The following is a 144,179-nucleotide window of genomic DNA, read 5'->3' on the forward strand; positions in this document are numbered from 1 at the left end:
AACTCAGTCTCATTAAAACAGACTCTAATTCAGTGTCATCCATCCATATTAAAGTGCAGTTACCTAAAATGTTTGTTGCATGAGCTCCAACAAAACCTGTCCAGGTAGAAGGCCACTTTGACAAACAGGAAGTGGAAGATTCCAAGCAGATTTATAGAAGGGGGAACCAGACTGTACTAAGTGTGGTCCAGTATAGAGGGGTGTTTTGTGGGTTTTTAAGGCAGATAATGATTATTAGAGAGACATTTGGAGGAGACATTCATTTGCAGTAAATGAAAGTATTTAAAATCTTGGAGTTAAACTTAGAAGAACACAAACTCCAGCAGAAAACTTTGTTGAAATGTTGTTGTTTTGTTTACAGATGTCAAGTTAAAGGAGTTTTATTCATGACGTATAACCAATTAAATCACTCCAGAAGACAGAATGACTACAGATAGATAAAGGTTTAGAGCCAAAGTAGCGCCATTTATAAATTTATTTACTACTGTAAATCAGTAAAAATTAAAATACTGATAATCAGTCAATCAGTCCACAATTACTACAATTCTACAATGTATGTTTCTTTCCTTTGACTGGTTATTTGTACAATATACGATGTATATGATGGCGTTTTTCTCATCCCAAAGACTATACTATGATGTTTTCTAAGAGACATACTATGCTACTCTGTTTGTTCTGGCCATGGACCGCTGCAATCCTCCTCTGGTGTTTTCTGGATTGAATAATTATGTTCTCATCTTTGTCAAGCCCGAATGAAAAATTAATCCATATTCTGGCTACATTACTAACAACGGCATCCATGGAGTGACCGGAAGTTAACCGACCTATCAGAAGTGCTAATGAGGTCTGCTCTAGCACAGATTATTACTGTCACACATGCAGCTTTGAAAATAAATCCTGTCCAAGACACAGAGCTTCAGCTCCATGTGAGGTCTAATGTTTCTCTGTGTGACTGTGTCTGACTTCCTCTAATAAAATCCTCCTGTTCACTGCCAGCTACAGCCACAGATATATATCTATCTACTGATTCTTATCTACAGTCCTATCTACTGATTCTCATCTACACTCACTAGTCTGGTCTGATGCAGTCTCGATGATGACTTTTCATGAGTACGTCAGAACCAAGTACAGACAGTTAGGTACTGAGAAATGACCACAGTTTTCTTACTGCAAAGGTACAGAGCTGCTCGTCTTCTCCTTCATCAGGAAACGTCTTCAAAGCTTCTTCAAATCCAAATGAAATACAATCAAAAGATCAAACTAACCTCATTGGTGCATTTAGGTGCAGTCGGGCAATGAAGTTGTGTTCATGAGCGTCGGAATTCGGAGTTTCAGTAATGTACATTTCCAACGAAAATTGTTTTTTGGGGGGGACGGGGTTAACCCAATCAGATCACGGGGGGGGAGGGGGACCACTGCCCCCCTGTGCCCCCACAGAAGATCCTCCGCTGAATTAAACACTTGCACATTTTTTCCTGTCTTATATCTCTCCCCTTATATCCCTGCTGCTTAATGGGAGAACTGAGCTGCAGGTTGTCCTGTCTGTATTTTGAATCGTGGTCTGAATGGTGTCAGGGTCGTTCTCAAACACATTTGGAGCTCATTGGTCAGTCTGGTACGATATTTAGTTTGGATTATATTCACAGCTGAGAAAACTGTCTCATAACTGTATGTTTAGCTGAACATAATCAGCATGTGCAGGGCTACTTTCTTCTCCCTGTCGCGTTATTTGTCTTTTCATCTACTCTGTCCTCTTGTCTGTCCTTTGCCTCTAAACTGTTTTCTGAATGCTGAGCTTGCTTAGCGGCTACAATGCAGAGATTTCAGCCCGATCTCACGAGGATTCGTGAAACTGTCACGTAAATTTTTGTTTCGGTTTCGTGCGCACCAACACGATTTCGTCATGTTTTTCGTGCCGCTCACCACGAAATGCGCACCAATGTATTTTAAACGGCGGACTTTTCGTGCCACTCAGAACGTATTTCAAACGAATGTGTATATTATATTTTTAAAGTAAAACCGTGGCGAATCCAACGCTATATATTGCATGACATCGTCCCTAACCATAACCCTAACCATAACCTAACCATAACCCTAACCATAACCCGGTAGTACACTTACCAATTTGCATAGGAATTTAAAGAATGTCCAACGGCCGCAAACGCGATCACACAAGCAGTATACGCCGATGGACAGCTTAGATCGCCATGAATCCGCCGGTATAAACCACTTTCAGATGTGATTACCACAGCGGGTTTCGTTGTGAGCAACACGAAAAACATTTCGTGGTGAGCGGCACGAAAAACATGACGAAATCGTGTTGGTGCGCACGAAACCGAAACAAAAATTTACGTGACAGTTTCACGAATCCCCGTGAGACCGGGTTGGAGATTTCATTGGCTGAGTAGCGTCACGTGGGATGCTAATTGGTCTGTCTGTTTCCTGAGCTGATAAACAACGACGTAAACACAGGAAAAGCTGCGCTGGGATAATAGAAGCGACCCGTGATATATAAAATGTCATTACATTTTACTGATTACAGGTCCGGGGGAACCTGTTGACCAGCCCCACTAGACACTGGCCCACCGGGACAGTGCCCGGTATGCCAGATGACCAGTCCACCCCTGGTCGTGATCTAAAGAAGGCCGGTCTGAGGCATGAAATTCCAGGACTGAAAATGAGTCCCACTCCGGCCCTGCTAATGTTTAATGTCTGGAAATAATTTTTAGTTTCTTGTTATGTTGTACTTGTATGAATAGTGTGTGTGCACTTCAGTTCACAGAATAGATCTTGCTATAATCAGTTGTTCTGGTTACAATCACCACTTTATCTCATCTCAATACTTTGTTCATGATTCTTACTACAGGGTCTGTAATGAAGCAGTAAACAAACCACTCTTTGGCCCATAGCTGGAAAGCCTGGAGTTAACAGGTGACAGCCAGCTTCACGATACCACTTATTTAGGATCACCACTGTCACTTTTAGGAAAGAGAGAAAGTCAGACAGACCTCAGGACAACGGCAACCAATATGAAGGTGGCTGCTGGCCAAGTTCCACAAACTTTTTGTGTCTCTCCCTGGACAGACTCTGGAATAATGAACTTTCATACACCATGGGATGTGCTGCCAAGAACTGTTTATTATGCTGCAGTTGTTTGGGTGATACAATGTCTTGGTGCTCATCTTGAACCTGCATCTTATCATACTGCTTTCTGCCAGCTTCTTCTGCCTCTGCCTCCTTGTGCATGTACGTACACATGGGTTAATATGGGGAATGATCTCCTTCTCTTGTGGTATACCACTACGCTGCCTCACGGTATGAATACACAGAATACTAACTAACATAGCACAGTTTTATGAGTTTCAACCTGCACTGATTGATGTCGGTTCCTGGGGGGCTCGAATTTCTTTTGTACATTGGGGGCTGACCACTACTGTCCCATGACAATTCTGTGCAGGTGAGAAAAAAAAACTACAGTAAATCCATAAAAAACATAAGTTTGCAGAATTGTTTGTAAAGTAGTTAACGCTCATGTTAAATATTTTATCCTACTGTTAGGGTGAACAAAATCCCAACAAACCAAATAGGGGACAAAGAGTAACTTTGTGTGGAAGAATGTGGGACAATTTATCAATCCTGAGAGGTCTAAAATTTAGTAAAAATGTCAAACCTAACATGTAAACACATGAGGCACATGTTCTCTGCTAAGTGTAGCGTAGACAGCAAAGGGATGTCAACCTGCACTTAGTTTGACTGACATTAAACACAGTCTCACAATGACAGTCTTCCCTGTTTTCTTTACAGTTAATGGATAAAAGTTGGATTTTAGAAAAGTATGTCCTAGTAGGACATGGGCCAGACAATGGAAATGCTGTGTAGTTCTGCATAGAATCGAATACCTGGTCACAATGAATTCAGTGAATGTTTGCCGAGTTAAAAATATGCAAAATTTATCTGTTGCACCCTGTTTTAAACTATAACCGGAGTGAAGAGTTTAAACATTGTGGGCAATACATTTTGTTGGTACTTTCATCTTCTGGTCCTCAGTTGGTAAACTCTGCAAAGGATCAAAGTTGCACATTTTGATACACCCGTAGAAGTAATTTCCTTTGATGAAAAAGAGAGAAAGTTGATAATAAGAGGACACTACTTTAATATCTTCATCTCTCCACCTATAATTCTTTGAGAATGTTTGTCCAGTAAATACGAAGCTTCCACCTGCAGCTGGGGACTAGCAACTTCCTTTGCTGGTTATCTGGGAAATGGTCCTTCCACTAAATTATTAAGGACATGATTCTCTGTCGAGTCATGGATTGTCATTTTCACATTAGGTTATGTGCAGATTATACAATATGTCCTCAATAGAGAACGCCAGAGGTGCTGCTTAAACAAAAGGCCAGCTGTTTTCCTCTATTTCCAACTTGAGTGGCTGCTAATTCCAGCCACATATTGACCAAAGAGACAGGATTCGGATAGTGAAAAAAAATGTTGAACTATTCCTTTATTGACTCACCTTCTTCTGATCAATTAAGAGTTAGTCTAAGCTAATATTTTAGCTGAAAAAGTATTGCCACTTCAGAGTCAAAATGTATTTTGCGAACTTTGTTTTTAGCATGACTTTTTACCGAAAAAAAGCCACCTAAATGTTTTTGATGGGACGCTGCAGAAAAAGATGTGTGTGCATTTGGGTGAATCTTGAGACATCATTCATTAGTTTTGCTCAATTCGCAAACTGTTCCACACATATCTCACAAATAAACTTCCCTGTCTCCTATTTATCCACAGCTAACTGCGCAGTAAATGGAAAACTAGCACTGCAATGCAACTCTTTGTGTCTCTTTGAGTGTGAACATGAACAAGCATAAATCTGCATTACTGTGAAACTGGGTTGTAAGTCTTTGGAGGTGCATAATGTGAGCAGAGCCAACAACATGGTTGGTTGTTGATAATGAGAGGGGCATAAGATGGGATTCCATTGTTACTTGATAACATCAGTGGGGAAAAATAGGCTGAAACAAAGGAACCATGATGCTACACAACAGAACAACTTTCAAAAACAAATGCAAAAAAATTGATCATTGTCTTCTTTCAGTGTTGTCCTTTGCAATACTTGCAGGCTGGATACCTCAGCTTCAGACTGAGAATTAGAAAGGTAGGATACAGAACACATCCTCCAAGATATGGTTCATGATGAAGAAAAAAAAAATCATCAGACATTTAAAGAAAACAAAGCAACTATGCCATTTTCACAGATATGTTTTTATTTGTCAAACTGAAAGAGCTTTTGTTTGAAGCAATGTCTTTTTTTGACTGTACACAGTTTCTCACTCTCCTCTGCAGGCTTGAACCTAACCAGTATTATAATAGGTACGTTTTCTAGATAGTGGTCGACACTCAGACTGAGGAGGTAAGAAATAATATGTGAACAGTTGACGTACAAATACAAAGACAGGATGAGGTTCCACTTTTCTCCCTTTTGGACTTGTGAGATGAAGTTTTACAATGCACAAGACAACTGATGGTGAGTACAAAGTAAAGGCTATTAGATCTTTATGATATGCAAGAACATAATGTGCCTGTGGACATCTTTGTTATATTGTACTGTTCAAACTCATACATCATGCAAACTTCCTCAAAGCTTTGTAGCCGGCCTGCTCCGTGATAAATGCTCACAGGAAGCGAACTACAAAGATCAATCAGAGCCGTTGCTGGCCAAGATACAGCTATTTGGCAACAAAGAATTACAGTCAAAATTTAAGAAGACAAAACAATCTGTGAGAGATAATCTATTTAATCTTATCCTGTGTCCATGAACCTACTGAGTGATAGTCACTGATTCACACCAATAACAACTTTCACATATTGGTAATGTGCAGCAAAGTCTTTCAGTGTAACTTACACGAGTAAACTTTTTTTAAAACATCCCTATCTTAAGACACATAAGGGCCATGGTAGTATGATATATCATCTACTGTGTATCGCATTGCAATTTGCCAAACCAGAGCACTACTGGCTATGCTCCCTTCCAGTTATCCAGGTAATCAAAAAACATTTTTCTTGTGTTTGCAGATTTCATCTGATTATTTGTCAGCTGCAACAACATTTATGCTGGTGGCGCGACAGCATAAAACGTAGCAGGACGTTTTTACTTGCTGTGCTTTTCACAATTTTGAATGTAGGATTAAGTCCAAGAATGTCTGATTCCAGTTTTTGCTTTTATTCATTAAATATAACGAGATGAAAATAATAGCGGCGCTCTTGTATGTCCAATCCTGTCAGGCAATCGAGACTATTGAGGGAGGCTGACGCTTTAAATAAAACCACTTTCCTGTTAATGTCCTGCTCTTTCAGGCTGTGCTGCAATCTCACGATAAATAAACTGCAGTCCAAAAATGAAATGATTAGTTTGTTAAGGGACTGTAAGCTGACAAGTCTTAAGTGAAATGTGAAGCATAAAACGTGGCTCCTTTCAGGTCTTATTATAGCGCTCGAGAGCTTTGGGATAACTCAACACGGTCTCACGGGGATTCGTGAAACTGTTACGTAAATTTTTTGTTTCTTTTTCGTGCGCACCAACACGATTTCGTCATGTTTTTCGTGCCGCTCACCACGAAATGTTTTTCGTGTTGCTCACAACGAAACCCGCTGTGGTAATCACAGCTGAAAGTGGTTTATACCAGCGGATTCATGACGATCTAAGCTGTCCATCGGCGTATACTGCTTGTGTGATCGCGTTTGCGGCCGCCGGCCGCCGGACATTCTTGAAATTCCTATGCAAATTGGGAAAAAAAAAAAAAAAAAAAAAAAAAAAAAAAAAGGTAAGTGTACCACCGGGTTATGGTTATGGTTAGGGTTATGGTTAGGGACGATGTCATGCAAAATATAGCGTTGGATTCGCCATGGTTTTACATTAAAAATATAATACACACATTCGTTTGAAATACGTTCTGGGTGGCACGAAAAGTCCGCCGTTTAAAATACATTGGTGCGCATTTCGTGGTGAGCGGCACGAAAAACATGACGAAATCGTGTTGGTGCGCACGAAACCGAAACTAAAACTTACGTGACAGTTTCACGAATCCTCGTGAGATCGGGCTGGATAACTAGTGAAGAGTGGAAACCACCAGAGTAATCCAGGCCTATTTTTAAGTCGTGTGGAATGGCCTTTAAGTTTCAACACTGCTGCGACACCTCAGTCTTGTTTACTTTCATTTATCTAACCAGTCAAGCATCACCGTTCATTCACCACAGAATGCAACCAACAGCAGCTACTTTACAGTGAAAACTGCATGAGCAAAATGTTTTCCTCAGGTTGGCATGACAGCATCTTTATCTCCTGTAACCTTAATGATTCTAAGTATTTTAAACACCCCACAACTATTTCAGCATGCAGAGAGCCGCTGTCATGTCAAGTGGAAATACATTCAAGCACTTTAACAGTTAGTTTATAAACTATTTTAATCCAGTATGATAATGACTGATTACTGTGAAATAAAGACACTTTCCATATTTAATTTGGAGTTCTGTACTGTTACCATGGCTCATCATCATCATAGGTTTGAAATAATTCTTCATATATATATCTGAATATATTAGTAATATTGGACATTTGCTCTCTTCTGCAAATACAGAAATTATTTAAAGGTTCTTAATTATCATGTCAAAGAAATGAACGAAAAAAAGGCATTCAGCAATTGAATTCTGTATATTTTACGATTTAAATAGTTGTTCCACTCATGTTTTCTTTAAATAATAATACACAGAAATCTTCATAGGTGGCCTAAAATTATACATTGTGGGTTATTATGACTGACATCTATCCTGAGCTTTTTAATTGATTCAACTGAGATCTCCGAGACGACACGAGGACATTAAACACGGATTTTATGAGTCTGACAGCTGAGACAAAAGAAACGAAACACTGAAATAAATACAAAAAAAAGAACAAGCACAAACAATATTACCAAATATCTTAGAAAAAGTCTAGCGATAATCAAATTGTTACAAAAGAAAGGAAACTCCTGATGAGAGCATTAAAACATTTCAACTAGGTAGAGCCTATAAGCCTCAGTGTCAGTGCTGCAGCGCCACTTTCAACTGCAGTGCTTGTTTATTGTCTCACATATCAGTCATCTTTAATAAGCTTTTGCAGTGTGTTGTAATGTTTCAGAACTATTTAAAAATGCACATAAAAATAGGTCCCTAAATCAAAGCCATTTTGCTCTCAGGGCTGGAGATTTTAAATGATTCGTCATAATATACATTTATAATTCACGCACCATGCAATTTCTTAGTCTTTTACATATAATACAAGAGAATTAATAGTGTTCTGATTGATGTAGTAATGCCAGTGTCCATTAGCGTAAAAGCATGGCTTGAGGAGGTGTAGTAATCAAAGTAAAAATATATTTGATAATGTGATAAAATGCCATCTCTACATGGCATTTTAGACCGTTTTTAGTTATGGTATGAAGTTGGTTAATCATGTCCAATGAAGCACGACAGACAGATTTCACATCTTTGTTAAAAAGTGACACTGTACAATAGCTTCCATGGCAACAAGGTAAAACCACAGTGAGACCCCCGTTGTGACTCCGCTCCCCAATCCCACCCCTCCAATATATATTATAGAAGTTCATTCCAAACAGGATGGCAAATCTTGAGAAGGAATAAAAAGACAAGGATCACGCTTTAAATAGGAAACGAAAAGACAAAAGTGGAACGGGGGGGGGGGGGGGGGGGGGGGGGGGGGGGGGGTAGGTTTTTAAATCATTGTACAAAAGAACAAACAGCAACCCACCACAACCAAACACTTATTCTTGAAAAATCCATTGGAAATTGATTTCTTTTTACAGGTTGCACAGTTTATTTCTGAAGCGCTGACGCTCCAGTATGCCGAGGGACAGGGGATGATGGCGAGAAAGACGGAGGAAAGGACTTCACTCTTCCTCTGTGCATCCGAGTATTTCTACACGCAAAGTGATCCTGCCATACCATGACCAGGGAAGGATCCGGACGAGCCGGGCGTAGATGGGTGGGTCTATCACGTTCTTTCTGTGCGTGTCGTTGTCAAAGTTCCCCTGGAATACCTGCAATAATGGCAACATGAAGCAATTATTAGTTTTTCAGGGGAATGAGAACTGTATCGAATTAGATTTTTGTGTTGGCCCTGAAATCTCTTAATCCAAGATCTTTTTTTTAATGCTGACTTTTAGGGGCCTACATGTGCAAAAAATACTTTTGTGAAAAACCACAATAAACTAATCTGATAAGTTTTCATCGGGAGGGAGGTGCAGAACATTTTTGGTGCATTTCTTACATGAATTCTCCAAAGTGCTACCTTGAAGCCCTTCTGCCTGAATGAAGCGCAGCCAATCACAGCTTCAATTCAAACACTGCCAGACAAGAGAACAATCCCTGAACTCAGTCCTTTTCTTGGTATTTTTCTTTTTCATGCACCACACATGTGAGCACATCAGCAGTTATCCTCTGGGGAAGATTGTGCATTGTTAAAGTGGCACAGCTGGAGGTAACACCTTCACAATTAATGAAAAACATCAGCTGCTGCTCCTCCTGCTCGCTGAATGGTGTTAATAACACGCACCTCAGGTTCGCTGGTCTTCTTGTCTCTCGGTTTTGTTGAAAGGAAAAAGGGCTTTGGGGGATGCCAGAAATATTGCTGCAAAAGAAAAGCTCTGCTTCTCCAGTACTGACTCCATAAAACATGTTGCGCCTCAGACTAATTCTGGACCAACACGCCCACGCTCATCATATAGCTGCTGTTATATTGTTTTTTGAGAGGACTAACAATACAATCAGGATCCTTGAGATGAGTTCAAGGGCTGAACAACTACCACATGCAAACAAGCATAATTATCAAACTGGGACACATGCTGTATTACTAATTATTGGAAACTTTAGTGTGTGCTTTAAAGACAGTAGGAAGAATAAAGTATAGAGGGAGGAAATGTATCTACAGGCAGTGCTTCATTGAAGGATATTATCATTTCAATTAAACGGATATGATTATGCTTGTATAATTGGTATGTAATGGGATTCAGTGTTGTGCGGAATGGAAAAATCAGTGGGCTACATCCGAGCAGGTGCCGGAAACAAGGATTGATATTTTTTTGAGCACATTTTCAGCAAATTCTCTTCGAAACATTCACCCAAGCGTGAAGAGTTTAGGAGAAAAGTGTTTAGATTTTGGGTGGTTGGACAGAAATAGTCACATACTGTACAGTATGTCCAAAAAAATGAGATCAGCTTCATTTAAATATCCCCTGAATGTCTAAATGTTCACAATGTTGCAGTCAGCTATGCTTCATGAAAACATATTGCTTGAGATGCAAAGCACCTTCTATTCACCGGTATCGTGACAGTATGAGAAAATAAAGCCTGTAAATGATACATTCAGTATAAAAATGCTTGCAAGCTCCAGGCTCATTTATAAGAGGCAAGAGGGAAATGACACATTGAATCCACATATTGTATAAAAACTTAAGTGAGGACTCTTTTTTAAAGCAAATATGAAAGAACATTATCGAACAGTAAAACGAAAGTTAAAGGAAAATCAACCTGGCATGCTTATCCTTTTATAAAAGCTCAACTAATCAATTAACTGTTCAGATTGAACTTAAATCAAGCTAATAGATGAATCTCACAGGAAAAAAAGTGACTGTTTTTCATTTAATGTGGTTTTTGTCACAGAAAGCCACATAATAATTCCACTTTTTGTGATTATTTAGAAGTATGTAATCGCTTCAATAATAGCTCTGATGAGTTTTTTATACTCCTGCGTGTTTTTAGGCTATTTAGCTTAATGTTAGTGCTCAGAAATATGTGCAAGATTAAAATGGGAAATAAGAATAGAATTCATTGCCATAAAATAAAGCATAAAATTGTAAAGATCCCATTTAAGACACTGCATTGCTCAGATGCTAGTTTTTCGGATGTTGGATACTTGCATGGAAGTAACCATCTCTGATCAACATGCAACAACGTGGCAATCAATCACATCTCTGCCTCTTGTCCATGTATGTGTTTCTAATAATATGGTTGTTTGTGTAATTCTTTATTTGGCGTGGTTGAGCTTGTCGTTTTCTGTCATTTTCACGCTTTTTCTGAGTTCTCCTTAGTGAAAACTAAAGCTAAAATCATGTGACAGGTGTCGTCTTTCATTACTTTCCTTATTTCACGTGTGTAATGCAAACGATTGCAGGTCGCCTTTTCATCCTACATTCTTTTCTATCATTTTTCTTCTGCAGTGAAAACCATTCTCTCCCCTGTCCTTCTCATCTACAAAGAGCTCAGAGTGTAGCCAGACAAGGTTTGTATCTGCAGACGAGCAAACAACATTACATCACATTCATTGCATTCTCTTCTCTATTATTTTTCTGCGATCGTCATGTTTTTTCCATACGTCTAGAATCTCAAAGAACTTAACATGAACATACAACATATTCCAGGTTTCCTGTAGCTGTTTTAGAGTCTGTACCTGAATATAATCACTTTTCTGTTCTTGTATACATTGCAACATTTTGACACACACTCATGAGGGAGCCCGAAAAATGGATAAGGTTTAATAAATACATTTTAGATAACCAACTAATGAGTTTGGGGATGATAATGTACCAAATGTCACAGAATAATGTGAACACATTTTCACACAGCCTCTGGCATTTCAACAAAACAAGGAGAGACATAACTGAATTTTGGAGAGCATTTCAAATTAACTTTCTGAACTCTTTGTTCCCATCCTGCCTATTTATGTCTCTTTTAATTACCAAGAACAAAAACATGATGTTGAACGAGTATATAAATACAATAACACATGAATTATCATTACTTTTTTTCCAACAAGGGAGTTTTAGGGCTTATGCTTAATGTTGACCCAGTAAATTGCAGTTTGACGCGGCACCAACATTTGCTAGTCTGCAAACCAGGAACCACCTACGTCAAGGGGCTGAGGGTGGAATCACTGTAAACTTTGTGGATGCGGTTTTGAAAAACAGCTTCTCCCAAAAACAAAAAGAAAAACTAGAGCTTCAGTCTGGGCATGAAATGGAAGCAGCAGCACGCGGAAAGTCAATGAGGTCATTATTCATCTCATTTTCTCTGCCGTCTGATGCTTTAAGATCAGCGTTTGTCGTTTATACACGTCACTGCAAATGCCGGCGCATAGAGCGGCATTCACAGACATGGAGTGCTGTTTGCAAAGGTGTCTATAAATGTCAACCGCTGATATTAAAACATTGAATGGCAGGCAAAATGAGATGAATAATGACCTCATCAGCTTTCCAGCAGTAGTCTTGGATAAAAGTTTAGAAGAAAATACTGGGATCTTTAATAACGAAACAGGTGTTCACGCAGACGTACACAGCAAGTAATGATGTTTCTCTATGGTGGCTCCACTCTGGAAGAGCAGCAGCAACTGCTCAGAGCTAAAATTTGGTTTTCAAGATGGAAAGGGAATATATATAGGCTGTTTGTTAGCAACGGTCCAGTCCATTATCAGCACAAACGACAAGACAGCATGTGGTTTTGGATTATAAAGGTATTTTTGAGGTTACCTACCAAGCCTCGCACCTGTTTTACTAGTTTTTGATATTTCCCAGCTGCACATTGCTTATATTGATAGAATTCAATGTATCATGAAATAAAGTCATCACAGGCCATAACTTTCTCTGAACCATTCTGTTTTGATCCTTCTTTTCACCTCCTTAAAGTGTTTTGTAACGGCAACATTTGACAATGGGAGGAGAGAAATGTGTCAGTTGCAGGAGTCTTTTCATGACTGGAATGTGACAACCAGGGCACATAATAGCGCAATATAAAAGGCAGGACAGGAAGGCCATAAAACCAGCAGGTGATCCAAATATGACAGGGATCTCCGCGAGACTGTCTGGGGACGTGCACGCTGTCAGTCAATGTTGCTAAAATAAACTCTCTGCAACAGGGTATGTGAAGAATCACAGGAAAAGGACAAATGGTGTGAGGGTGTGGAAAAAAGAACAGTGGTGAGCGAGGTGATGAAAGTATCCTCGACAACAACAACAACACACCGACAAACAAGGTGCAGTGTAGAAAACAGTTTCAGAAGTGACTGGACATGAGAACAAAACATGTAATTTTGACTCATTTAGTATTACAACTGGAACCTATCCAAATCTGAGATAGTCCAGTTTCTCGGCAGACAAAATATTTAAATAATCATATTTCCAGATAAAAAACGCACAGTGGGATGAATATTGCTTTTTCTGCTCTCATGTGGCTGGAGGAACTGAGAAATGTGGCATTAATTTTTAACATTTCTGTATTGTTAGATTGTATTTTTGCTCATTTCTATTGTAAAAGCAACCAGCACCTTCGAAATATACAATATATTGGTCAGCTGACATTGGCCTACCACAGATTTATTGGCATTGGTATGTATATGACCATGTGTGCAGCACATGCAGCAGAGCAGTCGGTGGTACGGAGTAAAGTGGTGCCATCCGTTGGAAAGTTACAACAATGACTTTATCATTTCAACCTTCTGAGAAAATATTTTCCTAATTATTTATGTCTAAATGTTTACTAATTATTGATGCCTTTGCTTTGTCTATTGAAGCTGCAATTAATGTGAACTGATTATTCATATGTTTAATGATTGAGTTAGACAGAGCCAGTGACAGAGCCTATGATTACTGTAGCTAAATTTATGTTCTATTAAACGGAGTAAAAAACAGATTCACCTGTGTCCAACTGAGTATAAAAGAGGCAACTACTGCAGCTGAAGCCTGAGCTGCTGTGTTTGACCTGTGGTTAGCCTGTTCAACATCAGCCCTGACAGGAAAACAGACGAAGAGCCACCTGCAACTGACAGGTGGAGCCACCTAATGTTTCTGATACAGCTAACTGAAACACTTTTAACCTTAAACTGCTGCTGCCAAAGTCACACTGCTGATAATCCCAATGAAAAGGTAATATCCAACGAGGGGGAGTTGTGTATTACATGTTTTAGGATAAAAATGTAGTCAGATATGAGGGCGCAAGTTATGTCTCACTTCACTGTGTGGAAGTAGATTATCTAACAGTCTTCAGACTGACCCAAGAGCCACAACTTTGCTCCTAACTATTGATTTTGCAGGCGGGTAGAGTCAGAAGGACATATTGCTAGGTGAGGCCTCGAGTGCCTCTGGAGCTAAAACACTGACCATACTCCATTATTTAAACCTGCTGCACAGGTCAAGGGATCGGGTCGCTCAGATCTTTTTGCTCTCTGCCCTCATGTTGCCTGAGCCGGCTGCGGTGCTACCAGGAAATCTCAGCTATGTCTTCACTGAAAGGTCAAGAGCAGCCTGCCAGCTTAGAAGAGGCAGTTACACTCAATCAGACTGAAACGCACAACAAGACCACTTCTTCTAAGAGGTTGGCCATATTATGGTTATCTAGTGATGTGTTTTTCTAATCCTGAAGTGCGCCAAGGCATGCGGCTAACATATTCTAGGACTGTAGAAAGCGATAACTGAGCATTAGTGGTTAATCCTCAAAATGATTGTATTCACAGCTATCTAACAGTCAGTTACCCTGTGACCCGGAGGGAATTGAAGGCTCTCATGGCTAATTAACCCCATGTCACCTGAGCGAAACACTATTAAACATAAATCAATTACTTTTGTGCTTGACTGCCCCCATCAACAGACTGTGTAAATATTGACACCCATGACAGGGTTGGAACACAGGACTAGGCAGCATAGCGACACAGGTGTGGAAAGTGTGTTGGAATGCACCCGAGCCAATATATATAAAATTACGGAATGTATCCTTGTTTAATTATGTTTAAAAAACGTTCAGTATTGTGGGAGCTAATGGGGATCCTAATAAACAATAAACAATACTTGTCTCAGCTACAACCGCAGTACACAGGTATTTGGGATTTGTTTGAAAAGAAAAGGCAAAGAAAGCAGTCTATAGGTTTTGTAGAGGGATACTGTTGTTTGCGTGCCGCTGTGCCCTGCTTTGACAACATCTGTATTCTGACAGAGCCTCCTCTCTCAATCTAGATCTAACTGCCTGCAGCCTCTGCCACACAGGAGCTGGAGGGGGAGCTGAGAAGAATACTTACAAGCCTCTACCGCTGTGTTCGAACCAGACACACACACACACACACACACACACACACACACACACACACACACACACACACACACACACACACACACACACACACACACACACACACACACACACACACACACACACACACACACACACTTTCACAGTATATCCCTGCCAAGTCAAGCATTGTGGTGTGGCAGGAGGAGCCTCGGGAGTCCAACAGCCAAATGTGTCCTCTAGCATTAATGGCTGCTTCAGCTGACTGAAGGGGGAAAACACCTTGAAGAATCATACATCTGAACAGACACTCGTCTCCGTCTAGGGACAAGCTGATTGACATTCTCAGAAGTCTTGCTAAACACGCCTGCCCTCTAATACGGAGCACACATATTCAGATCGACTGCCTATCCTTGGTTGTACTCTGAATTATACAGCAATAACAACACAGGGAACAACACAGAAGCTTATGGGCGGGTTTGTATCACGCATACAGAGATATTTTTGACAAAACGTAAAGCTTGAGAAAAATGTGCTTTTTTTAAAAAATGAGATTCAAAAATAAACATACTAGGTCACTGAGACGTCACAAAGACTTTTCTCTCCCTCCCTTTGAATCTTAGATAATTCTTTCCAGGCCCTTTGAGGGCATCCGCTGGTCAGCTTTGAGATTGATTGAGTAAAAATCATGCTGAGCATGCATTGGCCTCTATCCAAAGATCGTCATAGGTGCTATAAACACCTCAAGCAATGGATTTGAACTGCAGAAATGAAAAAAATATTTCTGAGCATCAGCTTGAATAAAGGCGTAAACCGAGGGCAACTATTTTCCTTAATAAAGTGCTGCTTTAGATCTATGCCTCAAGGCCAAACAAAAGAAAAGTCTTTCTATCAGAAAATCTCACTGCTAAATGGCAATTGAAGCTAGCACTTAATATACTGCTAAGAATCAGTTTTTATGAGAAAGCCAGAAAGTCACAGCTGAGGCTTTTATGTGCACAGACTGGAGGGCATGGACTGCAGTTGAACTATGAAATCAAGTATGACGGAAAATTAGCAACTAATGATTTGAGGCTCTCAAAAAACAATCCACCAATGAATTACTATTTTTAAATAGAAGAAATTTCCATTAATAAAAGCTTTGATAAAAATCTGGACTAAAGCTGAATCTAACAAAATAAATGCATCTTTAACTATTAATGAAATAGTATGAATCTAAGCTTTAACTTTTAGTGGTTGCTTGATTTGTAGCACTTGTTTAACCTTGTATGAGAGGTTACTGAGCCACAAAAAACATTCTGCTCAAGCATGAAAACATTCTCTCTGCATCTGAATATCTTATAAGCAGTGAGATTTGAGTTATCTGTACTAACTTTTCCATTTGGTCACAACAAATTATTCACAACTACAAGTCTTTCAATTAAATGGGACATTGTTTAGACAGTTAAACAGCTGGACTTTGTTTTTATATTAAAAAAGGTGTTCATGCAAAAGCCTTCCACAAGTTTTAAAAGATAATTAGCGTATTAAATATGCTCAAATTGTGTTTAAGGCATCGAGGCAAATTTAAATTCCATTTCAGATTCAAATAAATTACAACAGCAGTGTATGATACTGTAGATAATTTTTGATCTCAGTGCACTTGGATTCTTGATTTTCATAGTTGACACATCAGCATTACGTGAATTAAAAGAAGTAGCTTATCTTTAAATAACACAAGAGGGGAAAAAAAAGTAAACAGCTCCCCTGCCACCAGTATCTGAAAGACAAGAGGCTTCAGTTTTAGCTGTAACCCTGTGCCTGCAGCTCTTCAGATATCAGCAGAGAGGCTGGTGCAGCTCTGCACCGTCTCTGCTGTCGTGGGCGATTGGAATGGACATGTGTATTCTGTTGAAGGCCCGTAAACAAGATTTTCAGCATAGCACTGGCCAGGCCAGGTTGACAGAATGGTCTTATCTGATCCCATACCAAAGGGAGGCAATAGGACAGACCAGCCAGGCTCCCTTTGAGCCACAGATAAGAAGATGCTAAAGGGAAGTGGAGAGCAGAAACAGACAGCTCCCAAAATGGACACTTTCACAGTTCATACCTGTGTTTTTGACACTTGCTGCTTTGTATTTTTGTCTGCTTCAGGTCTGTATCCTTCCTGTGCATTTTGTCTGTTGACGCTGTCTACCTAGAATACCCCTTTCCTTGTTGGTGGGATAGAATTCAAACCTTCCATGCTCACACTATCCACAGGTGTATGGTTCCATTTCAAAATGTGCTTCTAGGTATAGATTACTGTTATTCTTTAAGGTTTAGTTGTCTATATTATTATAGATGTACACTCAACTTTTTAAACTTGTGTTTTATCAAAGTCATTATGCAGTGTGAAGACAACTTACCTTATCCTTCCCTTGCTTCTCATCTTGATATACACTCCACCGCTCTCCATCATTACTGTAAGCGATTTTGTATGAGCCAACAAACTGGACATGACCAAAGTCTTTAGCTCCCTGGGTGATGATCCCCGTGACCTTGGTTGGCACAAGCAAGTCCACCTGAGAGGGGCAAAGGCAACAGAGTAGAATGTTTTAATTGCTTAAGAAACTTAGCAGGTGAAAAAGTGTCACATACGCTACTCTTTACAACCCAGTCAGCATCTTTTTCTTTGTTCCAGTGTCATCACAGGATTTACTGTTAGAAAGACACTGGGTGCAAGTCAAGTCAGTTTCAATTATTCACAGAATATTGAACAACAAGGCTAAGTCCACAACCTCGCCTCAGCAAAACAGAAACTGCACGCTGCAGCAGCTTCTGAGACACACACTGCTCCATTTGGGTTAATTTTTAATAGGATCTCATTTGTTGCAAACAATTTACTGCGCAAGGGTTCTAGGCAGTAAATACACAAACTGTTACTTTTATTGACATTTTAGGGCTCAATTATGCTTCATTATTTTAAAAAGTGCCTGACACTATTGAGATGAGACCAAAACAAAGTTAAGCTGAAACTCCAGAATGCATGAAAACAAGTCTATCCGCCTCACTCTACATTAAGGAGAACATACTCTGCAATTACCTATGCCTAAAAGGGGTCAGGCTTCTTCCTCAGAAAAAAATCCTCCACCATGTTAATTATGTCAAATAAATAATGCATGAGAACAATCTAAAGTCGAAGTTAAGTGGACGGCACTGTCTACCAACATTGGCAATACAGTGCAGTGCAAAAACATAACTCATGCGGTAATGGAAGATCAAGGGCAGTTTTCTAAAATAAATCCCTCGCACTGATCTTTCAAAAGCATATCGCAGCGGGTGTGTTGTATTTGAGCTTATACCACACAGAGAAAAATGTCCATCTCTGTAGTACATTAAAATGGAGTTCATTGTTGTTTTTGGGCACAACAACAAGCACTCAATACTTCTATATATCAAAAAAAATATGAGAAACTAAAAGTAAGAAACTGCCATAATTGCTGAGTAATTCACTGTCTTCGAAGGAACATCTCTTTCTATCATCAAGACAAACCATAAATAATTAATAGCATTGCCTGGTGATATTAATAGCCTAAATGTCACTGTAAAACTGTCTTGCTTATCACATAGATCAATGCAGCACCAATTTGACATCAATACGGGATGAAAAACGAGCTTACACTTGGCATTTTGCTGTGACACAGATAGAGGCAAAATTTAGAAGCACACAGAGAGCATGAGAGAAACGTAAGCACATAGATTTATTTCTGCTGCTGAATATGCTGTACACAACGCTGAGACAACTATACATCACACTAATTGGCCTGGTCACAGGCCAACATATACTGTGTCACACTGCACTGACAAAACAAAATGGAACCTCTGGTAGATTAAACAAATAAGCAAGTGAACTAATGCGTGTGCTATGGCTCAGCTTCATTTCATTTCTTCTGACAAACTGCAGAACACTGCAGTGAATCTTGACACATTGCACCATACTTTTGTTGCCTGAAACAATTATTTTTTATTGAGCAGTGATGAGTTCACTCAGGAGTTTTCATCTCTCATAAGGTTTCAACAATGCTCAGGAGCTTTTCTTCTTTGCCAGCTACTTTCAGATCGAGGACGGTTCCCTGGATAGTATCGAGGCCTTTCCTAAATGCTGACATCCTGCTGTGTACATAAGCAGGCATAGATCTGCGTCCTGACACACATGTAGACAAAGCCTTCGCTACAACAAAGCAAACTCTTCACTCTCTAAACGGCAGCAAAGTGCCTCCCAGTTCTCCATTTGAGAGATGTTAAGCTAATGAAAGTAGGACAAAAGTTTGCGTGTAGACATCATTTCATCCTTAACGATGCTGTGGTTACAGGTATGCAATTATGCAGATGCTGCACACTATGTATGCACGCTTCATTTGTTGTGAATGCACTATTCATGAAGTTTCACCTTTAAATGACTTCTGCCTGTGCTTCCATTTTAGTGCACGCTGCGGTTTCTGAATGCAGGTGTGGTGGCAGCAGAGTGGACTATTTTTCCTGTGATGTATATGAACACCTTTAAACAACAGCCCTGTTGTAATGACAATAACGTCACAACAAACCCCCCGGATAAAGGGGCTGGAGAGTAATGGCGGCAGGGGCTGCTTGGTTGATTCAGAGGGCCATGACACCTCGCATTGTGAGGCTTTGATTACGCTCCAGTTGCAGAACATTGAGGTAATCTCGTTCTACCAAAGCAGTCAAGTCTGCCACCAAAACAAAGGCATGCTTGAAGGGGAACCTGTAATTGCTGTCACAGGTAGCGGTCAAAAAATACGACCGCCCCTAGTGACGCCAGCTCTCAACACTTTGATGGCCCAAACTGAATTAGGGAGCGAGATAAGCTTGTTAAAGCAAGGCCTCTCCTCGAGCCCCCACCGTCTGTTCTTTCTTCCATCACACACTCAACCCCGCTCCCTCCTCCGTGAGCTTTTAACCCAGACAAACGAGGAGTGTGTGAAGTCTTTGTAGCAATCTCTGAACGCTGGTGGCAAAGATGTTCCGAAGAAATGAAACACAAGAATCAATTTCGGGATTTTGCTTGCTGCGTCTGAGATTACAAAATAAGATTCATATGGCTCTAATCTAAGCTCCTAGTTTTCCCCAAAATACACAAACACATCCGAAAGGGAGACAGGGTCAATTACATTTTTGTACTTTTCTTTGATGAGCTGCGACGTTTGAGCACTTGTGCCACAGAAACACTTACCACTGCTGCTCATTAAGACGGGAGTTGGTGTGTAACTCACATGTGCCTATTTGAAGTGGGATCGTCACTGCAGGATAACGAGATTAATGCAGTGAGAGGCGGTTTTATAAGGAGCCCAATGACGCCTGATTTCCAATTTTATGAATATTGTGCATGGATATAGCAACACGCCAACATCCTACCCCTAGCTGTGCTGATTTAAGTCTACGTGATGAGGAATCATTTGATCTTCACAATCTGAGGGAAATGTGTGTGTGTGTGTGTGTGTGTGTGTGTGTGCGATGCATATTTTCTATATATTCACTCTGCAGAATTCTGAACTGAGTGCTCACGGAGCAATGAAGAAGACAGCACTACAGTCCATCAACCCCACAACAGGGTGGCGATCATTAAAGCTTAAAGCTGTAGTATGAGCCTGTAAACATCCTATTTCAGTGCTCTTCTCTTTGCAAGAAACCTTGATAAACTGATGGCAGGTCTGCTTACTTAATCCTACATTGAAATCTTTAAAAATGTAAATTTCACGTGATCAGGCTTGACATGAATCACTTGCCATATCAATAAACCACATCGCACTAAATCAGCACAAGGTACGGTAAAGGCTTCTCAGAAGACCTGGACCATGCTGAGATAAAATTACTTAGAGGGGTATTAAGCTCAGAAAGTGTTTACTCAGAGGAAATCAAACGTGTAACATAATTAAGAACGAATGAAGAACTCTATTCCACGTGTCAAGCAAACTGACAGCCAAACGTGCAGGTTTTCATGAACCGTACAAGCACACAGGAGATATCAAAGTCACTGTCTGTAGACTGTCAATACCTTTAATTCATTTTTTTCTTTTTCATTCGCAGAGGCTCGGGCTTTGGAGCAGTTTCACAGGCTTTGGGGGACTGAGTGCGGCACGTTTTCTGTCTCTCTCAGAGGTTCAAGCTCCCTGTGACAAAGGTAGTGCCACAAAAATTGAACACAGAGAATGATATATTGCTGTGAAGACCACAATGCACAGTAGAGCCTGTGCGTTTCTCTTCAGGTGTTCGCGCTTTGCGCTGTGCCGCTGTGTTCTACCACTGGAACTCTGCACAGTGTACAAACTACCTTTTTGTTCTGTGACCATTTGAAGTATTCCCATACTTTGAAGCCTTGGGTCTTTGAAAACTTTCACACAAGCCTAGTTAGACTTAGCTGTCACTGCCGCTGTCTCAAACTGTAAAATTTGCAGGTGACCAATGATCGGAGCCGAAACCTCCCGTGGTGATGATGTAACAATTACGCGGTGACACCAAAGAAAGAAACATACGTAATAACAAACCACTGATTATGTCAACCAGACACGACAGCTCTAATGAACAGAATGGAACGGACCTATTTAAAACCTGATCATCACGCTGTAGTGACTCATGTAGTCATTTACAACCTCTGTAAAGGGGCCGATGCTAATCACTGCATATGTAACGTACTTCTGCAGTGACACAATTTGAAAATAGCCATCTACTGTCAAAGTGCATTGCTGTAAGATTTATTTATATTGTACAGAGTAAACATACAAGACACTGAATGTTTGCGCAATACGCCCCTTATTAGATAATATGGAGAAAAATGAGGGAATCTGACCTGACTGGGGCTCAGCTTTTTTATGTTGTATCAGATTTGGCTGCTATTTGAACATAGCATTACATACCAAATGCCAAAACGGATTATTATCTGGTGCTGCAAACCTACATAAACTCCCTCCACAAATGCCCCCAAAACACGCCTAAAATTACCCCCAAAGAAACAAGGGACGAGGCTGCAGGGAGACAATTTTCAGACAAATGCCTGACTGAGTGCAGCATTTCTCCTCTGAGTTCAAAGAAAAGCCTCTTTGTGCCATGATACCTTTTTCCGAGTTTAAAAATATGCCATTGCTCAGATGAACCAGAGGTCTGAGTCGCACTAAGTGTAAAAAATGTCCTGCAGCATGTTTTTGTGTGTGTGAAACCAAAAGGTCTCACTACCATGAAAGTGAAAATGAAACACACTCATGGCTGCAATCAGCAATCACAGCAGCCAAAATAAATTACGCTGAAACTTGCATTCATTAATTTTGTTTGTTTTGTCCATTACTGTAGCAAACAAACAACCAGGAGCTCTTCAGAAACTCTGCCTGTTGGACAAAGAACTCTAATGACTTATTAAAAAGTAAAATCAAGAGTGCTGATTATAAATACCTGCAGGTGATAATGAAAAATAAAAGGAAGAGAGGGAAGGAACATGCAAACAGCTTGTTCACAGCCAAATTTAAACATGTTGAGAAATCACACCTTTATACTTTTAGTCAGCCTGCAGCATCATACTGAACATGCTTTTTAACACCTAAGAAACCGATTAAAGACAAGTGTTCCATCTGTTGTATAAAGCCCACTGCTTCTTAAGAGTACACAATGGAGGAAAAAATAAAACTCATCTTATAGTGTCACACAGCACAAAATAGATGTGTCAGATAACATCAGACTGGATCTGTGTCTACCTCAGAACACAAGATACCTTTGGAAATGTATACCTTAATTTTAAGTAATAAATTGTTGAAATATCACAATCACTTACTGTATTCCTCTTCGATTGCACAAATACCTGAATATAAACAGATTTTTTAAAGTGAATCACACAATCTTGGGGACTTTTAATGTTAAACTTCTGCTAATGTTATCCAAGAAGGTGTCATTTTCCACCACTAAATTCTGACTCATTCCCTCTTTGCTCTTTCTTGGGGATGTGCATCCGCCCACACACAAACTCGAAATCAACTTCATTTTTTTTCATTCCCTCCTTGTTCCTTCCTCTACAGCGCTGTGATAAATCACATCTTGTGTTCCTGTGTCTGTCTCACTCAGAAATGTGCTATGTATAGGATTTGAAATCAAAGTGTACACGCACAGTCCAAGACTTGTGTATGAAATTAATATCAAGTCCCATTTTACATTTCAGCACGGCTCTTCTGAAACACATGCACTGCAGGCACACACACACACACACACACAATCTCTTTTCTTACACCTTTTGTGACCACCATTTCCACATGGGGTTGGTGGGATGTCAGAAGGTATAAATGCCTGCTGAGCTCTCACACAGTGATGGGAAAGTGTGCAGGCAGAAGTTGCCCCGCAGCATTGAGCTCAGAAAAAGGCAGTGTCACAGAGGGAAAACATCATGTGCTGGCCACTGTGACATTGACCACATTCCAGCATGAACTTAAACATTTTCTCTCTCTCTCTTTTTATTTTTTTTTTGGAAATTTGACTTGTATGAGATGATTTTCAAAGTGCTAAATTTGGAGTGTGAATCAAATGCGGCCTCCTGAAAAAGGAACATCTTCATGCGGCGTGCGCTGTCCTGACACGAGGATAGATGTCTTTGTCACAGATCAAGATGACTTGTTTTGGCAGTACATTATGAGAGCCAGCTGGTTGGCTGGTCAAAGCACACGCTACAGCCAAAACGCTGGGGTTATAAATATGGGAAAAGCACAGTGACTCACAGTGAGTTGCAAAATGGTGGCAAACACACATTTGACAGCCAAACAGTTCTACATGGCATGAACATTGCTATGCATTAAACATTCTCCCTCTTGCTTCCTGCGCCTCTTCTCTCTGCTCTTCGTGCCAGCACACTTGCATAAAGCAATGTTGCATGGAGCTGAAATTAAATTCTGTCATTGTCTTTAAAAAATATATTCGGTTTTTACATTTTCACTGTGAGCCTAATGCACTTCAGCTAGATGACCTTGTTCACAGTTCAATCATTTTGAACCACAGCAGAAAGAAGAATGGATGTGAGTGCGACAGTGGCAGCTCCCAGAGGATGAATCCTATTGACCTGGGCAATTCCCTGTCTTCGAGTCTTGCACCAGCAGCAGACCATAATGTTCATTTACACAGTGGAATATCTCTCTGTTTACTAGATGGATAAGCACACAGTCGTACAAACATTCACGGTTCCCAGAGGATGTATCCTAATGACTTTGATAATCCCCTGACTTTACACATCGTACCATCGGGATGATTATATTTGTAGTTTTGAATGATTTTTCTCACAAAACTACTATACAGATTGCCATAAATTGTGGTAGATGCATTCATGTTCCCCTTAGGATGAACAGCAGTAACTTTACGATACTGGAGTTTTTTGTCTAGTGTCACAATCAGGTCAAACATTCAATTTTAATTTAAAAATTCAACACTTTGGTTCATAGCTATCAAACCTATCAGCTTCAACTGTATTGTAGGACATGCTAGCATGCTAAGAAGATAACCTAAGATGGTGACCAATGGAAAATTCCACCAGCTAAATATCAGCATACTAAGACTACCATGTTAGAATGCTAATGTTAGCAGTCCTGCTAGGCTTTAAACTCCTGATCTTGTTTATCAGTAAAAAGAAATACTAAGACATAGATTGGTTTTTAACAACTACAAGTAATAGTAGGGCTAGTTAGGTATAAATGCTAACATTTTAGTACAGCCTTGACTGAAAAGTTCTCCGAGTTAACAGCCTAGCAACACAAATACCTGCATGGTCAGCCCTTTGTTTTTTCAGACCTGTTTTTCTTCATCTATAATTTAAAAGAATAACTCAAGCGCCCTAAAATAGAAAGTGCATATTCAGACCATTAAACTGTTATTTAATTCCTATTCTTTGCCCAAAAAAGAGAAATATGCAGGTTTTCATCAAGGGCAGTACATTAAAGCACGAGTATTTTTACCTGAATAGGCCTCTAATAGGCTACTCAGAGCACACAGCCATAAAACAGATGGAGCCTCACTTCAGCATGTCAAGTTAAGTCTAAATGGCTGCAGGAACCGATGAAGGGAATTGGCCATGGCAAAAGGAACAGGAAAGAAATCAACCATGGTGGTCTGGATCGTTTAGAGCTATTACAGCAAGGAGAACAGCATCTGTAGAATCAGCCAGATGCTTGCAATGTCAGTATGAGTGAAGTGAGGGAGTCAGATCCATATGCGTAAAAAATGGCCCTGGCGGCGCACTAGTAAGGGACTAGGGGAATTTCACACCCTGTTTAATGCTCACTGTGATTCGACATCTGATGGACACTTACTCAGTGATACAATCTAAAGCGGTCTGTCTCCATGTGTAATCTTGACTAAAATCAAATCTGCAACTTTGCTGGAGGAAAGAAAATTGCATTTTGTTGAAGTAATTTAACAAGTGCAAAATGTGAAATGATTTAATGACCTGAAGTGTGGTTTCTTAATTCTGACAAAGATGTTGCAGGTCCTGCAGAAGAGGTGGGAGTTAAAAATAAAAGTGTTTACAACACTGGCTGCTGCACTAACAGCTCATCATACCTTATTCCTCTCTCAACCCGCTGCTCTTTCTCACGTGGTACATAAAATATTCATATCAAATTCTCACACGTATGCACACATAGACACGCACGCACTCTGTGCAAAAAGCAAAAAAATAAGAATAAAAAGACATGCTTTATAGGCAATGAAAAGGCCTCCATGAAATCACAAAATAGATTTCATTCATGGGAATAAATGGTCTGCAATATAATCCTTAGCTTGACATGAATCAATGTTCAGTGTTCTACAGAGCTTTCCATTAACTCTGGACTATTCTGAATTAATCATTTCACTGTAGCATGTAGCGGAGCGGCATAAGTGCAGCCAGTCCACTCTCTCCTGGGTGGATAACATAAAGATGTGTGATTTAAATGTATGGACGCGGGTGGGGGATAGCCTGCTTGTCAAGAGAGGGCTTAGAGACACTCTGAAACCACAAGATACACATGCACAACACACTGGACCCAATCTCTGCTGCACTGATTTAAGATCTGGTGCCTTCACGTCTGACAATTCCTGCAGATCCCAAGATTACAGCCGCCGATGCTGCAGACTCATGAATCAATCATCCCGAGATAAAACAGATAAATGCATCCAGCGTTAGCTCAGAGGGAGTGAGCGGGACAGAGGTAGAGCGAGAGAGAGATGAGGATCAGGATGTGGTGTTGAAGGATAAGATGGCTTCCTTGGATAATGAAAACAAAAGAGTTACATTACACAGATTCGAGACGTGTACATTTAAGGCTATAGTCGGAGGGAGGGAACACTAAAAACCGCCCAATTGAATCAGAGAGGCAGATGGATTTACCATCCCTTCCGTAACTTAATTTGGAAGCTAATTGAATCAGCATAGTAGCTGCAGGGAAACTGAATAAAAAAACAGCTAAGAAAGAGCCACATTGGACGGGATTAAATTGATAATGCTGTGATAAAATTTACATCAGGAATGTCTTCAAATTAGTGAGAATTCCTTCGAAAATTCTTGCTGAATTCTTGGATAATGATCACAAGATGACTGAATAAGCAAACAGCTGCAGGGAAGAATTTGGAATCAGCATTTTTATTTCTGCCTATTTAAATGAAATGAAGGAGGCTGTAACTGTGAAGCCAGCAGAGTCACATATACGGTATCAGATGATTCCCATCTGACATGCTTCTCCACAGAAGTCAGATAATGACCCACAACAATCCTCTGTAATACGGTCCTCCATATTCACAAAACATGCCAAGTCTTGTAATCATGCCACACTGTTCGTGGCTGCATGGTGCAAATTTGGTCTCGGCTTTTTGAAAATGAGCTGGCACATCTGCTGAAGCAAGTGCTGGCAGAAGGATTTGCAGTTATGGTCATCTGTTATCCTGGCTTTCAAGATTTGTATCAGCAGGCAGCGCCAAAGCTCAAATCTTGTCAACAAGTAGGGAACAAAACATAGCACCTCCCAACCCCAAGAAAAAAACAAAACAAAATGCGACGCGATGCAGTGACACAAACATATGCAGCTTAGTGACATAATGTTAGCGGAGTTGTAAATGTGAAATCCTACCGACACCGTGTAAAATAATTATTCATGTCAGGGAAATACCAGCTCTTATGAGGGTTAAATGAAGATCAAATCTATATGCAAAGCCTGACAGATCTAAGACACTTAAAGCTTTTTTTCAGCATTGCATCTGTGGCTAAATGCTTGTGTGCTTCTCACTGATTGCAACAGAAACCAATTGGAGACATTGGCCCTGTAGCATTGTGTTTCTTTAATTAGTTCAGCAAGAAAACTCCAGTATGGGTGCTGTTCCTATTGATTCCGTTTTGTGTGTAATGTAGTAGGACAAATAATGATAAAAAGCTGCACAGCCGGTAAAATAAAGAATGTCATTAGAACTTTGAAAAGGCCGATCCGCTGGGATAAGTTCCTTCATCTATTTTCAGGCAGATCAATATAATATGACAGCGATAAAAACGCAGGATTTAAGAGGATGCCCTCTGAATGTGACCAAACAGTATGTATTGTGTTTTCCATTGGGGTGGATCAAACTTGAAGGACGCAGAAGATGGCTCACCCTTGAAAGTTTCCAATAAATTCTCAGTGTCCGTTTCTGCACGCAAGTAATTTCAACAAAGTACTCGTCCTTTGTTCCTGAAATAAAGACATGATCATTGCTATTCCAGATAATCAGAATCCTTCGTAAATCCTTTCATGCTACAATGCCTTTACTCTCTCTGAAGCAGCTTTTCTGTCTTTAGAAAGGACACACTTCATCTTTGCTGCAGAGACACTCGACAAGACACGCGAGTTTCAATGGGACAAATTAAAGCCATTCTCCTCCGCGGATGGATGAAATAAACAGGCAGCTAATTCTATTGATTAAAAGAAATAGAGTGTGGTGTCAACAGTGCTGTATTTGAAGTAGTGATTTGATTAGGAAGCTGCACCCAGAAAAAAATTGGTGAAGCAACACTCGGTTTGACGACATGAAATGCATGATCACAGGCACTGAGCAAAGATCAATCTAGCATCACATCTGCTTGTTGTTCCTTCCAGCCTCTGCACCACATGGGTGTCAATATATACTGCTGGTTTAAGAAATGCTGGAAAAGACCTGGTGCAATTCACCTTCGTAGTATATCAATTAAAGAATTTCAATATCATAGGGACATGTTGAATCATACTGTTAGAGGCTGACAGATGCTTCCAGATAACTAAAACAGTTTGCAAACATATGAAGAACATAATTTGACACACCAGAGACATGAGAATGACACCGAGACTTATTCACTATTTTAACTTTACTTTTTTAACCTCAAACCTCACACTATTATTTTCAATCATAATTAGTCCAACAACTGCAATTTCCAAAAATTAATGCATGAGTAAATGTTTGCAAGAACCTCCCTGATACCCTCTACTACAAAAAAGTAACATTTATTCGACATAATCAATCATTGTTACGAATTTTAGGAGCTGCAGTGCAGTAAAAGCTACACTTAAAAGTAAAATCCATTAACATTGCTCTTTGCAAAATGTATTTCATTCAAGGTTTGCTCTCCGCAACAAGATATCTGGCCAATTTTCGCAGTCCTGAGTGCATCCTCTTCTGTCTTTGCCGCTGCTTTCTGTCACTTATTCACCCACAAGTGGTTATTTGTTGGACTGTTACGTGTGCTTCTGTGATTCTGAAATTCCTCGGGTTTGCCAAACTAAACAGCTGCCTGCTTCCGAGTGTTTGTGTTTGTGCACAGTGTTGCATTAACACATTACACACACACATCTGTTTCACTCCTTTAGGGCAAATCAACTGCTTATAGGCTGCTATATGTAACTACTGATGGGGTTAATGAGACAGAAAGGTCTCACAAGACAAAGGGGAAGATGATCCAGTCCAGCTGCGCAATACAAGAATGATTATCCCAGTTAAATTGTTGGGTTTTATCCATCTGAAAGTGCTGCTTGTATTGTGCTCAGCTTTGAACATGACATGACAGTGTTCCCACATTCACCCTGCTGGGAGTCTCCTATGCTATGACCTGAGGCAGGAGACTTTGGATCTGAGGAATGCTTCAGTTTTAGAATTTTGACCCACGAATTTACTGTATCCACTTGGTGTGAATGGACAGTGTTAAGTGACTTTTACACTCCTCTCTTTGGGAGTCATAGTTGTTTAAAAGACATTACCAAATGGCTTAAGTATGCCAAGATAGTGTTTCCACTGTCTCCATGACCTTGAGGGATCTTTCAAGTCTTTGCAGTGTTCCTTTGAGTATGCAAACCTTCGAGAGGTGTTCAACTTATTTTTTCCATAACAAAACATACCATTCTGGCAAGTCACTGACTGAGAATGATGGTTGTGTAACAGGGGCTTTTTCCAGTGGCGAATGCTGAGGTGGGCTTTACAGTTACCAATATTTACTGCGTGATCTTTGGTGCAGTTAGCAACAGCCTCCCTCTGCATCTCCTTCTCTCTCCTACTAAATTTTATATGCTTAGCATTTCTCTTGCCTCCTTTAGCAATAAAGATATTTGTAAAACGTGTCTGTTTGCAGTATTGGAGACAAATTGAACTGAATGGGAAGCCATTGAAGATGATTCATTAGCTCCGATAGCTAGTCAGTCCCCAGTAGTCGGTACAGGCCAATGTAGTGTAGCCAGTGCTAGCTGTGTCAGCCTATGGCAGACTGGTAATTGGCTGATTACTTCAAAATGGTATCTGTTTTGTCTCTCTCAATCTGAGAGAGCTTCAGGTATGCAGATTTCATCCAGTTACAGGAATTTCAACACTATTACCATGAACACCATCAACTATTATCCTCTGCCTTTTATCTTCACAGCACTGTGAACCTGCAAGACATCCACATGTTAAAAAAAAATTCATGTTATATTAATCATCTTATGATCATGTATAAGTGGAAAAAATGGAAGAAGCCATTAACTACACAGTATTGTTTGATGCCATCTACTTAAGGATGTCTTCTACTGCTGCTGTGGTCAACATACAATATTCTTCTTGACATGTTCAAATGTCACATCTTTTGGGTTTCTAGATGATGCAGCATCACAACCTGTGACTCTAACATTCTTTAATGGTGTTGCTCTTATGCTCGTTATTATCTGCCTGGATTTCTGGAGTCTTTATAGTCTGGTGTGGAGCTAATGCCATGTTTTATTGTAGCAGCCGCTATGTAGTCACGTACCCTGACCATCATGGTCATTCAGTAATCAATAATCAGATTCATTTTCTTCCTAATGACTGTCACACAGGAGTAGAAACCGTGATACAGGCCGGGGAGAAATGTATGATAAACTAGTGTTACACAGGTAATAACACTAGCAGGAGCTTGCCAAGCCTTCTAATGATATCACAGCTGTGTGTGCGACAGGTCACTTTACTTTAGCCTCTTCACTTTTTGTTCCCCTGTTCTTTGTTTATAGTGCCCCACCGTGCTTTCTCCTAGGTGCTGTTTGCTCCAGTCGTGAGACTTTTTTTCTCAACCTGCATGCAGTACCTTGCCTGCTAAGGTGCCACAATTTACCTCATCAGCATCTGCCTATGCAAACCTCCACTATCGCAGTACACGCTAATTATGTGTGCTTAGCTCTGCATATGCTGGTCTGGATTTATTCAAATATGTGTGAACCTGTGAATTCATTGCTTTGCTTTATAAAGCCATATGCATGCCACTGGTTTACTTATCTATGATGACATTACAGGCACATAAATGACTTGTCAGCAGAAACCGACACCATGTCACAGCCCGTACAGAATGACTGCATTAGGAAAGGTGGGCGCTGATTTGCAACAAAGACCGTATGCTCAATTTAACATTAGCATCAAGAAGCCATTCACATAGGAGCTGCTGTAATTTTTTTCAAAGTTTTCACATAAGCTTCAGCTCACTCTGGATCATCAGAGACAGAGGTGATCATCAGGGTGACATAGCCACACACCTCACATATTTATCACTGCAAGCAGATAATTGGGTGTGAAAACCTTGGAGACAGGGGATAACAAATGAACCTGGGGAAAGAAATTAGGTTCATAGCTGGTTTTGTAACCTTTGCTGGCTACAAATAAATTTAACAAGTTGCAAATGAAGTGATGCATTTCACACCGTCAGTGTCTTAGGCGATACCTGCACAACTCCATGCATTAAGAGCTCATCATTATATATTAGAAAAATATGGAGGCAGTTATCAGACTGAAATATACTTTGTGTTATTGTAGCTTTACAGCACCCTCCATAATTATTGGCACCCCTGGTTAACATGTGTTGAAAGCCTTAAAATAAATTCAATTTTTTATTGCAGAAACATACTCTCAAACTGAAAATTGTTGAAAAATGTATTATAGGAGAAGATTAGGTGCTGTTTTGTTGGCAAAAGGGGGTTGTACAAAGTATTAACATCAGAGGTGCTAATAATTGTGGCACACATGATTTGATATAAAAGGATTATTTCTTAATGTGTGATTTTTTTCCCCCCACTGAACAAATGCACTTGAACTAAAGGTTGGATTTTCCTCTTTTTTAATGGCGGTCCTATATTATTTAGAAAAAAATGAATTTATTAGAAGCTAAAGAACACATCTTAACCAGGGGTGCCAATAATCATGGAGGGCGCTGTATCTATGTGGAACAGACCTGACAAAGAATATTGACAGGAACATAAAGTATTTGGCAATGGTGGTATTCAATAAGAACGGATGGAACCAACACCAGCTCTGGTACGTAGAGCTCAGTACCCAACAGTATATTTTTTCTGTAATTTCTCTCTATAACAATAAAACACAATTTCATTCTTAATAAATAACTCCAATCTTCTTTATTTCACCATTGTTTTTCCACTTTCCTGTAGCATGTCATCACAATCTTAAACTAATGATGAAGTAGGTGAGTTTCTAACATGTTTCACCGCAAAAAAATTTAAGAAACAAACGTTTTATGACTTTGTAACCTGTGTGTGATATCGGTCAGCGTGGTATCATAGCACACAGCCACTCAGAAGTACATGCTGACAGAGGTGATCAAGTTACTGTAATCTGCCGCTAAGTGTCTAGACAGGCTCACATTTCAGTATAACAGTTACCTCAATGCTGCGTGCCGTGGTCATTGCAACAGACAAAGAAAAGTCCAGCTGATGCAATGTTTCAATGGTGTCTCTTTGCTTCTCCTCATTACTGCAGAGCTGGTCTGGGGAGTAAAGGTTATTCAACAGCTACAAGCCATACTAGAGTAAAGAAATTTACCCTAAAACCTGAGGTTAGGAGCCACAGACCTGGAAAGGCTGCCCCAAGGCTCCTTACATGCTACCTAATAATTTCATCGAAGAATTGGGTCTCTGAGATTGACAGCATTGTGATAACAACCAATAGACTGAATTACCAGAGTTACCTTGAAAGTTTTGGGGAAATTCATGCAGAGGTGTTCACGATATTATCCATTTGTGAAGTCTGGATTAATTCTACAACAATCCTTCCTCCTGTGAATGTTTTGATTCCTAGTGAGCACAGAGAGGAAAGCTGTTCACAGAATAATCTTTCTAACACATTGTCTGCTCTCTGACCCAGATGTGCTCTCGGGTACCGGAATGGATCTTTATGATGTAAAAACAACGACAAAGTATATTGAATGTTAAGTGTTTTAGTGTTGAATCTCTTCTTTTAGAGTAGATTTTATCCCTAAAACTTCTCAGCAGTCTCTTAAGCGTAAACAGCATATCAATATCCACATTGTAGAGCCAATTGCACATCTTTGTGTCTCTTCTCTCCCTTGTAGCTGTGTTTTTTTTTGCTCTCTGTTCTCCTTTCAGCAGGTGTCCTGCCTCTGGAGCTGCCTGTTGCTGGTTTGTGGTTGCTGGCCTCATCCACCTGCCCAAAGTTCATTGTTTATCTTGTTTGTTGTCTGTGCTTCCTGTACTCCGCTTTTATTTTTTCCATGTTTTCCCCTCACCTCATCTTGTCGAGGCAGAAAGCTAACCCCCTTCAGCCTGGTTCTGCTGAAGCTTCCTTCCTGCTAAAGGGAGTATTCTGCTACCCAACTGTCACTGAGTGCCTGCTAATAAGAAATAGTTTCCCTCTAAAATACAGTAAGATCTCAACCTTTCTACTGCATGTGATGTGCCCTCGGATGTTGTGAATTGGTAGGGCTGAAACAAAAGTGAAGTGAATAGTTGTTGGATGCCTTTTTTAACAGTCACTAAAAGATATTTAAATGATAAGCTGATGTTCTCGAACTTGACACCAGAGCATTGTCAGCGTGTCTTTACAAAGTAAAACACTGCAGACACAAATATAATAAGCACTTACTAGATGAAATCACCATTTTTTCAGATATTTAAATAAATAGTGTCTCATGATTTAGTGTAACAGCCGGCCTTATCAGGAGAGCAAATCTCTAAATCCCAGCAAAGCAAAATGGAGGACAAGAAAGAGAAAACATGAGGAGTTCAGGTGTGTCTGGATGGAGCATTTGTTAGCCATGATTTAGGAGACAACACAAAATATACTTGAAGTTTTCCTCGTCTTAATTTCCTATCAGTGGAGATACCTACCACCGAGAGCTTGTTCAGTGCTGCCCACAACACGATATGCAATTCAGAATTTAACATCATGACTCAGTAAAGTGCATCCTTGCCAAGTAATTTGTCGACTGCAACATAATTAAGAGATATGAGAGGAACAGACACAATCGCTCCATTCCCACCATGTCTAGTTGTCTGTCTGAGGTATGTCTATCCTAATCACTCACACAAACTCTCCACAGTCCTGATCAGTACTTGTTAGTAAATTTGCAGTGAATATGTTGCACGAACAAGAACACTGTGAAACTGAAAAGTAGCGACTGTCTCTCTAGCAATTTCGCTTTGCTATGTGGACATGTTAATGTGCATAATTAACTAATCAGCTTATGCCAGCTGGAACATTTGGCAGCTCAGTCTGACAGCTTCAGCTCCTCTCTTGAAAACATCTTGAAAGATTCTGGTTCAGCCTCCCTCTGTGTAATTTTATCTCCTGCCACGGCAGAATAACGTTAGTGTAGACGGTACCCAACAGGTCAGGCTTTCTGTGCTTTTGTTTTGAAAATAAATCTAAAATAAAATAAAAAAATCTAAATTATAGAGTATTTACTCCACCGGAAACTATATTTTTCTGATATATTACTTTAAAAAATAGCAAATATTTGAGATTTTTTATAATGGACATAATCACTTAGAAGAGCTTTTTTTTTTATTTGTCTTGATAAAAATAACAATCTAAAGACACACACACACAAATATATATAAAATGTCTAGTTCTATCAGCCAGATGAGCTTGAAACGAGTTTAAAACGCAATGAAAACAGGGATAAAATATTATTTAACCAACCACCAAAAACATATATTCTGACAAATAATTAAAACAATAAAAACATGAACAGAAATCTGAACTCAAAAATTTAAATCCTACTTGACAGAAGTGTTCAGTGTTAAAAGACACAATGTAGGTATGAGCTGATGCCTCCACTATTTGCTATTCAAAGAAAATCTTATCCAGTCCTTTGTGTCAAGAAATCCATATTATATATTATTTGGTGTCTGCAAAGAGTTTCCCACAGTTCCCACTCCACAGCAGAGTGGCTGTCTTGATTAATAGGAATACTTATTTTATCATTAAGGCTGATTAATTCCATTAGTCTGTAATGTTTTAAGTCATTCAGTAATGGCACTGAAAATCAATTATTTGCCATGGTAACCGGTAAAGAGAACACACTGATTGTAGGAGTTTAACAAACGCATATTAGATGATCACTAAATACACAAAATGGTCAGCTCCAACAACTGTACCAGTGTAAATGTGAAACAACACTCTACGATACGTCTACTTTTCAGAGGCCAGGTATTGTATTTGTCTGTGTGCACAGAAATGATCCTTGGCAGTGGAAGCCATTGATTTTCTCACTGCATCTGTATGGCATCTTCCCTTTCCTGCCGGCACAGCATGCAATACGAGACCGCAAGTTTTCCTTTACCCACAGCAATCAATTTTGCTTAGTCGAGCTCCCTGGCATGGATGGAGCCGGCCTAAGTACCTGTCTCCGCCGACACCCAGCCCTGCATGCCATCACCGTCAGAAAAAAGCTTTCAGTGTAATAAAAAAACATGTCTGAATCAAGACCCGACCAATCTAGTAACAACCAGACAAGGCAGTATGACTATAGAGCGCTAACTGTGTCACTGCCAAGGCGGCGGTGTGTGCGGAGCAAGTGCACAAAGAAGAGAAAAGGCCAAGAAATCAAAGAAATCACTCTGATCTTCAATTCCCTGGGAAGATGATCCACATTACAGTTCCTTCAATACTATCAGTTTTAAAGCTTGAAGATGTGGTTTTTCGGCAATAAAAGCAAAGAGCATTTACTGGCTTTTATCTTAAAAGAATAAAAATAAAAGGCCCAATATACGAGGCCATATGTGAGGGCACGGCTGGCATGATTGAGCCTGATTGATATATATCCTAAAGTCCCTCGACCCCTGACAGTCTCACATATTGTTACACAGAAAGACTGGGTGGTAAAGGTTCACTTAGAGATGTGTCTTGTCCCTTTCAGGAGACATGTTTAGCCATCAGTTACTGTAATGGAAACAAATAGATTGGCTGGTTTCATAGAGATAGAAAGTCTGGACTGCAGCCAAAGATAACAGGGCTAAACTGTTCCAACAGAGGCAGCGTAGGTGTTGGATTTAAAAAGACTGGCGTGGAAATATACAGAGATGACTACCTATTACTGACTGTTTCTCAAAATGATAGCGAGAGATAACTAACAGAAGTAGGATTTCAAGATACTGTGTAATTTCACTCGCATCTGACACTGTGGCCATCAGTGAAGTCCTTCCCTATGAAACATAATTGGAGCCATTGGCATGCATTACCATATACACACCATAAATTATTATGCCAGGGAGGTAAGAGCTAATCCTTCAGCAGAGTGAAAGCCAGCTATCTGCAAGAAGCTGGCTGTCCGTTGTTCATTTCCCTGCTAATATATTGATTTATCTCTACAGTAGTTACAACAGATAACAGATTACGCTCAGATTACATCCTACCTGTAGCCACTGTGACTGGTCACTATGTCCAGCTGTCCAAGCATTGACCTTGCCCTGCTTGTCCAAACGGGCCTTCCCGGGCTCCCAAGTGAACATGTCCATGTTGAGTGTCCTGAAGATGCTCGAGGCTGTCACCTGATAGTCCTGGACGTGGCCTGATTTCATTCCCAGTGGTTCAGAACAGCCTGGAAGCAAAAAATTAAATAAAGTAAAATGATTTGTTTGTACAACCCTCACACCCAAAAATGACAGGTTTCAGGGCAGACATCAGGTAAAAATAAAAGCAAAAAAAGTCTCAAAAAGCTTTGCAGAAGGCCTACTGGAGTGGATTGTCCAACCACTTATGATTTATTTGTGATTAATGACGATGATTAGTGTATTCAGTTGGATGTAAAACTCACCTGTGAGCTCACAGCCGAGCAGCTCCATGCGTAAGGTACAGTGCCTCCTGCAGACTTGGGGGTAAATGCGCACATACTGGGCTTCAATGGGAGGGGTGAAGGAGTTGGCTGACGGAGCGTTGTTATCGACATTTCCTCTGAAAATCTGTTGCACGGGATGAAATGACACCAGACAGGGGAGAGGGAGAATGGCGAAGCAGATCAGTTTTCAATAATGTGACAGTCTATCTGCCGCTGTCTCTGGTGTCTACTCCACACTCAACAAATTGCTGTCATTCAAGGTCAATGAGCTAGAATTACAGGGAAAAAATAGACAATTTCTTGCACCATTTGAGCCACTAATTCATAAGAACAGTGGTGTGTTTGAAATTAGTGCTCCAATTATACTGCTATGCCTTCTGGAGTTTTCCAGCCAAATGACCTCAGACAGTCTGAGAGAAACTCTCAGAATTAAGTAAAAGCACACACACAGTCATCGATGTTTTTGCTTCCCGTATGTCCAGTTCTGACTGACAACACTAAATAAAGAAGAAGTTGAGATCACATATTATTCGAGTCCAGACTTACACCGTTGCGTGTGATAAATTTGATAAGAAGTTTGGAGGTCTGGGTCTTTCGGAGCTCGGCCAAACAGAGGACAGCCGTGGTTTGCTGTCAGGGATGATAGAATGCTGTGTGGCCTATTTGGTGGCTGTTCATCCCCAAATAGTATAAAAATTCAATCTAGAAGTCATAAAAGTGGAGGGGGGTAAGGGGCAGCAGGATGGGCCCGGTGTGTGCTAGCTAATTAAAAAGCCATCTCATCACGTCCTCCACCCTGCCCTTGACTGAGTGCACAGTCTCTAGTCGCTGTGTGTGCACGAGTGTGTATCTTTGTGCGTGTATTACACAGCAAACAGCGACTATATGATGTGTGTGTCTGTGTGCCCATGTGTGTGTCTCACCATATCCTCATCTTTGCCCTTGACTTTGTATGTTCTCCAGGTCTTCCCGTCATCACTGTAAGCCACTTTGTAAGACTTGACGTACTCTGGGCTGCCGATACGCTTTGCACCCTGGGTAATTAGGCCCGTGACCCTCATTCTCCTCTGCAGGTTTATCTGTGGAGCCCCCAAAAAAGGGCAAACATTTTAGAGATTACAGCTTCATTTTCAGACACTATAAATGTGTGTGTCTGTGTCTGTCCGTGTGCAGGAGCAGTGTGAGAACGCATGTCAAGGGGAATCAATCCACCCCCCTTGTATCTTTTCTGTCAGGGCCATCCATCTTATTCAGAAAGTCGGTGATCAAATGGAACATTTAATCAATCCTCATGCTCCACATCCAGTCTGTCCACCCTGTGCAAACTGTCAATATGGTGCCAATGCAAAGCTGCTTGGCGAGCCAAGAGGAAAAGAGGGAGCTAAGAAAGAGAAAAATAATGAATGGTTTTCGTCGATCCCGCTCAGCACACACAAAGTAGGGTCATTATATGCACACCAGCTTAAGGTCTTCCATTGACAGGTCATTTTGATAGAGTACATTTCTGCAAATTTGCATAGATTTCCCACCTATTTTGCTCTAAGAAGCTACTACTAGCATGTTGGATGTCTCCAATGTTGATGTTTACATGAAAGCATCTTACATCACTACCTGTCCATTGTGCTGAATTTGCTGTTGTCAGATGGCTAATTAAATTATTTAGGTCTGAAAGATGCTTTCATTTTCATTTACTCTTTAAAGTAAAGCACCACTGTATTTGTAATCATCAAAACTGACCTTAATCTACCAATACATGATGGTATCTGAAGGGTGCTTCCATCAAGGGCCAGCATCTCTCCCACAAGACATTAAATTGCAGAAGGCATGATGGTCTCCATAAGTAGTTTCATGTCTTCTATTCTTAAAAAACAGAGTCAGTGGTTCAAGAATGATACATCTCCAAGCAGTCTTGATCGCCTCAGTTTATTAATTTATTTTTATTTTATTAATTTATTTAATCAGGGACAAAGCAATCATCATGGGACACATAGAACCGATGCATTCAGGGTGGTTGGTGCTTCTTCAGTTCCACCCATGCGCCCACAAAATGTAAATATGCTGCCTTCAAATTACGAGATTGCAGTGCAGTACAGAAACCTACGAGTGATATTACATGTGTCACATCTATGTTTTCTGACAGAATTTGCCTTCAATGTGTCAATGCTGGTTGAAAAAGAAATAAAAACATGCAACTCGCCATGTAATTCTGGTGTGCTTGTATAAAACATGAGACAGCTATTGACAGTTGATGACAGCTCACTTCCTTGTAACAAAACAAGGAAGCCTGTGGTGACTAAGGACTGGTGCTGTGTTGGGTTGCTCAAGCACTGTGCTCACAGACACATTGTCTGTTTATTAGAATAAATTTTAAGGCTGATTAGAAGAAAAAAAAGAGCAGGACAGGAAAACACTGGGCAATTCCGCGCCGATAATATTGTAACCGCCTCATCTGTGACAAACAAGATAAAGCAAATAAACTGCAATCACGATTATTCATTAACCATTTTGGCACAACATTCATATCAAGCTGCTTCATTTTAGGAAAAAAAACCCCAAACATTCCTGCTCATCGAGCTCACCTTTGACAAAATATAAAAACGCACCTGTGTAGTCTTTCATAGCTGCAGAACAGACGGGTAGCAGTAGCACAGTTTAGAGTAAGTATTAAGCAAAGCACCATTAATCTGGGATGGCCAAACCAATAAAAAGAAATGCAGAGTAAAAGAGATTTTCCATTACTCCAATGAATTGGACTAATTCTGTATGACTCAACGCTGTGGTTACTGTTGCCGTTTCATATTTTAGATCATGCATTCCAGACAACAAAACCCACAACTTAATGCGATATTGCCAGCAAACAAGTCCGCATTTCAGTTTATGTTTGTGCAGCTGAAGGCTATTTCTATTTAAGAACACGAACCATTTTAAAGCCAATCCAAGAAATGGAAGCCTAATGTCACTGACAGTGTGACCACATTCAGGATGGTATTCCAGGGGCTTGAGCTCATTTTCCGGTGCAGAAATGGTAGCGTTACTATGAAATAAGGCAATTTATAAGTAAAATATTTGAGAGCAAAAGCTCAAACTGTTGGCTGAGCCCACTAAGTTATGCTCTCCTTTTCATTTAATGAAAAAAAAAAATTCTGAGCTATGTCTCCTGAGGACATTAGAGATTAGAGTATTGGCTCTTACGGATCCAGCACAAGAATAGAACTGTTTATTTTTCACCAACCTTGTCTGAACTGTCAGAAACTAATAGAGTAATGTGTAATAATTCTCTCAGTGTTGATTCCAATTCTAATTTCCATTTGTAGAGACAAGACTCAATTACACAGATTTCTTCTACATTTTTAAACCAACGAATCATGTTAATTACACGTAACGACCCCTCTTAGAGGCTCCGAGCAGCAGTGACCCACTATTTCTCTTTCCAGCATATTTTGCACTCCTCAGTTTTCTCCATAGAGATAGATACTTCTCGCACTAATTAGAAGCCCTGTCACTAAAAGGCCACTGCCGGGGTAATTGGGGTGATCCCTCACATTTTTAATGACCATTCAGAAACGCACCTCCGTCACTTCACTGCTAATAGTGATGCATTTCTTTGGGTGAGTGAGGCATTGTGTGAAACATCCTCCTTTTGCAGACCTTTTGTTTACAGACTTACGTGTGTTCTTTTGAAGAAAAGCGCGAATTAAACTACATTGCTTGAAATGCACACAGGGATGCAGAAAAAAAAAATCACAATGAGAAGCACAGGTAACACCACAAATTTAGTACTTAACACTTTTGTATGGCCTCGAAAACACTGACAGCTGTTCTTGAGATACTGATTTTCCTGTAGCCATAAGTACTTTTACACAAATTTCCAAAATTCTTGAATCCATCGTGAAGTTGAGCCCAAATTTAGACACATGCATAAATAAGCAAACGGCATTTGATGGTAATTCTTTTAGATGTGCTCTGTATCGCATACTTGCCCTACAGCACAGTCCATCCTCACACCAAGGTGTTTGTCGTCTATTGGTTTACTGACTGCTGTGAATATACAAAGTGTGTTTTCACAGAGGTCTTTCTTTACCATAGTGAAGTTAAAAAGACACACACAGAGAAAAAAACAGTCAAATAAATAAAAGCTGTGCCCTCGTATATTCCCTAGATTCGGTTCAGACACAGAGACAGCTAGAAGTAACGCTGCAGAAGACAAAGTTGAGAATGAACTCTTCACCCTTCACCAGTTCACCCTTTCCTTTTTCCAGACAGACAGTATCATGTGTATGAAGTGCTCTGTGAAAAATGATCCTCTATAGAAAAGAAGTTCTACATCAAATCATTTCTGATTCCAGACTTTATTTGCAACACAAAAAAGGAAAACCCTTGTGTTTGTGTGAAGTGATTCCACTGTTTTCCCTCTTCGCTGCCATCAGAAAATATTCAGCCTGGAACAATTTACAACAACCTGGAACCAAATACGTCCTCCAGGAACATGATTCTGAATCATCGACGTTTGGATCAGGTTTCTACTAATGCTAGTTGGACCAAAGTGATTAACAAACACATCTTTGATTTCTCATTGGTCCTTTGAGGTCACATGTGTAGTGCTGCTACTAGCAGGAAAACGTCACATATTTATCAAGTTTTCAACGAGGTAGACCCATAATTGCAGTAAACAAAAACACAAGCTGCACTAATGTGCACAGCATTCTGCTTTTAACACTGTTTGCTTTTATGTTTTCTTCTAAATTTACAACCCAGTCTCATAAGAAATATGTCAGAGGCAAATTTATATAAATAGTCGCATAGTGAATAGAGCTGAAACAATTAGTCAATGAAAGCCAGCCTGGCTCAGGGGAATTAGAATGGCCATTTTTCATTGTTTTTTGACATTTCACAGACAGAGGAGACAGCTGATAAATTGAGAAAATCATCAAGGGTATAATCTATAATGAAACGAATGGTTATGATAAAAACTATAGTTCTTATTGTCCCGTATTTCTGCTATAAATGACTGCCTTATGTCAAATAACAGTATATCACAACCTAAAAGCCGCCTGCTAGACATTAAAGTATAACATGAACTTTTTAAATTTTAATATATTTTTCCCATTCAGTGCTCTCCAGAGCTCATTTAGTCTGTTTAAACTAAACAGGCAAAGCACTTTTATTTACAGCCACAGCCTTCTAGTAAAAACGGGAACGGCTACACAGTGGCTAGCTTCCAGTCATTTACATTGTTAAGACCTCTAATTATTACCACATATAATCAGAACAATAAGCAAGACCTCACACAAACTCACACATGCAGACGCACAAAGGTCAAGAGCGTATAAAGCGTAAAATGCCCTGCGTTGATTATACGCTGAGATCAAAAGTGTAGAGGGAATTGCAACAGCATTGTAACAATTAGATTGCCCTTGAAAGTACCTACCAGCCCTGTGGCGCTGTTGTGTAAAAGATGCACAAACCCACACTTAAACACATCCCCACATTTAAAAAAGCCTCATCTCTCTCATGGTCATTACAAATTCAAATTAAAACATGTTTATATTTTCACTCTTTCTGTCATATTTCTTCTCACCCATTGTTACACAAGCATGTTATCATTTTATTTACATGTAGGGACATCGATGAAGTGTAAATGATTTTAAATGGCATGGAAAAAGCCCAGGTCTAAACACCACTGACATGCTGTAGCAGGAGCAGACATAGTTAAGTGATGTGATGCAGTTTATACTGGAAATAAAAGTGCTGTTACAAATGAAATATTCCTAACAGACATCAGATTCTCAGTGCTGAAGGTGCAGCAGTAAGTTTTGGGCCTCGAATCTGGACTCATTTGTGTAAAGGAATATGTTTTGGTAGGAAATTTCCAATGGGGCAGTGCAAAAAAGCAGAACATGTGCATATGTACAAAGGCTTTATTCAATTAGTACCACGCAATCATGCTTTATTTAATAAACGGTGCTTTAAAAGTCTTTGTCGGGGTCGCATTTCAACCACAGCGTACTATAGAAATGTTTTAATAACATATGGTTACATTGGAAGGAAAAGGGAAAAGTTCCGCAGACAGCAACAGAATTTGATAAATATCAGCAGATGCCAAAAAATGTGATCAGACTGACGGGGATCTGCATCTGAACTTTCTGTCATTAACTGCTTAACTCCCATTAAAATACATATAGGCCCTCTTAGCCTTCGCAAGTGATTTGTACTGTTTCATTCTTTCAACACAGCCAGCTGAAGCTATATTTTGCTGATATTGGTGAGACCGGCAGCATATTTCCCTTGAGTGTTCAAATGCAATTTTATGTGTGAGCTAGACGTGGTGAGGCTGTGGAAAACTAGTATTCTCACACGACACAGATGAACGGCTCGCACGCGCACACACAAACGAAAAGAACATGAACCTAGATAAACACAGGCACAGACTCGGTGTTTGCATGCTTTGTGTGAAACGCTATGATGTATTATTCAGATTATGCTGCTCTATGTTTGTTTATGATTGATTCATTTGTTGAGGTTTAGGAGGAGGAAGGAGCTGAAAACTGGCTGACATCCAAAGACACAGTATATACACATACTGCACCGGGAAACGCACGACAATAGCCAGAGAAATGTGAACCCTACCTTGATGAGGTTGTCATCTGCCAGTGTAACCTGCTTCTCATGACAGACATGCAGACAGTCACGCCGCATCACTCCACATAACAAAAGCACACCACTGACTCCTTAGCATAATCCCAAAACACTGACATGACTGTACACCTCTGTACTCACGTCCCAATTATCCAGGCCCTTTGTAGAAACACACAATGCCTACAGCATCCTGTGCAGCATCCCACGTGGCATCATTAAAGTCAAACAAACCGCCTGAATGTTTTATGTCCCGTTCTCCTCACCCTCTCCATGTGCCAGGTTCCTTTTCTCTCACTCATGTTGGCTGCTTTTTGACTCTCTCTCTCTCTCTCTCTCTCTCTCTTTTTCCTTCTTCTTTTGTTTTTTTTCTTTTCAAAAATCCATTTTTGCCCTGTCTTACTATTCTCTTGTTGTTACATACAGCTTCTCTTTCTCCATCATGCTGTCACACTGTAGTATGTTATTCTATTATATTTTGTTCACGGTTCACTGTGTATCATGTGTCTGACAACAGTGTGTTTCAAAGTTGTCTGTCTATCATCACAGTAGTGACTCCAGAGTAAAAGAAATGTAACCAAGCTGAAAAAAAAAGGCACAATAGTTGATTAACTAGCTCTGTAATTATTCCTTTACCATCCATGATGGGATATTTCTTGTATCTGGAATACTGAGCTGTGCCGATGTGAAACTGTCAACCAGACTGAGCCTTGGAAGAGAAGTGTAGTTAAGGGCAAATGTATATATCATAGTTACACATCGTCTGACAGTTGGTTTATATGGTACAGCTGTTTCCGCTCGAGGTCTTGATGCGTGACTGTTTGCTCTACATAAATCCAGAAAATAACTTCTACATGGATCCATAAGCCCTGCAGGCAAAAAAAGTGCAGAGGATTCAATATTATCACCTATAACTTGCTATGCCCCACTGCTAATGCTTTATGCAGTGAAACTACATAGGTTTTTTAAGGTTACAGTCATGCAACAGTACAAATTAAAAGCAGTGGGATCCAGACTGGATGGGATTGATGAGGACAAAATAACAGGGGTGTGATGTGCAAAAATAATTCAGGAGCACCAAGTAATCCATCATATCGATCTGTCTATGTAGCTCCTTGACAATAAACACTGACTAATGGCTCAGCATGAAGGCTGACTTTAACAAAGCAAGCGAGTGCAAGGACAGTTTCATGTATCACTGCTTTGCCGCCATCAACATGGAATTTCTTTTCATTTCACAATTACATGGTTGTTACAGATGAAGACCCTCTAGGTGGTTATAGACACACTCCTGGGTACAAAAAGGACGAAAACAAGCGGTGGATTGTTGAGCTGAATTCAATTAATTAAACAGCAAAATTACTGTTAAACATCAACATCTCTCTCCAGTCGTTTTGCAGATCAGAATTTTCAAAACACACACAGAAAGGAAATCATCAATGCACGGAATAATTGCAACACTCTGCACCACAGTTGTGTTGCTAGGGAACCTTTCCAAATTATGAAAAAGAATGCCGTGCCAGTCCTGCTACGATTTTGAGCATTTCACAAGTAAATGTCAAAACAAGACATGGCACAATCAGTAAAAGCTAAAAAATCCTCACCACAAAGAGGCACACATTAGCTGAACACAGTTTGCCCTTTTTATACTGCTCCTCCCGCATCTGTTCTGGCCCCTTGCTTACGCTTTTTATGGCTTTTTATTAGCAGTAAGATAGCCATCAATTTTACAGTAACTGTAATTAACTCAAAACTGCTGCGTTTTTACATAGTCAGCTTTTTGCACCAAGCATCGACAGCAGCCAAATGACGCTACGCAGTAGGAAACTTATAAAACAAACAAGCTAGGCCATTTACATTACACGCACAAGAGAAGGAGTCTGTATTTAAGATTTCGTCTGAATTCCTTCCTGTGGCCCTGAACCGCCTTTGCGTGTCGACGGAGTGCGACTGTGCTTTACCTGGATCCACGGCCATCTGTCATTTTCGGCAGCAGTCCAAGCATTGACCAGGCCCTTCTTGTTGAGGCGTGCAAAGTACGGGTACCACTTCTGCAGGCCGAACAGAGCGCGGTGGGTGGAAGAGGCTGTTATCTGTTGGTTGGAGATTATACCACCCTCCATGCCCAGTGGTCCAGAGCATTCTGAGGGAAGAAAAGGGAGAAAAGGAGATAGATGAGTCAAAAAAAAAAAAAGTGTGCAACTCAGTGTATGGAATGCTTATAGATTTTCAAAAATACCACAAAGACTGCATCGTGTAAGGTCAGTGATTTTGTCCTTCACATTTTGTTTTGTTTACCTGAGTCTCTCTCTACTTGTACTATATCAGATATTAAAACTGCAACTCTGTTTTTATTCTTTCTGTCCAGCCCTTCCTGCTAAGACCCTGTCTTTAGGGTTATCATTTATGTTCTCTCTGACTATACATGCTGCTGTGATCCAGAACAGGAGCTCTTCTAATGTTGCCAGTGTGGCGAAATCCTTTTAAATCACAGCTGCCAAGAAGAGGACTCCTTTCTACCTTTATGCTGCCCACATTCTTGGACTAACAGGTTGTTCATTCATCTCCTCCATTATATGGAACTGAGCCCTCAAGGCTTCCTCCCAAGAAGCTGCGGCCACTTCTGGACAGCATTATCCCCAAAGTCAACAGGCTTTGTAACAGCTTTAAATATCTTAGCCGCTGCAGCATTAAAGTAGGGAGCTATGACAGCAATATCTTCACACAGAAGCGGCGCCCTTTCTTTAAGCAGTTTGTACTTCCTCTTAATCCTAATTGGTATGTCCAGGCACATCAAATGCATTTTAATGAACATACCTGGGGTAAAAAGCATTCTGGCAATACTTATCCAATAAACAATTTATTATTCTGCAAAACAAGCCCTACATTGTGTTTCCCTGAAAAAAAGTGCACTGGGAATTCTCATAATAATAGAAAACACATGAAACACGATGTCGAGGTAAATGGAATCGGGCATGTATCCATTCAGACAGTAAACATAGCACACACTGCAGTATTCACAGCTCTTTACCCCGAGTAAAATGTGTTAGTGAGCCGCACAACTGCACTGAAATTGTCCCCTCATCTCCTCATCATACAAACTTCACCTGTAATATGCAACACAAAATTGGTCAGAAATTGGCTCTGCATACTTTGTAAACTGAAGGGAAACAAAGCAGAAGTGACACAGAGTCGCTTTGAAATCAGTTGAACAGTCAGAATGAAAAAAAACCTGCATCTTTACACTTATTCTGGCCCACAACGTAAATACTAACCTAAACAGCATCGCAGCTGTCCTGAAGAAAGGCTGAATTAGTCGTGACAGATGCTGGAATCTTAATTAGTCTTCACATAAGCCATAGAGCTGATGTCAATGCAAAGAAATACAGCAGAGGATTTTTGGTTTTTAAAACTCTAATTGCTTGTACAAAATACGATACAATTAAGCTTTTACCTTCTGGTAATGTTTTCTCTGGATACAGGAAAGAGTTTCAGCTATTTGTGCTCTAAAAGATGAACATTTACTGCCAAATATGTTGAAGATACTTCACAGGAAAAATGTAGGTTGAGCAGCTCACACCGGTTCAATAGTTTAGCAAGTCTGGGGGACATTACTAGGTGTTTTCTGACGGCAGGAAGATGTGCATTGGAAATCAGTGTAATTGAATTCCCTATCGGATATAAAAGTCATGAGTATGAAAATAAACCTCAAACATCTCGTAAAATGTAATTTATTCCCCACAGCCTCTGTTATTGCATAACCTCAGTCAGCAAACATGTGACAGTCAGAGTAAGGTGTTTATTTGGCTGCATTCTTTCTGCACAGACTGATGATTGAGTATTACCAAAGATTATTACTGATGATGCTTTTCAATCTCATTGATACACAACTGCATCCAGTTCATAAGGGAAATGATGTGGGAGGAGATTTCTCCTCCTCTGCTCTTGCTCGCTGCTGATTTCTAATGACAACAGGGATACAAGTGATTACAGTCACAAACAGAGCTCAAGCAAAAATGTATTATATTTCTTTTTGTGAACAGTGGTCTGTCTGGTTAAAACTGAATCAACTCATTTCATTTCTCCCATTTGCATGTTTCTCGTCACAGATGACTAAAAAGCCACGTGTAACAAGTCTACAAAACACAATGGAGGAAAACCTAAAGAGACTCTGACGTGTCCAAGATGAAAAAAAAAAAAAACATGTCAAGTGCAGACTTCAGCCAGAGCCACAGCTTGCTCATGCTGGCTGAACTGTAAGTGTGCGTATAAACCAGCCTTCAGGGGAAGCCTGCAGCAATGGTCACCTGAAAGCTGTATTGCTGCCTTCACCATTTAAACAAAACATCTGAGCATTTCATACCGAGCACTGACATACAGACGGAAAACAGGCGCGCACACACACACGTACAAGCAAGCAGACAATGAAACTGGCAGCGCTGAGAGCTGTGAGAAGACTTTCACCACACAAGAAAGCCAAGAGTCAGAAAAGAATGGAACAATGAAAACAACCCTAGCACGACTTCTCCAGCTGCTAAAGCAATGGGGCTCTAGTCAGCAGGGAACCAGGAAGACAGTGAGTAATGTCTGAGGACAGTCCGGGGGGATCGAGCGGAGGCTGGAAGAGAGCAAAGAGTATATCTGTTTGTGTGTGTGTGTGTGTACCAGCAGAGATGTGTTTATATATTCCAGTATGGTAAATCACTCTCGCTTCACTAGTTCTTCCTTGTATGTGAGTCACCGCTTCCAGTCTGATTAGAGGGTGGTGTAGGTGGATGCAGTAGCCTACTGCTAGAAGCTCAGAGAAGCTCCTGAATTTCTGAGATCGGGTGGATGAACTTAATTTGGACCTTTCGAAAAATCTTACTGAGGATAAACAGCTTTTTTATTTTTAGATGTGCTATAGCAATTTAAACTGAAGGCTTTTTCTTACCAGAGTGTAGGCTGTGATCTTCTAAACCGCCACTGTGTTAAATAAACAGCTACAGTAATCCAGCTTCTACTCTTACTTCAATTCTAGGACCTATACTTTTCTGCTAATTAATTTGCTTCATTCATAGCTGAAAAGAACTTTTTCCTGCCACATCAAAAGAGGTGATGTGGTTATGCGTCAGAAATCCATCCTAATGCTCAAACTGTTTGAGCAGATGTTCTGCAAACCCAGACATACACTCATCAGGTCAGACAGCAAGTGATTAAATTTCATCATTTTTCCCAGTGAAAATATTTATTCTCATTCTGTAGCTTCAATTATGGAACTAAATATTTCTGAGGGCACATAAATTAATTTCACTCGCACCTCAAGTTACAGGAACATATGGCTACGCATGACAGCGTTTGAAATGAGTATACATCAGAAATGGCGCTTTATGTTGAATATGTCTGTAGTATTACGAAAACCAAAATATGGAGTCTACATTACTTTGAACAGGCTTGTGAGGATGTGCTTAGGGGCACAGAGAAGGTTTAGGTTGCACACCAATGTTCCCATTTAACATCACGTTAAACAGGCGCAAGTATCCTTCAGTAAAGTAATTAGGACATATCTGGGAACCATGACTGCTGCTAATACAGCTAATCACAGCTTTTTTTCCCCCATCACCAAAGCTCTTTCAGTTTGCAAGAGCCTCATCTAACACTGTCTTTTCTTCTTCTTACAGTTCTTCTGGTGCCACAGCACACAACACTGTTTTTCTCTCTACAGTTCTGCATAAACAATCAAAGTTAGCTCCCATACAACCAAACAACAAAATGTAAAACTGTGTTCTCTCTTTACAGCTCTTCCACATCAATCGAGAAAATAGGACCCTGCTGTCTAACAGCTCTTCATGTCTAAAAACATCATGTGCAACACCGGTCTTTCCCCCCATGCTATACCTGCATATATGTAAATTCATTCAGTCGTATGTGTACATATCCATGTGTTTAGTCATCCACTCATATCTGTACAGATCCTTACATAAACTCACTAAGTCATAAGTATATATATCCACATGTATACAAATTCATCATGCCTTGTTTATTGTCTCTATGAGATCTTTATTATTATGTATTCATTTTTAGCCTTCTTGTACTTTTGCATCTTTCTGCCTTGTCTCTATCCAGTTGTAACATGTAAATTTCCCCAGTGAGTGATCAATAAATCTTATCTTACCTTGTCTAACAGGTTTCAAACAGACTCATTTATATTTTCATAATACCATCATATTTCCTTCATATAGCTATTAAAATGAACAAATGAGCTTTTTAGGCTCATCAAAACGATGTTCTCTGAGTGAAGCATCATATCTCCTGATCAATACAATGTTCAGAATGAATCCTGACTTTCAGTTTATTAGGGGTACACACGTTTCTCTGTCACAAGCACCAGATGGCATATCACCAAAATGCAACTTCAGAAAATGAGACGGAATGTGTTTTTCCCTTGCTGGGGCTCATTATGGATGGAGGTGCGATGTTGCATCAACACAATATCATATTTGTCTAGATGCTGCACCTCTTGGGCAGTTCTCTTGTAACATATTCTATGCGGATGTTGTGACAAGACACTGCTGCAAAGTCGTGGTCCTCCTCACCTTGTGGCAATGATGGGCCGCTCTTAACGAGCTGCCTGCCAGTCGTCCGTCAGAGCAGCAGAGGCACTCAGCCCTCGGGCCTTGCCCTGCTGGCCCCTGAGCATACATCAGCCCTCAGACAGCACACATCACTAACGCCAGCACCACCGTGATGTGACAGCTGAATCCATCTCCCACAAGCCCTACCTACAGCCTAAACAAATTAGTGCCCCGCTGAAATTAATGCCAGCACACCAATACTAATGAGCATGCGGCTGAACCAGGGGATGAGGAAAAGAATAATAAACACTCAAAACAGACGGCAGCCGTACAGCGGAGGTTCTGCAGGGTGACAAATGAGACTGAAGGAAACACACCTGTATGCACACGCTCCTTGCTATTTTAATTAAAAAATAACTCAACTGTAATTAAAGCGGAAAGAACAAACAAAAGTGCACGTAAACATGTATTAACATAAATAACAGAATGACCAGTACAGGATTTTTTTAAAGCCAGTAACACTATTGATATTTTACGGTTTGTTTTTTTAATCCAAAGATGATTTTAAAAAAAAAGTAAAATGATGTATCTGCCAATACAAACTTCAGTCACAGCCCGTGACATAAATAAACATTTCTGACAAGTTTCCACCAAATTAGTTGAAAAAGAAGCTTGTACATACTCTACAAGCATGAAAATATCTGCAATATTGTCAAGAAAATATCAATAATGTTGAGAACCACTGATCTGAGACACATTATAAGATATAAGAGTAACTTAAATACAGACAAAAATGAAACAAGACAAAAGTAGGTACTAAGTATCATGTTATGAAAATGGGTGGCTCAGTGGTTAGCACGTTCGCCTTGCAGCTGGTAGATGACCGTTTCACATCCTGGCCTTCCTGGGATCTTTCTGCATGGAGTTTGCATGTTCTCCCTGTGCATGCGTGGGTTTTCTCCAGGTACTCCAGCTTCCTCCCACAGTCCAAAAATATGCTGATGTAATTGGTGATTCTAAATTGTCTGTAGGTGTGAATGTGAGTGTGATTGCTTGTCTCTTTATGCAGCCCTGCCACCTGGGGGCAACCTTTCCATTCAGCTGGTATAGGCTGCAGCCCCACCATGACCCCACTGATGATTAAGCGGTGTGTAGATAATGGATGGAAGGATGTTAAGAAAATTGGAGCTAATTTGTACTGCACAACCACAGCTTCCAGTTACCAGCAATTGATGTGATACAGTTCTACTAGGTTATATTTGTATCTGGGTGAAAGTCCAAGGTAAGCGTGGACTTGAATATATTTAGTTTCTGTGAGGTCGACCCACGAACAGAAGCTATAGGCCCAGACGCAGTGGCCTGGGTTCGATTCCAGCTCATGACCCATTCTTCTCCCTACTTTCCTGTCTGCCTCTCCACACTGGCCTGTCAAATAAAGCCAAAAAATATTAAAAAAGGAAAATATGCTTCTGTGATCTGGTGTCCTGAATCCAGCCATCACCTTCCCTCAGTTCCGGATCTGAACCGATGAATTAACTCATATTAATGTCTGAAAATGTTAACGCTTCTGGGCCATTACAGCAACGACCATCACAAATTTGTTTCAGCAGGAAGGCTGAGGCAGTTTGTGCCAAGAGTTATCTCACTTCATCTTATATTTTACAAGGATTTATTCTGGCAAGTAATAGATATGATTCTTCTGCTTGCTTCCCATTGGATCGTGGAAAACAATACTGAAGGCTCCGTAATCACTGAACCGACAAGCAATAGCCCAAACCTTTCTACTGTCTCCACGTAATATTCTCACGCTGATGCGTGGTGTGGTATGGAACATCCAGGAAATGTACAGCTGCGTAATCTGCAACAGCCGATGTGTGCAGGCCTTGCCCACACACAACGTGGGCTGAAGGAAGAAGTCAGAGGAGATGACGAGTTCTGGTATTCCAGGCATTCTACCTTTTTCTGTGCACACTATATTTGTTGAAAGCCAAAACACAGCACAAATGATGAATTCAGAAATGCAAAATCCAAATTTAGAGGCATTTAAGAACTCATCACAAGAGGTACATTCCAGCTTGGAAAAATAATCATGAGACTCCACTGATTTTGACCTTGACCAATATTGTTTCTGTCACTCATGAACAACATTCATAAACGTTACAGCTCTGCAAATCAGTGCATTATTCCATTTAGGCTCAATGTTGGTTGTTCCAGTAAAGCGCTGCAGAAACTAGCGACAGAAATCTGTTCCAGAAACCAAATAATATCCTGCTGGTTGTTATTAATATCTTTTGTCCACTTGGCTTTGAAAATTTGATGGTCACTGATATTAGCTGTCACTTATCATATTGGTACTCCTCCTCAGTAATGTCTTCATTCATATTGCGGATCTTGTAATATTACAAATCCACTTCTGTTCTGGAAGTCCAGCCTTTCATTTCAGGAAATGCACACTTCAGTCTGAAAGTATTGGGACTGTATGTTTGGCAATATTCCAGCACGCTGAATTTCACATGAAACTAAAATAAAGCAAGGTTATAGCCCTGACTTCTAGCTTTAGGGGCGTTTGGAGCTGTTGACGTATATATTAGGTGAGCGGTGTTGAACTTATGACCCTTTTTACCCTCAGGGGATATGTATAAATGGCATATGATTTCTATACAGTTCATCTGCTGCAGGTGTAAACGCCATCAATTTAAAGCAGGGGTCAGAGCTTTCACCTTGAGGTCATTGTTTCATGTCAAAAGTGTTTACAGCTGAGAGAAAGCACCTTAATACTTAAACTGCACAAGAGCTTTGACTGCAACAAGCTATATTAATAGGTATATACACAATACATATTCAATGTATATGAAGGAGTTAAAATGAATATCATTAAACAACCGACTGAGCTTTGCATATGTTCAATCAGCAAGACTATTTCAGTTCTTTTCACTCATGAATCCAATCTGATTTTTCAGGCTGTGCCTCTTGACTCTTTTCTATCTGCTATTTGCCATTCAGTTCATAAAAGCAACTCTTACCCCTAAACCTTTAAAAAATGTCTTTTCTTCCAGAGCCGGCTTGTCCAGAAATTCTCACTGCATCACTTGTCTGTTACTGAACAACTGTGATGCGCCTAAGATTGAAAATCTGATGAATTAATTTGTGAGCAGCAGTTCAGGGAGGGTTGGCTTACGGCTCCAAGTCCACAGATAAAGTAATCCTAATATGTTCCTAGACTGCAGACGAAATCCCTCCAATAGCATAATAAACACACGAAGCCCCTTTGAGCTATTGGACTTCTTGCAGAAAAAAAAGAAGCTTTTTTTGAAAAGACTCTCTTTCCATACGATCATTGGGGGGGGGGGGGGGGGGGGGGGGGGGGAGAGAGAGAAATGCTTGTTAATACAAAGAGTGACACATCCACATTTAAATGTTTCCATTCTTTCACCATTATGTTTGAGGTTTGATTGTGCTGGTCTGGAAATGTGGAATTTAATCAGTTTGTTATTTCTGATAGATTAAAATAAGAAAAGGGAATTAATTAGCATGTTGTCTGTGGAAGCTAAATAAATAGGCTGCACATCCACGCAGTGAATCAGTGTTTTTATCTGCTAACTTATCTTCAGTAACAGATTTTAGAAATTATCCATGATGCCTTTAACTTCAGAAATTCAGGTCGGAAAGAAATATATATAAACATGTTAGAAATATATACAAGATTTCAGCTTTTGCGTTTATTTTTCCTTGAACTCATCCTGTCCAGTGTAAGAGAAGCTCATACCTTATGGTGATGTACTTTCAAGTATTTTAACGCGAGAATCATTAATAAAGACTCTATCTTTCTTCTTAATAATTAGGGGGGGAAAGTGAGACAGAGTATGGATTAATTGCACCAAAGCATGTGATTCATATGTGTAATGGTGCACACTGAGCACCTACAATTATCAGTCCTCTTGACCTGACAGCTCCTCCTTCCACCCAACTGACTCGGAGAGAATAATAAACCATAAACCAGGATGCAGTGATCAATTTTTTGTTGACTTTACTTTCAGCATCTAAATATTGTTTCCGATCTACAAAAAAAAAAAAAAATAGATAGTAGACTCTTACATATTCTCCAGACTTAATAAAGTTGCAGAAGAACTTTTAATCAAAGGTCACTGCTCTATTTACTGAACAAAAGACAGATGCTCCTTATGGGACTCGCCATCAAACTGTCTCTGATCGATGAGTTTGCTCGGGTAATACTACCAACTGTGCAATTACCTGCAGCATCAGGTGTGCAGCTAAAATCAATGGAAAGTTGTAAAAGAATTCAAAGACAAATATCACAAAAAGAAACACAGGCACTTACTGTATTGACAGTTCCTGCCCATGTACTCCCCGGGGCAATCGCAGGAATAGTTGGCGACCAGATCTGTGCAAATGCCCCCGTTCTTACATGGATCCCTTTCACATTCGTTAATATCTGAAAGAGTCGGGAAAGAAAAAAGGGTGCATTCATTTATTTGAAGCAGGCATGTAGGCAATTAGAAAGAGTTCATCCTCATTAAAATGCATTGGTAGGGAGCATATATTGAATTTTCTGTGTGTGTTACTTGATTCTGCCCAGACATAAAAGCTCTCACAAAGACGCTGTTCTATTTTTTTTAACTAATAAATGAAATTCCCGGTAGAGCGTTCATGCTACAACATAGTCCAAGTTTCCAAAGAACAATCGACATACTGTGTGCTTTTCAATAGTGATCATACTTTATTCCAGAATTTGGAATAGTGCGGAATAGCATTTGGCTGGTAAGCAAACGGCCACATGGGTTTTGAGCCAGTAAGGAGAGAAAAAGCAGCCATGCTAAGACATTGCAGAAAGTCAATTAAAAACTTGTCAAGTTGGCCTGTTTGACTCTGTTTACACCAATAATCTAGCCAAAGCAGCACAACTAACAAAAGTCATGCATTATTCATCACTAAACGATGCCTTTGGATGGAGAGTTCTTGTTGCAGAAACTATTCTAACTAATATTTTGTCTTATACAGAGTTTTGTCTTGTGGGAAAACTGGTTCTGTTCAACATTATGCCAAGCTTAGACTTTCTCTTGTGCGACATTGCTTTCCAGACATGAACAACTCTTACAAATGCACCATCTGATTTATTTCGCTTAACAATTTTATGGCATTTTGTTCAGTCAAGTCATATGAACCGCAGATGGACTCATTCACATATTTAGTGCTAGCGAATAACTACGATAAACAGGAAAAACAGCAGTGACACAAAATTTTGCACAGATGGCTGTAATTTTGCAGTAGGTCTGCTAAATATCCTTCACCTCTTCATTCAAGCGTCACAGAAACAGAAGAGAGCAGAATATGATGAATTATCTCAGAATGATCCTCTATCGTACAGTCACCTTTGTTCTGTAATTGCTCTCTGGAACAGCTTTTCTGCGACTGATTCATCTAACCAATTACAGAAGGTGACAGAGCTCCAACCCCACCCATCGCACCCATTTGCTCGCTCTTCTGTTCCAGTTAGCGGAGAGAAATTACTGGGCCAGTTTAGAATGGTGAGGATAAAGTAAGAAAGGGAAACTTTTGAACAATTCCGCGCAAATTTCTAATGATTTCCAAACTCGCCCATGGCAGCTACAAGACGTTTTAATCCTCCTAAACATACCCCGAGCGCTCTGTGACTCATAGGTACATTTTGGCTTCATGAATATGTAACCAGGCCTGAGATTTAGAAAGCTTAAGAAAGTGAAACATGATTAAAGTAAGTCTGTTACGGCGCTCCATCTCTCTCTGAGATGTTATCTGCAACATATATAATAGTCACTTAGGCACATTTGTAATATCTCGAAATGAATCTTTTTTTCCGGGGACGTTTGTTGCTCAGGAGAAATGCAGTCATGGTCTTCAGGCATAATGGTCACTGAGGTAACTGTGACTAGAAGCATCTTTAATCTGCAGCAGAGCAGAAGACTAAAATATTATATATATATATATATATATATATATATATATATATATATATATAACTACAGCGAACTAAAAGAGAGGGGAGCGGCACAGAGGGAGAGAGAAATGAGAAATGCTTTGTGATTCACCCAAAAATCCATTGGAGACCCACGAGACAACTATATTTGGGTGAAAAGATGTTGGATGAAATTGAGCTATAAAACGTTCCCCAAAAGACAGCATAGAAAAAAATATTCCACAGGTTTAACTTGAAACACGCACCAGTTCTGTTCTCCTTTATCTGATTTACATGAGGAGAATTTGTGCCTTGGACACATATGTGGAATTCTACAATGTCACGCTGTGTTTTTAGCCTTTTTAATTTCTGTTTATTGTGAAAACGTGGCCAGAACCTTTCAAAGCCAAGCCCTGCTCTGTCCTGTCATGTGGCGCCTCCTTCCTACTTCTGACACAGCTGATGTTAGTGAAGCCCTGCTGTTTGTCACTTTGTCAACAAAATACCAATCCTTACGATGCAATGTGACTCAAGTCGTTGATTTAAGTGAATCAATCTCAGGAAGACTGAAGTCAGTACTTTCACTAGCCAGCAGGTTGTCTTGTGCTTTAGAGAGCACAACAAAAGAGCTAATTTCCGCAGCTGGCGCTAAAAGCAACACTCTTTTAAGACAGACTGCGTGCAGCTGTTAAGTTTTGTAAACACTGAATTTATTGCGGGGTCGTATTTGTTGCATTTCTTCAAAACAGAGATAATTTATGATTGTCTGTCCATGTCTATGCACGGCTGTTTTTCACTTTTTGTTTCCCCAAGACATTGTAGGATCGCTTTAATACAAAGCCATTAAACCACCAGCCTCCATCTCTCCAAAATTACATCAGGGTTACATCTGTTTCATTGTCCACTGGGTCCATGCAGTTCACGGTTTGCATCATGATGACTTAACTGTGAAATGACTGGAGCAAAGCTAAAGAGGGATTACAGCTTAAAAGTGACTATTTTAACTCAACAACACTTTCATAGTGACAGAAATTTAACATTAAAAGGTGGGAAGATATTAAAATGAAATGACCATCAAAACACGTCAGATTTTTTGGGATATTTCTGATTTGGCTGAAATTTGCTCAAGGTCAGGTAGCTGTCATGATTTAAATTCTCCCCGATTGGTGCAGCAAGAGACCTAATCAGTCAAAGTTAGGGATTTAGTTATTCAAGGTCTGTCGTTAAAGCATTTCTGAGTGTGATTCAACCTCCCAACTGCTTGTGATAATCAGATACCATCTATGCTAGAGTGAGCTTTATTTAGGAAAAACTACGGCCAAATCTCATTAAATAATCTGTCTTTTCATTTATTTTAATGTCTTTAATCCTCGAGAACTACTAATTGCTAACATTTATGACAACAACCGTAAAAAAAAAAAACAAAAAAAAATTGCTAACAGTTATTAGCCAATGCCCATGTGGGTTGGCCCTTGTGAAACACCAGTCACACATTTCACATCACAATAATTTATACAGGGAATATTTGGTCTCTGCTAATTGCCTTAGAGAAACACTAAAATGGAAAAGTGACTTTATAGCCCTTGAGAACAATGAAATACAACACAGTCACGACATTAACTGTACGTAGATCCTTCTGTGAGTAAATACTGCAGCAGTATGTGAAAGCCTCAACATAAATGACACAAACTTTGCTGTACACTTTCCTTGAGCAGCTCACAAGCTCTTGAGTACAATATGTGGAAAATAAATAGTACGCCTCCTCTGCACCCTGGTATTTCACTACTGCAATCACGCCACTTAGATATGTGATGCTGTTGCCACCTTTTAAGTTCATACCCTGCCTTGCTACCACCGGTAAGTTCAAATACAGACGCGAGGCAAATGGCCAGGCCAGCCTGGAGCACAGCGAAAGACACAGAGACGAAAACACAGCTAGCCCATCTTGTGATTTGCTTTTCTTTTATGAGAGACCATTAGCCTCTGGGAGACCGGCATGGGGAGAGACTCGCCAGTAAATCAGGTGAGAGAAAAGGGATTACTTTGGAGACTGCAGTTAATCCACCTGGTAAAAAGTGGAGAAGAGGGGAGAAGATAAGCATGGAGAGGATGGTAAAGCCGGAACCTATGAAGAAAAGAGGCTAGAAGGGGACAGAAACATACAAAGAGAAAGAAAGATGCGCTAGCCCAGTGGCCAGGTAAATAAACTCGGTTTACACAACTTCTTTGACACAGCTACGGGCGCACATCCAAGCAGCTTCCCTCACTGATATTAGTCCAAGTCTACCATCGTGTATTTAAATACGCCATTAAAGCCTTAAACATGGTAAAACAACACTTTGCAGCTTCGGTTTAATGAGGACAGTGCTATCTTGGTTATAACAATTTAACAAGCCAGTTTGAGTAAAGATTTCTACAGTGGATGGAGACAATAAAAGTATCAGACAATTAAATGCAATTCAGCCCACTGTCTGTGCAGCAATGCCAGCGAGGCTTATAATGTTTTCCTTGAATCTGTGCCAGAACACGGCCGATTCAACTGAGACTGTATTTAGTGGCATTACACAGGGTTGCAACACCCTGCAAGGTGACCATGTCACGTTGTTGTCCATTCACTGGGCATACAAAGGTGGGCAAAGCACCATTTAATACAAAAGGCTACAGTTTAAAATGGCGGCGGCATGGCTCAGTGGGTAGAGTGGCCGTCTTGTAACTGGAAGGTTGCCGGTTCGATCCTTGGCCTGTCAAGCTCATGTCAAGGTGTCCCTGAGCAAGACACCAAACCCCTAATTGCTCCTGATGGGTTGTGGTTAGCACCTTGCATGGCAGCTCCCGCCATCAATGTGTGTGTGAATGGGTAAATGTGACATATCATCATGTAAAGCACTATGTAAATACAACCATTTACCATTTAAAACCCAGAAAGATTAAGAAATATAGATTTGTTATAATCATTGCTGTCATCGATTCTTAACCATGTGCAAAGTCTCCTAAAAATAAGCCTCTCCACCTCAAAATAAATTTCTTTTAGACTCCTATCATGCTCTCATCAATCCAATGATATGCCTTGCTCCCTGGCATTACTTCTCTCCTCTGCTGCTCTCTACAAAGTGTCTCAGGCAGACAATAATGAGAGCAATGAATAGTGCTGTGTGTCAGGAACTAGCGCTGGCTGTGAGTGCTAAATTGGCTATGGTGTGTCCAGGGAGCAGGAAAAGGCCGGCAAAGGGAGGGGTCACCTGTGCTCTGGGCTGCACTGACCTCTACAGTGTCTGCACCTGCTACAGCCACATGAACGCACAGACCAGTGAATCTGCTCTCCAGTTCATTCAGCTGTACAAGTACTGTGTTAAGTCTAGCAAAGAACGATCACTGAAGGTCACTGTAATTTGCTATACGGCCATTATCCATCCATGTTGATGTGTTCTTAAATAGAACATTTTAATTACAAAGCTGAATCATATGAAAATAAGCATTTGACTTTAATTTGGATGTGTATATATTTAAGTACAATAGCATCAGAAAGTCTAAACAGCCCCAAACAACAACGTAAATCACACAAATGATTGAAATAAATGCCTGCTAATAGCTTGTAATCCTCTCGCACTTGTAAAGCCCCCCAAACGCAATTAGCTGAATGAAAGGTAATGTCCCAGCAGTATTGCCCCCACATCTCACCCACTTCCTTCATTAAATTACAGTCAGATGTTGGGCGAAACTGGAAAAAAGCCTTCTTCTTCCTCTGCCAAGACACCGTAAGCCACACGACTGCAGGGGAGTCTTTGTTTTCAGGAGGAGATGTCTCATTGTGTTACATCTGGACGCAGTTTGGCTCACATGCACCAGTTCCCCTGGGCAAGTTTCATCTGATCTGTTTTTATGTTGCAGACCAAGCTGATGCGCAAATATTTGGTGAACGATCTGAACCTCCCGACCCCGCTATCTAGGAGAAGAGCAGATGTTTAACCTCCACAGTCAGTGATCGACAAGAATGAAGTGGGCAGCCGGTTGTTTATGCCTGCCACATAATTAACCTCTGACCTCGAACACTTGTACTTCCTTGGAGGTAATCATCCTGTTTTTTTTACAGTGGTTAAAGGCTTCCCCTGGGATAGACTGCTGCCGTCGATGTCTCGTGATTCATACTAGTCCTGCAGATGTTTGAATTTGATACTGAAAAAAAAGCAATCCATGGGTACATACAATGAAATTATCTGGGGGAAAAAGAAAAACATATGGCCAATGATTTACATTAGTGAGAGGGAAGGATATATATCATTAGATTATAGGCTCTGTGACACAAAAATTTATTAGGAAAGTTAGGAGAACAAGAATGTCATGCCTCATGACAGAGATCAGTTGATATATTTATATGAGGAACTCCTCAAGGACATAATTTACAACACTAGGTCTCAGCTAATACAGGCTGCACATAATGTTATCATTCAGAGACGACCCAGGTTATGGTATTAAAACCTTCTATATGACTGACCAAATGTTGTTCAGGCCTAAAAATAACATGCAGACAGCACAGCATATTCTGTTGCACGGGTCATGTTAGACACATAACAATACACCATGGGAACAATATAAACACATGCTAAGCCAATGATGGAGGCACAGTTTTGATAACAGCATCATATCTCATGTCCTGTCCTCTATTCCCTCACTGATGTATTTGTTTTGTTTGCAAATATTACTCATCCCCCACTCATTTTTGAATGTTTCGATGAAACACATCTGCTCATATCTCGGTTGGAAAGGCAAGATAACTCAGTGGTTTGTACCGTATGTACAGAGGTAAGATTTTATTTCCAGTGCAATTCAAAATAAATGCAATGTTTTTCCACCTGGATTTTATCGCATTGTATCTCATGTGCACGTGATTCTGTCAGTTCTTCATGACTGAACGCACACACAAGCCTTTCACATTCATGCACATACACTGTATATACAGTATCTACGCTGAATAAATGATTCCATGCCCATTTGAAATTTAGTATGGACAGTTCTATAATGCTACTGTACTTCTGGAAGTGCTGACATGTCCTCAGAGAGTTGCATCCCTGTATATATTGGCGATCAGCTTTGGATGTTGTGCTTGACAGGTCCTGGTGCAGTGAAATGTGTCTAGTACACACTACACAAGGCCAAGACAAGCCCTGTCTCTCTCTATGTTGAGTCAGAGATGGAAGATAGAACAAGGAAGGGCCTGTCTTCACTGTCAATCTACGCTGTCAGTTCATCCTTGCCTTACCCATGCCACTGAAGTGACTATCACCACTTAGGCAGAATTCCTATCCAGGGCTCTGATGAAGTCACATAACCAGTTGAAAGGGAGGTTTAGCATCACCCACTGCATCCCTGAAATGTGTTTTCACAGTGATATATCTGAGTTTTCGTCATATGCATCTAGGCTTAGCATGAGTATTGATTTTATTGATCTCCTTTGCAAAAATTCTCATCGCATATGCAGGTTCGTTTTCACAGTGGTACACGCTGTATGTTTCAGGGGAGAAGATGATGCACGGAGCTGTGAATGCGGGATTAAGAATAGTGTATTCCAAGGACATGCTTTTTGAAGTGGGATTAGCCCACTGAGAAGTTATTCAGAGCAGCACTCCAGAAACCCTTGAAAAGGTATCTTAGGATGCATTGCAGAGAGGTTTGCGTATCTGAGAGGCAGAACACTCATCATTTTGAAGACATGCAGATTGGGGGGGGCAGAATGTGAAGAGCCCTCAGCTCTGTGGTAGAATGACACTCGGAGGAAAGCCTTAAGTGTCATTTTAAGCTTACGGATGGAGCCTCCACAGCAGGTGTGTGAGGGGAATACTGAACTAACTCAGAAAAAGTCTGATCCGCAAGCTCCTTAACATCACCAAGGTACACTTATTTGAATGTGTAAATGGAAAGCATATAAAGAAACAGAAGGAGGTGACGGGCAGACAGCAAGCACAGGGCTGATATAGGGGGGAAATTACAACAACAAGAGACATCGGCTCTCCCGAAGCCACAATATTCTGTTCTTACATCACCTGTTTAATTATATGAGTTAACACACAACATGTATAAGTGCTATTTGCTTTTATTTTTAACATTAATAGTCTCAACTAAGTACCAAATGTTAACAGGGCTGTGGAAACGCTTAAATCAGACACCATTATCCTCACAGAGTCGAGTTATGAAGATATTTCAACAAAATCAAAAATGTCAACTTATGGTGGCAGGTTCTGTAAAGTCATCTGGTAACTACCAATTTTGTGCAAATCCAAGGCAGACGGTTGCTGAATAGGAAAGAAAAAAAAGGGCCATCATTAAAGCCGGTACAATTTATCCTTTAGGGACCTTGGATAAGAGACTGCCAGGAGAATGAGAATTAGTTTTGCAGGTATGAAAGATTGGACAAATTTTGATAAAAGGTACTAGATAAAAGGTTGTGGGAACATCGAAATAGGCTGACATAAAGGATTTATTAAGTTAAGGTCAAAACTGAACACCTGAGAAAAAGTTGCATCATACCCAAAGCAAAATCATATCCATCAGAAGATAAAGGCTTTCTGGTCAGATTCTGAATTACTTATGTAAAGTTTTATACTGATAGCGCTGAGAAATTAAGATGTATTGATGGTTTCAACAGAGAGTAATTTTGCAGTAATTTTCTTATTCATTTCCTTGCTGACCCTTTCTTTGAACTACTTTTGTCTGTCTCTGTTGAATACAAAAGGAGCTCTGATGAGTACTTCCATTGAAAAAAAGCCCTATCATACCCATGATCACTACTCATGCATCCATGTAATTTCTTCCATGTTGAGTCATATTTATGACTGGGCCTGAGACAGAAAAACAATATAAGACTTGCCTGCCATGGACCAGAACAAAATTCTATGTTATGCTTTACATAACTGCACATTTCCATGACCGTCAACCTCAGCGTCTGTTATCCATCACACTGAATTCTTCTCTGCAAAACAACAGTGATGCTAATTTGACCCGCACACTGACCATCCTGAATTAATGCAGCTCTGTGTAGTCAAGCTGAACATTCTAAGTGTTCTGTTTTGGCTTCCGCTGGCAGCCAAAAGCCCTGGGCAGGAGTGAGTCTGACTCTTTTCCGCCATCTGGGATTTGGAATTGCATCTCTATTTATGCTCTGGCCATCAGCCAACAGGTCCATCCTTACTGCAGAGGCCAGGAGGTGACAGTGCAGCTCAAGCGACCGAGGGAGCCTTACACAATTAGGCCCTGGTAACAGCTCGTTCCCTGCAACTCCTCCACAAGAGAGATAAACCAGGTGAGTGGGTGCTCAAGGGCTGGCAACAAGCAAAGGGGAAAAAAGCAGTACCTTGAACAAATACGCCCAGGCACCTTTTTGGCATTTCCCATCTCATTACTCTCCAGCTGTTTCTTTATATAGTCCAAGTACACTTTTCCAAGGCTTTTCTTTCTCGTCATTTTCTCTTTTAATCGAAAATAAAGAGAGAAACTGGTGATCATCCAGGCTCTAACAAAAGCTCTCCTAAAGCACTACACATTCACTTCCGTTTAAAAGTGCTGGCCTTTTACTAGAAGCTTTTCTAACAAGGCTGCAAGTCACCAGTTTGATCATTTTATACAGCTTCAACTTCCTCAGGACATTCTGTGCCATTATCTTTTGTTTGAACCTCTATGGCCACCGAAAGCTGCTAAAGTATAAGGTCAAAATGGCCATCGTTGGGCACTGGGCGATGGATAAATTTAAAAATGTTGAGTCTTCACACTTATCGCTAAGCCTAAGTGAAATGTGAAAAACTCCAGAGAACTGTGACAGTTTTAATTTGAAATGAGAGGGTAAATAGCAGCCTTGTAACAAGGACTCAGTAAACACTGATGTCATTGAATCTGCTCAAAAGAATTGTGACTCCACCAAAGCTGATGCAACAAACAAATGTTGCATGCATTCCAGTCATAGTAGTGCTCATGTTGTGAAAAATGGCTCCAGTTGTGTTTTTCTAACAAATACAGCTACATGATCCTGACACAAGGACCTCTAGGGTGGAAGGGTTTAACAGCAATGTTGCAAAAAAAAAAAAAAAAACCTCTCTCCCTTGTAATTTTGCAAGCAAAGCAACACCTTGCTAACAAGGAGAGGTCATTTTACTCGAAGTGTGTTTCTACAGCAGTTTGCATTTGCCAGGATTTGCAGAAGTGCTAACTGGAGGCATATGGAAAAGATGACATATTACTGCTATACACACGTGGACAAAATTGTTGGTACCCCTCAGTTAAAGAAGGAAAAACCCACAATTCTCACTGAAATCACTTGAAACTCACAAAAGTAACAATAAATAAAAATTTATTGAAAATTAAATAATCAAAAACAGCCATCACTTTTGAATTGTTGATTAACATAATTATTTAAAAAAACAAACTAATGAAACAGGCCTGGACAAAAATGATGGTACCTCTATAAAAGATTGAAAACTATTTGACCAGAGTGACATGATTAACTCAGGTGTGTCATTTAATTGACATCACAGGTGTTTCCAAACTCATAATCAGTCAGTCTGCCTATTTAAAGGGAGACAAGTAGTCACCCTGCTGTTTGGTGAAAAGGTGTGTACCACACTGAACATGGACAACAGAAAGCGAAGGAGAGAATTGTCCCAGGACATCCGAAAAAAAATGATAGACAAACATCTTAAAGGTAAAGGCTATAAGACCATCTCTAAACAGCTTGAAGTTCCTGTGACAACAGTGGCTCATATTATTCAGAAGTTCAAGACCCACGGGACAGTAGCCAACCTCCCTGGACGTGGCCGCAAGAGGAAAATTGATGACAAATTGAAGAGACGGATCGTTGGAATTGTATCCAAAGAGCCCAGAGCAACCTCCAAAGAAATTAAAGGTGAACTCCAAGGCCAAGGTACATCAGTGTCAGATCGCACCATTCGTCGTTGTTTGAGCCAAAGTGGACTTCATGGGAGTCGACCAAGGAGGACACCACTGCTGAAAAAAACTCATAAAAAAGCAAGACTGGAATTTGCAAAAATCCATGTTGACAAGCCACAAAGCTTCTGGGAGAATGTCCTTTGGACAGATGAGACCAAACTGGAGCTTTTTGGTAAGGCACATCAACTCTATGTTCATAGACTCAAAAACCAAGCATACGAAGAAAAGAACACTGTCCCTACGGTGAAACATGGAGGCTCAGTAATGTTTTGGGGCTGCTTTGCTGCATCTGGCACAAGGTGTCTTGAAAGTGTGCAAGGTACGATGAAATCTGAAGACTATCAAGGCATTCTGGAGAGAAATGTGCTGCCTAGTGTTAGAAAGCTTGGTCTCAGTCGCAGGTCATGGGTCTTCCAACAGGACAACGATCCAAAACACACAGCCAAAAACACCCAAGAATGGCTGAGAGAAAAGCATTGGACTATTCTAAAGTGGCCTTCTATGAGCCCAGATCTGAATCCCATTGACCATATGTGGAATGAGCTGAAACATGCCATTTGGAGAAGACACCCATCAAACCTGAGACAACTGGAGCTGTTTGCTCATGAGGAGTGGGCCGAAATACCTGTTGACAGCTGCAGAACGCTCATTGACAAATACAGAAATCGTTTAATTGCAGTGATTGCCTCAAAAGGTTGTGCAACAAAATATTAAGTTATGGGTACCATCATTTTTGTCCAGCCCTATTTCATTAGTTTGTTTTTTTAAATAATTATGTTAATCAACAATTCAGAAGTGATGGCTGATTTTGATTATTTAATTTTCAATAAATTTTTATTTATTGTTACTTTTGTGAGTTTCAAGTGATTTCAGTGAGAATTGTGGGTTTTTCCTTCTTTAACTGAGGGGTACCAACAATTTTGTCCACGTGTGTATATATATTATCAATGATGGGCCAGGGCACTGACAAATGGGGGTGTGAGAACATGCAGAAGACTAACACCGACAAGATCAAGGCCAAGCACACACATCCTGATAAATAGTGTCTGGTGCCATTCTTTGTATTCAGTAAACTTTAGGAAAAAAACACTTGTCAGTTTTCATCTGTCAAGCAGAAGGTTCCATTTAAAAGGCTAAATAAAATAGCGGTGTCAGTTTCACAGATGCCCTGTGAAGACCTTGATGCTAGCTTGTTTCCCCAGCTTGTTATCCAAACTGCTCTCTGACAGAGGCGAGTGAAATGGAGAAAGGGACAGCAGGATACCTGAGAAAATACACAGCTGAAGTACAACACTGATCTTCGACCTGGTTTCCTTCTTTGTGGAAACATGTAGAGACACAGACACACTGATATGTATTATAGGTGGGCCATTTTCTAAGTACATCTATTGGTCTAACAACTGCCTTTATTCTCTTGTATTCTTAAAGAAGTGTCCTAACGATCTCTAGCTCTAACTGGGACCAAATACAAACATATAAAAAGAAAGTCCAAAAAAATAAACACACATTTGAAAGCTTTGCCATGTTTTTTTGCACCTTGTCTGGAAGTTGACCACATGAGTCACGTTACTTTGATTTCCAGGTACACAGTAAAGAAATCTTTTTGCCCAGTTGCTGAGAATCAATAATGTATTTCACCAAGACCATCGTTCTACCCAGCTACATATTCCATATGAGAGACACTGCAGGATGCCATGAGCGGTGAACCTTTAACGAGGCCGCGTGATGAAATGTAACACCAGTCTGTAGCTTTGGCATTGATGCACGTCTCAGTGACAGACTACAAAATGGCTTAAAAACCGTAACATCCTTTGCAGTAGCATCCATGTAGTTCTGCTGTATAACATCCAGAATCTAAGTCAGAAATTAGGGTTTTTGACCATAAAGGCTTTGCGTTTGCTGGACATGACCCTTTAAAAGGGCGACACAGCTTCACTGTGTTTTCTGGACAGTGTGGAGGAAAACCTTTGGACTGGAACCTCCTTACAGACAGAATACAATACCTTTTACAGAGCAATATGTCAAGTACGCTTTCACTACCTCAACAATGGAAATAATTAAGTATCTGTCAAGTAAGCCAGTTCTGTTTACATTATGCAAACAGCAGACATCTGCTGCTTCTATACCATTTCTTTTACAGAAGCCCCAAGAGGAGCCAATCCACTGTGACACTCTGAGAAGCTACCGTGGCACTCAGAGAGAGCTACAGTCAGCTCCACATGGAGAGACACACACAGTTATGTTTCCATCACTTCAGGATATTACACCGACACACAGCCATTTCCTGGAGAGTTCCACCAACCCTAACTACTACTTGTCTTGTCCTAACCATGCCTAAAAATAACCGAATCCTCGCCTCGAACCAAGTCTTTTCAACATTCATTGATTTACATCATGAAAATTTGCTTTATTGCCCCAAAAGTAAAGTGTGTCCCTCTATGTGTAAATGGATCTATGTCCCTATACACTAAATTGTGGAAAAGTGTTTGTGACATGCAAGTATTTATACAATTCTGACTTTCTTTGTTTCCCTCTCTCAAATACATCAAACATCACTGTACAGAGTAAAGATGCATTCTGATGTTTTGTTTTTGAACATCACACATTGCACAGTTCTAGATGCTAATCTCCATTTCCGCACAGACGGAGAAACATGACAGCGATCGCAACGTTGGATTTGCTGACAGAACCGACTGAACCACTGTACAAAGAGGAGATCTGCTGTTTTCAGAGGCACAACTGGGCAGTGCCTTTGCAGAATGAAAGATCAAATGTGTCAGTAAGCCAAAACAACATGACTGCTGGCCAACAAGCATACCCATCTTTCCATTTTGGTCTGCAGACACTGTGTCTCCCCCAGCTGTTGATCATTGGTGTCTGTCAGTTCGGCCGTGTGCTTACGGTCACTTCTTCAGATATTTGGAGGACTATGGACCCTTCCCCCAGGATCCGCTACACCCATCTCTTCCTGTAAATGCAGCTTTCTAGCCACAGACTGCGAACAGTGGGTGGGCTGTGGGATTGTGAATGTAATGTTGAGATGGTGTCTGGAAATGGCTATGTTTTCCACACAGCACTACATCACAGCAATCTAGCGGTGGGGAGAGCCTCAAGGCTGCCAGTGTTCACAACAGTTCTGAGGCCACTTCCTGCCAGATCTGTGATACAAAGATGACCTTGAGAAGTATTTCACAACATCTGACAGTGTCAAATAAAACACACTGAAGGCTCTAGAGTGAATAACAGCACGGTGTTGACATACGAATCACTGTTAGACATAAAGCATCACGTGTGTGCTATGTCAGGTACACTTTATTCTGAGATAACTGGTTCCCAAAGCTATTCGTGCTTATTTATGCATATCTAAAAGATGTGTGCTGATAAATTTAATGTCAGGAAAACTTCTCAACTCTTATAAGCCAGAGGCTGTTATGATGAGACAGATTCATACCTGCAAGTACAGACCTCTGGCAGTATGACTCCGTTTATTTTGAAAACAGATTAACTTTCTATGGACAAAGTCCTCCTTCTCCCTGTTTACAAAGTTCTCTTTTAACAAACTTTTTCACTAACTTAAGTCGTACTTAAATCTATCTTAATCCATTTAGCTAAGCCTGCCCCGAAAACGTAATTTTGAAAACTTGAAGAGAAAATCTGCCCTAAAACAAAATGATGCCATACTGCTTATATGATCTAAGACAGTTAGTGGATTTCTGTACGTGGACAACTTTCGCCTGGAGCTATAAACAAAGTAGCAGGCTGATTCTGTGGACACAGTGACAATTTGCAACATAATTTGCTGGAAATATAAGTCTGTTTACTGGTTTAGAGCTGCTATCATTTCACAAAATAACATTCAGTGCGGACAGCAGGAGCAAACAAACGCTTATTTAGTTTACGTGCTTGTCATTCTGTGAAGTGTCAAAACAGCAGCTCTGTGACAAAACTACTGGCAACAATATAGTGCTTTTTACAGAGACATGCATATATGCTTTAAACAAGCGTATATTGGTTCAAACAGATCATTTCAAAAGTCATATAAGCAAATATCTATCTATCCATCTATCCATCTATCCATCTATCTATCTATCATTGTTTGTTAGAAAATTAAATTTCTGTTACTAACTGAAAGCTCAAATATTTGGGAATTTTAAGACCCAGTGAAATTCCATTAGCATTTAAAAGCAGCTACAAAAGGTGAAGAAAGTCTTCGTGCTTCATCATTTCTTTTTTATTTCTTTTTTTTCTTTTGCTGGAGTGACTTTAACAGTGCAGCCTCACAGTCAGAAGCAGATAACAACTGCCTCAATCACGGTGAGAGGGAGCAGAAAACCACAAGCCCACCAATCTCTCTGCACCTCACCTACTGTACTCTCCCAGTGGTCTCCATGGGAGGAGCTGAAGATATTCCGCTTCACGAAAGCTTCCACCCTTCTTCTCTCTGCCATCGCAAAAATACTGTAGATCTGCCATTACAAAGTCACCTCCTGTGATGTGCAGTGGCAGTTTTGAGAAAGTAACCACTCGGAGTGCTAGTAAAGTGAAGCGGTGGGTGTTCACAGGGGTGGAAGGGCTGCTGGGAGAGACTGTCAGAACTCTTCATTGTGCCTGGCAAGCTTACAGTCTATTGTTGGAGCAAATATTTAGAGGTTAAGATGAAAATAACCGTGGCTGTTTTAATACTTATTCATGTTGCCTCAGGTCTTTGTGTTATTGTCTATGCTACCTTCTGTTAAGCAGCAAATTAAACGCAAAAAAATCTCAATTCTCTTGCTCATTTTTACATAAAAACCCATGTGAAGTCAACGAGTCCGAGAGCAGAAACAACAAAATATAAAAGAGAAAATGGAATCACCATTGGATACCGCCTTACCGGCTGCAACACGCACTAAACAGGTTACTGATGTAGTGCAAAATGGGGTACCAAAGAGTAAGCACAAAGCGAGTCTTTATGGAGTTTCTTTCTTTCTCTTGTGCTAATGAAAGTGAGTCTGTGATCTGCCCCAGGTGCACTGACTAACAGTAATGGTTCCTCGTGGCGTTTAGATCAGGCTGCAGCCATAAACACTGGCTGATTATCCCGTGGCAAGAAGGTGCGGAGGCAGCAGGGATAATACAGCATGATAGCAACTGTCAATACATGATCAAATACAGGGCGCATGCTTTACAAAAAAGCATTTCACACATCCTACATTTAGCCTCAATCAATCCTGTGCTGCTGCTGTGTTTCAGAAAGAAGGGCAAAGACAGATATTGATCAAAGAGCAAGACAGAATCTACTCAAAGGACTTGCAGGGCCATGAAAGGTTGGAGAAAGATCAAGTTAGAGAGTGAAAATCAGTCATCCGAGTAATAATCTAGCCAAATTAACTTGCTGATTTATTTTTTTATCTCCTTTTAGAGGTTCATGCATTCAGTACATTTCTGCACAAATACCCACCAGCCTGAACACACAGGCTAATATCTTGAAACAGTTTCTCTAATAGCTTTAACTTTCACTGGGAATCGCAGCTTACTCTACCTGCTGCATCACAGAGTGAGAGCTTAAAGGAATTGGACAAAGCCAACATCTTTGAAACAGAGCAAAAAAAGGAAGGATAAGTAGAAAGTTGTGATCAAGCTCCACTCCTCTGAGAGGAAAAAAAAGGCAACATATTTTCATCTGATCTGCCAATTTTCCACAACAGGATTTAATATTACCAGCATCACATCAGATTCTGCTGTTCATCTCAATCTAAACACAAGGTGGGCCTGTTCCCAAGACCGTCCATGCTGAGACATTGCAGCAAAAATTTAGTGCAGAAAAATCTAACTCCAACAGTTTATACTACATTTGTCCTTGATAGACTCAGAATGTGCCCACTAAAAACGATCTGCAACCTCATGACGTCTGAGGCAATCAGTCCCAATCTACACACTGTGACAGTTCATTACAGCGTTTGGCTGCTTGCCCAATAACGTCGCACTTGTTCTCTTGTCACCACAGGGACATGACGCCACGCTATTTGAAAGATGAATGACTTTGTGATAATAATGGCCCTAATAATAAAAGCAGTGACACTCGCCAAAAGTTAACCCTGGCTTTTTCACGCGTGGTTAAGACTTAGACTTAAAAACGGTACAGAACAGCATCCAGCTATTTTGGAAAACCTTAAAATCTATGCAGTTTGCAGAGCACATGTTTGGTGCAGTGCAAAGGGCACCATTCAATTTTATGTGATCTTTCATTAGCTAGAAACTGTGGAATTTAGCTGCATGTGAAGTGACTCAGTAAAGTCAAACTTATGAAACTTTCTCTCAAATGAACACTTGCTGTGCCAGCACACCGCCATCACCTCAAGCTAAGATTGTTTGACATTTGCCCTGAATATGGAAATCTTAGCACCTCGAGATGACTCATTGATGGCTGCCTTCTTTAAACGAAGACGAAAGTCAACAGTATTAAGTATGTATTCAGTTTCTGCCCATCAAAGAAGCCTGAAAAAAGCCTTTGCTTTTCCTAGTTGTCCATGTGCTACTCTGTTCCTTGCCGTGCTTCATAAAACTGGTCTAACAAGCAGGATATGTAGTGCATGTATTTAGGATAGTGTTCAAAGGTGTGAAATTGGATTTGGCTCTGACAGAGCAAGGAGATATTAAGAGCAACACTAAAAAGCATAGCCTGGCCTACACATATTTTATTTTGCATGTGTATAGAGCACAGTATCCTAAGCTAAACCTCAATCTGGGCCATTAATAATTTAAAAGCAGCACTATATATATATATATATATATATATATATATATATATATATATATACACACACACACACATCACATTAGAATGAAAGATGATCCTAAAATATGATACAACCCTGAATTTAGGTTATGTGAACCTAACATCCTGAATCCAAATTATGTACAACAAATATGCAAATTAAAAGGTTTGTTCCTCTAAGAATCTGGTTTAACTTTTTACAGCAACCACAAGTGATTCAGAGCAGCAGGCATCTAATCTGTTACAAGAAATATGAGCTTTTTAAAAACAAAACTGACAAATGCATCGATGAATTCATCATCAAACTGGTATCAAATAAACACATGTATTAAAACACAGATTCCTTACCAGGTTTGAGAAGCCCTTTGGTTTTTCTTGTATCTTGCTGAATTCCCAGCCAATGTATTTCTCACTTTTATCCTTTCCATTAAGCTTGTCATTCATTAAAAGCCGGCACAATACCAAAACAAAGCCGGCTAAGCTGTCATCCTAAAGGAACAATTATTAATGTGCCTTTATGATTTAATTGCAGGATTTATCCAGATGCAGATGTGATTATTAATGTCTTCAGATATAGAAAGCCCTTGTCTGTCTCTCTTCCCGCTCTCTCTCACCCACTCTCTTCCATTCAACTGTAATGACCGTGAGGAAAATTGGCAGACATTAATGTATATTCAGCCCATATCGAATCAGTTTCTCACCACTCTAGGGGCTTAATAGGAAACAATAACTGAATTATGACATGAATGCTGGCCAATTGCTCACAATTCTGGCTGGAGACAAACACAATGACATTGCGTTGATATAGTGACTCGCTCCATTTCCTTTTATGTTTTGTTCCTTTTAATAAAATAGCGGAGATAACAAATCCCATTTCTTTTGTCAGTTTGCCATTACATTGTTGTCTTGTTTAACCTTGGAGCAAGTTTGGCAGCATTGTGCCGCGTATGTGAATGTTTTCTGTTAAGCACTGGTTAACTTCTCTCTATCACGCTCTTTCTGCCGATATCTCTTTCCCTGTAAAACCAATAAGGATCCCTCTTACCACAGTTTGCACCATAATACACTAAATCCATTACTTACAAGCGCACCTGCGATGAAGGACAACTGTGTTATGCGGGCTAATGCAATGCTCAGCCAACCATAGACACAGGGAGGGAAGCCACAGGACTTGGCCTATATATCATACTGCAGGGTTTAGCAAGACGTTGCACTTACAGACAAAGCAACTTGCCATTTCTAATTCCTGGGATCTTGGAAAAAATACAACGTGCATGTATAGGTTTGATGTGTTTGCACTGCAGCTGATTGATTCCATCTGTTACATGACTTCCCTTTATTTTCAAATAAATGTCAAATCTCCTAACTTTTACATTGGGACTCTAAGTAACATATTGTTTTGTTTTGTTTTTTGACAAGTGGTGCTGGAAGTAATATTGACACAAACAAGTATTGAAACCATCTAATATTTGCTGTGAAACTCACTTCGAAACTGCCAAGAACACGAACAACTGAGGATACTAAAAAGAGAAAGAGGCTTCTTCAGAGAAAAAAAGAAACTTGACTTTTAAATGTCAAAACAGCAACACCGATAACAAATCTAGACAAAGGCTGTGAAAAGTTTTGCAACAATAATCAATGCAGGCTTTGGTTGTTAAATACAACATTGATGATTTCCTATTACATTGCTTCTCTGTAAAATCCTTAAAAGGTCAGAACTGCAGCCACATAGATGCAATGACAACTTAGTCACCAGTAGTAGTTGGTGTCAGTGCTGGTCACACTAAATGAACTTGTACCCTACATTTGCATTAGTGTTTATGCTTAATGCCCAGATTCAGGGCTTTAGGTTTAAGGGGTCAGGGAGTCCGTTTAGAGACAGCATATACTGTAGCAGAGGTGAGAACAATGGTCCTCCTGATGCAAAGTATTATCTCATAGGCAGCAAAAACCTTCTGACACTAACCTTTATTTAAAGCACGCTCAACAAAAGAACGCAAGTTCAGCTTTTCCTTTCTTTACCAAACGCACCATCCTTTTGCTGAACCTGTCCTTTTCACCTGGAATTTACTTTTTGTCAGCTGTTCAACATTTATTCAAGGTTCGAGGTCATTATTTGTGTTGGAAAATCTTTCTGACTGAACAGACATGATAGTGTGTCAAAGGACACAAAGGATTTTTCGTGGCCTTGCAAACCTGCTGATTTCGTTTTCTATCAGTCCAATAATTTAAGTGTTTCAATGCTCTTGGGAGAAACAGGGAAGAGAGTGGCCCAACTTACTATGTTGGCAGTGGACTCCACTAAAGCCTGGTGGACACTTGCACACATATCCAATGAAGGTGTCGCCCCTGTAGGTCTCGCTGATCTCACATGTTCCTCTGTTGTGGCAAGGGTTTGGATGGCATGGGCCTGTCGGAGAGGAAAAAGAGGCAAACAGACGGTGAAAATGGGCTGGATGTGCTCATTTCCTGGGTCTACAAGAACACAATGTGCCATGGAAGGTCATGCATTCAGTCTGGTGTGGCACACTGTTCTTCACTGTGTGCATGAATTAATGAACACTGCCATGTCCACAGTGAACAAAAAAACATACATGGACATCTTTCTTGCAGCCACCGATATATAAAACCAAACAAACCAAAAGTGTAAATTGGCTTTTGAACATATTTACAGTGTAAAAGTTTGGATGCGAGAGATGTAGCGAGATGGCGTGCAAGTACAACAGTTTGACAGGCAAAAGTAAGGATGACAGGAAAGCAGCGAGAGTCTGGCTTTCAGAGACTGATGCAGGTCTCTGTGGTCTAGAGGGTGGCCCAAGGCACCGTCTAGAAATCGTTGAATATGTCCCCTCCAGGAAGGCAACACTTCAGTCTCACAGAGCTAAGCGGAGGAGCATAAACGAGCTGGAAGGTACAGTAGAGCATCATCATCTAGGTGCACTGGAGAGTACTCACCTTTTACAAAATGCATGCACACACATAAGTATGAAAACAGAGGGTGTAGGGGGAGTTTTCTCAGTTCAATTTTTGCTGGCTGAATACAGAAACATGATGCTAAAATTTCCAATCACAAAACAGACAATTAGTAGGTTATTTGTTATAAGAGACACAAGCTTTTTTCTTTGGAAAATAATGAGAAGTGGCTCTTGTTATGCACAATTCACCACTCAAATGGGCCAATTGCTTCGTTTTGGCTTTTTCATCCCTAATTTAGAAGGCAAATTATCAATAGTGTACTTCATTTATACATTCCACTGTCCAAAATATTCATCTCTGGAACACTGATTGCTTAAGTGATGGCATTTGTGAGACTTTTGCTGCTCCACTGGATGGGAGGCACAGGCTTCCTGGATAATTAATAACTGACCTTCTGACATGGATGCTTTGATGCTTTTAATAACACTAGGTGCTGTTTACAGTAGTGGCTAGTTTTGCAAAGTGTCAACCCAACAGAAAGCATCAATCTTTAATTATCTTTGCTGGTAAATGTTATATCTAATATCTAATATCTATATCTACATATCTGGTATATACAGTAGATGAACTATTATACAGGAAAAAAAAAGTGTAAGATCAAGAAATGCACAGTACATGTTCAACACAGCTATTCATGCAAACTACTTTTCCACTATAAAAGAAGAGCTTGTTGGCTTCCCGCAGTGCTCTTTCTACAAAAAAAAACATTACCAGGGGACACTAACATCTCATTACGATGCCTGAATATTACAGCTAATTTGCTTTACTAGAAGACCTTGTACTTCAAATAGATATGGATCACACAACTGGCTTTCAGTCATATGTGAACATTTCATTTTCTGCATGGTTTGTATCAATGAATATTGTTTTTCATGGCTTGCTTTGTTGTGCTATGACTTACTCACTGTGAATACCAGTCCACTTTGTCGAAGTTTTCACATGTTGCAAACAGATTACAACAGTTCAGCATTCCCACTGAAAATCAAAGGGTGCTTATGACCAAGGGTCAGCACAGCTCAGTACACAAAAGGCTTTTATGAGCCAAACACTAATTTGCAAGGGAATTCACATTCATAGTCACTAAGCACCTGTATTCATGCTGTGTACACAGCACCCCATTCATCATTACCATTGTTTTCTCTTCAACGTTTCGTGTGGTGAACACTGTGAAGCTTTTCTACTTGTGAATTTATGCTTTGGGGATTTACACAAACAAAAGAAAGAAGTGCAACCACAAAAAAGAAACACCCTGGTGTTGGGTTGGTAATCATTAATTACTCTGTTGGAGAACTTTTCTTTCTGTATGTTTTTACTTTTCCAATTATTTCTCCTCATAATGTTATCTCTTTGGGACCAATGATGATAACAAAAGTTTTGCTTCAACCAAACACAGAAATATATTACTTCATTGGCAGTGCCCACAACATCGTGTCGTCTTTCTCGGACTAACCTATAGTGTAGGGCCAAATGTAAATGATGAGACCTTGATGCAGGGTTATTGGTTTCATAACTCAAAGACCTGCCAATACCTGTCTCATCTTTTATACATTGAGTTGTACAACTGCACCTAGGCTATCAAAACTTTGTGGATTGAGGCTGGATGGGAAAACTTTAGAAGTCTGTCACTGGATGTTGGTTAGGGACATGTTGAACATTTAAATGAACATGTAAAGTCCAATGTGAAATACAAACCTAGCAGTTTATATGCTAATTTATGTCCAGTTCTCAGTTTGGTAAAGACTGCTGACAAAATAACCAGAAGAAGCAAAACGCATTTGCTTCCATGTCCTTTCATGAGCTCCCTATCTTTTGATACAATTTTCTATTCTGGTCTTTTTATAGTCATATCTTACTGTTGACAGGTAAACTGTGCTTTGACAGGCCTCCTATTTCATTTTAAGTGATAAGCAACAAGAAGAAGTCTCAAGGGTGAGAATATCATGCCCTGTTAAGTCAGTTTGACAAATTAACAGCCATGAGCACAGCATTTGACAATGTCAAGTAAACGGGTGCAGCCTTGAATTGTATACTACATCATCTGGCCAACCATTTAAGACCAGCCCCGACCCAGGAAAATATATGGGCTGAAAATGAACTCGGCAAGGAAAAGAAATAAGTAAGCATCTCCACCGAGCATCTATTGTTCTCTCTTTGGAATTAGTAGGCCTCTGGATATGAATTACAAACGAGGTAATCCTATCGAAGTCATGCAATTTCAAAGCCAGAACCTGTATCAGTAATAATGAGAGCGGTGGCTAATCAGTTGAACAGGAGAACAAATATATAAATAAATAGCTTTCACAGAGGCCCTGCTCTCTGAGGGAAGGAGGGGTGACAGGTTTTCAGGGCTGTTTTGATGTGACGATCTATACTCGCACCATGCTGTACTGACAGGCTCCCTGATGGAGAGTGCATGAAGCAGAAAAAAGCAGCGAGAAAAAGGAGGTGGAAGGAGGACAGAGAAAGGAGACGAAGGAAAAACAGAGTCAACGTGAGAGTGTGAGAGCGAGATACAGAGAGAGTGACAGCTACATTTGAGTCCGAAATCTTTGGTATGAAAAGCCTCAAAAAACCTTATAAGAAATATTTCAAAGAGATTGATTTACTGTGATGTATAGAGCTGGGCGTCAATTCGAAGCCAAAAATACTTCAAGGAGCTGGAAATATACTGCATATTTTTATGCGATGAAAAAAACGCAAACCTGATGGGCTGCAAAAATGCTGTGAGTCATGATCAGATGCACACTCACAAAAAAAAACCAAACATAAATCAGACATCCACTCGGCATAGTATGCCAAAAACTGCTCAGCTGAGAGAATACAAACAAGCCACATCAATGGGAAAATGATGTAGGTAAGTGCTATTGCTACTGTCATGTCCTGAGCGGGTTGAGATCAATACAACTCTTCTTAAAAAAAAAGCTATCAAAAAACGTACTTATTTTCTGAAAAGTCGACAATTTACAAATGCAGACACAATCTGTACATCCTCTGATTGAAGCCAACAAGTGACCTTTTTCCCCATAAAGCATCAATACATAAAAGCACTGACAGCAGGAAGGAAGCAACTGTACACAACCACTAGAAAACAAGCATCTTTTCCAGAAAAAGCATTGAAGTGGACACAGCGTGTCATCACTGAATGCTCTCTTCACTCTGTAAGCTGTGTGATGCATGTCAGGAGGAAACATTGGCAGCTTTCTTGTGTGAATGTCAGCTGCTGCTCTGCTGTACAAGCCAATGCTCGCTCGGTGATTGATGTGAGCCTGTTTTGTGTCCGGCACAGGCACCGTGATTTCTTTCCTGGCTGCGTAGAGAGCCCAATCAATCAGCTGTGAAAACCTGACCGATGGTTAAACACAGGAAAGCATCCGTTGTTTCCTCGCAGATCAATCACAAAGACTTGACATGTTCAGGGTTAAGGCTACATATGCGTTTCTACATCTTAGCGGACGGCTGTCACAAACATTAGCGTCCGACAAATGTACAAGGAATGCCAATTTCATTATGGAGAAGGATAATAAAGTGGGGGCTCTGCACCTTATAAATGATATCGTTTACAACATTAAATCGTACAATGCACCAGTGAAGGTGAGCAGCTTAAGGTATTATTGCTCATTTGACTTTATAAGAAGGATAAATTAAAGCAGAAGCTCCTTGTTCACTGTTGCTTCTATAGCAGAGACTCAAAGAACACATCTCTCTATAAAAAGCATGTGAACAATTAAATGTAGAAAAAAAGCTACTGTTATCCTTGTGTTCGTTTAATCTCAATAGTCTTGACACTGCTGCGTGAGGTCAGGAGGAGGTCGGACAAAGCATTACTGACTGTTCCTTTTTACAGATTTCTGCTGATCCCAGTGAAGTGGGTCAGGCTGCGAGGTCAGCTGAGCATTTACAGTACAGCAACAGTGGGGGAAGTGCTTTTAATCCGATACATTTAGAAACCACAAACACGTCTTGATCTTCAAGACAACTACAAAGAGCAACACTTTCGCAAATATGGCTACAATTTTTATTAAACAACCTTCATTTCAAGGAGATTTCAGCAGATATGTGGAAGACAGAGCTGAAATGAATGCCAATGGAAATCGCCCCTGAAAATTAAACTGTCAGCTCTGAATTTCAATTCCCATTTCTCCATCTTGCATAGCACCAAGTTAACAGCAACAAGCCAGCCCATCAGCCACCTTGTTAACCTTTCAGAAAAATAAAAAAAATCACATTTTATCTGCCTCAAGAGTGCAAAATTTACATTCAAGCTTCTCAGCTCTGCATGGGCACCCATCCACATCACAGAGGAAATCTGACATGGCCTAATTGTGTCAAATCTATTTTAACCCAGCCTCCTTTTCTATGATGGCTTCACTGGTTCATGGGCTCATGGTCATTGCACCCATCCTGCACCTCGACTGATGAAAGTTGGCACCGAACCACCAGCATTACATCTAGCCTCTCAGCATGAACCACTATACAGCCAGGCTTTTAGTGAGTCCTTGGCCTCTTCTTCTGTGCCCTTGCCACTCTGCCATTTCAGTCCATCAGCATTTGACAGCATCAGACAAATGCACTCAGAGGAGAATGTAGTAAGAATCATACAGAAACAAAATGGTTTGGAATATGTCAAACACATATCCAAAAGGAAAGGTCGCAGTGAAGATGAGCATCATTCTAGGAAGATCCAGAGAAATGCAGAAATGGAGGCTGTCTTGTCAGTGACTGAATGCTGTGAAAATGTCAGAGTTGTACCTCGTCTCCCAAGAGAAAAAATGTTTCGATTCCAACGTTTGCAAGCAATGGCAACTTGTCCGTGATAAAAGAAATTCCCAGGAACCCAATAAGATTTCCGGAAATCAGACAGAGGCTCGCCTCAGTTAGTTCTCTGGAGGACCACTGTTGTCTGTTCTATTTGGAGATTGCTAGTTATCCACTTAATCTTACGGTTCAAATATCTCTCCAACGATCTCAGTGACCTCCGTGGTATTTTCACTCCATGTGCTGCAACAGCTGGGATTGTGCATTTATAAAATTTGTATGGGCGCTTGCAGTGGCATGATAAATTCAATTCAATCAAGAAATAAACATTGTTTTTTACCCCAGGTTACATGCAGTTTATGCAGCCCCAGCAATCTTTCATAGAGCATCCTCCGCCTCCTCCTCAGAAAAACATCACCCTGCATACCACAGAGGCCACTACAGGCTTGAAATAAGTTTCGCTTTATCAATACCAGGAACAAAGAGGATGTAGAGGACTAATGTTAGGCCAGACATCTGGCAAACAGTAAAACTCTTCCAACTTTGAAAGACATAAAGTCACAACAGAAAGATTGAATTTCACTTGATAAATAATAACGGAGATGCTTGTTTTCTTTGACATTCAATGTAAAGTTAGAATGTGGTTTTTGATACTATAGGACATATTATGTCTAATATATAGTAATAAGTAACATGAGTATACATCAGCACAGGGGAAGCTGATGTAAATGTAAGTTCGTTGATAACAGTCGCACCTTTTGTTTCTAATTGTTGTTGTACTTTGACGCTCAATATGGAGGAATAAATATTGGGCACAATGAGCTCATCTGTGGTGCTGAACGCCAATAAATTGTTTTGAGCATGCAACAATCTGAGAGAACGGATGTTGTCAAACTCCATTAGGAAAATGGTAATGATCATTGAACATATTAACATTCTCATGAAACAGCTTCTCATGCTCACGAGGACCGTGAATGGCTTAATAAGCGCGTGATTTAGGAACTGATCCAAATCAAAAGGTGACAATAACGAAACGAAGGAGCAAAGACAATTTAGCTATGCGCAAGAATAAAGTCCTCTTACGTCTTCTGTTTGCTGAGCACATTTTCGATTATTATTCGCCGTCACACTCAGCCCAGCCATTACTATTTCTCCACGCAATTTTTTCCGCAAAATGACAAAGGTAGGGCAAGGTAAGACTGCTTATATAATTTGTATTTTTCCTCTAATCAAATATTTCTGAAAATATGAATAGACCTGGATGTACAGAAAAAAAAATGCCTTATGTAGATAAAATGTGGCCAATCAATTTCCTCATTTTATTATTCCATTATTCCTCTGTGAAAGCTATTATACGTTCAATTTAGCACACTAAGCAGGCTTTTTCCTCTCAAGCTCAAACTTTCAGTTTTAATAGTAGCTTCAGATGGCATGTAGATGTTTGGACAATGTTCACAGACTACATGACAGCACAATAAAATATACATGGACACACACACAGGACCCAGATGAAGCCTGCTGAAGGAACCCCCCCTCCTCTGTTTATAAAAGTGCAGATAATGCATGTGAATATGTAGATTAAAGACACAAAGGTTGCTAAAGCGTAGCTGATACACTAAATTCTTCAAACCTGTCACAAGTAATTTGGCTGTCCACATCGCCCTGTCCTATTTTCTCTCTCAGTCCAGTTCCAGGTCAGTGGTCACAAGTCACACCTAATTCAGGTCATTTTCAAATCCGATAATTATTTCTTGTGCTGTTTGCCACATTCTCTCTGTTCTGATCTGAAATGTGCACAACACATGGGAGGAAACAAAAGCTTTGGAAAGATTAAGACAACAAGATTTATTGCAGTTATTTGTTCTAGAAGCCAGACAGATGCTAAAAATCTGTGTCCGTAAGATTTCATTTTAATTTAGACTGAAATATCATACTTAGTAATAACTGGAAAACCTTTCTAATGTAAGTGAGCAGAGGCATTATTTAGAAAAGAAAAAGAGAAGAAATGGCATATTTAATATGTTGTTAGAGTAGTCACTGAACTTCTTATAAATATGCTGCCTTGAGAATTTCGGCTTCTCTGCCATGTGGCATTTATTCCACTGGACAATTAAATGGAAGTTGCAATTTCTGACTTTGAACTTCACTGAAAAAGTCAGAACACTGACATTCAATTTGCATTTAAATTGTTGCTTATTGTGTGAAATTAAGCTTTTCAATATCCACTTTAAGTGTAATTGAAAAAGTTACTGTTGTAGCAAATGTATAGTATATTCAGAAAATATATATAAGTATGTGTGTTTGTGTCCATGCACATGTGTGAATAGTGTATCTGTGTCTCTATTTTGTAGATTTGTTTTCATTATAAGTGATTAGATATTACGCAAATCTTCACAATGTAATAACAAATTACTCAGATTCCTGGGGTATTATGTTTAATCTAAATAAATCATTCTTGTTTTAACCTACTTGATCTCAAATACACCAGCAGGGATTAATATTAATGAAAGAAACAGACAAAGACAATTAGATGCTGAGGATGCACTTAGAACTAGGAAGTTTGTATTCAGTTGCAGTACTTCCCCAGGATGTGAAGTGACATTTTAATTACATCACTGATGAAGATAAATCAGGTTCTTGTTTACTGTTGTTCTCTGTGGTCTTGCTTTTGTAATAAAACCCTCGTTACATTAGTCCTTTGAATAATCAGAAGCGGTACTTCTGAATACCAAATATGCTCTCTGAGGAAGGTCTGTATGATATTTTACAGATCTGTACTTCACTACCTGTTAAATGCAAACAGAAGCAGCACAAAATGCACTCAGTGCACTCCTTGGGGAGCGGGCACACAGCACATTCAGACTGATGCTAATGATATGCATTTATGGATGCAATGCGTTTAACTCTAAGATAAAGATAGTGAAATTGCTGTAGATTGATGCGGCTCTTGAGTTAATGGATTATAAAAGTAAGCCCTGACACACAGGGGATGATTTTCATAACCAGCCCTGGAAATAATACTAAATACTCAGGTATTCAGAATATTTCACTTGTAGTGAAAAACAATGGAGCAAAAGCAATCACTGGGCCAAATTGGACTTTGAGCTTCTGAAAACAATTTCAAAACTCCATACCAGAAAAAGACAAGATATTTCTCGGAGTCACATTCTGAGAGGGAGTTTAAATAGGACGGGCTTATGAACCGAACCACCAAATGATACAATCATGAGTGCTCATGACCAGGCTTGATCAGTGAATCAATGGATGAATTGGACTCAGTAGTATTCAGTGTTGGTAGGAGCACTGCTACAAGTAGTGGCGCCATGTTTAGCTGCTTATCAGCAGGGTGGTGGCAACGCTACTGTTTTGTGAATTAAATAGATTTTTTGCAGCGAAGGTCTTTTATGGATTAAGTTGTGCTGTAGTCTTCACAAAAAGCTAAATTCTTCTGAGCATTTCTGAACAGAGTACAGCAGAACAGAAGAAGGACAGAGCTTTCTGCTGCAGCAAAAAACTAAATTAAGGATCAGTACATGATGCCACCACCGTGCATGGACATAACCAACAGAAGCACTTCCATGTGATGGCAGCATGACATACCCATCCTCCAGCTTATGCCTACAACAGCAGATTAACTGAGTACACACATGTTGAATTTACTTAATGTAAAGATGGCAGAAGGAACATGGAAAACCCAAGAAGGAGTAAGGCAGCAAATCCATCACCAACCGAGCTAAACATCACTATCCTGTGCAGTCTGCCAGACTACAGCTAGCAACTTATCAAGAGCTTACTATTTGCTAGCAACAAGTTTTAAGCTGGTCTGATGTCAGTAAGTCTCGTAGAAGTCTTTATCACAGTGTTCCTTTACTAGCTAAAGTTCTACAGTGCTCTCTGTTTACCAACACAGAAACACCTGGTGGCACAACCAGGTACTACTGCAAATTTACAATATTTTAAGTGTGTATTATCTAGAAAAATATTATCAGGTGTCAGAAATGACTCAGATCAGATCTGCACAAAAGAAAATCTTAATCAGGACATGCTTTTTTAGTTTTAACTTTAACCAAACTAGAACAAGTGACCACTACAGCTTGTCAAAAGTGCTATGCTTTTGTAATTGCCTTGTCTGATAAAAATGCTACTTTGACAGATAGAGTACTGTACAAAGGGAACACTCACATGATAGTAGTCAATTTACAAAAATCAAGATGCAAATCTAATTAGGAAGGCAAAAAAGTTAAGGTTTTCCTTGGTTTGCTTGTTTGTTGTCACATTGGTGCTGGACAAATATTTCATAAACAGCTGAACTGAACATTTTTGGCCCGTCTGTTTGACTGGCAGCTGTATTGATCATGGAGACAGCACTGACATGTCATGAAGTTGGTTCAATTTAAAACAAATAAACAAACTAGAAAAGCACTCTGACAGCACAGTATTCTGCGAAGGCTGTTCATTCCCCCATACACCACTGTCAGAAATGCAACATCTTTTTTTGTTTTTTTAGAAATGCAGCATTTGTTAATTAGTTATTGATGATCAGAAATCATTGAATCATTTATTATAGATGTGCCCACAAACAAAATGTGTCATGCATGTGTACGGATACCGAATTATGAGATCTAAATATGTGGTGATGGGAATTAACGGGACTCTGAAACACCTCCACAATTTAATCAATTGTTCTTTGTATCAGTATCGGCACATAAGTCCCAATAAATCTGCAGTGATCAGTTTGTAGTAGGATGGCAATCATGTGATCATCTAACGTAATGTTCACTTGTAGTCATAGTTACAGTGACGCTATCGCACAATGACAAAGAAATCTTTAACAAATCCATGGACCCAGATTATAAGCCGCATTACTGCCAAATCTAATCAATCGGTCTTTGTGTCATTTCTGACCTTCCCTAAAAATTTCACATCAAATCCATTAGTCCGTTTTTGAGTAATGTTGCTAACAGACAAACAAACACACAGACAAACTCAGGCCGATCGTCACTTAACTCCACCGTGTTCCTTGGCGGAGTAATAAAACAGTAGCCTCTGACATTGCAAACTACTTTGCCATGTTGGTGTAGCTTGGCTAACTATATTTCTCTGGAGGTAATTTCTGTGCAGTGAAGCTCCATCTAATGTAGAGTTACTGGTCGCTCAGCACAACACATTTTCCAAGTTGCTTGCCCAGTACTGATAGTAATGAAAGTAGGGGCTTGGCCAAGATTTGAAAACTGAACCAGCTCTCTCCCTCCCTTTCCTTATCTCCGTCTCTTCACACACATACACACACACACATGCACACAAACACAAATGAAAGGAAATCACGTTACCAGGCATAAAAATTTCCCACCTGCTGAAGTTGGTTCCTCACCATCTGCTGCTGTTGAAACACAAAGGAGGAAAACGAGGGAGGAGGGGAAGAGAGAAAAAATATAAATACATTAGCTTTATCACAACTATGTCACAGTAGTCAGTGCTGCAGCTGTATGTAACAGTGCTGATTTAACTACATTATTAACTGCACTGTGCGCTTCCATATGTGCAGTAACATTTGACATGTAATTCATTGGAGCATACAGTATGTAAAGCCTGAGACACCTGCTACCTGTAGGGTACAACATCCTGCCAACACAAATACTCCACACTGCTGCCATGACAAATAACCTGGCGCTGTGTCTGAGCCCATCCCCCATTTAGACACTATGTCCTGTCAGTTGCCTTTGACTAATATGTGTTCATCATTCTGGACCACTGTATTAGCCCCTGTGGCATACATACATACATACATACTTGCTTGCTGCTTTGCTAGCTCCCAGTCCAGCTCCCTGGCTGAGATTTCGTCTGTCTACCATCATTACCACAGCCCTCTATCTCCATCATTACTTGTGAATTTGCTCCAAAAAATGTGCCTGAAAGCTGGACACAGCGACTCAGACGGCAGACCAAGGGCATTAGGGATGACAAATGAGATTGCCATTATTGTTGTGGACTGATCAGAAATGTGTTGCCAATGATGGATGGATGGATGGATGGATGGATGGATGGAAGGATGGATGGATGGATGGATGGATGGATGGATGGATGGATGGATGGATGGATGGATGGATGGATGGATGGATACAATCAGGATGCATTAGGATTTGCAGCTTTCCAGAACACATTAAATATGCATGTTTATTTCTCAATAGCTAATGATACTGCTTACCAGTGCTTGCTTAATTAAAGTATGATTCAATGTCACGCACAGGTTTTCATCTACAACGCTGAATACTAATAAGGTATTAGCATATGGAGAGTGTAGGGCCACACAGATCACAAAGAAGACGGACAGACAGTTATGGAAGGCCTGGATTTCATGCAGCTGCAAATGCATCCAAATCCATCTCGGAAAACTAATCAAGTCTCATTTCTAATCATAACACAGCGAAACATGCACGGCGAAGATGCTTTCTCCTCTTTGCAAACCACACATCAGCGCTTTGTCACCTTGCGTTCCCTGTGGTGTTTTTGGATGTGAAAATCAAATCACTTCACAGAGTGCTCTCGGAGGGTTTTAAAGTATTTTTACTGTATATTGCCTATATAATTTAATACTAGCCTTCTTTCTGGGGAGGATGTCTGTAGTCAGTGTATCTGGTAAATGTCGAGAGATTCAGCAGATACACCGAATGTGAACTTTTTGTTCTGAGAAACTCTGGACGTGCCTATGACATGTGATTTCAATCCCGAAAGCAACATCTGCAAGCTGAAAGAGGAAAAATAATTCACTTAGACAGAACTGTGATAAACAGACAGAATTACAGAGAGAACCGCAGCCTCTGACACTGCTTTAAATGTGAGAGAAAGCTTCAACTGAAGTCACACAGAGCCAAAACCAAGCACTTTCTCAACCTCTCATCTGTCTGGCAGCAGAAGCTCCCCTTTGTGTTTTCCCATGCACATGGGCCAATGTAATCCCCAAACCAAGCACATTCCACGCTTCACTTGGTGTGGTTTTCTTTCTTCCAATTCCTTTCCTCGCGTACCATAAGGGTCAAGATGAACACTTGCAAGACCTCTGACACATGCATTGTACGCACACACACACACAATTGCAAACTCACAGAGGAAAAAGAAGGAGAAAAAAACAAGAAACACATGCCTCAGAGTGCAGACAACTATTCACACCCACACATAAATAGACCTGCTGAGAAGACAGAGATACATTAAAGGAAGCGTTTTTTGTTTATCCAAGTGCTGAAGTGGTGAATCATAAGAGTGCATAAGAAAACACTGAGCATACAATATACTGGGTTGACAAAATGTATGTCTTCATTTGCAGCGTTTCCTATAGAGGAGTCAAAACACCCAATGTGAGTTGCATCATATGGCTCATTTCACATGGGCATGAACATCAATAATCTACAGCCATGGCCATAAGTTTGGACACAGCATGACTTACTATGTCTGTTTTGATGTCTATTACAGAACATAACTAATATTTTTTGAGAGCACCAGTTTAATTAGTCAACAAATCAACAAGGGATATAATATTATCAATAAATTCCAACAATTGGAACAACTTTGTTCCCAAAACATAATATTAGAAGAAAATAACAAAAAAAATGCAGTACTTTCACAACTGAATTTGGTAAGAATGACAAAATGACACCAAACTCTTTTGATGTTTTTTTTAAATATGAAACTTAATATAGTTCTCAGGAGTTGTGTACTGTATTGTAAGTGACAATTTTGTGGTATTTTCTAAGATTCACAAGCGTCATGGTACTTGTGTCCAAACTTATGGCCATGGCTGTACTGTCCAACAAGCCACAAATGCATTCCCATTTTAAATAAATAATAAATATACAGATTAAATATATAGATTATAAGATGAAATATATATGTGGCTCTACTAAAACAGCAAACTACTGAACCATTTTACCAGAGCTGGACAAACATCAACTCTATAGTTGCAGACAAAGCTGGGTGAATCTCACAGATAAGTATTTTATTGTGTGGTAGTAAGTTTATCAGAAGTGATGGCAACAAGAGCTTTGGTTGTTTGGTCACACAAGTGAACGACACCTCAAGGTCTGGAAAAAATGCATTCAGCAGTGAGTATTGTAATATTACCGTCTTTGGAACAGTCATACGCGCTATAAAAGTTGAATATAAATGTATATATTTCAGAGGTGTTTTGCTTTCATGTGCCAACACCCTGTTATTATTCTATTTAGAGAAGCAATTATTATCATACAAAGCCTTGCATGGAACTATTATTTACTCAATATTATTCAGTCAGTCATTCAAGAAATGACTTAACAGACTGATTTGAACAATTACTTGTCAGTCTCAACGAGCAGGAAAAGCCGCTGCTGCAAATATTCCAGAAGAAGCAGATTTAATATTGAGCTGCAAAGAAAAACAAAATAAAATAAATCAACACGCTCACCAGGACAGTAGAAAAGCAGTACAATGGTTTGTGGATGTACTGCTTTACGATGACAAAAAACTAAAAGAGCTTTGTCATAGTCATTTCCTGCCAACATGACTGAACAAAAATGTTCTTTAAGCATCAAACTGTTACTGTTCATAAAAGCCGACAAATCTAACAATCTTCTGAGTTTCACCATAAAAGTTGTCATCAAAGCCAAACCAGTGTATTTCCTTCAGCGGCAGAGCTTTAAAGAGATCTGTAAAGATTCTTGAAACAATCGTGATTTACCACCTCTGTGTCACTGCTCCATCTAAAAAAAAAAAAAAACAAAACGCTTACACTGCAGTCGGTTCTGTTTAATGTCTTTTTTTAAAATGTACAAACCAAAGCTATTTGACTAACTAACAAGCTATAAACTTTGTATGAGAAATTCACAAACATGTGCATATATATTCCTGTATGTTTTCCTGGTGCCTAGAATGTAAGACAATGCAATTCTCATGGTTATGGTTTTAATGTCATTAATGTACAGAAGGGTGACAAACTAAAGTAAATAACTGTACAATTGACCCCAACCATGAAGAAATCTGAAGGCTCTGTTATGCTGTGGGGAACAGTTTGCTGGCATGGTTTGGGTCCACATGTTCCCTATAGAGGGAAGAGTAGCTGCAAGTCAATACAAAGTAGTTCTAAGTGATCATCTATGCCTCTTGACATTTCTCCTCTAATGGGTGTCCTTTCTTGCAGGATGATAATGCCCCATCCACAGGGCACTAGTGGTCACTGAGTGATTTAAGCAGCATGAAAAAGATGTCAATCATATGCTATTTCCTTCTCAGTGGGGATACAGATTTTGAACAGTTTTTTTAATTGATTATTTGGAACGATTTTGGTGAATAGTTGATTATTCACACACACCAAATAAGCTGAGCTGACATCATTCTATATCTTAATGTAACTGTAATGTGACACATGCAGCTCCAACCACCGATGTCATGGAACATGAGCTACTCTAATGATGTATATAATCAGCCACTGCACCTTACTGATACTGTTTTAGTGTCCTGAAACTTGCATACAGGACAAAAATCTGTCAAGAAGGCATTAGGCATCTCCACAGACTTTCTCATGGTGGTACATACTCGCTTAAATTCCTACAATACTCTCCGTTAGCCAACGCAGACCTGTCATGGCTCCAAATGATGAACTTTGGGGGCCGCTACAGTGTTAAACAGGGACTACAATGAATCTACAAAACAATTTCTGACATCTCCCTCGCCTCCCTCTTTTTTGCCCTGTTGGTTAACACATTTTTCAGTCTGTTAAAAATAATTATTTAACAATTAATCATCAACATCTCTACTTAACAGCCACCAGATCTCAAGCCAATTGAACACCTATGGGAAATTTTCATCCGACGGGCTGGCAAACATTCTCCACCCACCTCATTATCAAAACTAAACACCAAATGAGGGAATATCTTTTGGATGAATGGTGTTCATCGCTCCAGTAGAGTTCCAGACACTTTGGAGAATTCATGCCAAGGCACACAGAGGATTTTCTGGCAGCACACGGTGCCCAACAACTTACTACGACACTTCATGCTGGCTTTTGCTTTAATTCGTCACCCATCTATACATGCAGCAGACAGAGAGACAGGCTGACAGACAAGGACAGGGCCTAACATCCTGCTCCATTTTGTACAATAAACACCTGATGCATTGATGCATCTTGAGACCGCACTAATAAATTTGTAAAACATGGAAGGTTCTGGAGATGACTTATTTAAATGGCCCCTCCTCCATCCCAGGAGAAGGTCCTCTCTGTAGCATGATAAGCCTCCATCCTGGGACATATTGGTTTAATCTGACTGACAGCCAGGAGGCAGTAATAACCATCCATAATCTAAATAGGAACCAGCCAGCCTGTCCAGCGCAGCGGTGATATGACCTCAAGGTGTTCAGTGAAGATAGAGGACTCAGTGCACAGGACGAACAAGTATAAAAACCATACAAAAAAAAAGCACAGCTACAGTACATAGATGCTCAAGTATGGGTAAGAATACACATGCATATAGTAAAACATTAAGGTGCTATGACAGGAAAATGTTGTCATATAGACCCTCCTTTTAATTTTATAGAAGCAGGTCTGTTTCAGTAACTTTGCTTAGAGAAATTATTGAAAACAAGGGCTCAACGACATTTTTTTTTTGTTTATTCAAGTGCTAATTTATGAAATCCATTTGCTATATTTTAGAACAAAATCTATCTAGAATTTCAGTAAAATGAGAGAGCAGAGTCCTGGCCTTCCGACAGACATGATGACTGCCATATATTGCCTTTTAACAGAACATTTTAAGACAAAACGAATGGCAAGAGTTTTGGCATTCATCTCAACTGTTTGAAGGTGTACAGAGCAGAAGGTAGGTGTGACTTGTATGAAGTGTCAACAGGAAGGTGGTTCACTTGAAGTGAATGAAGGTGTGAAATGCACTGGATCACCTCAGTTTCTGAAGCTGACAAATTCCTAGAAATGGAATCAGACAAAGTGAAAGGGAGGAGGAGGGAGCTGGATGTGACACATTGGCCACTTTGAGACCTCCGATGGTACCATTGCCCGAGGCCCCCAAGCATCTGGGATCACCACTGCCACTTTGCTCACCTGTGCTTGTCTTTTGACTACAGATGCTACTTGGTAAGTTCTGCTGTTTAGTTAACCATGCCCGACGGGTACGTCGGCGGGGTTATTGCATTCGGTGCGGTATCTGGCTGGGTAAGTATGTATGTATGTATGTATGTCCGGTCCGATATCTCTGCAACCGCTGAAGTCAGGATAATCACACTTGGCACTGAAGATCAGTCTAAGGTCCCCTGCTCAGTTGTGGAGTTACAGGTCAGCAGATCAAGTAGGGAGGGAGATACGTACGATGATCAAAATTGATACATATTGCATCAGTTGTATAGGGAGGACAGGATTTTCGCCAGCAGAGGGCGTGGTTCTGCCCTCTACTGAGGGCTCATCTAGTTTATTATGAAGTGTGTTGTGAATCGATAAAGACTTTGTGATTTATTCAAGCGAGAAGCAGAAATGTAAAAATGGGTGAAGTTTGATTTGTCTTTATATCATTATTACTTCAGTACTGTATGCACAACTATCTGGCAAGTGTTATTACAAAGCCCCGGCTGTGCTCTTTCATGGGATATGGCTTCCATATCTATGCAATGTTCACTTAACGAGTCATCTAAACAACAGTGATGGTACAGAGATGGATGCAGAGCTGTATGCAGATTGCAACTGTTGCATTTCATGTAACTCTAAAAGATTTTTCTCACCACAACTTTGTCACACAGTCGAGCAACTGGCATCACCGGAAAGGTCAACTCGTTTAGTTTCATTACATTTGTGCTGCACTTCACTGCAATGATACTTTACTGCATTTCACCTGACAAGACAGGGTGCGAATTTAGACGCAGAGTGTGTTCGTCAGGTTCTACGGGTTAAAGAGAAAAATATGTATAATTTTAGGAAAAGATTTATCCATTAGGTTTAATATGAAGAAGTAAATACATTCAGATTGTTTTTAGTTGGACGGGGTTGCATGAAATATTTAATGCACTTTCCCAGTGTTGTTTCAGTAGCATTAGCATTAACCCTACAACCTCATAAAGCTTTCATAATAAAGAAAACATTACTGATTTCATGTACCTACATTTGTGTGGGTTAGCGGTCAACAGAATGATTGCAATAGCTGTAATTATGATAGCGGTGCATTACACAGCCGCAGAGGCAGCATCGGTTTCATAATGTTACGTTTGACAGCACTGACCTGATGGATGCTTTGTATCCTGGAAAGGTTGCAGATGAATTTCATCGTAATTGCAGTTATGTGCAAGAACAGAGTTTCTGACGTCTAGCGGGTGCTATACATTGTAGCAGTTGCTGCCCTTCACATTTACATGACAATTCTTCCTTTGTTTAGGAGATGACAAACTAAAGGAAAAAAATGCTCCAAAATCGCAGGTTGTGTTGTAACTTGAACCACTGAGCTCAGCAATTGTATGTGCTGATTGCAATAATTTTCTTTACATTGATTTCATTGTCAAACTTTAGTCAGGTTTAGTTGGAGTTTAGCACCTGAAATCCCAACAATAGCAGCAAGACAGAAGTAAAACTGACTTTCACCAGACATCTGGGCTCTGTAAAGCTTATCACTCTCGCCTTCATGGCCAGTCAACCCATGACAAAGTCAGAAACAATCCAGGTAATGGATTGTATTCCCATTTAGCAGTGTAGCATCAAGAATGACAGTCGGCTGTCATTGCTAATGCTGGCAGCCCAGTCACCACTCGCTGGGGCTGACAAATCCTGTTTGTGTCTGTCAAGTGTCTCTAGTTATGTATCTCAAGCAGTGAAAAACTTTTGTTGGAGTTTTCATGCTTCCTTTCCAACATTTGGCAGTGAGTAGGAGACACGGGCTGTTTTAATCAGGATACAGTCGCTTGAAAGTCCATAAAATCATCACACAAACCAGTTTAATTTGCCACAGACCTGCATTTAATTAGTGCGGGACTCAAGTCGCAGTTTAAAATGTTCCATGTGTTTTCATCCATAAATGAGCAGTATTAATTATCACAATCAACTTCCCAGGCAGCTGCAGAGTAAGAATGTCACAAATTGTTACACACTAGTTGAAACGGTAATTCTAGGTAAGAGTTCTCATTTATACAAGTGACACAATTCAGCCAAAAAGCATTTCCACTCGCTAAGTTTTAATGTCATTCAAATTACATGGTTAGGATATTTGGAAAAGTACTGTACTGTAGACTGGTGAAAGTGCATAGACACTTGGGGTTTTTTGTTTATTTGCTCTAAAGACAGTTACAGGACTCGGTCCAGCTGGCAATACAGTAAACCCTGCCAGATTTCATTTCTGAATTTATGTATCATTTCACTTCTTCTTACAGGCAATAAAGGAAAACAATGTCCAAAGTGTGTGGTTGCAAATGAGGATTTAGTTAGCTGCACAGTGGCACATATGGTTGTCTGTGTACATGAGCTACATTAGCACTACAGATATCACCTTTCCTTGTACCCCCTACCCACACACACGCAAACACACACACACACACTCTCACTTTCTAACCGCCAGCAGATGCTCATTGCACATCTATCTCCCACATAACATCACCCTTAAAAGTGTTTGTTCCATCACAGCAGTGCTTATTAACATTAAATCATCTTGCTATGGAGTGGGTGGCTAACTGTGAAATGACTCACAGACACAATACCAACAATAATTAGGGAGGCATTGTTGAGGCACTTCCTTATCATTAGTTGTCTTCCAACTAATGACAAGGAAGTGCACTAGCATACCCCTTTATATCAAGTGCAGTGGTAAACACCACCTCTCTGTAAGTAAATAACCCATCCATCCTCATTTTACTTTTTTGTCAGCGGAGCGGGAGTGCAGGGTAAAGTCCTCCATTAACGAGTGGCTCCTTGACATGCGGTTTAGAAAGAGAGCGGGAAAAAAAGTTGATCCAGAATGAGATCAGGGATGTTACTCCTTACATCTGGCTTCACACACCATTTCAACCTCTTTTAAGCGAGTAATAAGACATAAAAGTAGGAATACTGTGAATAAACAGGGATACAAATATAGGAAAAAACAGCAGCACCGTATTGCAAGGTTTCTGGCAAACCCTACAACTGCAGTATGGCCAACAGTGCATAATATTTTTTGCTTTATAGCTGTATTTCGTAACGTGAAAGCACTGCCAAAATGTTGCATTATGGGAATCTATACATAAAGCAAAGATGGCAGCTCTGTTTTATAATTCTAATATGAGTTTATAAAAATTCAAAACTGGCTGCAGTAGAGTCAACAAAATAAAACAGACTCTACAGGAGAAAATGTTAAATCAAACTGCAAAGCTGCAAACAATAAATGCAGCTTTTTTTCTTCTTTAGGTCCAATGTGCTTAATAAAATACACATGTAAGAAACTATGCACTGAAATGTATATACTCAGAAGAGACCGAAGAGACTCAATCAATGTGTATTACTGTCAGTGTTTGCAAGCACCTAAAACAAATGCAAACATATTCATAATATCCAAAAAGGTTTGCAGTGTACACATTGTGTTCTGGCATGAATTCAAAACATTTTCTGGGCTAAAATGAAGCCTGAGAGTCTTCTTCCTTTTTACAAGTGTGTCTGACTAGAATGAAAAAAAAGACAAAACAAAACATAAAACTGTTAAAAATCCATAATAGCTCAGACTGTAGCGTATACTGTGTGAGATTGTTTGCGGAAGGGATGTTCAGTCAAATAGAGCATCAAATTGCTATTCTAAGCAAAAGCCCATTGGATCAGACCGTCTACAGGAAAGTGTTTTTGTAATGTGGTCAATACAGAGCGCAGACATATCCAAGGTCTGATTCATGCTGGGTTTTCGACACGGAATCAATATGTTTTTCAAAGTCTGCTCTTAAGTGTCCGTGTGAAAAACCAAGTGTCAGCAAATAATGCATGTTCTCAATCGTGCTTTGGTCAGTATTGATTGTCTGTATCATATAGGAGGCAATCTCAAGAACATAGAAGCAGACAAAATTGACAGTTATACTGTTTTGATGCTGGCAACCAAAGTTGTGTACAAATTCTGTGATTTTGTAAGATTCCACTGTTAGCAAACTGAAATATATGGGGCGCCATCCAGAGCGACATCAAAACCGTTCATTTACAAAGTGTTACTGTTGCTCCTACAAAAATAATTCTGAACTAAATGGCAGTTGCAGCTCTGTTTTAATGAGACACCTTCACAGAGAAACAGATATTTGGGGAGATGCAGCAGTGGACTTTCGACAGGGAGATGGGGTTTCTCGAGCATTTCCGAAATTCACTTTTATGTACAATTAAAGGGGAACTTCGGTTTTTTTCAACCTGGGGTCTGTTTCCATACGTAATTTCATACATGTGAGTGATGGTGAAATGAATTTTCGACATAGCTCCAGTATTTAGCCAGGCAGGCAGCTTAGCAGCTCAGCTAGCAGCTCGGCTAGCGAAAAGTATGAGGCAGCTGGCCCCCCCCGCATCAAAGTCCGCCCTAACGTGCGTCAAAACACCGGTTTTGGCCTCCAAAACCGGTGTTTTGGCGCGAGCTATCACGCGATTTCGGAACGAGATTTGGTTTCTAGCGTCCTGAGATTTGGATACAGACCACAACAAAGAGCGATCACCATGTAATGTGGGGGTTTTCGTTCACTTCTCATCTCTAGTATGTTGTGGGACACTCATTGAGACTATCTGAGCCGGTCAATGTGGGGCAAAAGCACATCAGGGCGGACTTTGACGCGGGGGGGCCAGCTGCCCCATACTTTTCGCTAGCCGAAGCTGCTAGCTGAGCTGCTAAGCTGCCTGCCTTGCTAAATACTGGAGCTCTGTTGAAAATTCATTTCACCATCACTCACATGTATGAAATTACATATGGAAACAGACCCCAGGTTGAAAAAAAAACGAAGTTCCCCTTTAATATGCACCAATAAATACAGTTTGAAGGAAATGGCATCATGACCGTAGTGTTGTCAGCATTATGAAGAAATAATGTTAATAAAGATATTTTTCATGTCAGAGCATGCTGACACTGTTGTCACCAGCATATCCTATCTAGTAGTACAAAGCCAAAGACATATTTTTCCTCACCATTTTAACCAAAATGTGTATGTTGCCTAAACCTAATGCAACCCAGTTTGACAATCATACGCTTTGTATAGCTATTGTCCATCCTAACCACCTCCTGGAAAGTCTGACTTAGTTCATAAATGTGGCACATTTATTTAAAAAAAAAGTCAGATGGCATAATCCAGCAACCTAAAAATTACTATGAAAACATTTATATGTAGTAATGTAAAATATAAAAAATCAGTTTCTTATTTTTGCTTCTTTGCATGCTGCAGAAATGGTCTTACAGCTAAATATGTCTATCATTTAAGAAAAACGCAATAAAAGTGTCTTAAACCAGACATTTTATTGATTAGGGTCCAAATTACAGATCATCCCACAAATTTTTTGGGGAAATAAAGAATTTCCTACCAATACCTGCACTGATTGTTTTCTTTTGATGTGTTTTTAAAAAAAATTGCAAAGAAATATTACTGAAGCATTGTGTTAAAACCTATAAAACTACTTTAATATGCAAAGGCCACCTCACTGCATATTATCTGACTGGTGTATTCAGTACTGGATGTATAGATTTATAACATAACAGTGTTAAGAGGAAGAAAACCGAAGGGATGAGGTAAAGAAGACTAAATGTGAAGGTGAGGAAATAACAGCAAGTAACAGCAAGACAGACCGCCACCATCTTAGAACGGGTCACGGAAAAATGTAAATGCTGCCTTCAACCTCATGTATGCAAGTTGAATTCTGCCAAAGTGTGTACAACCAATAAACAAAAGCAAATAAGCTCCCTGAGTACGAGAGCACACGGACCCCATTATGCAGCTCAAGCTGTTTCCAGAAATTTTATGGTAATTTTCCACTCCTTTTGTATCACAAACCACTGTTTACTTCAATTATCGGAGATGGAGCTCTAAAGGTTAACTTCTATTGTCTATTTCTTTCTTCCTTCCTTTCTTTTTTAAAGCTCCATTTGGGTTTTAACATACCGAGCATTTTCTCTCTTTTTTAAATCTTCGGTTCAGTTGTAAAACAGGCATATTTTATCACCTGTGAACCATTATGATACACCAAACTGCTAGTCAAACATGCTCCAGCTTTATCATTTGTGGCACAGGAAGCTGCTGTCATGGGCTTTGGATACACTTAATGAAAACACCTACCAGAGCTGCCATCTGTTTTAAAGGATTTAGTTCTCACTCAACACCTACAGTATGATGCACAATACTGGGGATAAAGTGCTCAACCAAAACTGTGTTCCTATTCAGTTTCTTTCATCAAACAGTGTGTTTGGATCACATTGTTTTTTGGAGTATCTCTTTAGACACCTTCCTGTAGATGGTTTTGTAGGGGAACAAAACCACAGGATGCTAACTTAAGATGTTTTGAAGACCGTGGATTTTTGCAAAAGAACAAGGAGATTAAAGGTCATCACAAGAACTCTTCCTATATGCAGTGCTGCTTTACATTAAACTGATGGGCCTCTAAATGTAGAGGAATTGCCCATGCGGAGTTTTGGCTCATGCATGACCTGCAGAAAGAAGAAAAACCATGGGAAACCACATCTTTGTAAGTCTGTATAACTGATATGAATACTATCGAAACTGCTTAAACTGTTCACAGAAACACAAAGAAAAGCTTGTGTTTCAGAGCTTCAGGCTAAGCAACATGATCCCAGTTTGTGACCACTTAGGGTTATATCACTATATACACACATATTTAAACTTTTGTTATTCAAATCCAAGCTTAAGTGAGTATTTTTTTAAGCTGGAGGAGAAAAGCTGAAATAAAAGACAGCATCTATCCACACCAAATGGTCTCTTTTTCCATTGTGTATCATGTTGTTCACCAAATGACAAAGAATCCAAAGTTGAAAGAGTGAACTGGATCTCTGTTTCTTTGCCAAGCGTGTATCTGAAGTGTAATTTGTTCACATCAAAGAAGAGAAGAGAAAGCCCTGACTCATTCCGCTGTATTCAACATTGTTAGTGTAGAAAGGAAGGAGGGGTGAAACTCTCACTCCTCCTAATTGGATGTAATAGCTAGAGGGAATAAACTTGCTTTGGCCTCTGGGAGAGGAAAGCGAGAAGATAGAGGAGATGTTTAGAGAGGGCTGAAAACACTAAATATCCATGGAAGACTAGGAAGACAGACAGTGTGGTCTTCAAAAAGCCAAAGGCATACAAAGCCTACTGTTCAGAAACAGCTCTGCAAAAAAATAAAGGCCCAAAGAGGGGAAAAGAATACACAGGAATGTGGACTGGAATTAAAAGGCGCCAGAGAGGAGAGAGACAGAAGAGAGAGAGATCTGAAAAGCAGCACAACAAATAGATGACATGAGTATTGACAACAGAGAGCATGATGGCCACCAAGACTGTGAAAGCTTTTGGAAGGAACTTGTCCACAGAGAGGAGATCTGGGTCTTCGTTGTTGGTATATTTGAAGATCAGAGGAACCTTAGGAGCTTCTATGAAGTCAGTTTATTGCTGAAGGCAGTCCTTTAAATGTCCTAACTCAATGAGTTAAACAGAGTGAGAGAGAGAGCTGGTGGAACTGAGGTGAAATGGGCCAGTATTTACAAAAATCCAACATGTGATTCCTCTTTTATAATGGGTTGATCTCGGGACTCAGCCAGACCAGCATTTATAACAAACATAGGTCATTTTATTGCACTGGAATTCCAGCTTTCTCAGTCAGTCTGTGTTGAAGTTTACAGAGAATTCTATTTCATTCACTCTTTCCTTCACTCCTACCCATAAACACTGACCAAAAGCAGACTGTCTTGGCAGGGCTAACCCTTGAGGGACCAATGACCACAGTTCAAAATGCAAATAAATTCTAATATTAGCAGAGTAACACTGATGTCATAAGTACTGATACTTTTGCAAAATGTCAGTGCCAAAAATTCAGACACATAATGTGGCTTGTTTTGCTAAAATACCGTAGTGACATGAAGAACCACTGATGCAATAGGGACTGGACATACTAGACAACAGACACCATCAGGTATTAGCCAGCAGTCTGTTAACTTAGCAAAAATATTTGCAAAAATATTTACAAGCATGGCAGTAATGGCGATCTTCCCCATGTAACTCTCTATTAGAAAGAATTAAGCATATTTTACAAAGTGCTTTCTTCAACAGAAGAAATAGTTTGATTTATGACTGCATGTAGGTGTATTGTCTTTAAGGTTGCAGCAGAACCTATTTTTTTCTGGATACCAAAATAAACGTTGCCTATTTCTAATCTCACCAGACTCTCAGTAGGGAATACATATGCAGTGCTACTTGCTCTTTTCTTTATCTCAGTCATCTGCTTTTTGGGTATGAAACAATCGTTTGTTTCAACTCCGTTACCACTCTCACCACTGTACAAAATGATTAAAGCTCTGGGTAAATCTCTCCAAAACCTCAAGCATTCACAGCCCAAAGTCAGGACCCATAATCAGCATGGTGTGGTTGAGCTCTGGTCACTCTGAGGTTTCACCAAACGGCATCGTCACCTCAAAGGCCTGTACACACAAAGCGCCCTCTTTGCAGTTCTTGTCAAAAAAACAACTTCTGTTGCCACAAAAGCCTCCAACCACGGAGCTCAAAGGACTGGGGATCTTTCTTCCCAGCCAGAGGTATCCTACCCTCTTCAGTTTGGGTAAGCTGAAACCACTTTCTCTGAGAAATGCTTTTAATCGTTTAAGGCCACCTCCACTGCTCCTCTGACTTCATAGTGGGAGTAAACCAAATTTAGTTTTCAGACGGTCTGTCCTGAGATATATTCCCACTCCAGCCCTAAATTCCAGATAAGACCATCAAGGCTATAGTGCATGGTGTGGTTAAGACCTAAACTGTGCTCAGAGAAAGAAAGGAGTGGCTTGAGGTAGGGGGTTAAAAAAATGCCCAGCTTGCTTCTTTCTTTTCTTTAGTATAAAGGTCTCCTTCCTTGTTAGGAATAAGCTGGTCCCCCCATTCTGTTCTCTACTGCTCTCATTACTGTACATCCTGCCTTAGCCAACTCTAAGCCCTGCAGAGGTGCACAGAGGGCTTTCATTGGAGGATAAGATCGATACCTCTCCTCATCATGGGCCAGGGGCAGCGATAATGCACTCAGCCCAGGGCCTAGAGGGTTCACAGAATTTCCCAACAACTTGGGATTTTGACTTTCCTGAGGTGAAAGCATATCCCATGTACAGTATGAGCCATGAAGCCACAAGAATAAAAACGCGTAACAGCTCCAGAACTAGTGACATTCCGGATGTGAGGATTTCATATATCTACTACTGTGTTAACTCTCAAGAGGCGATTAAAATCGATAGTAAGTCAAACTGCTGCTGTGAATCACTGTTAAATAGCATCAGATGCAGCAGCACCACCTTATGTAACAGGGGCAACTATTCACTGCTTGCATTGCATCACGCACCTGTCATGAATACCTGCAGTTAAAAAATTTGATTTGACAACTTTCAGGATTGAACGTCCTTGGGGCAAAGTTCAGGTGGTCCAGCTTGCAGATCCAATATAAAACACTCTACCTGAGCAATTCTTTCATGTGCAGCACCTTCATTGACACTCCAGCTTCAATGAAGTATACAACACCAGCATCGAGAGCCATGGCCGCAACACTAATTTAAGTCATCAGTTAGCTAACCTCTGACCATTCTGAGCTGGTCTTATGCCGATTTATTTTATATGACGTCTGAGACAAGAAGCCGTTCAGTGAAAAGTTAACTGCAGGGGCTGCATTTCCTTGCACTTTACACTCTATTGTTCATCATTGGCACATTTGACTCCTCCACAGCCAAATGAGTCAGGATGATGAGAGAAGCAACAAGAACTATAATTAAAAGTATAGACATAACTTTCAAACATAAGCATGCTTTTAAAATCTCACTTGTTTACTTCTCGTTCGCTAATTAAGTTATCAGTCAACAGTGGAAGTGCGGATGCATGCGCCTGGATAAACAAAAACAAAAAGCTAAAACAAACAAACGACCTCTGCCATAGACTGGCAGAGAAATATAACATCAAGGCCTTTTGATGGATTTTGCTAATTAATATAATTCATAAGCATCCTATTTCAGGTTCTCACTAATTAAGAGCCAGCAAAGCTCATTTGCCTTAGTAAATATTTTACTGGATTCAGATTATTAGTTTGAAAATTGCCATCACATGTCACTTTGGCAAAGCGACGGCATCAGATTGTACGTGCAACTGTTTATTGTATTATTACTGTTGTTTGCATGTAAGTAATTAGCAGAATAACACAGGACAATGTTGTAATGTCATCACATACAAAGACATGCCAGCGCAAAAATGTGCTGAACAAATAATAGATTGTGAATGGTTTCTCTTCAAAATAATGGGCACTTACTCAGCCTTCTGTTTATAGTGTTTGTGCTTTCCTCTGCTGACAAGCACTGCCGGCTGTTGCACCATCCATCTGAAATTCATGTGAAACTGTACCTACCCTGTGATAAAAAAAAAAATAAAAAAATAAATCTATCTAGCTGGGTTTCTGGGAGAAGGTCTGAGGGGAGTGATAATTAACAAATTTGTTCAGTCTCTCCTGTTGAGTGGGAGCTATGACTGACACCTTCTTCCTCCTAAAACCCACTGGACAGCTGATGTTACAGCTTGTGGCTCACTGCAAGTTCGCCACATTCCCTCTGCCCCCACCCCCCCGTCTCTCTGCACGCTCATTACAGATGCCCTAGTTAGCTCGTGAGCCAGGAGAGCCTTCCTAGCCTCATTACAAATTTGGACACCTCCCATCTTTTGTACCTTTTTTCCAGACAAGATCTCCCACATTCATGCTTGTATCCCAGAAGCGGCATAAAAAAGATTCATCAAACATGTATAAAGCAGTGGAGCTCATATCTCGTCTGAATCTTCACAGTAACCGCCGAAGAGGAAGGTGTCTCTGATGGAAAGTGCCACTGCAGATTAACAGCCGAGCAAAGGGGAAAAAAAGGGAACAGGCATTTTAGTTGAAAAGTGTGTCACTAAATTCAGAGGATTAATGCATATTCAACAGCACATGGAGGCATTCCTTTGACCCTGTTCGTTAAATGTTTACCTCATTAGCTCTCTTGTTGTCATGATGTTTCCATGTGGCGTTTTGGATGAAAGGGAAATTATGCCACACAAATACACTCTGTGACTGAGAAACACTCTCATTCAAAATTCACAAAGGATGCACTAGTATAGCGAATTCAGATGTTTAGTCTTTTCGCCATGTTTTCACGAGTGCTTGTGAGAGCCAGGGAGACACGGATAGCTTCAAAGAACTAATCACAAGTCGGATAAATTCGACAAAAGGTTTCCATACTTTTCATTTCTTGAGTTATGTAAGAATACTACACCCCTATGTGTCCATCAGCTCCTGCGGCCAGCTTGCTTAGAATAAAGACAGGAAATACAGCAAGCTGACTGTCCGACTAGCAATAGTCCACCTTCAAGCACCTCTAAAGCTCACTAATTATCATCTTCTATCTTGTTTGTTTAATCCAAACAGAAGCTGAGGTGAAAATAAGTCAATTTCCATTGTATGGGAGATTATATCCTGGACTATTTCTTGGCTAAGAGCCTATCTGCAACCTCAGCTGCTTTCTTGGCACACTCACAGTTTCCTCCGATATTCGTCCACATAGTGCCTGTTTGAAAAATGTAAACTGATTTTAAGTTTTGATTTATGCAAAAAGTAATCAAATGAGACATAAGATAAGCAGCTACAGATTGGAGAATGGTACCAATATTTTCACTCAGATGTTCAATTACAAAGCAAGTCAGCATATTTCCACAAAACGTCAAATCATTCTTTTAAAGCTTCTTCAGAAATAGGACAGATTACTTGCCAAACTCACCACCTGAAGACTTATTGTTTTGAACTGAAACATATGGATCATATTATGACCCAGCTGACAAACACTACACCACGTTTCAGTGTCTCGCTGCATAGCAGGTCTTTCACATGGTGGAATTGCTTATTTGGTTAAGGTCATCCAGGCAATTTAAACTGTGAAAAATGTTACAGTGAAGCTGTGTGTGATGTTGCTCTACAACACTAAATGCATGTTAGAAGCACACGAAGAAGCAGTTGCAAAATATCTTCTGATACATGTTCCCCTTACGCTTCACACCCGCCGGCCTAAGCTGCACATTGTGTGTACTGAAAAGGGCAGGCCTTGACAAATTGAATTTTTTCATCCTGCTTACCACTTGGTCAGTGAATTTCATGTAGCAGGCGCTACTTACTCGAAGGGCCTCAGTGTTGAGAAGCGAGAAAAGATTCAGTGTACAGTAGCTTTACGAATGATGATGTGCAGTCAAGAGTGATTACTGAGCATTGCATGCATCTTTGAAATGAACAACTGCATAACCGAACAACATCAGGCACAAACAGCCAAGCATGCACCTGTAAAATAAGCAGATGCTCTACAATTAAACATACCGGTCCAATACACAGAGCAGGTAAAACCGATCCAACAGTTTTATTCATAATATCAAACCAAATCTCCGCCCAGCTGCACCAGCCTCCTAAGAAACCACGTTTGATGTGTTATAATTATAACTTCTAGAGTTTGTGCGTGTGAGCGAGCGGGAGACAGCAGGAGAGAGGGTGAGAGAGCCCACAAAGATTCCACTTCAATGCACTGAACCTGGTTAAAAATACACTCCACGATTTAAACTTTTGAACTTCTTCAGCTGCTAATTTAACTTGTCAGGCTCTTCACAGTTTTAACAATAGATACAGAACAAGATTTACAAGCAAAATGTACTGGCTACATCTGCAATAGAGCGCACCTAGTGAAGACAACTGAGGCAGGTTAGAAAGATCACACTTATAAATATTTCATGTACCTCAAACAGTGGTGAATAATACAGAGACCAAACTGCTGAAAGACCTGGTTTAGAAGCAACACAGAAGAAGTAAGACAATGTTCAGCGCCGTGAATGTTGTCAGTGGAATTAGGTTGACTGTGTAACATGGCAACAAAACGAAATGTGGGCAAGAGCTTGAGCTTTTCAAATAAGAGGTCAATAAGATCTAGAAAGCTTGAAGACAAAGCTCAGATTGTCCTTTTCAAGTGTATATTTCTCTACATTCCTCTCATCGTTTCCCTTGAAATAGTGAGAGTGACAGAACCAGCGGTGGGCCTCTATACTGGACAGTGAAAGATACATACTCTACATTCCAGGTCTTTATACAACATTCTCTACATAGTAACTGATAATCAGAATTAATTGTGCGATAATTTGTAGTTGCGAATGGTTCCAGGCTCCCATGATTCTAAAGCAGACAGGCGGTTTGGGAACTGGTGGATACCAAATGTTAGGATTAGCAGCAAGATGTGAGGACTTTATGAACACAGACAAACACTGGTGTATATTCAGTCCAATTCAAAGTGTCTGTCACACACCCAGAGTGTCTGCATCTTATCGCCATTGTGTTTGCGTTTCCTTGTGGGCTTTGCTGTCCACAGAGAAGCCTATCAGGAAGTACACAAACCAATCTGTTCGTAGTAGTGTTAAATTGCTGATAAATGTGTGCCAAGAGACTTTAATATCTTTGAATATAGTAATATTATATAATCTCATTTTGCAATGAACGTTTTTTTGTTTTTTGTTTTATTTTTTAGTTGACAGAGCCTGCACATGGAGCTACAGCAACAATCAGCTTGCCCTTGGTTTATTGCTGAGTTACAGTCAAAAGAGGCTTTATTGAAGAAAAATAAAAACTGAATGCTGCCCATTGGTTAACTGTACAGCTTCCCACTGGCAATATTCTGAATTCAATTTCTTCCCTCATACTTCCTGTTCTTTGTTACTCCCTGTCTTTCAGTGCGTAATCTAGTGACTAAGGCCTGCCTTGCAGTATATTGTTGAAGAACTTTATTGTACATATTTCAATCTACTAAAGCTTCAGTTGGGCTGTATTCCCCCTCACTCCTAAAGAAAGGGGAAAAAGCATTCTAATCATCTAATCAGATATCTCACCTATACCTGACAGTGACCAAAATTGCGCAACTTGTTGCAGCCTTTGCCCTTTCTGTAAATGACAATGGACTGTGATTACACAGCAGGGAAAATCATTCTTTTTCAGTTTTCTAATGGGCCTTACTTTGAAGTTTGAAGGTGAGTGGTTTCTGTTCATCGAACTTCACATTAAAGGGGATTTTCATCCTGGCTCTTGACTCTCTTTCTTTTTTTCTCTCTCTCCCCCTGTCTGGTACTACACACCCCAAGGGTAATCGAAAACATCTGGACTGAAGATATTCCACTTTTTGATAAAAATTACACTTCACTTCTCAATGGACTGTATAAAGTTTATGTCATTGCTGCACACACCCCTTCTGAAAAGTACTTGGAAACAGTCCAGGAACGTTTATTCATATTTGAGTGGAAGCACAGGCTTACAGCTGAAATTTGACACATGTAGATTGATACTATCAAAGAAAAATCAAGAACATGTTCTACCTTTCATTGTAACATATAGCCTCTCTTGCTCTCAATCAATCACTTACCAAACACCCCCTTGTTGGCATTCAGCACAATTTAGTGTAAACGCCGGCTGGCTGACATGATAAATAAAAGGATGTTGTTTTGTATTTTGGCAAATGAGTGAAGTATGGATGCACATCCACATTGTGCAAAAGAGCCAGAACTGCTGCCTAGACTTTGTGTGATGACATTTCTGGGTTACCTCTCTGAGCTTCGAGCACTGAAACCCACACATCTCTGCAAAGACACACAGCATACTATGTACAGGTACTAATACACTCATGAATAAGTTAAAATACTGTAAAGTCCAGAGCCCGTGTGTGCGGGTATAAGATGAAGCACAGGCACACTTTCAAATAAAGCCCTTTATACAGAAGAATGGTGGAGAATAGCAAAAGATGGATGACAAGTATGTGGTATTTTAAATTTGAACATTAGTTGGTAAAGAGCGACTATATTCAGTTCATTTACATGAACGTGTACCTCTTTTTAACGTTTCTGTAGGATCATAACTGCACATTCATGCAAGAAAGGAATACATTGCTGATTCAAGTCACCTTTCTAACCTTGCTGTGTAGGCAGTTAGATAGAGACTCATGATTTAACTACGTCTTTGAAGAGGATTGAGGAGCCCACATCTGCTTAGGGCTTGTTGGAAGTAAGAACTTAAGCCACCTGCACCCATCTGATCTTAAATAAGTAGATTGAGCTTATTGAAAATGCAGTGGTGTTTCAGAACCCAATGGAGGGACTTTAACAGACCAAAGCAAAGCTCATTGCTTTAACTCCTCAATCTTATTTTGACTAAGGCAGGCTTAACTTCGGTCTGCAAAAGCTAAAGCACGCTTGTCCAATAAATGCAAGCATAAATGTTGCAGGCTTTGGATTTATTTGAAAAATGACTCATGAACTTGCCTCCCATTACAAATGTATTTGAAAGCTGGATGCCCTGCATTCACCTGACAACACTATAAAACTGAATGCATTGTTGGGAAAAAGTCTTGAAGAGATGGAAGAAAAAAAAATATGAGCACACAGTCAAACACTAAAAGACTTTATATCCTCACAGAGAGCAGAGAGATATCACATCACAAAAACGTGTCAGGAGCTGCCTTTTGTGTTAACATCAAACATTCAAAGGTCTGTGCATCATTCATCCAGCCATGTTCAAGCTTTACACTCGGGCAAATTACATTTCAGTTCTAATCTCACTGTCTTAAAGCTTTGGTCTTCCAGTAAAACTTAAACAAGGTGAAAGTGCCCACACCTCCTCAGACTCACAGGCTGCTGCAGTTCTGCACTTAATCCAAGTAATTTATTCCTCTTATTGATCGGCTGTGGAGAGGTGGACTCTTTCACTCACGGCCCACACTGATAATGAACGGCTGATGCTGGTGTGACACCACGCTGACAAATCTGGTGGGTCCATGGCGCTCAGCAGCCACGCCCTCTACAGTATAGAAACTGTGCTTGGCTCGCATGAGGAATGCACACTGATTGTTTTCAGTGAGCTTTGCATTCCCACTTCTCACCTCCCTTCCAACGCACAAACATGTACAAGATGTCTGGCGATACCATAATGGGCTCACCGGGCGTCTGCAGAGGCAAGTGTTCAAAAAAACAAAAAACTTAAAAAGCCAGGCATGCAGACAGACAGATAGATATATAGAAATATTTTGAGGATAAACAAGGAAATACTTCAAGTGAAGCAGCACAGTTTTCCCCTCTTTACTCTCTCTTTCCATCCAACTGCAGTGTTTTACCGATTCCCCAAAAGGAGTATCTGGGCTTCTGCTAAGTAATTACACTGCTGAAGTCAACAGAAAATGATGAAATTTGGGCTTCTGCATTTCATGTGCAAGCAAAAGAAGCAGAGGAAAGACAAGCCTTAGGAATGAGGCCAACGCAAAACTCTTTCTTTTTTTTAAAAAAAAATCATTTTTAACATTTCTTAATTTTAAGATTAAGAGGTCTAATCTTACATTGGCTGTGATATAAAGAATGCCCACTGTGATTGATGATGCCAGGCTACTGTGTGGTACAGTCTACAGCAACATTTTCTAATGGAATTAGAAAATGAACCATGAACACCTTCAATGTTATTTTTTAAAATATTACAACACATGGCTACAACACACAAGGACCTGCACACACACCCTTCACCTCCATACCCAGAACTGCAGTCACATTAATCTCATTCATTATCACCCCAGTAGCGAGTGTGATTGGGTCTGATGTATGCTTGTGTTTTTGTTTTGTTTAGTTTAGTCTTTTTAATTTATCCTATAATTATTTTACCTTATATTTATTCTTAACTTTTTATAATATTACCCTTTTTTTCTGCGCTGTGAATGGAAGTGAGAAACATCATTTCGTTTAACTGTGTACTACATACATTGCTAAATGACAATAAAGCTGAAGTTGAGTTGAGCTGACAATGTAAACTAAGCTTACTATTTCAGCGAGCATTATGGAGGTATTGCACTGTTGACACTTGAACTGAACATACCCCCATGTGTGTGTTTATTTGTGAACTCTTTGATTCTAATGAGTATTTACTCTAGCCTCCGCATTAAGCTCTTAACACACACAGCGAGAAATGTACATAATTACATAACGAAATGAAAAAAAAGCATAATCTGAGAATCCTTTCAGCCATATTCCCCAGGTGCTGACAGAAGCACGCAGAACGTGAGTAAATAAAAACGTGTTGTTAGTCTTCTGCACGCTGCCATCAGTTGCGAAACGGCATCATGATTAACTTTGACTTTCTGGTAACAAGATGAATTCCAAAGAATGTGGTTCAGCGCCAAGAGATAGACTGATCAAAACTCGATTTCAACACCACATTAAAGTCAGTTTAGGCAGTGATTTAACACTTTTTGAAAGTCTGGATAAGATTTACATTTAAACAGCTACTGTGTGTCTGCTATACATAGAGCAAATGATGACTAGCCTGTGTTGGTCTGTGGAAAACATAAAAATCCTTCATCCGAGGAGTAAAATGCTGATTAGGGATGAATACAAACAATACACAAATGCAACTTTATATAGAGCCTTATGCATGTTTTCTGATGCCGTGTTCCCAGCCACTATCGGCCGCCAGTAAGGTTAGCTACAGTGGCAATTTTGCATTACATGTTGTACTCTTCTGTACAACAATGACATTCCATCAGATGTACCTGCTGCATATCACACATTAAAATGAAACATTCAAGCAACAATTTGAGATCAAGTCTACTCTAAAAAATGCACCATCGACTTCAGGCTAAATGTGATATATAAACCTCAGCAAATAGTTTCAAACAAACCTGTCCTGTGGTTACAGTACATGCATTTCAAAGCATCATCTAACTGTATTTTCTGCTATTTTTGCCACACACACACTCACTGTGGGCCTCCTTGTGCCTCCAATAGTTGAGTCATTTATCGTGACCCAGTGGGATTACTTAAAACCAGCATGTGGTCTTCTGAATACTCAAAATATGAAAGGACATGCTGCTGCCTGTTCTTAGCAGAGAAACTGACATAGACTCAACATGAACTGCTACTACAAATGAAACATCCACAAAATCTTTTGACTGTTTTAAGGAGGCTCTTTCTGCCTCTTTTTCCTTCCTGGCACAGTCACGGGCCGAATTTTGACAGCGGCATTAATAGGACGCTAAGAAAATCGGTGCTTAAGCCAGCCGTCATAATGTAACACGTTGCTCTTTGCAAAGACAGACCTTTAACATGTCTGGGAAAATACAGAATCAATGTTTCCAGAGTTTAGCGAATAGAAACAGCAGACATTGATTTGAGGATGAGAGGAAAGACATGCAGCGTCTTCAGTGAAAAGAAGCTATTTTTACTGATGATCAGCCCCTTTGTTTGGCTTCTGTTTTGCACACACTAGTTCCTTTTCACTCTGATATACAAATGCAAAGCTGATCATTTTGATGTCAACTTGAGAATCTCAAACTTAGCCTAAAACGCAGTAGAGCACCACCTCCTCTGGCGTTTTACTTGAGAGAGACATTTACGACCAGTCACATGATGACTCAATTACAAGGCAGGAAATCTGGTACAAAGACAAAGCAAAACAACAGTGACACACTCATTTTGTTTCTGCCTGAAAGTCTACAAGAGTCCGTGTAGGCTCAAACAACTTATTTTACCATTGCACCGCCGTCCTCATCTCAGGACTTTATTGAAGTTCTTTGGTAAGTGTCTCCTCTGCTTGTGTCCTCACAACCTCTACAACTGTCCCTCCAGTGCCCTCCCAATAAGTCAAGCATGAAATGTAGGCAGGATGACAGAGGTCCAACTACAGCAGAGAAAAAATAGCACTGTATCCATTGACTCGTCAGCGTAAGAGACATATGAACTCTCCTTCACATATTAAAAGGGATTAAGGCAAATCTGCACCAACATTGCAATTAAGTCCCACAAATACAACAAAAAGGCAGCATCCATCGCTATGACTTCAGTGATTCTTGGTCTCTAATATCCTATAGCGCATTTCTTTATGCATGGGTTGTCGTCCAATGAGTTGCCTTTGGTTATCACGGCTGCCGATCTGACAGAGGTCTGACCTCTCCCCACTGATTGAAGACTGTGCCATTTAAAACCAGAGTGAAGGGCACTGTAGAGGTAGGTCACAAGTCATTGTTATTAAAAGTCACCCGTACATCAACCACAACCTTCAGTGGCAAGCAAATGTAATGAGCTTTCAGATTAATCGCTATCATCTACATGCATCTTCCATTAGCATCCATTCAACTGTTAGCAACCAAAAGAGCTATTTGGGGAAGTTCACTTCGAATAACCTAAAGTAAATTAAGGACATTCAGTTGATGAACTCAATCCTGTATTTTGGCTCCAAAAGAAAGAAAGTAAATAACAAATGGTGGTATTACCCTACATCCAACTAATATTTCCATCTATCTCACATCCATATCATTAATCCAAATGTAGCAGACATCATTCCTACAGGCAAGGTCACTTCCTCCCCTTAAGTTTGAACCCCACAAATGAGACAGTGAGGAACTTATCAAGCCAATCTAGATGCACAGACACTCCAGAAATCAGTTGATTGTGTTTGACAAAGTTCTTCAACTGTGTCACACAAGCGAAATATCTGAGCAAAATGAACAGCAAACCAAAATATTAGCACTAATCATGATTCGCCAATAGCAGACAATCGCACTGCCACTCCAGATGGCTGTCCATTTGCCTAAAAGGCTCTAATTGTGCAGCCATTATAACAAGACCGAGGCTGAAATTAAGATGCATAAAATTCATTAAAACTGACTCTCTAAACAAGCACAAAAGCATCTTACATTTCCATACAGAGGGCCCACGGATGCCATCATGTGCTTTGTCCAGGCAGACAGGCAGGGTCCCAAACAATGTGTGAGAGTCAGCACCAGTAACCAAAGAGAAGAAGTGATGTATTGCACACTGCCTTGGAACAATGCAGTCTGTTTTACCTGAAGGTGAATGTTTCCAGCTCATCAATTTGCTTCAGTTGACGGAGGTACCCTGTGACACCCTCAACAGTGTTTGTTAGCAGCCGTCTCCAAAGACACGAGCTGTCTTTGAGTATTGACAAAAGCTGATAATCGGAGATCACGTTAAAATATTTCAATCTCTTCATTTGTGAAAGCGAGAACGACTGTTTAAAAGCGCTGTCAGTGTGACTTCAGAATGTTTTTGACCACTGTGGCTACAAAGGTGTTAAAATGCAAAACAAACACCCTCCATCCACTTCCCTCTCCTCTTCCCCTCCTTATTGTGGATGAACTTACAGCTGTTCTCTTTTTAGAAAAACAGATGGACAAAAATCCCCTCACCACATCACAAATTTAACTGGGATATGATTAATTGCAGGACTAGTTTGAGGTGTATTTTTAACTCTAGCTGAGCCTCGAAACAAGTCGACCCACGGCACCACGTCTCCCTGCCTCTCCACTGCATTCATTACGCCAGCCTACCAGGGAGTATTATGTCTTATAACGGCTGACTCGGAGTTGACACTATGAGGCTCAGGGAGCCTTTGAAACTCTGCTTGAGGCACAGTCCTGGTGCAGAGACTGAGGTCTGTCTGACATGTGTGACTCCCGAGGCAAGCATGTTGCTAAATGAACAGCGACAGGGAGGATGGCATGACCCACTTCCATAGGGGCTACACCGTTTTCTTGACGAAAAATCCCACAGGTACTGTTCTGCATTGCTCATGGAAAATATGTGGCAGACAAAAGCTGAAACATTCCTATCAGCAGAGAACTGGCAGGGACAAGGAGGGGAGGATGTGAAATGATTTGAATGCTGATCCAGGAGTCAGGTTAATCTATAAGATTTCAGCCATCTCTTTTCTACATTAGGCAGTTTTTTGGGGGGAGTGTAGATCAGACTTGAAACACCAAATTGATCTTCTTGTGATGTCATCCAAGTCAATAATTACACCACAACTAACACAGGAGACTCTTCATCTCTTCTAAACGATAACATCTTGGTCTGTCTGTAACCCATGTGAAAGGAAATCTTCCCATTTCTCTTTATTTTTTTCCTAATTTAGTTTGTCAAAGACAGGAAAAGTGACATCCGCTCTACATTAATGGAAGAGGGCTATATGTTGACCCTCAGCTTATGTTATCCTGTGGAGGAATCACAGAGAAGCGAAGCAGGCTGAAGATGAGGGGGAAAAAAATACTGGAGCTGTGCACATTTTTACCTTAATTGTGCGCGCCTCATGCGCGGCCAGATTTGGCCCGGTATCAAACAGAAATTACGCACGGAAAAAAAATCCCATTTCATTTCATCATCTGTTTTGATCGACTCAAACAAGTGCCCTTTGTACACAAGTAAACCAATTAGCTAACGAGTCGTGCACACACTGCAAGCGGTTGTTCTCTGCTGCCAAAGCGTGCTGACAGACTGCTCGCATTCCGCAAACAATACAGACTCACCACAGACGCGCATTAGATTTTTTGTTGCACAATTCGTGTGGGATTCCCCCCTTTTGGAAAAAAAATCTTTCTATACGATGTGTAAAGACTCCAGATCACTATTGATGGTTCTGTGGTACTCCCACGCTAAGGAGATGGTCGAGTAAAACAAAAAATGTTATGACAACCATAATGACAGACTGTCACTTTTCCACTCACCTTTCGCGTGCTGTGGGACAGCGGCGCTCAGACACAGCGCGATGGAAATGAGCAGCGGTCCCATCCTCTCACAATAATCAGGTCTGACTTCCAAGGTTACGGAGATGTGGTTAAAAAAATCACTCGGCTAAAATAGCCAAAAGTTGTCCGGGCTTCGCTCTCGCCGGGCTGCAGGAAGAATTGTCCTGGGAGCTGTTGCTGCGTCCTCTCAGGTAAAGTCCTCCTCTGCGATGAAGTGGGCAGAGAGACGCACACTCGCCACCTGGATTTTGTCGTGCAGGAAACAAGTGGAGTGAGCCTGCCGGGTCCTCCTCTGCTGCTGCTGCGTTCCCGCCGCTACCGCAGTGGTGCGATGTAGTGGAGAGAGCGACGTGTGCGCTCAATGCGCCCGGACAGCTGCTGTCAAGCTCCCCACAGTCACTGCGATCACCACTTCCGAGGCTCCCTTACAAAAGCACCTTCAGTCTGATTTCACTTTTTATTCAAAATATGCTGCAATCGATACCTAGTGGTACCAAAACAATGGATATGTGAACTGTTTGTTTTTATTATCAGATATTATTTGACACTACATGGACTGTAGCGCTTTCATAAGGTATGGAGGTTTGCGCAAAACGGTGCTTTACTCACTACGCAGAGCTTTTATTCTGTATTTAGTGATATTTTTAAAGCTACATGACATCCCATTATCTACATCTTATATTTTTCATAGGGAAAAAAAAACAAATATAAAGTGTTTGCTTTGAAGGCACAGTCACACAACTTCCCTGGTTACGCAGCGCAACTTTACGCAGCCTGCGGGCCAGTCCGTTTGGCTGGTCGGAGGATGTGCGCTTCACGGTCGGTCACAGCAAACCGACTGGGGCGCTGTCTCGTTGGTGGAGACAACTCTTCCTCCTCCTCTTCCCCCTCCCTCCTCCTCGGCAGCTCTTTCAAAACGCCTGCCGGGTTGGGACTTTAAATTGTGTATAATCAGTCTCTTCAGCATTTCCCCAACCTCTTCTTTCACTCCCACTGGCTCCATTTTCAAGCCTCGGGAAGTTGGAGGCTCATTGATGAGTTTTGCTGTTTCGAGTAGCTGTTCTCTGGAAAGCCTCGTTGAGTTTCAAAGTGCAGATCTGGCACAAGCATCCCCACTCAGCGGATTAAGTTAGGGAATTATGTGCTGTCAGTAGGAAATGAACTAATCTTAATGGGTTGCTTGACAATAAACAAGAATCATCAATATATTTGTCTGAGTTTGCCCCATTTTATGAGCATCCTAAATGCAGACTCTCTAACAATAATTAGTCTTTGTGTTTTTATTAAATGGTTGTATTTATATAGCGCTTTTATCCAAAGCGCTTTACATGATGATATGTCACATTTACCCATTCACACACGAATGGCGGGAGCTGCCATGCAAGGTTCTAACCACAGTCCATCAGGAGCAATTAGGGGTTTGGTGTCTTGCTCAGGGACACCTCAACATGAGCTCAACAGGCCAAGGATCGAACCAGCAACCTTCCAGTTACAAGACAGCCACTCTACCCACTGAGCCATGCCGCCCCATTATTATTGTGGTATTATCTTTTTCTAAGACGAGGCAGATGCAATGTAATGGTCAGTGATGCGTTCAGGTGACCAAAAGGAAAGCGTGTACGTGTATTTCAACATGCTTATTTGACAGGAAATGGTGTTTTCAGGTGAAACTGAAACATGATCATCTTAATGAGACAGCAACCTCAATGGCCACCTTGGGATTTCAGTTATATTCATCACTTCAGATATGGGGCCAAAACAGTGTTTAGTTTGGCAAAACAAAATTTGGCACTGAAAGCAAAACCTGACCTGGAAAAGGAAACACTGGAATTGAAATGTTTCCATCGGAGAAAAGTTGTATTCGTTTTGGAAACAGATGTTTGACACTGAAAAAGTTACAGTAACAAATAATACACATATATTAATAATAATAAAAATAATAATAATAATAATAATAATAATTGCATTTTCAGAGGCAAAAATCAGTTTTTTTTGTCTCATCTGTGATTTTACAGTGTTTTTTTTGTGATGTCAGCAGTTTTCGGTGTCACTGTTTTCAATTTCAGTTTTGAGTCACTGTTTTGGTGTTGAGAGGAGTTTTGGGGAGGGGCAATAGGCGTGTGATTTACATATAATTTGCATAGTAATGAGCTAGTGTCCTCTTTCCAAACCTTCTGGTCGGAGCCTGACATGAGCGACATCTGCTTTATTTCACAAACTCCAGAATTATGCACCACTCTGCTATTCTATTTTCCACTGTGGAAAGATGTCTGCCCCCACAAAAAAGTGCAACCCAGACAACTTCACCATGTATCACTGCTAGAGAGCTGGAATGTGAGACCACGAGCACAATTTTAGCATTATGTTACAAGTACACTATTGTCAATACTGTAGATTTGATGAAATACAATTACTCTAAGGCTTATAGTAATACAGGGCGCCAGACAGCAGCCAAAATGGTCATGTATGCAACCGTTTTTGAAAGTTCAAGCTTCATGTAGTCACATTTCTACGAGCTCTTGAAGATCATCAGGTTGATCTGGATTCCCTCCGATCACCATATTTATCTACTATGCTGGCTATAGTTGGAAATAGTACAGTTTCTTCTTCACTGATTCCAGACATGTGAAACAATCCATTTTGCTGTTACTATGTTCACACGATGAAACAATCAATAGCTGATTATTTCAAATATCTAAATGAGCAATAAAAGAGGGAGACTGGTAGAAGATGAAGATGGTCGGTTACTTCTTATGATGAAGAGTGCAGGTAGAGGCAAAGAGATTTCATCTGAGCCAGGGGCAAAGGTAAAGTAGTCGGCTACATTCATTTCTGACGGTTAACACAGTTCGAGGGATGCCAAATTAAATAAATATTAACAGCAATCACAATTTTGGCTTCCCGCAATTGAATTAATCTGATCAAGTGTGTTTGAAATGCACATAATTCTGTATTTTGTGAAAGAAAGAAAAAATCACACGTCAAGGAGGACTAGGTCTTTAGTATGCAAATTATGTGTAAATAATTTAGTCTTCACACCTCCCCTCAAACACCTCCCTACACACCAAACTGTGACACATAGTTGAAACTGAAATTAGTTTCAGCGTTAAAAAAATCACTGTAAAAAGACAGACATGAAGAAAAAATCTGAATATTTTATATTATTTTCTGTTTCAGCTATGTGTCATTGAAAAGTGCATCAAATTACAATAAATACATAAAAATTAATACAAATCACATGTGAGATCTGTTTTTGATTTGTCAGTGCAAATTTTTTCAGTGCCAAAATTATTTTTTTTCAGTTTCAGAACCACTTGTTCAAATCAAATGTTTCAATTCCAGTGTTCCTTTCTCTGTCAGATTTTGTTTTCAATGCCAAATTACAATTTTTAATGCCAAACTATACTGTCATGTTCTGGTCAGTATACTGTAACTGATGTAGGTTTACCATCTAGATGTGGCATTTTTGAAGGAAAGTAAAGGGTTTTTTTTGTACAGTGATGGTAAATCAATGAATGTCTGAATTGGTTTCAAGTATAGTTTGTGTGACGTGTGATACTTCAGCCATCTCCAATAGGATTTTGATGAATTTAATTAGCATCAAATTAATCTCGCAATTGAACTTGTGCAATTTCAAACTTATTAATCTAGCTTGGCAACTACCATTATAGGCCTAATCAAACTCTATTTTTTAATATATTTTGCATGTTTATTGTACTTTGTGAATGATTAAATATCACTTGGTGGTGAAAACAAGAAAGAAAAGATTTTCCCCTTGGATCAAAATGTTAAAATGTTAGTTAGATAAATATTCTCCACTTGCAAGGACATGCATACAAGTTATAATCATTCTGTGACATTTAGTGTCAGTCAATAATGGATCGCTTAGAAATGTACTGTTTATCAAGGACACAATGCGTCTTGTTGAATTCCATACTTGTAAACACTTATCTCTATACTTGTAGTAAGAATATTCCACAAGTGAAGGAAGAAAGGGGCAAGACTCAGACTTTAAGCTGATGTCATCATCCAACATCCCATAATTATCAGTCTGACCTTGAGGTGTTTCTGAGCTCCTCATCATGAATCAAAGAAGATATCAAGTGTCTTATGGTTTAACGTAGATAGAGACCTATAACTGTGTGCACTTGGTCAAGACTAATAAATCATCCACAGTGGCCACACTAAAGTCTGCTATCATGTTAATGAGATGCTGCCCTCTGTTCCTACCATCACAGCACCTCCCATTGTTTCAGCCTTCCAGATCCTGTCTGCATAGGACATGATTCTTAGCAGAATCCGCGGTCCGTTAAATAAAAGTATTATCCCTAAAGACGATTATTCAGAAAGAAATTGTGCACTGAATTGTCTTAAACAGCACAACTTATGAGCCAACTGATGATAACTTATGCTAATCCTGCATATAACGACATCAGTAAAACGGTGTTACTTTCCTGGCATTGTTTTTGTTTGTAGTTGGATTAAAAAAGACTATTTAAAGGAGATTATACTTTTTTAATGATTTGACTGACAAATGTGTGTTTTGCAATCATAAAACTGACACAAAATACCTCATTAGTTGCGTATATACCAGAAGGAGAGGTGAACAATTGAGCAACAGAGGAGCTGATCAGAGAGGATTGGCTACTGGCATCGAGGCTTGCTGGTAAATCTGTACACTAAGTACAGGCCCCCTGACCTCCTCCCAGTCTCTGCTGCCAGCCTACACACTCAGCACAGCAGCTACAACTGTATTCTGTAAATCCTCCGCGTTGCTACATCTGAAACCTCGCCAGAGCCAGTCCTTCTTCGAACTCAACTCTTCTCTCGCCTCTTTTGCCCTTGTCTTTCCTCTGGCTTGTCAAGAGGCTGAGCTCAGACCAGTGAATCCTCTCCGGCTTCACATCCATCCTCATTTAGACCACGGGGACCCATTTAGGATGAGCAACGGGCTGGAAAACACAGTGACCTTCTCATATTTGACTCATTTACTGCTGTTTTTATTTCAGCCACTAAAAACTAGCGCCATGTTATTATTGTTTTTTTCTCCTTTCTGCAAAAGTTAAGGAGTTGGACAGGAATGCTCACTATTTCTTTTTTCCATAATCCAATAATCCATAATCGGTAAAGCACAAAGATTTTATCTTTTTTTTTATCCAGGTAGACAGGGGGCAATAGCACCTTTAGGATGCAGAAATAATCTCAAATTGAAACTTAATAGGTAAAGAATCTATGAATCCAGACTGAGCATGTACTATTGGCATGAGAATTTATTATCTTTCAAGCCCTCAGCGTTTTCATAACCACAATTTTAATGAGGTTAACCTCTTTAAAACACTGGATAAGGGGATAACCACTTTTTTCTTCCTTGCCTTCCTGTGTTTCTATCAGTATGCTCCCTCTCCTTTCCTATTCCCTCTGTCTCTCATATCCACTCGCTCCCTCTCTCATCCTCTATGTCTCCAGGTTCTCGCGCTCTCCTTCCCAATTAGACTGCTTGAGTCGTGTTCAAGGCCTCTCTCATTCTCTCTGCACTCGCCACAAAGACATTCTAACAAAAGCCCGAGGCAGAGAAGGAGAGACAGTAAAGGGAGCGAGGTGGTGGTGGTGGTGGGTTGGGGGGTTGAGGGGGTGGCACGGAGTGGGATGGAAACAGCGAGATAGTAAAGGAGATGGATGAAGAAAGTGGGTGAGACGGAGAGCGAAGGGTAGATTGAGACAGTAAGGAAGGCAAGCAACACTAAATTAGATGCTCTTGGAGAAGAGACAGTGAATTAATTCCAAAGAGAATATTGCATTGTATCTTCTTTTCCTTTCCTCTCTTAGCGCAGGGACACAGAGTGGAGTTATGCTCCCCCAGCAGGCTTCTCTGTTTCTCTCTTCTCTTTTCTCTCGGTCCCAGGCCGCTGATACCACTGGCATCAGCTCGTGCTTTTCCTCTCTTTGTCTTTCTGCTTATTATTATACTTTCTTTGCCCCTCTGCAGCATGTACACCGCGTGCTAACATGACAAATGCACTGAAAATGAGATTCCGATTGAGCTATTGTGATGGAGCTATGATTGTGATGTTCAATATGAGACTGCGATGAGCGTTTAAGCATTTTGTCACTGAAAGCCAGACAAATGGCACAACGTCAATAATAGCGGTGCATACTCCAACTCTAAAGAAAAACAAAAAGAAGAAAATACTGTCTAAATGATGCATTCACGTCACAAGTCCTATTTTTCCTACTTTCACAAAGTCACTCATTAATTTCTTCTTAGCCTTTGAGGGTGAATGAACCATGATGCATTGCCTTACAAGGAACATTTTCCATAACTTGCCCCCACTGTGTGACCATAATAGCGACAGTCTGCCACTGTGCACCCCAACCCATCTGTTTCCACGAAGAACGTGTCCAAGGCAACAATCTGGTGGTTGCCTGAAAGACTGGCCTGAGTCCCCTCATCCAAACCTGCATTTCTTATTTAAACTATGGATGGAAATCATAACATTTGGCCGGGTTTGCTGAGTAGTCAGCTATGTTCCGCTGACGGTTCCACTCTACGGTGTTTTTGTCAGTTTGTGCTGAATGCATAATAGTGATATATTTCAGTTTCCACCGAATGAATGACATGACCTTTCACACTATTCTAAAGTTTGCTTTTTGCACCCTATTATCATTGTTTAAGTAGCCAGAAATGTAGACTGAAGTCAGTTTTGAACATCTAAAATTTGACAGAACCAAATTAATGAGTAGTGTGCAATATATAATTCTGCTTCATTGATATACCTTCTGATATCTTCTCAGTTCAGTACAAACCCTTCTGTCTGAAAGTAATTTCATTTCAGACACTGTAATGAATACTGTTCAAAATGCTGCTAAAAATACCAATAATTACCAAATTTAAATGGTGTAAATTAGTTCGACTTCAAGCAGCTTTTAATCGCTGACAGCTTAGTTCACTCACATTTTTAAGATTTGGTTTTGAGTATAGTTTCTTTAAAAGGTAGTCTAGACATATTTCAGCTTTTTTTGCGCTGCTGAGATCAAAAGTAGCTCTTTGCCGGGCTTGAAGTCAAAGATTTTTAGTTTATTTTACTCTGGGATTGAGCAAATGTTTTCCTCACTGGCTGGCTCCCGGTCTACACCGAAGGCGTAACACGAGCATCACGATAACAGAGCGGCAGTAGCAGCACCGGGGCTCTACGTATGTGTGTCTGCACAGGAGGTGGTCGGGCACAGCACTGAGTTGTGGGTCACCTGCACGTGGAGCCCAATCATAGTAGTTAAGTGTGTGAAGCCTGGGAGAAGAGGCAAACTGCCAAAAATATGCTTCGGGTTGCATTCTTGAGCATATTGCGAGGAAAAAGGAGCTGCTACGTGCTCCGGAAAGACAGCTAAACTGATTAGAATAGAAGCAAATCAGTCCTGCCAGATGCACATGAGGCAAACAGTTGAATAATACACACTATTTCATGAGCACTTCATAGAGACAGTGCTAGCGGAAGCAGTCACTGTAATAACAATATACACAGCTGCAATGACTGTACAGAATGGTCAACAGCAAAAACGTTAATGCACCTATTGTCAGTTAATGAGTGTGATCATGTCTTGGGGATCTCTGCAGCTCATTTTCCACATCACAATCCACATATCAACAAAGTCAAACGGCCTTGAAGGGCTACAATTCTTGTGCAAAAATCAATGTGCTGTTACCCTGCATGAGACAGCAGGATTTATAATGTAACAATGTGAGCTATATGTCCAAATCCTCCCACCTCACTCCTCCAGCACCATGACAGTCAAAGAGTGAACACGTGACACCCGCCACCACCCCAAAATCCACACCCAGACCTTCCTCCTGTCGTCCATCTGTGGTAAAAAATAAATAAATAAATAAAAAGTTACACCCAGAACCAGCAAAAATGCCCTCCAAAGTGTGTTAGAACAGGCCAAGGCAAGCCTGCTGATTAAAAGTGTAAACTTGCTTTGCAGGGATCTTGGGTGAATTTAGTTAATCACAACTTGTTTGATTTGATTTGATTAGCCTTACAGTCAATCAGCTCTCTGTTGCTGGCAGGTTGATCACATCGACAGCCGTGGTATATGAAGGTACCGGCTTTGTTTTGCTTTGCATCTTTTCAGCTGCGGATAGGTGTAAATGCAGGCAATCAGTGCTAGCCGAAGTGACACTCAGTCAATAGTGGCGATGTTTTTTTTATGTAAATGCTCCTTTCAGTGAGTTGAGAAATTACATCATTGTATGCTGTGTTATGAAACAGGAAGATAAATTTACCTGTTCCTGATGAGTGCCCTATTTGACAAGAAGGAGTAAAGGCCACATTTTTCAGTGTCAACAGTGACGCTAAATCTTCTTTGAAGTTTGCTTCTCGGCAATAAAACTGGCCCTTGTTTGCCATCTGCACTAACCTCAGTCTAGACAAGCTCCTTAAAATCTTCTCAGCTGACCCAAATATAACTGGCGAAAGCATGACTCACAAAGAAATTGGACTTTAATTATGTTTTCATAATGTAAGAGTTCCTAGAGGACATAGACACATGGATGACTCACTGTATTCGAAGAATGAGAGCAGATTTTGAGTCTAAGCTGAACAATCAATTGAGGGACTCATTGGTCTGTGCCACGATTGGCTGAAAGTAAATTGTATCAATGGTAATATGTGAGGGATAATGGTCAGGGGGTTCGGGTAAGGAGACATCATGCTTCAGTGAACTGCTTATAAAACCATTTACCAAGGCTACTTACGGCTTCTGTTTTAGTGGAACCAGAGAAAGCATTTCCAGACACCCAGCTGCACACAAAAGGCATTTGGCAATTGGAAGAATTAGCATTTGTGTGTTTATTGCTTGTTGCGTAAGTGTCTGGAATAAAAAGGCCACATAGACAACAAGCATTATGTGTTATGGCAATCATTCTGGAGTACTAAAATAAAACCAAGGATGAGGGATAAGAAAGGATGTCTGACGTACACATTGCAACTATATTAACAGCTGCCGGAGCTGACCACTGGCATATGCCATCTCAGCATTTCCTGTATACACCTAATCTGATTTTTTTTTTAAACTAATTAAAGCTGCAGTATCTACATTTTTACACTTTGGTGCTGACAGACTGATTCTACTTTTGGGCAGTGTTAGTTACGTGGTTTGCTGGCAGTGATGATCGTCTGATTTAACATTTACAAATACACTGCTCAAAATGTGCAACTATTCTTTGATTCACTTCACACCATAGTGACATGCCTACAAGAAAAGACGTCCATTTGTATGTCTTTTGATCAGTTTTCGGGCCGTTTCCACATTTTTCCTAACTGCAGCTTTAATTGGTCTCAGTTTCCTGAACACACAACATCTGAGGTTTTAACACAATTTAAAGCTGTAGCAGGCAAATAAATACGTAAATAAATAAAAACAAACCCCAGATTGAAGTACCAGTTTGATGTTTAATGAATGAAATAATAACCCTACATTTTGAACAATGCGTTTCTTCGCTCTTTTTGCACGAGTTAAATCAGAACATTATTCATTTTTCTAAGCTAAATATGAATCCATTGCTTGCAGCCAGCTACCTTGGCTTAACACAGAGGTTGGATTCAGAAGGGAACAGCTCTGTCCAAGAGTAAAATCTGTCTATCAGCACCAAAGTGTAAAAATTCTTGGCAATAAAGCGCATATCCTAAGATGTCTCGCTATTCCTTTACCACTTAACACAGTTTTGTACTTTGTTGTGCCAACATTATTTCATTGCATCAAACTTGATCAAATTTGGTTTTATATTTTTTAATTATTTTACTGAGCAACATTTTTTTTTACTTATCCCCTGCTACTGAAAGAGCTTTTTCATGTTTTTCTCGAAGGTTTCTTGACGATGTCAAAGCCAGCAACACTGAAAAGCACACGGCAATGTGAAGAAATAAACCTGCTCTCCCGTTGACGATGCCTGTGTTTGGATTTTGTGGAACTAAAGTCATTTATTTCAAATGATACGTTAAACTTTTGACGACACGTATGAGTAAATGTTTCTGTCATCTGAGCAGTCAGAAAGTTGCATTTTCTTCTAGAATTCGAGGCACGGCGATACATCTCGAGCGAAAGCACATGCAGTCAGTCTGTGGGTGGAGAAGGAGGAGATGAAAGAGGAAAACAGGAGGTGACACATTACATCAAGCCTCCATTTATAGAGAGTAAACAACTATATCACAGTGTTTACTCCTCACATGTGTGAAAAGTTCTTTTTTCTTTTTTACTATAAGCTGAATTATTGAATAGCTTGAGGAAGGCGTTGGCAAAGTAATGACAGCAAATGCCAAAGATTGCTAAATGTCAGATCTGCCATGAGTTTAACTGTGTTGTTCAATTATTTGTAGGAGGAAGCTTCCTTCACATGAAGTATCTGTAATAAAATACAATACATGGCAAGAAGTGTATGTTAAAAAGGACAATAAGCTTACAAAAAAAGGTGTTATGGGAAATGTCTTGGAAAAGTATAACAGAGAGGATTTGTAAAAAGAAAGGAGCACAGAGGTCATTTTCTCCTTTGCTATGCATGCCAACTGAAGGACCTCCTTTATGATGAAAACAAGTGTCTGCGTATGTTCAGTAATCCAATGCCCTTGTGTTGGTAAGCTACAGTGACTTTTCTTTAACTGGTATTGATAGGGAACAGCGCCCTGGAGACCAGAATCCTTGAAAGGCTGCCTTTTCACGGTAACTAACCAACCAGAACAGAAGTGATTTTTTTTCCCCCGTATTTATTTTTCAATCTTAAAACACATTTTCTTGTTTTTGCTGTTGTTGAAACCAATCAAAAATGCAATAACCTGACATTATGCACTCTGCAGGTATTTTCATAGAGACAGTGGGGAGGTACATGCTAGAAATGAATCCCTGCATCACCATCGACAGCCTCGGCACAAAAACTATTAAATGATCAATAAGTTAAGTGGCGCTAGGATGGCCACTGACACGACAGTGCTATTGATCTCTGGGTTACAATCAATATTTCGATTTTGCTTGCAGATAGTTTGCCCCCTGTTCTTCTATATGGACTCTTCCTCCATCGTATAGTCTGAGGCTGAACATTTTAATATGATAGCTGTCAGAGAATGTTTGTGTCCGTTCTCACCCAGCATTCTTATAACAGTTGTGTTTATGCACCCTCACCGCAGTATGTAAATAATTCAGAGGGTATGCAAGGGATTGTCCTGACTCTGTCTGTGTCATGCAGTGAGAAACTCTCTGTTTGGCACGAAGGATTTTCAATTGTCTCATCCCAGTCTTTAGAAAGCAGTACACTTGACATTTTTCCATTCCAATTCAAGAGCCATCTTTGAGCAGCAAGCCTTCCAAAATTTGTTTCTTTTTCCTCAGAGATCTGGAAAACAGCTGTGGGAGCTGAGGACGCTGCAGGGTAATTAGCACACTGTTGGTGGAAGTGAAACTGGCAATGCAACATCCGCTTTTCCACACTGATAAGGAGATTTTAGTCTTTCATGAGATTTCTGAAAATGCCAAGTTGCAATACAAGGACTATTATTTCTAATGAATTGGGATACAGTCTGCAGCTCTGCACTGTAGGAAAATGTAAAGAAATGGAGACTAATTGTGCTTGTGAATATACAGTATTCATGGCCAAAGATTCAATGTACCAGGAACAACTACTTTATTTATATAAGGGCTTTGTCTCAATGTTAATTACACATTCTCATCCACATAGCTGCCAGTGGTTCAATCTGGGGTAAGTAAAGAAAAAAAAAAATCTAGTATAGTTTATGCTATTTGCACAAGTACAGTTTTACTTTGATGCATGAAAAAAAATCTTAAGAACTTGACCATATGCTACATTTTTCATTCTTGATCTATTTTGCATGGACTGAGTTGACTGAAGTTTAGAACCTGCACTCAGACGTGTTCTAAAAATATTAGTACAGCTGTTGGATTTAACATGAGTCATGTGTTATCCACACATGGGATATACACTTTTTAAGGCCATGTACATTAAGTAATGTGTTTCAATGCTGGACAACCAGCATAGCAGAACCTGAGCGGGGAAAAGGTCTCTTCTGAGTCCCCACTACCACCACCTACATAGGTCTCCATGGAAACCATGAATCTCAGGGGGCGTGTATGAAATAAACAGACAAACAATTGCATAGCCATAGTTTTGTTCTGCATCTTTGCCACAGTTAATTGCACACATGTGGTTTACACTACTTCTCCATATGGTTGTTATTTACACTCATTTCCATATCTTGTCTGAAGAACTGTCATCGGTTAGAGAGGTGCAAACACAGACACACACGCTCATGCAAACGCGCACACACAAACATATGCTGCATACACGCCGTGATTCATTTCAGATGTCAGTTCTAGGTCAAATAATTATCAGAAGTCTTTGATCTGAATGGGATGTCAGCAGTCTGGTGGGGGAACGTCTTTCAAACCAGCCTCGACTGGATTTCTGATTTTTTTCTGTTGGGTTTTGGCTTTATATATTGGATGTACATGCTAAAACTTGTGTTAAAAAGGTAATGTCGTTAATCACAAGTTCAGCAAAATTACAAGTGCATGGACAGTTACTTAAAAATGGCACTGAGAGGCACTAATGTATGCAGAGGCTCTGTGGAGACACTAACATGATGAGAACCACTGATCTGAGACAAACTACACTTTGTATGCAACAAAATTATACAGGGCTCCATATGTTTGGACCTTTGCTTGTGCTTTCTTCCCCCCATGAAGTGTTGGTCGTGCTAATGAACACAAGACTTTGGAGAGTTATACGTTCCCAAATGGTCTTTGCATTTTTGTGTAATCAGAGGAATTTCAGCGGTTTTCCATTCAAGAGTGATTCTGTTTCTTACAGGTTTTTCTGTTTTGCTGTCATGGTGGCATTTGGGTGTGTTTGTTTGTGAGTGCGTGTATTTAAGTGCATAGTGACACACTGATGATTATTTGCTGAAAGTAAACATGAGCTTTTATAATTGGAATAAAAAACTTAAGAAGAAAAATGTTAAAAATGACAGTTTGCTGACAGTAATGTTCATAAGAGTGCTTTGAGACTAAGAGATGAGGCTGTAGCAGCCCAAGTCCCCAAAGCTTATTGTTAGTAAATGAATTCACTGTTGAACACACACACAGCGTTTTCACTGTCATCCCAACTTCTGAGTAACCATTCTTCTTACTTGTCTCCTCAGAACCACTCCTTTGAATGCTCAGTGTTTTATCAGAAACAAGACGCATTTTAATAAGTCTGATTCTTGTTCATGGAGTCCTATCTTCTCTTTTGTTCGTCTCACAAACACAGTATACACACATACACACGTGGACAAAATTGTTGGTACCCCTCAGTTAAAGAAGGAAAAACCCACAATTCTCACTGAAATCACTTGAAACTCACAAAGTAACAATAAATAAAAATTTATTGAAAATTAAATAATCAAAATCAGCCATCACTTTTGAATTGTTAACATAATTATTTTAAAAAACAAACTGTGTGTACATGCACTTGTAGTACTGAAGACAGTGGAGTCATTTCTCTTGCTTCTGTCAGTGTATTTGCCATGGTCTGTCTTTCAGATGTTTTTTTTTTTTGTGTCACCCAGGAGAGATCTTGTGCATGTTGTAGGTCAAACTGAACATAAGCACGTACCTCACGCTCAAAAGACTGTTCCGTGTCAGATATCACCCACCTACCAGACCACGGGGTTACACGGGAATTCTATAACCCGTGAAACTCTTCAAAGTTTAAAGTTCATCTGAGGTGCAAATGAACCGGTGCTTTGAAAGAGAGTGTCTCCAGTTCGCTCTGTCTTTTGTTTGACTGATGTTTTCCCTATTGCATAAAAAGGAAAGGATGAATAATGAAAAGGTCTCGCTGCAGTTTAGGTTATTCCCACCTGGAGTTTTGCACTTTTCAAGAGTTGTCAAAATAATTACAGTGATGAAAAATGAACCCAAATGTCATTATATGATTCATGTAGATGAGAGACTCGTACCAGGTAGAGATGAGTGTCACTGAGTGCTGTTGCTGCAAATTGCATTTGTATAATGCCCTTTGTTGTAATGTAAACATTTTCTCTTGAGATGGTTGGAGGCTGTCATTATCAGATGTGCAGTTCAGAAGAAATTATGTACAGAGGTACAAACACCTTTCGGCGAATCACACAAATATAGATCATTTGTGGGATTTACATTTCCATGGAGTAACGTTAGCTGCCATTGTTGTTGTCCCGATTATCATCTGGATAATGTCACTGATGTTAGAGCTCCTCTAGAGTTCAGCCAATGTGGCAATGGTAACTTTTGACCCTAACGGCTTAATTTACTTTTTCCTGAAATAATATTAGTTTCATCACCACAAGGTAATTAAACCAATTGCTTCTTCTTTTTTTTTTTAAAGTGACTAATTCATTAAACAATTGTGCAGATTTCTGGCTAAAGTGAATCTACTTTATTTTATGATGCTATTGGGAGGTTTTTCAGAAAAAAAGTCAACCATGGCACACTGAACCTTGACCTAAGCCATTCTACTACAGGGTTAGAATCGCATGATGTGTTCAGCTGAGGATGTAGGCAGTTTTACCAGAGGTGGACAGCATCCTGAGATGATGATTTTGAAAAAAGAAAAGTCAAATTGTTATTATTTTTAGGAAGATGACGCTTAGGAAAGGCAATACTAAATTGATGATTTAAAGGTTTTCTTAAATAATGTGTAAACATTACATTAAACAATACATACATTTGGCTATTATTTCATTTTTGCCAATTAACTCAGCTCATAATGAAAACACAAAAATGTAATTTTACAACGTGGCAATTGGTAGTTGTGAGGTTCAGCTCAGCTGGGCTTAACTCAAGAAAGACACTAATAAACATACATAAAGAATGGTGTATGCTCCATGTGAGCAGCTTTCATTAGAATGAATAAGCAGCCATGTTTGAACATCTCATTCACTGTATAATGCCTCCATGTATCTCCTTGATACATAAACCCACCACTGGATCTGGCAGCCAAGTCTGCATGTCGCTTCAAGAAGGCTCATGAAGGGAATGAAGTGGTGCTTGTGACTGAGTGCCACTTCAAAACCTGGAAACTGGTGTTTTCCTGCCCACTTCATCTTCAGTACGGGTGGCTCATTTCCAAGTGGTCCGCATGCATAATATCACATCAGCACCGAGGATGTTGGAACATTCAGCCCCCATTTCCTGTCTCTGACACAGATTGATAAGTCACTGGCTCTGGTCTCATTTGCATAGGTGCCTCATGGTTCAGCTGTTACTTCAGCTGAGAACAAGCTACTGATGGAGGCTGACACCAGACCTTCAAATTGTCAGACAAATTCGAAGTGGCCAGGTGACACGGGGGCTCAGCACCTCTTATGCTTATTGACATTTGGTTCTGTACAGTTAATGCACTGTGCAAAAAGTTGTTTGAATTGCATTTTTATCCATCCAAGTGACAGTACTGCCTTTTGTGGGCCCAGCAGTAGATACATTAGATGGACTCTCTCGGCCTGAATTGAGACTCAGACTGAACTCGGCCTCATGCTGTGAGCTTCTTGGGGGAACCAGACAGTCTGAAAGGAGGTGGTGTCTTCGAGGCTTAAATCGGGGCACACAGTTCCCTGTGGCAGCGCATGATGTGAGTGGAACAGACACACTGGCTACCGAAAAGTCAAGTTTGAACAAATTCAAACCAGTAGTGAAACCAACACAGTGGAAATGGTGTATTACAATTGTATTATCTTTATTAAATCAGATTAAACTTTAATTTCACAGCTGAACACAGCCAGTGTTTAGCAAACATCCACCAGTGTTGATGGAAACCAGAAAAGGCTGATAATATTCAGATATTTTTAAGATTGTGAAGGGTTGTATCATTTATTTTTCTCTTGAATTATTGTGTCTTTTCATATTTATATATTAGAGCACATGACTGCATTTTTTATCCACTTTTTGTCACATTCAGTGAATATCTTCTCATGTTCCACAAGCTGGCAGGTTTTCAAATCAGGTTTTCCTACATAGCCCTTTTAATGGGAAGCACACAGTGGCTCAAAGAGGGACAGTAAACCTGGAACATGCCATTAAAATATACTAACAAAATATCAGCAATCTTTCTCTGACATCAGACTCCACCTTTACGTCTGAGCAACATTTAGTGAGCAGTCCGGTTTCTTAAGGTGATTTCATGGATTCAAGCTGCTTTGTCAGAAAATCAGAAAAAAATGATGAAAATAGTGGTATTTTAAACCTCAAAATATATTAAAACGTTGCATTTAAATATGGTACAAGAGATGTCCAGTGATCTGAGGACCCTGTGGTAATCAGGAGGCAGTAGTTTCTTGTCATATACAAGGTTTTATCTCTGGAGACAGAACATTTTGTGTGTTGTGCACTCTGGGGTGCTGTTGCAGGATCCTGCCTTTGCATAGATCCATGGGGGGTTGTTGGCAAACACTAGAGGGAACGCTGTGTGACTCCGAAGGAAACGAAATTCCCGCTCTGCTAAAATCCTAAATGCTTGCACGTGGTATAATTTACTTGCATGGGTAATCCTGATTGTGCTGCAATCAGGAAGACTGAACACATGACATATGGTTTGGCTCTGTGCTGCGGTTCAGGGGGATTATTTGTGATGCTCTGTGCAGGTTAGACTGCCTATACATGATTACAGCAGAATCGCTTTGAGATTTGAGCTTTTGTTACCCTGTGGAGAGAGATGTCAGAGAACCTTGGCACAAGGCTACCAAGGGTGCTGCAGACGAGAACGATTTTGACACCTTCACGATATTCTGCAAGTTTAAAATCACTGAAACTTTAACTGTGTTTTTGCTGGTCTTTTGATGCACATCAGTGTCAGATTACAGCCAACCCTGAAATTTACATACAGTAATATTAGTATAAAGCATCAAAACAGAAGCAGCTTGTGTAACATTTTCATCAAGCAGAAACTTCTGCGAATCAGGATCTCAAAAGGAATTTTTTCTTTTTTAAAAAAGCATGCAAGCATAAGTGTGTCAAAATACACTCAACAAAAATATAAATGCAACACTTTTGTTTTTGCTCCCATTTTTTATGAGATGAACTCAAAGATCTAAAACTTTTTCCACATACACAATATCACCATTTCTCTCAAATATTGTTCACAAATCTGTCTAAATCTGTGATAGTGAGCACTTCTCCTTTGCTGAGATAATCCATCCCACCTCACAGGTGTGCCATATCAGGATGCTGATTAGACACCATGATTAGTGCACAGGTGTGCCTTAGACTGCCCACAATAAAAGGCCACTCTGAAAGGTGCAGTTTTGTTTTATTGGGGGGAGTCCACTCCTCTTCAATGGCTGTGCGAAGTTGCTGCATATTGGCGGGAACTGGTCCACGCTGTCATATACGCCGATCCAAAGCATCCCAAACATGCTCAATGGGTGACATGTCCGCTGAGTATGCTGGCCATGCAAGAACTGGGACGTTTTCAGCTTCCAAGAATTGTGTACAGATCCTTGCAACATGGGGCCGTGCATTATCCTGCTGCAACATGAGGTGATGTTCTTGGCTGTATGGCACAACAATGGGCCTCAGGATCTCTTCACAGTATCTCTGTGCATTCAAAATGCCATCAATAAAATGCTCCTGTGTTCTTCGTCCATAACAGACGCCTGCCCATACCATAACCCCACCGCCACCATGGGCCACTCCATCCACAACATTGACATCAGAATACCGCTCATGGATGTGGAGGTCCTGGGCTGGTGTGGTTACACGTGGTCTGTGGTTGTGAGGCTGGTTGGATGTACTGCCAAATTCTCTGAAACGCCTTTGGAGACGGCTTATAGTAGAGAAATGAACATTCCATACACGAGCAACAGCTCTGGTTGACATTCCTGCTGTCAGCATGACAATTGCACGCTCCCTCACATATTGCAACATCTGTGGCATTGTGTTGTGTGATAAAACTGCACCTTTCACCTTTTATTGTGGGCAGTCTAAGGCACACCTGTGCACTAATCATGGTGTCTAATCAGCATCTTGATATGGCACACCTGTGAGGTGGGATGGATTATCTCAGCAAAGGAGAAGTGCTCACTATCACAGATTTAGACAGATTTGTGAACAATATTTGAGAGAAATGGTGATATTGTGTATGTGGAAAAAGTTTTAGATCTTTGAGTTCATCTCATAAAAAATGGGAGCAAAAACAAAAGTGTTGCATTTATATTTTTGTTGAGTGTATTAAATTATTCCCCAAAAGTTCTCAATTGTAAGTACTCCCCTTATCACAGATCATTTTAATATGAACACGATCAGCCTGGCAACAGTGCACAATGCCTTACAGTGCTTCAGTTTCTCTTTTGCTAATATAAGTGGAAACAGCAAAGTCCTCTTGTTTACTTCATCTTAACTACATTAGTTTTTCTCCTTCAAGTCTGGGCTGAAAAAATCTCTTTAAATGATAATATAAAACTGTGTCCCTGCAGTCCCAGTGTTTCTTGTAATTACAGCATGTTGAGGGGGAATAACTGAACCTTCATGCAGCATGAAGCCCATGGCTGGGAGCTAATTTCCCCCACTAAGAACACTTACTGTAATGTAATTCATATGTTGTGTTAAATACACGTTAAGGCACTTGAAGCTAAAATGAATATTACAGAAATTCAGTGGCACGAACTCTCAAGTAGTTCACGTGTAAATCCTGCAAATGGTCTGTGTTATCCTTTACTGACCTTGGCAAGATATAACTTGTTGACTGATAAATGGCTGCTTTCTGCATGGATATCAAAAGCAACGATATTTGTTGTCATGCATGAGACCTTGAGGACACAAGCATGGTATTGTGCCTGGACACCTTTTTTTTGTTTCTTTTTCTTTTTTAAAACTGCACGGTGTAAATTTCCTGCCTCCATACACTGTGCTCTGCTTTTGTTGTTTCTTCTCACTCCCCGCTCACAGCTTCTCACTCTGGGGACAGCATGTGAACAACACCACAAGCTGGTGGTAGGCGTCAGGAGAGATGTCGCTGGTGATGTGTACAGTGTCCCTGTATGTGTGTGTTTGTGATAAATGGGGCGAGACAAAGTATGAGTGAAAAAAAAAGTGTTGCTGTTTTAGTTCCTCTGCTGTGCACTAGTGTGTCTTTCTGTTTGTTAATTACAGTGTGTGTGTGTGTGTGTGCGTGCGTGGCTATGGCTGTGTAAGCAGAGGTTGCCATAGATGCTAATTGCTCCACTGTGAATTTATGTGTTAAAATCAAAATGACGGGCAAACCGGAGTTTTGTTTTGCATTTCTTTTATTATATCTTCGAATCAGCTGATTAATCAACAGGGATGATATAGAGAACATTGTGTTGGCACTGCTCCTGAAATGACCCGGTAAGCTTAGCAGCATTCAGTAATCTGAATTCAAGCATCTTTTATTCATTTAACAGTCGGTGTTTTCGTTCGCCACAATTAACTTTTTCCCTGGGTCTGACTGTCCACTAATGATGCACTCATTAGTGGTGTTCGTCTCTGCAGCCATTGTGTTTACCTGAACAGTTGGCACAAAAGCAAAAAAGCTGGCAACCTAATGGGATAATAAAGCGTGCATTTGTGGTGCTTCTCCGGATAAAGTGGCTTACCTCTTCACCAACTCCACTGAATACAAGATCGGTTCAAACATGTCAAGGTAACACTTGTTATCAGATGGAGCAGTTCCACAGTCATTAACGCTAGAAAGTTAGCGCAAACGGAAGTTAAAACACTGTTAACTTTAGCGCAGCAGGCTGAGCTGATGCTTTCATGTTCCTGCTGTTAACAGTCACCTCCCTTTTTTGAAATGTGTGGCACAATGAATGACAAGGTGTAAGAATTTGTTCAAATACGTATAATTACGATGAATTTATTAAAAAGAAACACCTGTTATGTCTCATTTACAGTCACATTCAGACTCTCAATTAAGTCATTGTGTTACTGAGATTGATGTGGAAAGGTTTAGCCATTTAAAATTAAATGTACTATGATAAGTGTAAAAAGTGAAGGGATCTGAATATTTTCAGAATATTCATGTACCAGCCTTGTACAAGATAGACAGCGTGTTATCTATAGATCCTGCAAACATAAAATAAATTAAATAGCAACCATAATTCAGAGAGTAATTCTACCTCTTCTTCCCCTAGTCACCTACAGTTACCAGGAAACCATGATTAATTGACAAAATTTTAGAAATAAATGAAATAAAATGTTGTATTATACACAGTTACAAATCTGAATCCTATTAATTGAAGGAAGAAACTAGACTGATAAATATCACTACATAATATGACCAGTACTAACAAAATTGTAACAATTCACATCTCTTTAAAAACAGTACCACGCAAAATATAATAATATCAAACAATTTTAGTCATCTTTCAAGCAAATATTTATTTTTTTTATTGATTTATTTTTTACTCCGGCATCATCACTATATCATTTACATAAAAAAAACTATCTTTTGATTTTCTGATAATGGAGGTACATATTTAGTGCCGTTGTACTCTCCACGTCTTTCACACGTTCAGAAAATATCAGCCGTTTCCAAATGCTCCATTCATTATTTTCATTTATTTGTGGTTTGACCCGTGGTTTGTTCTATTTCAACAGAGGGGGTCAAGTGGTATTGAGGCATGAAACAAGTTGTTAATAACACCCAGCTGTGGTGTTGGGTGTAAGCTGAACCTTCTAACCCACAGAGGTCAGTGGAGCAATGCTTTCCCTCTGCAGGAGCTGCTCTTTAAGAGCCTTGTGAACTTGCCATCATGAACCTTGAGACCTTAGGAAGGATGGATCTCTGCAGCGAGTGGCCCCTGCTGCTGGGCATTTTATCACAGTCCATTTAGTGTTCCTGCAGAGACTGGTCCATGTCAGTATTTTAGATTATATCACCACTATCGCATCTCCAGTAAACCACTGTAATATTTTTCTCCTCAACAACATGGAACTTTAACAACAGCAGAGACTGTTCGAAAGCTTCCTTATGGAGCGTGCATTTCTACAGCGCTACTTCTCGATCACAACGTGTGCATGCCGTTTTTTATTTCATTTTTACTGGTGATGTTATAGATGCCCTGCATGAAATGAAAACTAACATTGCGTCTTGCAAACATATCACTTTGCCCCTCGAAAACCGTGCACTGTATAATCCAGCACACACAGGCAACGCTAAAATGCTGAGTCGAAGAAACCTGCTTTCTGCAAACTGCGCTGCCTGCCTTTGCCGTTTTTGCTTACTCCAACATTTCATCTGCATGCAATATTTACCCAAGACATAGGCCTTCACCACGCAGACAAGAAGATACTTGCCCCTGGCTTCAGATTTTTCTGTTTCCTGTTGGCTCTGGGCTTGATTAATACCGCTCACGGATTGAAGGACCTATCCATAAAGTTGTCTTTGATGATAAATGGGCGCCTTGTAAACACAAGATGTGGGAAATGTAAATGACTTTGTCTTTGGTGTGCTGCTTGGTCCCTCGTCAGATATCACACGGGAAGATTCTCCATGTCTTGGATGCAGAAGAGAGGGAGGTTGGTATGAATGGGTTCCTGGGGGTTTGTGCTAATGCAAGCATGTACGGTAAGATTTTAGCTCTCCAAGTGGTGCAGGCAGTTAGTCTATCAAGGGGGCTATAAAACGAAGCCAATATCTGACGCTCAGAAATGACAGAATCCCTGACATCTTACATTTGCAGCAGTGAGGTCTTTTCTTTGTATGGAAGGATAGATTTTTAGGATCTTTGTTGCTTTGGGTTGTTCTTGATGCAGTGCTGAATGAATGATCAAGTGCATTTAGGATTCCTTCAGATTAATAGAAAATGGCACCCAGCGATATCAAAGGCTGAACAACTGCCAGTTGAGTTAAAAAATAACATGTTACAAAGAAATAATTACTTTTACCTCCCTTCTTCTATGATCTAAATGTGCATCTTCACAACGTATAAGCAGTTTAAAAAAAAACAGTAAAAAACCCCAAATGCATTCCTTGAGGCTTAAAGTGTGTTTAAGCTGGTATTAAAGCACCAACATAATTGTGCAGTAAATAGACCAAGACGACTTTAAAAGCCATGTGAATGCAAACGTTCAGATCAGTTTGCTGTTATGTCTACCCTAAAGGCTGTGTGGATCCATCTCAGCCGCTCAGTTTCCTCCAATATCACAACTGAAGCACACTGATTTTATTACTAACATAACATGGCTGTCGCTGATCAAACCTGAGGGAAGATAACATCTTGAAGTGTTCAGAGCATCCAACGTGACTCCTGGAAGCCTTTGCCTTTGTTGTATCACACAGCTCCCTCCCTACTGAGATGGTTTACAGTCTCCACAGGGACTGTGGGAAAAGATATGGACCTATCGATTCCTAAAAGGACATTTACAGGAATTCATAGCCGACCACAGATGAAGCAAATGCTTCAGGATATGGGAGTAAATTTATCTGTCGTGGAAACTGAGTAAAGACTTTGATTAACTGTAAGGTGTCATATGGTCAGGATGAAAACAGTCCAAATGGGGAGATGAGCCAAGTTCATAAAACTGATAGACACCCTGGATGGGGGGAAAAAAGTCACGCTTGTAAATGTTTTATGAACTGTGGTTTATGCATGATGCATGTAAATATATGTGCAATAAGAAGTAAAATTGATTCTGCTCCTCTGTGAGCAGCAGAAAATAGGAAATGCTGGTGTTTTTGTTTTAAAAAGTTCCATCTTACTTGATTGAAATTCAAACCATTCCGAGGTCAGATGTACAGCATTAAACATATCCCTTTAATATGTACGACACAGCACCGGCCAAAAGATGTGAAAGATACATAAAAAGGAAGGAGAAAAAGGAATATGACTGTTGGAAAAGACAGCCTTTTATGGTTCAGAGGGATGAGCAGTTGTCTAAAGTACTGATATAATAATTTGGCTCAGACAGTAACTGAGTGATTTTGGGATATTTGGAATAAGCACTCTATGTACTATCTGGCAAGAAGACAGTCACTCATCATTTCCAGGAGGCCATCTTATCAAAGAGTCTGTATTTACTTAACTACATGAGATAATGGCAAAATCCTGAGAAATGTGAACCACGAAATTCTGCTCTCGTTTGTTGATGAAGTGATGCACTTATTCCTCTCTGAACAGATCATGACCACCTCACAGGGTCATTTCCAGGCTAAAAATGAAGCTTCTTCTCTGTGATCAGAACCCTGAGAGAAAAAACAAAACTGAACATGTAGCTACAGCAGAGGCTGACTGGAAACACATTGATTCTGTGGAAAATGAAAGCCGCCTGTGACGTGTGGATGTTTGTCTATTTCATATCTATTTTCTTCTTCTAACTTAACATGCCAAAGGTGTTTTTTTTTTTTCCCTTTGGCTACAGTATCTTCAGGCAGAAGAGGATGTCTGTCACTCAGAGCACAAAATTGGATAACTAAACAGACTGTTCACCTGCTATCTACCCCTGCAGGGAAGATACCAGCGTTGGCACTCACGCACTCACATTCACACTCATGGACTGCACAACATACAACACACAAGGAAACAGATTCGTATTTTGTTGACTGCAGGAGATGCTTTGCTAAATATAGGATACAATATCAGAGAGACGTGCGTAATGCAGGAACGTTTTTTTTTCAGTTTATGCTGCATAAAGGCCTTTACCCCAACCACACTTTGCTTGCAAACAGGTGTGACAACTGCATGCTTTACCTTGTCTAGTTAAATTTGCTGTGTGCATCTTAATGAAAGGAATGACAGCTAACAGTTGGAAAGACTGCATCAGTTCAAAATTAAATTACAGAATTTAAACAAACACAGACTATAAAAATAGTCGACGTGCGACACAGAAAATGAAGAAAGAAACACATCCATGAATGGTGTGTAGAACAAAAGGCAACATCATGTAAGAATGTAATTGTATTTCCAAGGTGTGAGATGATTCTAAATTTGACGTTTAATTTGCATAAAACAGGCATGTTTATATTTAAATTACAGTAAGAAACAACTGCAGATAAAGACTGTAGCGTGTAAAATGACATTGAGAGAAACAAAAACAGATGCTACATATGCACATGGAAATCTTCCTGGCAAATTATTTTGGTGCAACAATCTCATTACACACACTCACGCCTCCTATGCAGGTTTGTACTGCTGTTTGTTGCGCCATCTGTGAGTCTCGAATGTGTTTCTGAAGAAAATACAGAAGTGGAAATAAAGTCACCGACGGTTTGGTTCTCCGCCACGGCCGGGGACTTTGGCAGGGAAGTTGCCCGACGCTACATGATTGAACGATGACTGGCTCAAGCAGCAGCCGGGTGAAGAAAGTCTCTTATCATGTCTGAACAGATTTTTGGTACTTCACTCCCTAATACAGCACTAGCCCACCAGGCCAACGTTTTATTGTATCACCAGTGCGACGTGCATTATATTACAGAGAATGAGCTGAACACAGCAGGCTACAGTTGCTCAGCCAGACTGACTGAACCATAATTAAATGAATAAATGATGTGATACACCGTTGTGCACATTGTGATCATAAGTCACAATAAAATATCACGCGTAACATCTCTGAAAACTAGCAAAAATAGAAATATTTCAAGATAAGTTGAGATGACACTATTTGTACGATTATTTTTTCTTAGTGAGTGCATCCTTCAAGTCATGAACTGTAAAGCGGTATGCAAACAGTACACAAAGCAAAACAAGCATGCAGCAGCAATTGTCTGCCAGAGAAGTATGAAACCCAACACGTGACCATGAATCATTATCCCGAGCTGAGGGCTTCTTTCCACTCACAGCTGCCATTAATATTACATGCTACACTTTTACAGCAACCTATTTGTGATGTGTCATGAAACTGCAGACTCTCACATTTCTAATATTTGTACTGGCCACAGAGGCAGACACACACATAAACCAGAGACTCTGTACATGGTCCAGACTGCTGTAAAATTAAAGTAGCACAGAGCATGATCAGTGACATGGTTTATGATTTACAGGATGCATTTTTTATAATACCTCACCACTAGTAGCTGATTTGTGCCAGCAAGAGAACAAATCAGTGGGATCCTTAAGCTTTATGTGCGGTCTCAATCATTGATTGAACTGAAAATAATCACCTTTCTGCTTGAAAAATGGCTTAGATAGAAGTCTACACTGTTGCTTCTGTAAGAATGTGTACACCTATCCTATCTTTCACTGCACCCCTGCCCAGTCATAGTGGCTCGAGCACACCAGCTCACTCTGCTGAACCACCGTAACACTACTCTAGACTACAAAATGGCAATTTCTCATATAGGAATAAATCAGATATGCATGTTCGAACCAGAGACAAATTCTAAGGAAATCTAATGATAGTGAAAGCTCCACCGTGCAAGTTGACAGGACTGGTTCATTAGGCTTGTTATGTACAACCCCCCCAAAAAACTGAGCGTTGACTGCTTAATGTCACAGTGTGTCATCTTGCATATAAAAACAAAACACTACACGGACATGTTAGAGAAATAAAAAGCGTCATTTTCACTGAAGCATTTCTCACAATTTGGTGCTCTACTACAGAACATTTATTCTGAATGAATTTAGTTGGACAATTCAGAAAATGAAAAAATACAAATGAGCCACCATTAAACTTCAGGGATTTGGAGTTCCAGCGACCTTACTGAGACTTCTGCTGAGTTTCAGAGGTTTGCAACAAAATGCTGCATTTCACTGTAGTTCAGAAATAATCCAGCAACTACAAGTCACTGGCCTGGCATCGCAAAATGTGCAAATGCAAACTGGTGTGGAAAATCTCAGTTAATTAATGAAATATACAATTATATGTGTTTCAAAAGGCACGTTCCCCAATGCCATTAAAACAACACTGAGGCTCTTGCCAAAAAACACTCATTAATCTTCAAAAATCTAGAATATAACTTTGTAAAGTTCTTGAGAAATCTGGTTAATTAAAAGTACACTTTGACTTTAAATGAAACGCACAAAGCACCGACACCATCACTAGTTAGTCTTAAAACCTCTCTGCGTCCACTGCAATGCCTCAAGTGGGAGGGAACAGCTCTAATCTGAATCCTGAGAACGTTCAAGTATTCCTCAGAGCTTCACTGTGGACCTTGTGCTTTTCACATAATACATGCCTCCTCTCAGATACCTCATTAGGAAGGATGGGATTGATTTTCATACTTATACTAGTGATGCGCAATTACAAATTTCTGTATCGTCTTAGGATGTCAGCTCCATGAAGAATTTCACTGATGGCACCGAGAACATTGATGCAAAGATGAGGGAGTTTTCTTGACAGAGGGTGAGTCCTGTACGGCAGTACTCTAGGGCACCTTTTGAAGCTTCAGAAACATCGCATAACATCATGCCTAGAACACATCATGATCCTGGCATGAATTCTGCCTCTAGACACTCAGATACTTCCTAAACCCTTAGATGCTAAAGTGGGTCAAAAATGACCTGGCGAGGCTGTTTTCTTGAAATATCTTTGTCGTGAAAAATTGTTTTTACTTCATATTTCAGCAATTTCTATTTAAAAAAAACATGTTTTTGACATGAGTGAATATTCGTCTAATATTCGGATACCAAAATTAATCTCCAGATACCGCCGCAGTGAACGAATATTCGGATATTCGGGATATTCGGGTCCAGCCCTGTCTTTTTCAATCATCAAAATGTTCAAAATGTTATAAAGTTAAAAATAAACATATTTCAAACATGAAATCATTCTTATGTGGACAAAAATATAATACAAACATTATTACAAATGATGATTTTTATCCAAAGTGACAAAAAACGGCAAAAAAAACAAACCCTCACTGATTCTTATACGGGTCATTTTTGACCCACTTTTAGCAGAGTGTAGGGTCCAATCACTCATGCATCTAAGGGTTAAACCTACAACACTGAAAGCCTAACTTTGCTGTAAACTCAAGTATAGTGCATAAACTTTGCCTTCGATTGCACATGGCAGAGAGGTAAATAAGCTTACTAACAAAAAAATGTGTTTAAATACAACCACACTGAAAGTTGTTTGTAGGCTTTGGAAAAGGTTGCAACACTTACATATCTGGTGCACAAAAACAAGATGGAAATTGCCTCTGGACATTCCACAGCAGCAATTTCCCAAATCTGACAGGGAATCTTACAAACAATATTGAGACTAATTTTTTATTTTATTTTTTACTCTGCCATTTGGACAAATTGGAACCATTATGTGATATTTGCCTTTTGCTTTTATTGTTTGCAAACTAACCAAGGAAATTATTTTTTGATACAAAATGCAATGCAAAGATTCTCAGTGTAAATCAGTAATTAAGGTCCTTTTTTCAATAATTTACATTCCCATTCATTCGTGTTTCTCATTTGACACAATTTTCTCATAATGTGTCATATACAAGCTCACTCTAAAACATGCATAGACAACTATGCCTCTGGCCACAAGTAGATGGACCTACAAAAAAATCATCACAATGGAACGTGTAAGGCTGTGCTACAACACCCTGGGATCCCTATAATCATCATACAAAACTCACCTTAGATAAATGGCTGCGATTGGCCCACTGGGAGAACACCTTGTGGAAATCTGACACAGAAAATAAAACATGAGGTCAGAATTGTCTGGTTCTAACATGCTAACATGTCACACTGGTCTGCTTATTAAAAGTAACGTGTTTTTGCTTAATTATAGACCAACAATTAATTACATATTGCAATTGTGTGACGATCTATGGAATTCTGGAGTATTCCAGAGTAAGGTTTTGAGAAATCTGATCAATTATACGTACACTTTGACTTTAAATGAAACACACAAAGCACCAAGATCATCACAAGTTAGCCTTGAAGAAAACCTCTCTGCGTCCACTGCAATGCCTCAAGTGGGAGGGAACAACTCTAATCTGAATCCTGAGAACGTTCAAGTATTCCTCAGAGCTTCACTGTGGACCTTGTACTGTTCACATAATACATGACTCCTCTCAGATACCTCATTAGGAAGGATGGGATTGATTTTCATAGTTATGCTAGTGACGTGTAATTATAACTTTCTGTATCATCTTGGGATGTCAGCTCCATGGAGAATTCCACTGATTGCACTGATAACATTGATGCATAGATGAGGGGGTTTTCTTGACAGGGGGTGAGTCCTCCATGGCAGTACTTAGGGCACCTATTGAAGCTTGAACATGAAGCTATAAAGACATCATGATTCTGATGTTGCTATTGCCTCTAGAGACTTCCATACTTCCTCAAGTTATAGAAAAGCTAACTTTACTGAATATGTATCCATGGTTCATAGACCATCTCCAGAGAGCTAGTCAAGCTTACCCACTAAAAGACTGTTAAGATAAATAAAATAAATACCCATACAGATTTTAGATACTCTTTAAAATTGCAAAATTCGCTATACTTACAAAAATGGTGTACATAATCACATTATGGCAGTGTTGGCCAAGCAGCGGAACCCCTTTGGAAAAAAATGAGACAAATAAATCTTTATTCTTTTTTCCATTTTCATATGTAGCCTGTCATTTTGATGAACAGACACTATTAGGAGTATTTGCTTTTTTGCTTGTCGTGTTTGCAAAGTACCCAAGGAAAGCAATTATTTGATACGAAAGATTCTCAGCTAAGATCTGGATTAGTAATTAGTGGCTTAAGTCCATTTACCAACATTTCCCACTTCAAATGATATCCCTGTGACGTGCAAACTCACACTGAAACTAAAAATATGTGCATCACGTGTGCCTGTTCAGATTATTCATGACTCGGATCAGGGATGCGAGTTGTGTTGCATATTGCTAATGGTTTTAAAGTACCTGCACTGCTTCAGTGAGGTATGTGCTGCAGTCTGCACTCCTGCTGTAACTGCTGACTTTGATCTGGTGAGCAGGCCAAATCAGCAGCCAAACTATGATAATTTTGAGCTTTTTTTCACCATTTCTCTCACTTCACATCGTGTCTTTGCCTCACGCATCTCCCTGCACATCTCACTTTCAACACTCCTCATCTTTTGAAAATCCCTTGTACATAAATGCACCATCAAACACAAAAACAGTTTTTTTTTCTTCTGCTTCATCTTGACCAGCTGCAATACTGTAGGTCTCTGTTTGTGTTTACTGGTAAACTAGTTTGTCTGGTAGTGTTACCTACTGCTATCTCAAACTTTAAATTCCTTTTGTTGTCATAAGGTCAAATATATAGATTTTTATTTGATTAAGGACTCTATAAGTTTAATAAATCCCTATTTGATAAAAATTTTTACAATGAAGACATTAAAAAAGTGGAAGCATTTAAAAAAACACATGCAACACCCACGCCATGTAGCAAATGTATTAACACTCTCATTAATGTGGTGGTGGTACTATGGGCGGGGTCCTGGGTCCTAATTTTACTACCTAATAGGTGAACCTCGGCAAACAGGAGATACAACAAAAAAATTATCCTAGAACTTTGATGTAAATTATGATTGACCGTGGAAATGACAGAAAATAAAAGACTGACATGTAAAAGTTAGGTAGTGAAAAGGAAACTAGTACATTTCCAACAAACTTGCTTCAAATTAACTTTTACCACAAATAGGACAAGAACTTTGTCTTGGCTTAAAACATTTCTAACTATTTCTATTATTGAGATAGCAAATATATTTATGTCGATTTTTCTTACGCTTTTAACTATATTGCTTATTTATTAATTACATATTTATTCAATTGACTTTATTTGTATTTTAACCAGCGTAATCTAAAGTGCCATTTTTAGACTGGTCTACACATAAATTTGATTGCATGAAATAGTAAAAGCCGCCCAAGCAAAGTAACTGGTTTTTATGTTCAGGAAAAACATTCAGGCAGCCATATATGCAGAACTGCTTGACAATATCTTTGCATGGACTTTGTTTCTGTCATAACTATGGGGAAAGTTTCCTCCATGTTTCAGCCAGCAAAGCTTCCATTTCATCCACACTGAAGCACTGGCAGATTGACATTTTGTTCTCCATGGCATCCCATAAGTGTTGTATGAAATTTAGGTCAACTCTCTGACTTTGATTTTCTCCTGGGCAAAATATTATTTCAACAGACAGCTGGTATCATTACCCCGCTAAAAGACCCACTTCTGTTGCTTGAACGATTTTTCTTTTGGCTGATTTCTGAAGTTTGCATCATAAATTCCTTTTTACACTTCAGAGTTCGCAGTTCCATCAATAAATACAACCTCGCCTACACCACTGTAAGAAAAACAGCCCTCGAGTTTGACGTTCCCACTTCCATGCACTCAGTCTGGTTGGGATTCTTGCTCTGGTTTTCTTCACGTAAAACATTCGACCATCAAGTCCATGTAGCTGAAATTTTGACTCAGAAGTAAAGACAACTCCAAAATTCTACAAAAAAAGTTATTATCTTTCTGTGGATGTTCTTTTGTAAATTGGAAATCCAGCACAAACTTTGAGTTCATGAATGGTTTTCAGTGCGTCAGTCTCCTTCTGTAACTGCATTTGTTGAGATTGCTTCAAATAGACTGAACTGAGTTGTACCAATCTGGTAATTCTGTTTGATCTCCAAAGCGATCCTTGTTGCATTTTCCTGTTCCGTTTTCTTGACTTTAGCCAGTTATGTGGTGAAGTCTGTTCCTGGTCTTTTTGGATGTGTTCTCAATCACAAGTGCTCCACTTTGTTCAAACTACTGGACAATATTCACAACTGTACTTCATTTTGATCAGAAAAAAGACTGGCATTCTTTGTTCAAACATTGTTGCTGCTTTTAACTAACCACCAGTTCACATAGATGCCCCTAGCAGAATAACCACAGATGTGGTTCATCGCTGACACTGGTTAGCACTGTGACAACACAGCAAAAATGTTCTGGTTTGAATTTCCTTGGTGTTTTTGTGTGGAGTTGGCATGTTCTCACTGGAGCCTGGGTGGATTTTCTCTGGGTGGTCTGGCTTCCTCCTAGAGTCCAATGACATGCTTCGGTTTATTGGTGAGTCTAAATTGGCTGTTGGTGTTAATGTGAGAATGCGTGGCCTCTTTGTGTTGGCTCTGTGATAAACAGTTGTCCTGTTTGATAAGTTTGATAATCACAGTATGTCCAAATAACTTTATGACAACCTCATTTTTTAGTTTTAGTTTGTCATATAATTCTTATTTAGGATTTTGTGACATATGTTATACTGTGAATACAATACCAGCTGAACTGATATTTTATGGATTAACCTTTGGACCTAATGAAAATGTACTGATAGTTTACCTGTCCAGAATTTGGGGCCACTATAATTAATCCCACAAGACTCTCTAAAGTTCTGTTAATGCTTTCCACATGCCCCTTTCCCCATCTTTGCCTCAAGAGTTCAAACGAGTATCATTAAATTTTATAGCATGACCATAAACCAAACAGACAATCAAGCTAAATGTGACACATGCAGTGATGGTCCAAACATTACATCGGCACCTGGGTCTGTTTATTGCAAAACACCTGAAATACTTCAGAATGGAAATTGAATTTACTCCCTTGGAGATTTTTGATGAAAGGATCTTAGCTGGAAATCGAACTGCTCATCAAATAGATGGTGTGCCTGGCAGCTGCTGCAGAACTTAGGTTTGGGATGACCTCATAGATGCCCGTGGCTAAACACTTGGCTGGAAATAAAAGATTTTGATAGATGGGCAAATGAGCATAGAGACAAGAAGCTGCAGTGACACAAAGACAGAAGGCCGGTATCAAAAGAAAAGAGTTTGTTTTTTTTGAAAGATAGGATCAAAGAGGGATGAAAAATGTGTAAGAGAGACAAAAGGAAACAGCCCACAAAATCTATTAAAGGTGGAGACACCACATGCACATGCTCCACACATAAATGCTCTTTCACTGTAAGTTAACAATACATTTCAAATACCTGCCATCTATAAATCAAACATACTAACATCCAGACCAACTGCCTAACATCTGGCAGTCGTTCTGAAAATACTGTACAGAAATTGTTAAATGGGTAAAATTTTTCTGACGAGCTCTCAGTGAGTGCAGTGAGGTTCTGTTGCATATTTTGTACAGATTGCATTCAGATAGTGGGATAATAAACTCTTAAACATACAACAAAACCACAGATGTGTCTACTTATTTATTTCCATTTAATCAAGAAAAACTTCCATTTTGTCTACTGTACCTTTAAGTGAGCGTAAGTACGGAAACATATGCCAAACTTAGAT

The 144,179-nt window shown here is 40.0% G+C and overlaps 1 protein-coding gene across 3 annotated transcripts; it reads right to left on the reverse strand.

Moving 5' to 3' along the window:
* Nucleotides 1-7,686: 7,686 nt before the first annotated feature.
* LOC110950357 (EGF-like repeat and discoidin I-like domain-containing protein 3) lies at nucleotides 7,687-112,370 on the reverse strand. Of its 3 annotated transcripts, none has more exons than XM_022192925.2 (10): nucleotides 111,950-112,370; nucleotides 84,559-84,585; nucleotides 73,759-73,887; nucleotides 54,176-54,289; nucleotides 45,244-45,425; nucleotides 37,573-37,728; nucleotides 36,629-36,773; nucleotides 36,228-36,412; nucleotides 17,487-17,642; nucleotides 7,687-9,089 (listed from the first exon to the last, which is right to left on the reverse strand). In XM_022192925.2, the coding sequence occupies exons 1-10, from the start codon at nucleotides 112,011-112,013 to the stop codon at nucleotides 8,940-8,942; spliced, it is 1,308 nt and encodes a 435-aa protein (XP_022048617.1). In that variant the 5' UTR covers nucleotides 112,014-112,370; the 3' UTR covers nucleotides 7,687-8,939. The 3 variants fall into 3 exon arrangements, with proteins under 3 accessions (XP_022048617.1, XP_022048608.1, XP_051806380.1); XM_022192916.2 differs by having other exon boundaries at nucleotides 84,559-84,588; nucleotides 111,950-112,368; XM_051950420.1 differs by lacking the exon at nucleotides 84,559-84,585.
* Between the last annotated feature and the right edge of the window lie 31,809 nt (nucleotides 112,371-144,179).

The sequence above is a fragment of the Acanthochromis polyacanthus genome, chromosome 7 (genome assembly GCF_021347895.1).
Source record: "Acanthochromis polyacanthus isolate Apoly-LR-REF ecotype Palm Island chromosome 7, KAUST_Apoly_ChrSc, whole genome shotgun sequence".
Lineage (NCBI taxonomy): Eukaryota > Metazoa > Chordata > Actinopteri > Pomacentridae > Acanthochromis > Acanthochromis polyacanthus.

Excerpts from the sequence above, each read along its gene's own strand:
- LOC110950357 (XM_022192916.2), bottom strand. The coding sequence starts at position 112,013 with ATGGGACCGCTGCTCATTTCCATCGCGCTGTGTCTGAGCGCCGCTGTC. Across the intron at positions 54,290-73,758 it reads TGGAGTCCACTGCCAACATA|ATATTAACGAATGTGAAAGG; the intron begins GTAAGTTGGGCC and ends CGACTCTTTCAG. Across the intron at positions 45,426-54,175 it reads GGGCAGGAACTGTCAATACA|AATGCTCTGGACCACTGGGC; the intron begins GTAAGTGCCTGT and ends TTCTTCCCTCAG.